We start from the raw sequence: 144,179 nt of genomic DNA on the forward strand, positions 1-144,179 counted from the left end.
GACCACCCCTGTATATAAGCCTGTGTAGTAACTTTTGCATAGTAGTTCCAGTTTGTCTCCACTCAGTAAAGACCTGTTGTAACCAACTCCTGCAGTCCGTGTCTCAATTACACACGGACATAATAGGCCAGGTTTCCTCCGGGTGCTCCGGTTTCCTCCCACAGTCCAAAGATGTGCGGGTTAGGTTGATTGGCCATGATAAAAATTGGCCCTTAGTGTTAGGGGGGATTAAATATGTGGGGTTACGGGGTTACGGGGATAGGGCTTGGGTGGGATGGCTGTCGGTGTAGGGACCGGGTGCTAGGGTTTGGATGATCAGCCATGATCTCGTTGAATGGCGGAGCAGGCTTGAAGGGCCGAATGGCCTGCTCCTGCTCCTAGTTTCTATGTCGGCGCGCCGGGTAAGTGCACATCGGGGGCTTGCACACGCGGCAAGCCCCCGACACCAAGTTCTGGGCCAATGTTTCCACTGGTGGGGAAGAGCAAAACTAGAGGCCATCAATATAAGATCGTCACCAAGAAATCAAATAGGGAATTCAGAAGGAACTTCTTTACCCAGAGAGTGGTGAGAATGTAGAACTCACTACCACAGGGAGATTTGAAGCGGATAGTATAGATGCAGTTAAGGAGCGGTTAGATAAGCATATGAGGGAGAAGGGAATAGAAGGTTATGCTGATAAAGTTAGATGAGGAAAAATGGGAGGAGGCTGGAGTAGAGCATAAATGCCGGCATGGACTGGTTGGTCCGAATGGCCTGTTTCTGTGCTGTATATCCTATGTAAGACATTTTCACTTCTCTCTGATGTTATTCACCAAACAGTGCCCAAATTGTTACGTAGCTGGAATCACTCTGTTTAGTAAAGGTGTACAGTAATTTGGAATGGGGAAAATTCCTTCAATGAATATGAAAACAGGATAATGCCTATTTCACTTTGTAACTAACAACCTGTTAGCGGTTGTATTTTTACATTCTATATAGCCCATGCACCATTCAATACAGAAACATACAAGGATATGGAAATACTAAAAGCTATGGTGGCACCAATGTTCCCTCTAATTTTTTGTTGGCCTGCACGGCCCCTTTAACGGGCTGCACGGGCCATTCAAAATTCAGCGCATGCACGGTTTTTCTATTTAAAAGCCAACTCACCGGCTGCGCGGGACGGTCAAAGTACCGTGCGGCCGTGCAGCTTAAAAGGAACATTGGGTGGCACAGCCCAAGCCCATTAGTTGCTGCTTGCAACAAGAATGGCTTTACCCAGAGAGTGCTTAGAATTTGGAACTCGCTATCACAAGGAGTAGTTGAGGTGAATAGCATGGATGCATTTAAGGGGAAGCTAGATAAACACATGAGGGAGAAAGGAATAGACGGTTCTGCTGATGGGGTTAAGTGAAGAGGGGTGGGAGGAGGCTCATGTGGAGCATAAACACTGGCATGGACCAGTTGGGCTGAATTACCTCTTTCTGTGCTGTACATCCTATGTAGTTCTAGGCAGCTTAAAGATATTTGTTGCTGGAGATATTACCTATTGCCTCTAACCTACTCTCTGCATTACATTGCAATGTTACTATAGTGAAGAGGCAATATCAGTGCCTGTATGTAATGAAAACCATCTATACATTTGGCTCCGGAGTGCACTGATTGATTTGATTGTCCTGCCCTTTAACTCGCTTCTGCTTTGGCAGTTTGGTGCCAGCTGTCCTCTGAAGCCTCACTCTTGCTTGGCACTGCATTCATTAGGCTAATGTTACAGACTAAAAAGTAGTCCACATGAGTGACTTCCTTTTCCCTGTCAGCTATCTTAATTCCACGAAATCACTCGGGCTGGACAACTTTTCTTAGAAAGCTACAGTCGCCCACAAAAGGTGCTTAGTTTGTGGTAAAAAAAAAGCAAACAAGTTGAGTTTCAGGAGCGATTGATCCTGTGAATATGATTCACGGTAAGAAATAAAATACCCGTAAGTGGATGTCACGAATCTTCACTGCATACAACAGAATGTGTGGCTTTCAGGCATCTAGTAATGCACCCTGGCAACAGCATATGTTTGTCCACATTACCCAACATATTTACATGCTGTGTCATCATGAGTACCCATGTTAAAATGTTGTCACAGCTTTAAATAACTTATAGGCACTTTCTGCCATTTTCATGCAATAACTCAAATGTTGCATGTTTGTTTGATACAGAAAAATCAATTTCTGATCCTTTACCTTAGATGTGGGTTTATCACCGCTGTGCTGTTCACAGCATTACGTGAAACTTTAGCACAAGCATCCCAGTAGCACATTCGCAAACATCCTCACAGGATCTCACAAGAGTATCCTTGTGCCCAACAGCTGCCAGCATTCAATACATTAAAAAAAACTAGTTAAAAATAATTTTCTAACCGAAACCCCATACAAGAATAGAATATTTATAGCCAATGTATTCATTTGGAGATTCATCCTAGACTCCTGGGTAAGGGGAAAGATAACCAGACACGCCCCCGTAAAAATTCAGCCTGAAAGCAATATGATATTCAGAGGAGGCCATCTGTTTATCTGTTGCTATGGCTTGAAATACAGGCAAGTGACCCATTTATAGGATGAACATAACATCAGTGTGATTTGGCTTTCCTTCTGCTACTACAGTAGCTGTACGGATGCACAAAATTACATTTCAATTGTTGAGATACCGCGGCAAACGTGGGAGTCGAGACCAGAGCTATTGAAAACACAACTGCTTTATTCCAACCACATGACAAACAGGAACTAGAAAAGCCCGCGCATCCACTTAAATACTTCCCAGACAGGAAGTGCTCCCGGCAGCCTGTCCCTGTGGGAAACAAGTTGCTGGAGGAAAGGGCCCCCGGCTGGGGGCTTCTGCTTAGACTGTCTGTGCCGCCGTGAGCGGATTATGTCCAGTGGTGGCGTGTCGCCACAGAGCTCCCCCCAGAATCCGCTTAGGAGGAGTGGATGAGTCGTGACGGTGGTCTAATGGTTCTGCCGCAGCGGCTCTGAGTGGTCGCCGGTCTGGTTGGTTGGGTCGGGCGGTTCGCCGCCGGCTGTGCTGGCTTGCCGGGGGGACGGCCTCTAGTTGGAGGCTGGGCCACGGGGACCTGTTCCCCTGGTTCTGTGTGTGCTGGTTTGAGCCGGTCGATGGAGACTGTCTCGACCCGGTCGCCGAGTCGCAGCTTGAAGACCTTGTCCCCGGTTTGTAGTACCTCGTACGGACCGTCGTACGGGGGTCGCAGGGGCCCGCGGTGCGCGTCGTGTCGCACGAAGACGAAGCGCGCCTGCTGTAAATTTGGCGGGACGTGAGGTGCGAGTTCGCCGTGTCGGTTGACCGGAAGTGGGGCGAACTGCTGAGTGGAAGAGAAAGAGTCGAGCCGCTGCTGTTCGGCCGACCAAGGCTTGGTAGGCTCCGGAAGGAATTCGCCTGGGACGCGCAGCGGTTGTCCGTAGACTAACTCCGCTGCCGAGGACTGGAGGTCTTCCTTGACCGCGGTGCGTAGGCCGAGTAGCACCCACGGTAGGCGGTCAGTCCAGGTACTGTACTGCAGGCCGGCGCGGAGTGAGGCCTTGAGTGACCTGTGGAAGCGTTCACAAAGTCCGTTGGCCTGCGGGTGGTACGCCGTGGTGCGGTGGAGCGTCACCCCGAGGTTGCGTGCTGTGGCCGTCCAGAGTTCGGAGGTGAACTGGGCGCCTCTGTCGGAGGTTATGTCGGCCGGTACGCCGAACCTCACAACCCAAGTGTTAACGAACGCCCTGGCGATGTCGGCTGTGGTGGTGGAGGTCAGCGGCACTGCCTCAGGCCAGCGTGTGTAGCGGTCGACCATCGTGAGGAGATAAGTTTGGCCTTGCGATGGCGGCAGGGGACCGACGATGTCGACGTGTACGTGGTCGAAGCGGCGGCTGGGTACCTCGAAGTCTCCCAGGGGTGCTTTGGTGTGCAGCTGTACCTTAGCCCGTTGGCAGGCGAGGCAGGAGGTGGCCCAAGTCCGAACATCTCTGCTGAGGCCGCGCCAGACGAAGCGCTTGGAGAGGATTTTGACGGATGCGCGGGAACCCGGGTGAGAGAGCCCGTGGAGCGCGTCGAAAATGCGGCGGCGCCAGGTCTCAGGGACGACCGGCCTGGGTTGGCCGAGTGAGACGTCGCACGTGACTGCCGTGGCTTCGGGCCTGTGCGCGACCTTGGCTAGGCGTAGCCCTGGCAGGCTGGTAGCCGCCGAGAGGAGGTCTGGGTCCGTGAGCTGGGCTGCTGCTAGTTGTGCGTAGTCGACCGTGAGGTGATTCGCACAGACGGCGGGACGGGAAAGGCAGTCGGCGACCACGTTGTCTCTACCGGAGACGTGCTGAATGTCCGTAGTAAACTCGGAGACGGCCGCGAGCTGGCGTTGCTGCCTAGCGGACCAGGGTTCGGTGTGCTTGGCCATCGCGTATGTGAGTGGCTTGTGGTCCACATACGCGGTGAAGGGGCGGCCTTCCAGGAGGAACCTGAAATGGCGGACCGACAGGTGGAGTGCGAGAAGCTCGCGGTCGAAAGTGGAGTATTTGACTTCCGGGGGGCGCAGTTGGCGGCTGTAGAAGGCAAGTGGCTGCCACGCGCCATTGACCCACTGCTCGAACACGGCCCCGACCGCGTGGTCGGAGGCGTCGGTGGTGAGCGCGACCCGGGCATCGGCCCTCGGGTGCGCGAGCAGAGTGGCGTCGGCGAGCGCGTTTTTGGTGGCGTCGAAGGCGGCTGCCGTGTCAGTGGTCCAGGCTACGTCCATCTTGCCGGATTTTCCTCGGAGGGAGTCGTATAGGGGCTTCATGAGGGCTGCGGCTCTGGGGATGAACCTGTTGTAGAAGTTCACCATCCCGAGGAACTCCTGGAGGCCCTTGATGGTTGTGGGGCGGGGGAATTGCTGGACGGCCTGCACCTTGTTGGGCAGGGGGACGGCCCCAGCAGGGGTGATGTGGTCACTGAGAAAATCGATCTCGGTTAGGCCGAATTGGCACTTCGCTGGGCTGAGGATGAGCCCGTGTTGGGCTAGGCGCCCGAACAGGATGCGAAGGTGTTCGAGGTGTTCCTGTTTGGAGGAGCTGGCCACGAGAATGTCGTCTAGATAGACGAATAGGAAGTTCAGGTCCCGGAGGACTGAGTCCATAAGGTGCTGGAAAGCCTGTGCTGCATTCTTGAGGCCGAAGGGCATCCTCAGGAACTCGAACAGGCCGAATGGGGTGATGACGGCCGTTTTGGGGATGTCCGCGGGGTGTACGGGGACTTGGTGGTAACCGCGCACCAGGTCGACTTTGGAAAAGACGGTTTGTCCGGCCAGTCGGGCCGAGAAGTCCTGGATGTGTGGCACCGGGTATCGATCGGGGGTGGTGGCGTCGTTGAGGCAGCGGTAGTCCCCGCAAGGGTGCCAGCCTCCACCGGGCTTGGGGGCGATGTGGAGGGGCGAGGCCCAAGGGCTGCTGGAGCGGCGGATGATGCCGAGTTGTTCCATGGTGGTGAACTCGGCCCACGCGATTTCCAGCTTGGCCGGGTTGAGTCTGCGGGCGTGGGCAGAAACTGGGGGGCCGGTGGTGGGGATATAGTGTTCCACACCGTGCTTGGCGGCTTTGGCCGAAAAGGTCGGGTTAGTGAGGGCGGGAAACTCAGCTAGGAGTGCCGAGTAGTCGTCCGTGGCTCTGGCGCGGCAGTAGGTCGTCAGGCCGGCCGAACGGGCCGGGGTAAAGGCGCCGGGGATGGGGGCCATAGTGTTGATGTCGACGAGGCGGTGCCTCGGAATGTCGACAAGGAGGCCGTGGGCGCGTAGGAAGTCGGCGCTGATGAGTGGGCAGAGGACCTTGGCTGTGAGGAACTCCCAGCGGTAGCGGCGGCCCGCGAGGTCGAGCGTGACCATGCGGGTGCCATATGTGCGGATTTCAGAGCCGTTGGCTGCAGCCAGTGTGATACCCCGTGTGCCGCGTTGGATCTCGAGGGCGGAGGCGGGGGTGATGCTGTGCTGGGCCCCTGTGTCGCACAGAAATCGGCGGTTGGTTCTGTCGTCAGTGACGTACAGTAGGGGCTCCTTCTGCCCCGCGGCCATCGCGGGGGCCGGTGCGGGGGGGGGTTTGAAGGTGCACGGTGGCGTGCAGCGTTGAGCCCTAGCGCCAAAACGGGTGTGGTAGTAGCAGTGACCCGGAGTGGTAGGGCGGTCGGGCCTAGCGGCCCGGGAAGACCGCGTGGTCGTTGCCGTGAGGTCGGGCGCGATGTCGCGAGCGGCCTGTGCAGAGAGCAGCCGGTCGGCCTTTTCGGCTATATCATTCAGGTCCGTGGAGTCAGACTCCACAATGAGCGGGCGGATGCTGGCGGGGAGCTGCCGAATGAAAAGCGTGCGAAAAAGGGCGCCGGGATTTTTGTCGTCTGAGAGGGACAGCATGTGGGAAAGCAGGTCTGATGGTGAAGCGTCACCAAGGCCGAGGAGGTCCAGGAGTTGGCAGTGGCGCTGGTAAGAGGACGTTTGAAATTTTTTAAGTAGCGCAGCCTTCAGATGTTCGTACTTGCCCTCTGTTGGTGGATTCTGCAGCGCTGCCCAAACCTTGGGGACTGTAGCGTAGGTGAGCGAGGCGACGAGGTAGTCGTACTTCGTGGCGTCGACTGTAATGCCTTTCAGCCGGAATCTGGACTCAGCTTGAACGAACCAGGCTTCGGCGAGGTTCTCCCAAAAGTCTGGTAATTTAACCGTGACTGCGTTTGTATCCGCCATGCTAGCTTAGGATTCGTCCTGAGCGTCGGGGTCACCAGTGTTGAGATACCGCGGCAAACGTGGGAGTCGAGACCAAAGCTATTGAAAACACCACTGCTTTATTCCAACTACATGACAAACAGGAACTAGAAAAGCCCGCGCATCCACTTAAATACTTCCCAGACAGGAAGCGCTCCCGGCAGCCTGTCCCTGCGGGAAACAAGTTGCTGGAGGAAAGGGCCCCCGGCTGGGGGCTTCTGCTTAGACTGTCTGTGCCGCCGTGAGCGGATTATGTCCAGTGGTGGCGTGTCGCCACACAATCATAAATCTTCAATTAAAAATCAGCAACAAAGGCACTGTAAGGCTAACATACTTTTGTCACCTGTAGACTCAATTTTTTCAATGCCCACTTGCTGGCCTCCCATCCTGCTGTCATTTTCTTATCCCACACACAAAGACCCACAAACCCATCACCTTCATCCTTTCTGTTTCCCAACAAATTGAATTTAGAATCATTGTCTTCAGCTTTAAATTGGTCCATGCCTTCTGCACATCACCCCTCTCCCTACACCTCACCGTGGGTGACAGTGTCTTCAGCCCCTTCTAATGTTTGGAATTTCTTTCCTAAACCCCCTCTGCCTCCACACCTCTCTCTCCAGCTTTAAATCTGGGGCGGGGAGTGGGACAAAATTGAACCTTGCTTCTCCCGTTTTCAGGTGCAAATTAAGTCCACAACATACCAATTTCAAATGTTGATCGCACACAATTAAACCGCACTGGACGTGCATCAGTCGCTATATTGACAAAGCTGTATAACCTGCCACCTCAGGCTGTGAGCTCCTCTGTGCTGTTCACAGAACTGACCACTTGCTCCATAGTTGACTGCAGAGTTGCAATGGCCCATGCCAGCATCCCTTACCAGTTGGGACTGGATTCTTCCATACTCTGTGCCAGTGTGCGGAGGAAACACAGTGCACCTAGAAGTTCCTGGCATACAGCCATCAGTCTTCTTCTATAGTCTGGGCCATCAAAGTCATCATCTGTGCTCTCTGTAGCAGGGCTCAGATGCATGCTCTCCCTCCGGCGAGCTGCTTCCTGGGTCGTCCGATCCCTCAGATCTTGCTCCACTGCACTAGTGCTGGGTGTGTCTCCCTGGGAAGATCCGTCCAATCTACCCTTTGATGCTTTGTCTTCCATTGTGCTACCCGCCTCTTCCTTTGTTCACCCAAGGCCCTGTACAGCTTCTGGACCTCAAATGGAAGAGAGGGACAGTTAGAGTCAAGGGTAAGCAGAGACAGATGAATGGCTGCTGGAAGCGGCTGCACTTGGTTATGCCGAGTGTGTACGGTGATATTGGGGTGGGAAGGGATAAAGACTGTAAGGTGCATAAAAACCCTGTGGGACATGTCCTCCAGTCTGGCCAGTGGCCGAGGGCCTGACTCGCCTCCGCCCACAATGTCCAGGATCCCCTCCTTGAGTAGGGACAGAATGTGTATCACTCTCCTCCTGCACGCACCTACTCCCTTGTATTTTACGCCAGCTTGTCCTGCAAGAAAGAAGAGATTGCGTCAGTGGTAGCGTAGTGAGATTTTTTGAGGATCTAAATGTCATGGTAAAATAGTGAGGATGTTGTGTGAAAGGTGGCAGAGCTGTGGGGAAGTGAGCAAAGTAATAATGAGGAGATTTGTAGGTGTGGAGTGTGTGAGTAGCAGCAGAAGGAGGTGGAATGAAGTGTGGTGCAGTGATTGTAGGAGGTTGAATGGAACTGGGAGAGGGAAGGCTTGTGAGTATTGGGGCTACAGGTGGCAGCATGATAAGGAGAGAGTAATGTGAGATCTGAATTAGGAGTCTTATCCTAGCAACCCTGGTGAGGTCATTGATCTTCTGTTGGCATTGCAGACATGTCCTGGGTGAAATGTTCCTGACAATGACCTCCTCTGCAACACCATGCTACTGCTGCCTGGCCACTTGTCTGAAGACTCTTCGTTCCTCCCCCCATCAGGAACAGCATCTCACTCCTCCGGTGAAGTGCCTCCAGCAGGACCCCCAGAGCAGCATCCGAGAATCTGGGGGCCTTCACAGCAGCTATTTCAGATATGCCTGAAGTGTCCAAGGCAGATTCCAGTGTTCAGCAGCCAAAGTGCACCTTCCATTTAAGAGGTGCAGGCAGCCTTTAAATAGTTTCATAGACAGGTCATTTTCTGGATCCAAATTATGTTAGCTGCCAATGACTGGCGCGAGTAGAGCTGGCAGCTCGCCTATTCAGTGTTTACAAGGCATAAGATCCAATTTCTCTACTTACCAGCACCCATGTGTTCAAGTGTAGGCTGCGAGCGCAGTGTCGATGCGATGCCTGAAAAATGATGTGGACCAATATCTACCCCCCATCTTTTTGACAACACTTTTGATCACCCCTCCTAACTTCCCCATCATGTCTCATTGTCCATTTTGTTATTGCTTTTATCATCCCAATCTTTGAAATTTAAGCCTATGTTGCATATGATTTTCTGCCTGTGGAAATTATTGGTCGGACCATCGTGGGCAGCACATGCCCAAATGTCTGATATGCACAGTTGGCGGACGAGGTTCCTTGTCATTAATGTGGACTCGGAAAGTTACTTCCTTAGTAACTGGAAGGAAATTCCACATTTAATGTATAAAGACTGGGCTGATTGTAACAATGTTTTTAAATTGTCCCTAATTGGTGAGGTTGTGATTATTGAGGTAATGTACTCTGTCAGGGATTTATATTAATAGCGTATGTTTCTTTTTTGGGGGGTTGCGGCTTACAGAGTTAGTGTTTCCAATTAAAGCTGCTGTCAGATGATGGTGTAGGTTTACGCTCCACAGGGGTCTCTATTAAAAGCCAATTCAATTCACTCCACATGATATCAAGAAACGGCTGAGTGCACTGGACACAGCAACAACCCGGCTGTCGTGTTGAAACTTGTGCTCTAGAACTAAGCTGTTCCAGTACAGCTACAACACTGGCACCCACCTAAGTGTAAAATTGCCTCGGTATATCCTATCCACAAAAACCAGGACATAACCAACCTGGCCAACTACTGTCCTATCAGCCGACTCCCAATCATCAGCAAAGTGATGGAAGGAGAGTCATTAACAATGCAATCAACAGGCATTTACTCACCAATAACATACCCACCAATGCAGTTTGAGTTCTGCCAGAACCACTCAGCTCCAAACCACCTTGCAGCCTTGGTCCAACATGGACACAGGAGGTGAATTCCAGAGGTGAGGTTAGAGTAATTGCCCTTGACATCAAGGCAGCATTTGACTGAGTGAGGCACCAAGGAGCCATAGTAAAACTGAAGTCAATGGGGATCAGCAGAAAAACTCTCCAGTGGCTGGAGTCATACCTGGCACAAAGGAAGATGGTGTGATTGTTGGAGCCCAATCATCTCAATCCCAGGACATTGTGGCAGGAGTTATTTAGGGCAGCGTCCTAAGCCCAACCATCTTCAGCTGTTTCATCAATGACCTTCCATCTGTCATAAGGTCAGGAATGGGGCTGTTTGCTGATGATTGCACAGTGTTAAGCTCCATTCACAATTTCTCAGACAATGAAGCAGTCTGTGCCTGCATGCATCATGACCGGGACAACATCCAAGCTTGGGCAGATAAGCAGCAAGTTAATATTCACGCCACACAAATGCCAGGCAATGATCATCTCTAACAAGAGGGAGCTCCCTTACCACCTCCTCTTGACATTTAATGACATTACCATTCCTGAATCGAACTCCATCAATAACCTGGGGGTCACCATTGACCACAAACTTAACTGGACCAGTCACATGCTATGGCTGCTAGAGCAGGTCAGAGGGTGGGTATTCTGTGGTGTGTCCCTGCCTCCCACACCCCTAATGCCCCAAAGCCTCCCCGCAATCTAAAAGTCAGGTGTGTGATGGAATACTCTCCACTTGCCTGGATGGGTGCAGTTGCAAAAACACCTTTCAACACCATCTGGGACAAAGCAGTCCAGTTGATCAGCAGCACATCCACCACCTTAACCATCCACTTCCTCCACCGTGGCTGCAGAGTTTACTATCTACAGGATGCACGGCAGCAACTCACCAAGATTTCTTCGACAGCATCTCCTTCTTGCAGGAAGAAGTAATGGAGGATTAGTGGGAATGCAGACCGAAAGGCATCAATCAGTTCAGTGAAACTGGGTGAAATGTTTATCTGAAGCCCAGTTCTGAGAGCTTGTAAGCCAGACAACACAACCCTTGCCATTTGGTCACCCAAGGCCATAATTGCAGCTGTTTTGAGCAGCCAGTGAGCAAGATCTGCCTGCTCCTTTGGCCTCTTATGGTGGGGCCATTTTCTGCAGTTCTGTCTAGAGCTACGACACATTGCAGAGTGGCCTACTGTGCTGTGAAGCCATCTTTCACGGTGTGGCACATGCCAGCTGTGGACGCCTCCATTTGGCCTGATGGGAACTGCCCATTCTGGGACGGCCCTGAGCGATTGTACATAGGTGTAATACTCTGGTTCTGCTTTTAAAAGAAGGATACCTGCATTCAGCTTAGGTTCCTCAGCATGCTCAGCTGAAGGGAGGCATCCCCAGACCTCTGCTCAAGGACATCTGCGGTCATAATGGTCAGACAAAATGGAGCAATGCTGGAAAATCTGAGTTAGAGGAGAAAAGTGAGCAAAAAGGTCAGCTTTCTCTTCAAGAGAAGTAGAGGGCAGAGTGTTGCAGAGGAGGATTCACAGACGTCATGAGAGAATTTTGGAAGGAGACCAGAAGAACCAGCTGCTGAAGGAGAGGAGCATCAGCAGTTTCTATTCAATACAAATGTGTTCAACATCTCTAATGGCAACTTTACAGAAGTTACAAACTGAGATCAAGTTGGCCTGGGAGGCTTCAGACTGATCAACTGCTAGGCATGGTGGATAGAATTTTTATGAGAGATAGCAGAATGACGGGCATGATTGAGCCAAATGTAGGACCCGATTTGACAGATGAGGAACAGTGAAGTAAGAAACTTTTCATGTTAGATAGAATAACATCAGTTACTTCACTGGCAGATACAAGGATTAGAAAAGTTAAAGTAATATTTGGCAAGGGAAAGGCAGCAAAATATTCTGCAGGACTGTTCCAGTTGACTGACTTATAAGGGTAGATCCTCTGATTTGTTGTACCAGTAGCACAAGCGTTGAATGGATAAACAGAAAATAAAGCGGGAATTCTGTCAGCCTGTTTCTCACCCGATTTGTAAAATGCATAATTTCCCAGCGGCAGCAATAAATAGACATAGAATACACTCACAAGGTACACAACCGCCTTATTGAAGCCCCTCCAGGAACTTGAGCACAAAATTCTAGGCTGACACTCTAGTGGAGTGCTGCACTGTCGGAGGTGCCGTCTTTTGGATGAGACGTTAAACCGAGGCCCCATCTGCCCCCTCAGGTGGATGTACAAGATGCCATGGCACTATTTCGAAGAAGAGCAGGGGAGTTATCCCTGGTGTCCTGGCCAATATTTATCCCTCAATCAACATAACAAAAAAAAACAGATTATCTGGTCATTATCACATTGCAGTTTGAGGGAGCTTGCTGTGCACAATTTGGCTGCCACGTTTCCTACATTACAACAGTGACTGCACTCCAAAAAGTACTTCATTGGCTGTAAAGTGCTGTGAGACGTCCGGTGGGCGTGAAAGGCGCTATATAAATGCAAGTCTTTCTTTCTTATAGTTTAAATGTAAATTTATGTTCTTCTTCTTAGGCAGTCCCTCGGAACCGAGGATGACTTGCTTCCATCTTAAAAATGAGTTTGCAGGTGACTGATTAGTCCAATGTGGGACCTACAGTCTCTGTCACAGGTGGGGCAGACAGTGGTTGAAGGGGGTGGGGTGCTTGGGTTGACGTGTGCTCCTTGCGCTGCCTGCGCTTGGCTTCCACTTGCTCCCGGCGAAGAGACTCGAGGTGTTCGGCTCCTTCCCGGATGCTTCTCCTCCACTTTGTGCGGACTTGGGCCAGAGATTCCCAGATGTCGGTGCGGATGTTACACTTTTTCAAGGAGGCTTTGAGGGTGTCCTTGAAGCGTTTCCTCTGCCCACCTGGGGCTCTCTTGCCGTGCTGGAGCTCCGAGTAGAGCGCTTGTTTTGGGAATCTCGTATCGGGCATGTGGACAATGTGACCTGTCCATCGGAGCTGATCGAGCGTGGTCAAAGCTTCGATGCTGGGGATGTTGGCCTGAGCAAGAACACTGACGTTGGTGCTCCTAGCTCCTATCCTGCGAATGGATTTGCAGGATCTTGCGGAGGCAGCATTGGTGGTACCTCTTCAGTACTTTGAGGTGCCTGCTGTACATGGTCCATGTCTCTGAGGCATACAGCAGGGTGGGTATCACTGCTGCTCTGTAGACCATGTGCTTAGTGCCGGGTTTGAGGTCCTGGTCTTCAAACACTCTCTTCCTCAGGCGACCGAAGGCTACACTGGCACACTGAAGGTAATGTTGGACTTCGTCGTCGATGTCTGCCCTTGTTGACAGTAGGCTCCCGAGGTATGGAAAGTGGTTCACGTTGTCCAAGGCCTTGTCGTGGATTTTGATAATCGGGGGGCAGTACTGTGTGGTGAGGGCAGGTTGGTAGAGGACCTTTGTCTTACGAATGTTTAGTGTAAGGGCTCTTGTATGCTTCGGTGAAGGTGTTGACGATGGTTTGGAGTTCGACCTCCGAGTGAGCGCAGACGCAAGCATCGTCTGCATACTGTAATTCAATGACAGAGGATGGGATGACCTTGGATCTGGACTGGAGATGACGAGGTTGAACAATTTCCCGTTTGTTCTGTAAATTAGCTCCTCTCCAGTGGGGAGCTTACTGAGGGTGAGATGGAGCATTACAGCAAGGAAGATCGAGAAGAGCGTTGGTGCGATGACACAGCCTTGCTTGACCCCGGTTCGTACGTGAATTGGGTCTGTGGTGGAACCGTTGGTCAGGATCACAGCTTGCATGTCGTCGTGAAGCAGGTGGAGGATAGTGATAAACTTTTGAGGGCAGCCGAATTTGAGGAGGACACTCCATAATCCCTCATGGTTGACAGTGTCGAAGGTCTTTGTGAGGTCAAAGAAGGCCATGTACTGCGGTTGGTGCTGTTCCCTGCATTTCTCTTGTAGTTGACGCGCGGTGAAGATCATGTCCCTTGTGCCCCTTAGTGGGCGGAATCCGCATTGCGACTCTGGGAGGAGCTCTTTGGCCACTGGGAGAAGGCGATTGAGGAGGATCCTTGCAATGACTTTCCCTGTGGCAGACAGCGGGGAAACTCCTCTGTAATTACCGCAATCAGACTTGTCACCTTTCTTGAAGATGGTCATGATTACGGCGTCTCTGAGATGGAATCCCTGCCGAGGCACTAAAGCATGGCGGAGAAGCACTACTGACGCAAATTCATGAACTCATTTCTCTTATTTGGAAGGAGGAGAGCATGCCAGGGGATATTTATGTAAGTAGCTGTCAGCCACAGTTTCCCATGTTTTTCACCAGACATGTTTCCTGGTGGAGTTATTAGTAGGTTTTTTCTCTGGTGTTAGTTTCTTGTTTTTAGTTGCCCTTTTTACACGTTTTAAACTTTTTTCCTCCATAGGTTTTGCCAGCACGGTATTGCTGCCAGCTGCAGTTTTCAGAACAACAACCACATATCTGAGATGGGGGGCTCCTCTCGCACTCAAGAGATTTGAAGGAGGAGGAGGGATTTCGGAGGAGAGATCAATCATACTGCAGGCATCCTCCCCTTACCCCACAAGCCAAGTCAATAGACTTAGAAAGAATGAACTTGCATTTTTATAGCATCTCCTCACATCCTCAGGGCACCCCAAAGCATTTTATGACAAATGGATTGCTTTTGAAGTACAGTCAATGTTATATAGGCAATGTGGCAACCAATTTGCATACAGCAAAGTCCCACAAGCAGCAAATGAATGAAATACCAAATAGCATGGGTTTTCTTTCCATTGGTAGTCCCAATTCATCCGTTGGGATGAATGTTGGCTAGGATATGAGACAAGCTCCCTTCTTTTTATTAAATTGTGTCATGGGATCTTTTCTGTCCATTTAAGCAGGCAGATGGAACAGCATTTTAATGTCTCATCTGAAAGGCAGCTCCTCCTATAGTACAGTAATCCCTAAGTACTGCAGTGAAGTGTCAGCCTAGATTAAATGATATTGGGATTTGAAGTCAGAACATTCTGACATAGAGGCGAGAGAACTACCAACTGAGACAACCTGATCTAGTTAGATCTCCATGAGGATGTGAGAACAGACCTGCCTTTACCCTCTAATATTCAAGCGGGAGCCGGTAACTGAGTAATTGGCTGAGATTCTCCCTTAATATACCACTCAATGGCTGGAATTTTAACCTAAAATAATGGGTGGGTTTGGAGCATGGGGGTAGTTAAATTGTTAAAAATGGGATTCTCAGCCTGATCCCACCCCCAACCCGTCCACTTGCGGTTTTAACGGAGGCGGGACGGCGGCAGAACGTGGCGGGGGGGTGGGGTGAGCAACCAACCCGCTCCCAGGAGATGGTACCTTAATTTAAATATTAGTGAGGCTGGAAGCCTCTTTTTTAACCTCCATTTTTTTATAACTACATGTGGACGGGTCTCACACAATTTTTGTGAAACCCGGCAGTTAAAGCTAGGCGGGGACTGCTGGATCCACGAGGTAAGTAGCTTTATACCTACCTCCTGGATCCAGGGTTCCTACCTACCCCACACCTGGCAATCGGAGAACCCCCTCATAAAGGCCTCCGATTGCCTTCCCAGGCCACCCCCCCCTCCCCGCCCAGGCCTTCCCCCTCCAACAACGATGCTGAGGCTGGCCACGATCCTCCGGTGGTCGACCCCGATCTTCTTTCTTCACCACCCCAATCTCTGCCCGACCTTCACGCCGATCCTTTCCCTGCCCCTGATCCGCTCCCCCACTCCGATGCTTCCCCCCAGCCCAATCTTCGGCCCCCCACCCCCATGCTTCCCCCGGCCCCGATTCCCAGTTGTCTCCCCTGCTCCCCGATGCTTCCCCCAGCCCGACCCCCGGTTCTTCCAACCCCCCACCCAATGCCTCCCCCGGTCCCAATCCCCAGTTGTCTCCACCACCCCCCCACCCCCCGAACCCGATCCATTGCCCGGCCTGGCCCTCATGTGAACCTTCTCCGTCTGTTCCCTGTGGCCACAGGCCTACCCGTCCGTAGCCAGCCAGCTTCCCAATCCGGCTGGCTGTGGGCGTGAAACCGAGGCCTCACATGCAAATCAAGCCCTGCCGTTAAAGTTGGCAGGGCCTGCGGGAAACCCGGCCTTCCACCAGAAAATTCCAGCCAACATGACGGTGGAGAATGAAGGAAAGTGTGGGGAGTGAGGCCTTCCGCTGCTTCTCTACCTAACTTGTATTTTCCTCCCCATGTCCCATTAGGACCGTGCTGGCCTCTCCTTCCCCACTGGATGCATGGGATTCCGTGACCGAGCAATGTCGGGCTTCCTCTTGTTGGTGGGAATCCCGCTGGGACCCCACCGTGCATATTAGATGAACCCTGACCCAGGAAAAATTAATAAAACTATAGCAATGAATGCATAAAATCAAATGATATAGGGAGGATAGAAATAAACAAACATAGAATAGAAATAGTAAGTAAATAAAGGATAAATAAATATAGCATGAATAATATGAAGCAAAAAAGCTACCTAGATACAATTACCACACTGCGATGGGTTGACCTTCAAAATAATATTGTTTCTGGACCAGTAACTAAGCTAAGAGAAGTGCTTGAAAATAAATGTTTCACCTCTCCAGTTATCTTGCTTTTCGACAAAGATCACTGTGAGGTGTTCTTGCACAGTTTGGTGTGATCGTGACTTACAGTACATCACACACCATTTGGAGAGGGTGATAGACAGTGTAGGAGAGAGGTAGCAAGTACCATTAGTGGGTGTGTGGTGTTGTGATGACAGGATAAAGAAACAAATGGGCCAGTACACAAGCTGTAGGGAAAACTGACTGGAAAATATAAATCACAACTCTTTAATCATACATTGGAGGCACTGGGGAAGATGTTCTTGTTCTGATACCTGGGCATATTAGTTTGCCTGGGTGCAGCACATAGAAGAAAATCAGGTGGGAAGAATCACAGACCCACAAGGGAGCCCCCTAAATATTCCATTCATAAACGGATGGAAAAGCTGGTGGACTCCCTTACCAAGCGTGCAACCCTCTCCCATAATCCCCCTCACCCCCTTGCCCCCCACCGTCTAATTTTCCATTATGCCAGGAACCCAAGTAATCCAATATGAACAAGCACAAGAAAATCTACCTTGTCTTCATCAGAAAGTGTTTGACAAACAATCCGTTGGAAAGGGAAATTAGTCATTTTGACCATAATTATCACATAATATAACAAGATAATTATGGATGAGGAAAATCATTTGGCCCATCTTAGTTCATACATTCAGAAGCAACCTAGAAGCACCCCTCTGTAGTATCCAATTGTTTCTCAAATGATTTTAGGCGTTCTAGGAAGTCCATCCCAGATTCAATTCAATTCAATTTTATTTGCCATATGTAACTAGTACAATGGAATGCTTACTCCCCGTAGGGACACGTCAGCTATTCTTACAGTGCTGTGTTCAGAAAGTCAATTCAATGGCATCCAGTGGCAGTGGGAGCACGATGTCCCTCAGCCGCTCCATCCTCCTCGTCACCGCGGCCTCCTCCTCACTGTTGCCGGCTCCACGTGTGGTGGCCACAGATGTTGATCACTGTCTGTGTGGAGGATTTCCTGATATCAGTTCAAAAATTACCTCTTACTAGTCTGGACCGCTTGCCTTGCTCCCACAATTTAATTTAAAATAATATTTCAAATTTACATTTTCCATACCAGTTACTAGCTTGTATACCTCTGTCAGATCACCTCTCAGATACCTTCCTTCCAGCCAGAAAAGCCCAGGTTTCTCCAGTTTTTCATCATAACTCAGATCCCTGACACCAGGGCTCAGCCTCGGGGCTTCCCCCTGTGCTACCTCCAGTGCTTTAATGTATCTCTTGTGCTTCAGCATCCAGAACTGGGTGCAGTACCCAAGGTGCCATCTGACCATTCTGGTTTCAGCTATATAGTTCAACATTCGATTGTCTTTGTTGATTGCGGCTCTGCATTGTTTGAACATGTTTATAATCAAGTCTACTAAGATTCCTAGGTCTCTTTCAGCTTCATCTTTTCGTCATATTGAAGATGCAAAGATGCATGATTTGAGCTTTCACGTCATTTGTTTGTAAACAAAGATTTTTTTTCATAAAGAAGATGCTTCTTTAAGGGGCACAGTCTGGATTCATAGGACTGGATTTTCATTGAGGAGGCGGGTAGGAGGCGGGACTACAACTTTTGGGGTTGTAGTCCTGCCTCCATCGAGTTCTAGCCAACCCACGCGATTTAGACTTGATTGACCTTGTTGAGCCCGCCCAGCGGACTCAGCAGGCCAATTAAGGGCCACCCGGCAACAGGTGACGTCACAGATTGAAATTTCATCTGTCAAGGCCTTTTGACAGATGAAATATCAGCATTTCACAGCTGTTTGAAGCTGTCAAACACTGACAATCTGTACTCTAGGTTAACTCCTTCCTCTCAGGATGATTTAGAAATCTCCCCGGAACAGAAAACAGAGGCTACAGATTTTGACAGATCGTGGCCATTCTGCTTTCTGTGCCGGTGAGATGAGGGACTCCCGAGACCTGAAGGATGGAAGGCTGTAAAGGTAAGTAAAACTTCTTTAAACACTTTACACAGACCAAACACACTTACCTCTGCACTCATGCACCCATCACTCACCTGAACACCGGACATCTCGAACCCTCCAAGCCCTTCATCCTGACGGCCCGCCTCGCTAACTTGGCATGTTTTGGAGCCGTCAGGAATCCTACATTTCAACAATGAAAATAGGGATTAGGCTAAAAACTGCCTGTTAATGACCTGTTAACAGGCAGTTAATTGGCACTAATCCCCTTCCCGCCTCGGGGAGGCGGGTCCCAGTGCGGGGCGGGTACCCGCCTCCTTTGAAACTGGAGGCGGGTTGGGTGCAGGATGGGTCCGGGACCCCCGATTTCGGGATTTTAAACCCCCACACGCCTCCAATCCCGATTCCACGGCCCAATGAAAATCCAGCCCACATCTTCCCTGTGGCAGTGATCCATGATGGATTAAGCATCCTGATTTTGGTTCAAAATCGTGATGACCCAAGTTTTACTCTAAGGTAACGTAGCCACTCTGAAAATAAAGAAAGTACTGAGCAAGGATTTTAGTTTTTTTAAAAAGGCATGAATAGCATTTGATTTCTACCTAAGTTCCTTATTACCCAACCTTAACGATCCTTCCTGCAGCATTTTATTCTCTTTTGCCTATATAATAGAAAAGTAATTCATTGCTTAGAGATATTTCTGAGAGCATTGACAAGGTGCTATAAATATGCAAGTCTTTCTTTTTTTCTTTCAGGTATCCAGTCCGTGCCAGCATGTTTCCTTCAGCTACTAAATATGGTTCTGATGACATTTTCTCTACTAAAGACAGGAAAACGTTAGGGGGGAAAAAATTCAGTGCCTCAGCGCCTCCAGTTAGCGCCAGCAGATGGCGGAAATGGGGGCACTAGAGCATTATTGGCAAGGCAAATCCAACACCGCATGCCAAATCCCGCCCACCCCCCTCCCCCTGCAGTGCCGCCACTAACAGTTATCACCGGGAACCTCAACGTCAGGTGGATCATCAATGCTCGCTGACCTCCCAATCTGCAAAATTGATTGATGCCACCTACCTTAGCACCTGGAGTAAACGGCGACAGGGAGAGCTGGCATGAAGCACCAGGAAGCCAGCTCCAGGGACATTATTTAAAGGGATCATCAGTAATGAGTCATAGCTGTAGGTTAGTGGAGTTTCAGTGATTTCTTGTCAGTTTGACATAGTGCAACAGACTCATTGACTCACCCTGATCACCCGAGTGAGGTTGTTAAATTTCTTGCTGCACTGTGTGTGGATCCTGGGGACCACAGTGCTGCCCAAGACATGCTGTGCTCCCTCCCTCCACATGGTTCAGAAGACTTGCGGTGAGGGCCTCTTGCCACTTGCTGGATAGAGCACCACCCTCCGTCTCTCCACAGCGAACACCAATGCTTGGTCACAGAATCTGCAGGCTCTCTCCCTGGGGCATGGATCTGCCATGAGTACTGCTGCTTCAGTCCTCTGGCTCCTTCTCCTTGACCTGCTGCTGCTTGCTGCGGCAGCAGCACAGCCAGAAATGCTGAGAATGAGATTCTGCAGCATCAATGAACCTCCCCTTTAAGTAGTGAAAAAAGCATGTGGCAATCATGACTTACGATAAGACTGCACCTGATATTGGCCCACCCTTTGAGTGTAACACCAATGAGCTTGGGCTTAAAGACTTGAATTAAGACTCCAATCATTTCTTTGAGCAGTGAGGATGAATTTTGCGTGCAGTCTAAAGCATTAGCACTTGGCGCTAATTCTCCAACTTTTCTAATGGGATATATTGAATTTCTAGCCCTAGGAGCCAGAAAGTGAAGCCAATCTTATATTAGCTTATGGTTGTGGGTAAGTTAACTTCTTCAAGCTAGAAAAGAATCAAAGTGGGATCACACAGTACATAGCACATCAATGCAGAATGTCACATCCCTAATAATCAGTGCACGCATCTACTTCCCAATCACTATATTACTGTTTAATTCTATGAAAATAATTTGTACTGTTTTCTGTCTACTGCAGTGATTTACAATTTCATAACTTTTAAAGCTCTTTTTAACAATAGCATTGACTTTTGAAGTGCATTCTCTTGGTACAGCGCCTTGCCTACCAGCAGTGTGTATTGAGCTATCTGTCCATTAAAGCATGGAAATCCATTGGAAGTACACACGATGGGCGAAGCTCCCCATTGGGAGCACACATTCAGAAAATCAGTCTTAACATGTTGATCTTTACATTTATCAAGATAAGGAATTCCCACATGCTAGAATTTTTTTTTTTAAGTATTGTTACTTTACACCCATCAAGCTTTGTCTAAGTCTGGTGCAATGCAGGTTAATTGCAGGTTGAACCTCCCTGTACTCTACCCCAAGAAAAGCACCAGCAAAAAGCTCTGTAGCACCAGTGCCACCATTTTCTATTGTCCAAAGCAGCTGTGAGAATACTAATTTAATAAAATTATTGAAAAATTCTGGATAGTTTTAAGCTTTCAAAAAAAATTACTTCAGGAAATATTGAAAGCAATTCCCCCTTCATGATCTTCCTCTCGTATTAAATGGGTGTTTGTCTTAACCCAGACTTCTCAATTACATAAGATAAAACATTTTCATTGAATCATTGCAATTTTGGCTGTTTCTGTCCACAGAAATAAGGGCCAGAATTTTACCAGCACTCACAGTGCGGGTGATGCACTATCAATTGCTACAAAAGACTGGAGATTGAGAAAGTAATAAACAGGCTTTTATTACCAAAGAACAGAGCATGCCTCTTGTGGTTGCCTGGTATCCAAAAGGGCTGGAGGCTTCTGAGCAGCGACCTTTATACCCAGCCATGAGGGTGGAGCCAGGGGCGGAGTCAGCTGAGGCATGCACAGACAAGTACAACAATATGCAAGAGTGAACAACAGTACTAACAGTGAACAACAATACTAACAACAGTGGTTTACCACATTCACCCCTTGTTTAGAATTGAGTCCGGCGGGGTGAAGTGCACTAAAAATTCGTGTACTGAAGTCTATCAGGAGGCCTTGTAAGCCGTCCTGAGCGTCGCAGCAGCGGCGGTGATGGTGCAGCATCCAATGGTGAACCCGGTGTCTCGTTCAGAGGAGGTGTAGCAGGTGGCGGACCCTGGGGCTGCTGCATGCCGTCTACAGGGGTCAGAGCATGGGTAATGGGAGGTAGCAATGGTGGTCTCTCAGAGGCACCCGAAGGTGCGAGGTCTCGTGCGGGGACTGTGTCCTGGGGGTAGGCAGGAGTAGCGGTGGGTGGCGAAGAGGGTGTTTCAGGAGCACCTGCAGGTGCGAGGTCTCGAATGGAGACTGTGTCCTCCCGCCCGTCCGGGTACACCACGTAAGCATACTGCGGGTTGGCGTGGAGGAGGCTCACCCTCTCGACCAGGGGGTCCGCCTTATGGGTCCTCACGTGCTTCCGCAGTAGGACGGGACCTGGAGAAGTCAGCCATGTTGGTAGCGAAATCCCCGACGTGGACTTCCTGGGGAAGGAGAACATTCTCTCGTGAGGAGTGGCATTGGTGGGTGTACAGAGCAGCGACCGAATGGAATGGAGCGCCGCAGGGAGGACCTCCTGCCAGCGGGAGGTCGGAAGGCCCTTAGATTTTAAGTTTAAAAGGACTGCCTTCCAGACTGTCGCATTCTCCCTTTCCACCTGGCCGTTACCCCGGGGGTTGTAGCTGGTGGTCCTGCTTGTAGCAATGCCTCTCGCGAGCAGGTACTGCCGAAGTTCGTCGCTCATAAAAGATGAGCCCCTGTCGCTATGGATATAGCTAGGGAAACCGAACAAGGCGAAGAGGTCATTCAGACATTTAATGACCGTGGTACTGGTCATGTCCGAGCAAGGGATGGCAAACGGGAAACGGGAGTACTCATCAATTATATTGAGGAAGTACACATTGCGGTCAGAGGAGGGGAGGGGCCCTTTAAAATCGATGCTCAGCCGCTCGAAGGGGCGCGTGGCTTTGATCAGGCTCGCTCTGTCTGGCCTATAAAAATGCGGCTTGCACTCGGCACAGATCTGGCAGTTCCTGGTCATGGTCCTGACCTCCTCGATGGAGTAGGGCAGGTTACGGGATTTGATAAAATGGAAGAACCTGGTGACCCCCGGGTGGCAGAGGTCATTGTGGAGGGTCTGTAGCCTATCAACCTGCGCGTTGGCGCACGTACCACGTGATAGGGCATCTGGGGGCTCATTGAGTTTCCCGGGCCGGTACAAGATATCGTAATTGTAGGTGGAGAGTTCGATTCTCCACCTTAAGATCTTGTCATTCTTGATTTTGCCCCGCTGCTTATTATGAAACATAAAAGCCACTGAACGCTGGTCAGTGAGCAGGGTAAATCGTTTTCCGGCCAGGTAATGCCGCCAATGTCGCACGGCTTCCACAATGGCCTGGGCCTCCTTTTCGACAGAGGAGTGTCGAATCTCGGGGCCCTGGAGGGTCCTTGAGAAAAAGGCCACGGGTCTCCCCGCCTGGTTAAGGGTTGCAGCTAGGGCAAAGTCGGATGCGTCGCTCTCCACTTGAAAAGGAAGGGACTCATCCACAGCGTGCATTGTGGCCTTCGCAATGTCTCCTTTTATGAGAGTGAAGGCTGCACAGGCCTCTGCTGTCAGGGGGAAGGAGGCGGACTTGATGAGGGGTCGGGCTTTATCCGCATAGTTGGGCACCCACTGAGCATAGTAAGAGAAAAACCCCAGGCATCTCTTCAGTGCTTTCTGGCAGTGGGGGAGGGGGAGCTCCATAAGGGGGCGCATTCTATCGGGGTCTGGGCCGATGACTCCGTTCTCCACTACGCAGCCAAGAATAGCGAGGCGCGTAGTACGAAACATACATTTGTCTTTGTTGTATGTGAGATTCAGCCGCTGGGCCGTCCGGAGGAATTTCTCTAGATTAACGTCGTGGTCCTGCTGGTCGTGGCCGCAGATGGTGACGTTGTCTAGATATGGGAAAGTGGCCTGGAGCGCGTTCTGGTCAACCATCCGGTCCATCTCCCGTTGGAAGACAGAAACTCCGTTGGTGACGCCGAAGGGAACTCTGAGAAAGTGATAGAGCCGACCGTCAGCTTCAAAAGCTGTGTACTGGCGGTCCTCAGCCCTGATGGGGAGCTGGTGGTATGCCGACTTCAGATCAATCGTCGAGAACACCCGGTATTGTGCTATCTGATTGACCATGTCAGATATGCGGGGGAGTGGGTATGCATCTAGTTGGGTGTAGCGATTGATCGTCTGGCTGTAGTCAATAACTAGGCGCTGTTTTTCGCCAGTCTTCACTACCACCACTTGTGCTCGCCATGGGCTGGTGCTACTTTCAATAATCCCTTCCTTCAGGAGTCTCGCTACCTCGGATTTAATGAAGCTCCTATCCCCAACACTGTAACGCCTGCTTTTGGTAGCGATGGGCTTACAGTCGCGGGTGAGGTTAGCGAACAAGGAGGGGGGGGGGACTTTAAGGGTGGAGAGGCTGCAAATGGTGCACGGCGGGCGATTTAAAAGCTGCTGGCTGCAGACTGTGAGTGGGGGGAGGGGTCCGTCATACGCTAATGTGACACTCTTAAGGTGGCACTGAAAATCCAACCCCAGTAGAACGGCAGCGCAGAGATGGGGCAGGACCAGAAGTTTAAAATTTTTGTATTCTGTGCCCCTTACTGAAAGGGTCACTACACAGTAGCCACCGACGTCCGCTGACTGGGCTTTGGAAGCCAAAGAGATCCGATGGCGCGTCGGCAGGACCGGGAGAGAGTAACTGCGCACCGTGTCGGGGTGGATAAAGCTCTCCGTGCTCCCGCTGTCAAAAAGGCAGGTAGTGGCGCGGCCGTTTACCGTAATATCCATCATGGACCTGGACAGTTGATGAGGGAGAGATTGGTCCAGCGTCACGGAGGCCAGCGTATGGTCGAGCGAGTCGATGTGGTCATCAGATGAGGCGGTGGTTGAGTCCGGCTCCCCCGTGGTTGAAGTCGGAGGCGTCCAAGATGGCGGACAAAATGGCGGCGCCCACGGTCCCGATCCCCACGCGGCTGGGGGAGCCCAAGATGGCGGACAAGATGGCTGTGCCCACGGTTCGCACGCAGCGCTGCTGGCGTTAGCGGTCTTCCCTTTGCAGGCGCTAACGTAGTGACCTTTCTTCCCGCAGCCGGAGCAGGTAGCATTCTTCGCGGGGCAGCGTGCTCTAGGGTGTTTAGCTTGGCCACAAAAATAGCATTTTTGTGCCTTGGACATCGCTGCAGCAGTCGGAGGTGGCGGTCCCATGGCCCAAGATTGCGGCGTCCACGGCGCGGGGCGATGAGGGGAGAAAGCGTCCATATTTCTGTGGGCCGCGTCGAGCGAGAGCGCGAGGGACACTGCCTTTGTCAGGTCTATTTCACCCTTCTCCAGCAGCCTCTGCCGGGAGTAGTCGGACCTTAGACCCGCAACGAAAGCGTCTCGTATCAATCCCTCCGCATGTGCCGCGGCCGATACTTCCTTGCAGTCGCAGCCGCGTCCGAGTACCCGCAGTGCCCGTAGGAAGGCTTCCACCGATTCCCCGGGCTGCTGTCTGCGAGATCTTAAAAGGTGCCTGGCATAGACCGTGTTAACCGGGCGTGCATACTGCCCTTTCAGTAGGTCGATAGCCGCCGCGTAGGTCGTCGCATCTTGGATTAAAGTATAGACTTGGTGGCTCACCTTCGAGGCCAGGATTTTCAGTTTATTTTCATCAAGAGTCACGGTCGAGGCTTCCAGATACGCCTCAAAGCAACGCAGCCATTGTGCGAATTTAGTCGACGAACCCGCTTCTTGGGGGTCTAGGTCCAGGCATGTTGGTCTGAGGGCTCGCAGCAGCGCCTGCTGCTCAGCGTTTTGCGCCATCGGTTGATCAGCATCCGCAGCCAACATTTAACTTTGGTAATAAAATTGATGCACTATCAATTGCTACAAAAGACTGGAGATTGAGAAAGTAATAAACAGGCTTTTATTACCAAAGAACAGAGCATGCCTCTTGTGGTTGCCTGGTATCCAAAAGGGCTGGAGGCTTCTGAGCAGCGACCTTTATACCCAGCCATGAGGGTGGAGCCAGGGGCGGAGTCAGCTGAGGCATGCACAGACAAGTACAACAATATGCAAGAGTGAACAACAGTACTAACAGTGAACAACAATACTAACAACAGTGGTTTACCACAGCGGGTTTGGAGGCGGGTCCACTGTCAAAATCACAAAGATTGACAGCGGGTTGGTATGCTGCTGTAAACCCGCCTCCTTGCCAGTTTCCCAAGTGTCATGTCTGTCATCCCTGAACAGATCCGACACCAAGAGTATGGTCAGCCAATTCAGAAAGTTAAAAGCTTATTAAAGGTAGTTAAGAACCATTTTCCCATGTACTTGCCATTTTACCAGGTTTTCAATGAGGTTCCCGGAGAGCGGCTATCACGTCAGGTAAGTATATCGGGTTCTCAATGACTGTGGTTGCTGTGAATAGGTGAAAGCTGTAAAAGTGGTCTAAAATCTACCATTTCACAGCTGTTCACTTCCCAATCTTAGAAGCTGGAGCATTAATGATTTGGAACCCACTTTTGAGCTTTACGCACTTTTGAAGTGTTTGGAGTAATCTCTCTATTCACTGTCACCTCCTTGGAACAACCTATCTCAACATTGACAGATGTCATCTCAACCTCACCTGCCATCTATTCCATCAGCATCGGTGCCCTTGAAAAAATCTCACCTTGGTCCTCAGAATCCCACCATAATCAGCCCCAACACCAGCATCACCGGGCACACCAGCAGCACTAATATCCACACCAACCTTCTCCGCAATCAACTGATGCCGCACTGGACACAAGGCATCATCACCCATGCACATTGCTGCCTGGGATGCCAGCGATGACCTCACCATGTCCAGATTTGCTTCACTTAAAACTGTAAACCCTGGCTGCCACATGATGCACCAGGTTGGCACCACCCCACACCAGCACCATACAGCATCCCTACAATGTCCAAGCCATTCCTTTCACACTCATCACCATTGGGGGGGGGGGGGCGAGGGGTACATTATGTCTCATCATTCACTGGAACTCACTAAGACACTTTCAAAGGTGCCCGCTAATCTGTCCAAAAAGGCAAAGTGGTGACAATAAGGATGTCAATGCTTGACAACACATTAACAGAAAATTTACACGAACATTGGCTAAAACACCCAAGTCCCTACCCTTTTGTGGTGTTAGTTGTTGTGATTGGACTAGGATGAGGGTGAGTGTGAGGGGTGGCTAGTGAAATGGGGAAGTGATAATATAGATAGAGAGGGATGGGTGGAGGTACAATGTAAGTTGGTGTGAGTAAGGACGTGCAGGAGTAGGGTAGGGAAGGTAGAGTGATGGGGATATGACGAGTGGCACAGGAGGATGAGGTTGAGTGTGGCTTTGCAGTAACGTTTCGTGATCTACTGAGATCATTGAAAGGTTTGCGCCACTGCAGCCTGGTTCTCCTGACAACATCCCTGCTTGTGTCCTCCTGTGCAATGTGCAACCAGACTGCGTTGGTGTACTGGGGAGGTCCCTACCGCCCATCGGAATGGAAGTGTACCTCCCTGTGTGCTGTGACTCCTTCCATAAGCATATAGAGGGAGTCATGGGAGAGCCTGGGTGCAGCCGTGTACCTTTGTGCAGTGCTTGTCAGTTTGCAGCACCTCAATGCTGTAGAACACTGACAGCACAACTGTCAAAATGAATGTGGACACGGCCCCTTTAAGGAATCAGATGATGTCATCAGACCCGCTTCCTTTCAATTGGCCGGGAACCTCGCAGGGCAGATTTAACAAGCCCAATGAGGGCAAAATCACTTGGAGGAGGCGGGATGAAGACAGGAGTGGGGTTTGAGGCTGCTGTCTGCTCTGGCCGCACCGGACTTGCCACGGCGAAATCGCGGCCAAGATTTCAAATTGGAACCAAGTCATTTTATATATATATATATATATACTTAGATATGTGTATGTGTGTGTGTGTAAACTATAAAGCTGTTGGCACAGTTAAAACGTCACAGAATAGTGGGGTTTATAATTTTGCTGAAATGCTGTTGCTGATTTTTCACATAACTGGTTGTACAGCCAGAGTTGTATATAATTGCTATATGTTCTTAAATACTATTTAGGTAACAAGTATTCCATAACTTCACCTAAGTTTCGCAGAGTTCCCTGTGTTAAACTATAGCCCTGAGAGGATATATATCCCTGCTCATTAGATAAACAGACAGGATTTGTCTCAAACTGGATTAAGCAACCAGGTGCTCAATTTTCAACCACGTTGGTCACGAGATGTTCAACCACAACTTTAATTTAAAAATCTTGCCTGCACAATAATTTACTTAATTAATCTGTATAAATGTCTAAGACAGACACGCTTCGTTCTTCAAAAGTCCACTAATCTGACATAAAATACAGTAGTATTAAGACAAAAGATAAGACAAAAGCAGGCATGTGTCACTAGAGGAGGGTAAAGAACTTGTGTGGTAGAACTTTTGATCTGTCAAGCCTTTTCTAAGAATGCAGCCTTTTCTTATGCATTAATGACTATTCTGTTGGACAGTCAGATTGACTGATTACAATGAACTATCTGCTAATGTATAGCAATTTAATTAGCATGAAAATGCACTTCACTCTGTGAAATATGCACTTTAGGATCAGGACACTTTACAAGTAGTTTATCCACTATCAAGACATGTCTGTCAATGTTAATTAGTTTGCACAAAGCACTGGTCCACCCCACCCCCCACCCCCACCTTGAGTATTGTACAGTTCCATACTACATGGACATATACTGAGCTTGTAGAGAGGTTTCCGCTCCTGCCACACCACTAAAATGGCCCTAATCAAAGTCACAAATGACATAAAAAGCATAATACTGCAGATGCTGGAAAACTGAAATAAAAACAGAAAATACTGGAAACACTCAGCGGTTCAGGCAGCATGTGTGGTGAGAAGAAGGTAGGGTTAGTGTTTCAGGTCATTGACCTAATACATTAACCCGACCTTCCTTTCTCCACGTATGCCATCACCTCTCTCAACATCTCCACTGCCTTTGCCAGCCTATTTGTCCGATATGGAGTCATAGATAAACCACAATTTTCTTCACTTAAACATTGGGAGGACAGAAGCCATCATCGTCAACACCCATCTCAAACTTCATATCCTGGCCACCAATTCCATCCCTCTCCCCAGCCACTGTCTCAGGTTGAACCTGACTGTTTGCAACCTCAGCGTCCTAGTTGACAATGAACCGAGTTACCAAATCCACATCACCATCATAAAGACCGCCCACCTCTATACCATCACCCGTCTCTGCCCTCACCTCAGCCCACCTGCTGTTGAAACCCTAATCTGTGCCTTTGTCACCTCCAGATCTGATTATTGCAATGCTCATGGCCGGCCTTCCATCATCCTCCATAAATTTCAGCTCATCTAAAACTCTACTGCCTGTATCCTAACCCGCACCAAGTCCTGCTCACCCATCACTTGTGCACGCTGACCTAAATATCTGCCAGTCTTCCAGTGCCTCCAATTTAAAATTCTCATCCTTGTGTTAAAATCCCTTCATGGCATTGCCCTTCCCACTCTCTGTAACCTTCTTCAGCCCTCCCAGAAATCTGCATTCCTCCAACTCTGGCCACCTGTGGATCCCACAATTCCTTTGTCCCACTAGTAGCAACTGTGCCTTCAGCCATCTAGGCCCTAAACTCTGGAATTCCCTCCCTATACCTCTCTGCGTCTCTAGCCGGAATTTTCCAGGGTGGCAGCAAGCGCGATCGGAGGCGGGTCGGGTGGGAATGTCGTCATTTTTGGGAGTGGGTCGGGAACCCACTGTCATCCCACTCCCATGCGCCTTTCCCCCAGGCTTGTCTGTCAGCGCAGACCCGACCCGACCGGCAGAGGCGGGCGACCCAATTTAAATTATTAGTAGCTAGTTGTCAGACTCTTAAGAGTGGTTTTCACCTTACCGTTTAAATTTAGCAGCATGGCCACGGGAAACACGCTGCTCGGGAACCACATCTGTCAGCCTGAGGCGGGAGTTCAGTGGCCATTGCTCCAGCTGATCAGATGACAGCTTGAAATGTACTCTAAAAGCTCCCACTTTGACAGATGATCACTTTCCTCAGGCAGAAGCTTTTTCTCACTGCATTCCCAGCACGGATTCTGCAGGCTGCAGTCTTTCCAGCAAAGTTTCCATCCAGTGTCACCTCATTGGAAGAACCTCTCTCACCATTGACAGATTGCTTCTGTCATCTCTACTTCGCCTGCCATCTATTCCATCAGCATGGATGTTGCTTATACTGTCACACCTTGGTTCTCAGAATCTGACCATGATGAGCCCCAACATCAGCAGCACCAGGCACACCAGCAGCACCAGCAACAACACCACCGACCTTCTCCGCAACCACCTGATGCTGCACAGGACAGAGGGCGTCAGCACCCGACCACATTTCTGCCCGGAAGGCCAGGGATGGCCTCATCATGGCCAGATTTCCTTCACTTGACGCTGTACACCCTTGCTGCCACATGATGAGCCAGATGACACCACCCCACACCAACAACATAAAGCATCCCTGCAATGACCAAGCCATTCCTTTCACACTCACCACCATTGCTGGAGGTACCATTAAGTCTCACCATTCACTGCAACTTACTAAGCAACTTACAAAGGTGCACACAAATTTGTCCAAGACCAGAAAGTGTTGAAAATAAAGGGCTAAAAATTGAGTAGCGTCCAATTTGGGGCGCTAACTTCACCGGGGCGCTACTTTTAGCTCCCTGGAAAAATTAGCAGCCCCGCGCCAGAAATTGAGTGGTTGCGCCCCAAGAGGGAAGCGGGGCACTACTGTTGGGGTGCTGCGAGTCAATAAGAGAAGTGCCGGGCTTGTGAAGCGCAGCTGACACTCCGCGGGGGGGGGCAGTTCAGGAGGCCGGGAGTGCAGGCAGGTGCTGGCAGGTGGCCAGCAACAAAAATGCCCGCCCCACACCTTGCCTTTAAATAGCACCTCCTCGGCTTCAGGTAGGCACCCCGACCCTGTCGGACATAACGTCCGACGGTAAGTCAGGGGACACTCCCGAAGATTACGGCTGGGGCACAAGTGGGGCGCTGTACACGGCGATGATGTCATCACCGGTGGCGCAGCACCACGGGCTGCTACCGGTTAGCGCCGACGCTAACCTCCCGCTGAATTTCGCAGGTGGCGTGGGCGGTGCCGCGGCCGGGCGCTAGTTGCTTTGTGTCCCATTAGCACCCTCTTAGGGCACTAACGGGAGGCGCAAAGCAACCCAGTTTTTCCCCCAAAGATTTTTATGTTTGACAGTGCCTTAACAGAAACCTTACATAAACATTGGATAAAACACCCAAGTGGCCTCCTTGTGTGTTTTAGTTAGTATGATTGCACTAGGATCAGGGTGAGTGTGAGGGGTGGCTAGTGAGATGGGGTTGTGATAATGTAGACAGAGATAGAGAGGGATGGGTGGTGGTGCAAGGTGTAAGGATGTGCAGTGGTAGGGTAGGGAAGGCAGAGTGTTGGGGATGTGATGAGAGGCACAGTAGGATGAAGGTGAGTGTGGCTTTGTCCTCACGTTTCCTGATCTAATGAGATCATTGAAATGTTTGCTGCACTGCACCCAGGTCCTCCTGACCACATTCCTGCTGGTGACCTCTATCTATTTCAGACAATGTAAGTTGATAGGAACTTTATAAAATCAATAAAAATAACCGAAAAAGAAAGGATTGTTGTTTCAAACTGCAGTCACTCACTCTTTCTGTGGTGAAGCTCACGGTTTATCGTGCATCCTCCTAGTGCAGCGAAATTTTTGGTAAGTTGCAGAAGCTGTGAGCCAATTTGCAGAACGTGATCTTACTGAAACCCTATATTAAAAACAGCAAGCCATGCCAACTGCAGCACACTTTCCAACTTGAAGAAAATTTTACAAGAGTGAAGTCTCAACCAACTGTTGAAGGCATGAAGTCCTTCATTTATTCTGTCTGGGACTAAATGTACCATTAAACTAAATAAGTAGATATATTTGCCTATGTTTAAAAATGCAGATCATTGTTCAGGAAATAACTTGGAGTTAGAAAGTCTGACCCTTTTGCCTTGCATCAGCATCCCTTTTGTCATTTAATCACTCCTGCCTTCCCCACTATCACAGACCTTCCCTTTTGTTTTTTCCTCCTCTCCCCGCTTTCCCTGCCTCTGTACTTGCTTAAAACCGATTACATCTCTAACTTTATGGTGCAGGCAAAAAGGTCAGGCTTTCCAACTCCATTTCACTTCCTGAACAATGACCCACATTGAACATAGGCAAATTTATCTAATTACTTAATTTACTGGTGCACTGGGGGAGAAATTCAGCATAGCCCAGGAACGGGCGCTAACTTTAGAAAAGTTTGAGAATTAGCACCAGGCGCTAAAGATTCAGACTGCATGCAAAATTCAGTCTCATTGCACAGAGAAAGGATTGGAGTGCTAAATCAAACGCTAATGGCCTAGCTCAGTGGTGTTAAACTTGAAGCGCTGACCAATATCCGCTTGGCTTTGCCACTCTGGCTGGCTTCCCACGTGTGCAGGGCATCATTGACACATGTGGCCATCAGGGCACCCCATCATAACCCAGGAGTGTTTGTCAACCGCAAGGGCTTCCACTCCCTCAATGTGCAGCTGGTGTGCAGCCATAGGAAGATCATCATGTATGTGTGTGCCAAATTCCCTGGTAGCTGTCATGACTCTTTCATCCTGCGCCAGTCCACCCTCCCTCAGCTGTTCGCTCCTCCAAACAGACTTTCCAGCTGGCTGCTTGAAGAGAAGGACTATCCATTGAAGACGTGGCTCATAACACCCTTGAGGAGGCCAAGTACTGAGGCCAAGGAGAGATCAAATGAAAGCCACATCTCCACCAGATGTGTCATAGAGCAGACAACAGGCATGCTCAAAATGTGATTTAAATGCCTTGACAAATCTGGAGGAGCCCTTCATTATGCAGCAGTCAGGGTCTCCAGAATCTTTGTGGTCTGCGGCGCCCTGCACAACATAGCGCAGCAGCGGGGATTAGTGCTGCATGAGGAACAAGGTGCAGAGCGCACAGCCTCTTCAGAGGAGGAGGAGGAGGAGCGGGAGGAGCATCAGGTGGAAGATGAGGCGGAGGAAGAGCAGAGGAGGAAACTGCGGTGCAGATGGCACCAGCACGCGAGCACATTGCTGCCCATGAGGCCAGGGATGGCCTCATCATGGCCAGATTTACTTAACTTTACACAGTACACCCATATGGGTGCCACATGCCTCTCCAGGTTGGGAACACACCACAGCCAGACCATAAAGCATCCATACAATGACAAATCCATTCCTTTCACAGTTACCACCATTACTGGAGGTAAAGTTAGGTCTGACCCTTCACTTCAACTAACTAAGCCACTTCACATTGTGCACACAAATTTGTCCAAGTTTTGAAAATAAATAAATTTATGCTAAAGATTAAATTAACATAAACTTCGCAATAACATTGAACATAGAAACATAGAAGATAGGAGCAGGAGTAGGCCATTCGGCCCCTCAAGCCTGCTCCACCATTTAATGAGATCATGACTGATCATCCAAATTCAGTACCCTGTCCCTGCTTACTCCCCATACCCCTTGATCCCTTTAGCCTCAAGAAATATATCCAACTCCTTCTTGAATATATTTAATGAATTGGCCTCAACTGCCCTGTGTGGCAGAGAATTCCATAGGTTCACCACTCTCTGGGAGAAGAAATTCCTCCTCATCTCTGTCCTAAATGGCTTACCCCTTATCCTTAGACTATGACCCCTGGTTCTAGACTCCCCGGCAATCGGGAACATCCTTCCTGCATCTAGTCTGTCTAGTCCTGTTAGAATTTTATTCTCCATAGATACTCATCTATTCTCCACAGATACTCATCTATTCTCCATAGATAGCCAGCTATCCTCCATAGACACCATGTGCTCCTGCGCCTGGTGCATTAGCTGCTCCATGCAGGTGGCCATCCTATCCATGGAGGAGCTTACAGTCGCCATCGCCTGTGACACGGTGATGCTCATGTTGGAGAAGGACTGCTTCATTCTCTGAACAGTGGCAGTCATCACGCTCGCAAAACCTGCCAGATCCTCCTGCACTTGTTCCTGCAGCTACAGGGGCACCCTCTTTCTGGCTGGCCCCTGAGGCTCAGTATCTGCATGCAGCTGAGCAGAGCTGGGAGAGTCCTGCGCCCTCTGATGAGGAGTCTCCACTGCTGTCCCTGTCTCCACCATCTGCTCTTGATCACTTGTGATTTGTGAAACACCAGGTGACAACTCTACTCTTTGTCATGTGGGACCCACTGAGGAGTGCATATCTGCGCTGGTGTTGGGTGGGCTTATGTCAGGTGACGCTGCGTCCTCAGAGGCTGGAGACTCCTCTGAGGAGTCGGCTTCGGCTTCCTCCTGGATAGTGGCGGGGGGCGGGGGGCTCCTGATGGATCTGTGGGAGAGTAAAGAGATGAGTTAGACATGTCATGTTTACATTGGGCACAAATAACATTATTCACATCATTATCATTCAGTGGCTGCTGACTTCAGTGCCCATATGAGTGACTGATGTATGAAAAGTGATTCCGTCACCAGGTTACTGAGATCTCGCCCTCTCTCCGTCTCCCACTTCCGGGTGCTCGGACACTCCCGACAGCTCCAACGCAGCCTCCTCTGCAGTCATCAGGGTTGCGAGTGATGGATGTCCTCCACCAGTTCTCTCCCTCTCCCTCTTATTGTGGGCTTTCTTTTCCTGCAAGGAGGGAAAGAAGAGAAGGTTGAGTTAGGGTGGTGGAATGAGTGTAAGGAATGGATGGGTTACATGTGTAGTGGGTGACTATGATGGAGTGGGATGGCAATTCCAAGTGGCCTCCTTATGTGTTGTTAATTGATATGATTTCATTAGGATGAGGGTGAGTGTGAGAGGTGGCTAGTAAGATGGGGATGTGATAATGTAGATAGAGGGGGAGGGCTGGGTGGACGTGCAAGGTACAGGAAACTTTGTGTTATCCGGAGGCTAAATGTCCGGCAAGCTCGAGCCACCGGCAAAAATCAGGAGCCGTTTTGTTTGGTTTTTTTTCTTCTCGTGGCTTTTTCTTCAACAGTCAGGCTCTGCAAAGTCTCTGTAGCTTAGCAACAGCTTCAGAGAGACGCTTCCAAGGTACGGGCCGACTGTTTAGAAGCTGTTGCTAAGCAACAGTGTTTGTTGTTAGATACGGAGATGAAAAGCTCCGTATGCTTCAACATTAACGCTGGAGTGTCCGGCGGTTTTGAGGGAACGGCAACAGCTCGGTCCCGTCGGTGCCGGATAGCACAAAGTTTCCTGTATGTTGCTGTGAGTCAGGATGTGCAAGAGTAGGGTTGGGAAGGCAGAGTGATGGGGATGTGATGAGAGGCACAGCAGGATGAAGGTGAGTGTGGCTTTGTACTCATCATTCCTGATCTCACAAGATCGTTGAACCGTTTGCGGCACTGCACCCAGGTCCTCCTCACGACGTCCCTGCTGTTCACCTCCTCGGCTATCTGGAGCCAGGCTCCTTTGCTTTGCTGGGGAGGTTTCTTCCGCCCATCAGGAGGGAAGAGGACCTCCCTGCATGCTCTGACTCCCTTCACAAGCATGTGAGGGGAGTCATCGGAGAACCTGGGTGCAGCCCTCAGCCCTCTGCCTCGGTGCAGCCATTTGTACCCCCGTGTGCAGCAGTGGAAATCAATTGCACTGAATGCACACTCCTAGATGAACCTTCAAATGCAATGTGGCCATGGTTCCTTTAAATGGACTGGCTAAAATCCACTCCATTTAATTGTGCCGGGCAATGCGCAGAGCGGGCTTAACAGGCCCCATTATTGCAAAATCATTCTGTGGAGCCAGATGGAGGTAGCTGTGGGGTCGGGACCCAACATAGTGGCTGCTCGCACCGGACCCGCCAAGGTAAAGAAAATTCTGGCCTATTTCTCACTCCGCAGATGCTGCCTGGCCTGTTGAGTATTTCCAGCATTTTTTGTTTTAATTTGGAAAGTCTGAACTGCTGTTATGTTCCGTGATTCCTCCAAGCCCATTCTCCTGTTAATCTCATTTGCACTCACTGAGTGAAGAAAGACTTTCTGAGAAAACAATAAAAGAAACAGACAGAGAAATGGATCTTAATCAGAATTCTTCATAACTGATTCTTAAAAGAGGAGCTGCTGGTGAGATTTCCTCTTTAACTATCAGGTAGGACTGGGACTCAAACACAAAGGCCATGATGGATGCAATTGGGAGCCTGATTTAAAGTTCGCTGCTGCTGTGCAGATTTCCCAGGGGTCAGGAAACCCAGCAGTGAAAGGGAGGCAGGAGCTGCCGGCTCCAGAAGGTAAGTGCCTTTTACAACATTCCTTGTGGGCCAGGAGGAGCAGGAGCCCTTCTCCCCAGCCCCTCAAAGGAAGCCTTCGCCCCCCCGCCCCCCCCCCGCTGATCGTGGCTTCTCTCTCCTCCCTGCATCCTCCCCCCCGCTGTAATCGCTGACTTCCCCCCCTCCCACAAGTCCCGATGGCCTCTCTCTCAATGCCACGATCGTGGCTGACCTCCCAATCCCCCAATTGCTGGGGACTATCCCCAAGTGTCCCGGCCTGCTGCCGCATGTTTTTCCCACCCAGCAGCCGGGCAGGCTGTCGATTTGGCTGGCGACCGAGCAGGAAACGTAAGAAAAAAGTGCATCATGAGATCCTGCCATTAAGATCGACAGGACCCACGAGTCTCCAGACTTGGCAGGTTCCTCAGCTATTTCCGGCCCCCCTCACACCCTCCCCGCCTCACCGTAAATATGATTCATGCGGCTTGTTATTTTTGTTAGGCTTTATTTTAATAAGTTTGATTTCTCCCTCAACCTCCACCCCGCCCTCCCCCCCCCCCCCCCCCATCCCTTGTTTATGCAGTTAATATAGGGCTGGAATTACCTCTTTATCCAGCTAAAACTTATGAACTAAAGATTTTTTGAAATTCAGATTTAACCCAAATTTAAAATGCACTCCATGGGCAGTCTTGGTAAATGAGACACTTCCCAGTACAGATGGACCCCAACTGTCTTGAAGTTATAGGCATAGCTGCCACTTCAACCCATCACCATTCTTTAGGTGGAATTTGCACTGCTACATTCCATAAGGGGAGAAATCCCTTGCTCTGCTTAACTTCGACTGCAATACTGCCTGCTAACAGATCACTGTACTGCTGGTTACCAAAGTGGAATGGCCTGGATAAGTATCACCCCTCCACCCCACCACCCCCCGCCATCCCCAAGGGGGAAAGGGGCAGGGAGGAATTACAACAGATGGGTGTTAACAAGAAATAAAAACAGGAAATGCTGGAAATACCCAGCAGCTCAGGCAGCATCTGTGGAGAGAGAAACAGAGTTAACGTTTCAGGTCGATGTCCTTTCGTCAGAACTGGAAAAGGTTCGAGGTGCAACAGGTTTTAAGCAAGTACAGAGGCAGGGAAAGGAGGTGTGAAGAAGAATATTTATTTAAATGAAACATTTACTCAGGCGGTACTGATGCACCGATTAAAAGATTTATTTCATTACCTTCACGTGCACTACAATTTATCAACAGCAAAGGTTTCTTTTTGAATTCTTGCTTATATGTTTAAATTGTCAAAAACACTGGCCTGACAGCACAAACAGTAGAGTAACTGAGGTCACAACCTGAGGGCCCAAGTTCAAACAACACCTTTGGCTGACATTCCAACATCTTTCCCTTGCAGCTACATAGGAATTTAATGGGAAATAGGGAGAAGTAGTATGATAAATTCAGACTGCCAATTTACATAGAATTTACAGCACAGGCCGTTCGGCCCGACTGGTCTATGCCAGTGTTTATGCTCCACACAAGACTCCTCCCACCCTACTTCATCTCACCCTATCAGCATTTCCTTCTATTCCTTTCTTCCTCATGTACTTATCCAGCTTCCCCTTAAATGCATTTATGCTAATCGCCTCAACTACTCCACGAGGTAGCAAATTCATTCAGATTTACATTCAGATCTGGTCGTTGAAGGAAGGCGAGGCCCCATTAGAACACCAGAGACTTGGATGCATAAAATACTAAGTACCAGGGAATCAGACCCACATCTACTGTTGGACTGAAAGATTCTCTAATCTTGAGGAAGTGCTGCTGACATGGTTCTTCCTCCATTCGCAGATCTAAATGCCATGTTAGGCACTTCTTATGCTGGCTCACTAAACCACGCAAAGCAGTCCCGCACATACTTGCGTTGTGATGCAAACACACACACAGACTCAGTGATCCAGACCGGTGTCAATTCAAGGGCTGTGCTGCTTCTATAAATTTAAATTGGTGAGTGAATTTTGCATGAAGTTAAATCAGGAGAAACATCAAAGGTTAAATTAAGAGTTCAATCTGCAAAAAATGTGTTGCTGTCACGGCATCCGCTTCCTTCTCCCCTCATCTCCATTTTCAAAACACACAGAAATGCCCAAAGCACAACTACATGTTAAAAAAACAGGTTTATCTAGTACAAACATTACCTTCCACTAAATTAGCATGGATCGGACTCATGCATTCCCCTCATGAGCATCACCAGGATTGACATGCACTTCTCTATCCCAAAGATAGCAAAGATTGGCACGTCCATTGGGTTGTTCTTACAGTAAATCACATCTAATACTGAACCTGATGTCAGAACACATAGAAGGAAAATTATTTAGCATTGTTTATTTAATATTATACCACATTAATATGTATATTTTTCCTAATAATTACTATAGGCCTTGCAGCACTAGCTCAGTTAACAAGGGAGAGAGGCACATGGAAGTTGCATGACTGTGTTTGCACACCACTCCCCCCAGGTTTTACCTTAAGTGTAAAAGTACCTTAAGGACTAACCTTCATTCGACCATTAGGGAATTAAATCCATGTACTGACTACCTCTATTCAAGAAAACAGCCAGTCAGAATTTCAAATAAGTAAAACTAGCATTAGTCCAGCAAGGATTGTATACCTAATTCTTTCTCTCTTAGGTCAGCAGTGATGGATATATAGAGCCCCCTCCTATAGGTCGACAGGGACAGGACATTTGTTAACTCTTCTGGTAATTAATTTTGAATTTGTAGTCCTTTGAAAGTAAAGATGCACAATATATTTTGATGAAATTAATTTCTTTATTAAAATATACTTGCTATATGGTAGAATTCTTCATTAAGATGGAGAGTGAAATAGTTAACACAGAGACTAGGGTCCTGAATTTAAATAAAGGAGACTGCGATGGTATGAGGTGCGAGTTGGGTAGGATTGATTGGGGAATGTCACTCAAAGGGTTGACAGTGGATGGGCAATGGCAAACATTCAAAGATCGCATGGATGAACTACAGAATTTGTTCATCCCAGTTTGGCATAAAAATAAAACAAAAAGGGTGACTCAACCGTGGCTGACAAGGGAAATTAGGGATAGCATAAGGTCCAAGGAGAGGACATATAAATTGGCCAGAAAAAGCAGTAAACCTGAGGATTGGGAGCAGTTTAGGATCCAACAGAGGACAAAGGGATTAATTAAGAGGGGGGAAATAGAGTATGAGAGTAAGCTTGCAGGGAACATAAAAACTGACTGTAAAAGCTATTACAGATATGTGAACAGAAAAAGATTGGTGAAGTCAAGCGTAGGTCCCTTGCAGTCAGAATCAAGGGAATTTATAATGGGGAACAAAGAAATAGCAGACCAATTAAATACATATTTTGGTTCTGTCTTCACAAAGGAGGACACAAATAACCTCCCAAAGATGTCGGGGAACATAGGGTCTAATGAAAGGGAGGAACTGATAGAAATCAGTATTTGTAGGGAAATGGTGTTAGGGAAATTGATGGGATTGAGGGCCGATAAATCCCCAGGGCCTGATAATCTACATCCTAGGGTACTTAAGAAAGTGTCCTGGTGCACGAAACTCAAAAAGTTAGTATGCAGGTGCAGCAAGTGATTAAGAAGGCCAATGGAATGTTGGCTTTTATTGCTAGGGGGATGGAATATAAAAACAGGGAGGTATTGCTGCAGTTGTACAAGGTATTGGTGAGACCGCACCTGGAATACTGCATACAGTTTTGGTGTCCATACTTAAGGAAAGACATACTTGCTCTCGAGTCAGTACAAAGAAGGTTCACTCGGTTAATCCCGGGGATGAGGGGGTGGTCATATGAGGAGAGGTTGAGTAGATTGGAACTCTACTCATTGGGATTCAGAAGAATGAGAGGCGATCTTATTGAAACATATAAGATTGTGAAGGGGCTTGATCGGGTGGATGCGGTGAGGATGTTCCCAATGATGGGTGAAACTAGAACTAGGGGGCATAATCTTAAAATAAGGGGCTGCTCATTCAAAACTGAGATGAGGAGAAACTTCTTCACTCAGAGGGTGGTAGGTTTGTGGAATTTGCTGCCCCAGAAAGCTGTGGAAGCTACATCATTAAATAAATTTAAAACAGAAATAGATAGTTTCCTAGAAGTAAAGGGAATTAAGGGTTACGGGGAGCGGGCAGGAAATTGGACATGAGTCTAGGTTCGGAATGGTCATGGCCCTGTGGGTAGCGGAGTGGGCCCAGGGGCTGTGTAGTCTTGTTCTGCTCCTACTGTGTTCTAATTCTGTGTTAGATTTCAGGAGATGGTTTTATTCCTGTTCCTGGCTGGGGTGGAGATCACCTTTACAGAAGGTAAGTACTGTAGAAAATATAGGGACAGAGTGATCTCCTGGAAGAATTTCGATCGCCTAGATGGGTCGGAGAGGAATTTCCCAGATTTTTTTCTCCCAAATTGGCCATTGGGTCTTTATCTGGTTTTTCGCCTCTCCCGGGAGATCACATGGGTTCGGGTGGATGCAGAGTGATAGAAGATTTGAGGTTAGGATCAGATCAGCCATGATCTTATTGAATGGTGGAGCAGGCTCGAGGGGCCGATTGGCCTACTCCTGCTCCTATTTCTTATGTTCTTATGTATGTCCCTGGAGATAGTAGATGCATTGCTGGTCATCTTCCAAAATTCGATAGACTCTGGAACAGTACCCATGGATTGGTGGGTAGCTAATGTTACCCCACTGTTCAAGAAGGGTGGTAGAGAGAAAACGGGGAATTATAGACTGGTAAGCCTGACATCGGTAGTGGGGAAAATGCTAGAGTCCATTATAAAGGATATAATAGCAGAGCAATTGGAAAAAAGTGACTGGATCGGACAAAGTCAACATGGCTTTACAAAAGGTAAATCATGCTTGACTAATCTACTGGAATTTTTTGAGGATGTAACTGATAAAATAGATAAGGGAGAACCAGTGGATGTGGTGTATTTGGATTTTCAAAAGGCTTTCGATAAGGTTCCGCATAAGAGATTAGCGTGTAAAATTAAGGCACATGGGATTGCGGGCAAGGTATTGACTTGGATAGAGAACTGGTTGGCAGACAGAAAGCAAAGAGTTGGAATAAACGGCTCTTTTTCCGAGTGGCAGGCAGTCACTAGTGGGGTACCGCAGGGATCGGTCCTTGGACCCCAGCTATTCACAATATATATTAATGATCTGGACGAGGGAACTAGATGTATTATCTCCAAGTTTGCAGACGACACAAAGCTGGGTGGGCATGTGTGCTGTGAGGAGGATGCCGAGAAACTCCAGTATGATTTGGACAGGTTGGGTGATTGGGCAGAAACATGGCAAATGCAATATAATGTGGATAAATGTGAGGTTATCCACTTTGGTGTCAAAAACAGGAAGGCAGATTATTATCTAAATGGCAATAGATTGGGAGAAGGGGAAGTGCAATGAGACCTGGGCGTCCTTGTGCACCAGTCGCTGAAAGTAAGCATGCAGGTGCAGCACACGGTTAAGAAGGCAAATGGTATGTTGGCCTTCATAGCGAGAGGGTTTGAGTACAGGAACAAGGATGTCTTGCGGCAGTTGTACAGGGCCTTGGTGAGGCCACATCTTGAGTATTGTGTGCAGATTTGATCGCCTTATCTGAGGAAGGATGTTCTTGCCATGGAAGGAGTTCAGCGAAGATTCACCAGGCTGATACCTGGGATGGCAGGAATGACGTATGAGGAGAGATTGGGTCAATTGGGCATGTACTCGCTGGAGTTTAGAAGAATGAGAGGGGATCTCATTGAAACTTATAAAATTCTAACAGGACTAGACAGACTAGATGCAGGAAGGATGTGCCCGATGGCGGGGGAGTCCAGAACCAGGGGCCACAGTCTAAGGATAAGGGGTAAGCCATTTAGGACAGAGATGAGGAGGAATTTCTTCACCCAGAGAGTGGTGAACCTGTGGAATTCTCTGCAAAAGAAGGCAGTAGAGGCCAATTCATTAAATATATTCAAGAAGGAGTTGGATATATTTCTTAAGGCTAAAGGGATCAAGGGATATGGAGAGAAGGCAGGAACAGGGTACTGAATTTGGATGATCAGTCATGATCTCATTGAATGGCGGAGCAGGCTCGAGGGGCCGAATGGCCTACTCCTGCTCCTATCTTCTATGTTTCTATCTATGTTTCTATTCAATGTTATGAATCTAGTAAAAAGACAGCAAGACCTTTTCTTCTGATTCGGAGTTTGATAGGCTTGTTTTAGGGATTAAAACTTAGACCGGTTGACTCATCCACTGATACAGACTCACTAGACCTTTATTATTCATGTTGCCTTGTGTAAAAGGCATTTTTGGTAAGTCAAGCGCCTCTTATTGTTGTCTAATTTAAAGTTTGAGTCCTCAATGTAGTCAGAGCTATTCTAGCCTTATAACACTGGCTTCAAATTTCAAAACTACATGTGTCATGAATCTAAGTAGTTGTCATGACTACCAAAAATGGTATCTATGCATGGAGCCCAGCTGGTACAAGTTTTCTAGTTTAAAAAAAAAATCCTTTACTGTTTGTGCCAAGTTGACATATGCTGTGAAGGCTTCCGCAGATAGATTTGCACTTGTTCTGGGGCAGCCCCGTCAGCTAAAAATTGCCCATGTAAACAGAAACTCTATCAGGGTAAAAGCTGAGTCAGCAGCTGTGGAGCAGCAAGGCTTACATAGGGCTGGAGTTAAAACTGACAAGCAAACCCCCAAATCCCAGGCAGGGTGATCCCATGACAAGCGTGAAGACATTTCACTGCCAAACTGAACTTGCAAGAAAAGTAGTCTCTCCTAGTAAAGGGTAATCTGCTCTCAGTTTGACTCATCTTGTGAGTTTGTTCTATTAAAAAGGGAAAAAAGGAGCATTTATTTCTCAATTCAATTATTTTTCTTCATATTATTAAAAGCTGTAAGTGGGCAGAATAATGGCAAAAAAAATTCAATACTAGTAAGTGTAAGTTACAGTACAGAGGAAGAAAAATGGACAATGTGTACTGTATAAACTAGCTAAAGGTTAAGTTTAAAGAGATTGAGGAGTGTTAATAGACCCAGCTGTGGAGCAGCAAGCAACAAAGCCGATCGAATGCTGAACTATATTGTTGTCAGTAAAGTATTGGTCATTGGATGCCAGGCTGAAACTGTACAGTTCTCTGATCAGACAATAACCTGTCCAGTGGTAATCACTGGGACTCAAGGTCAATCCAAGCCCTGGTGCAGAGAAGAGCTATGTGGCTTACCTCTCGTGTCAGGGGAATGAGGTATGATGGCCGACAGGAAAAACTTAAGCTCTTTAACTTTGAGAAGAGACAAGAGGGGATTTTATAAGATAGAAACATAGAAACATAGAAGATAGGAGCAGGAGTAGGCCATTCGGCCCCTCGAGCCTGCTCCGCCATTCAATGAGATTATGGCTGATCATCCAAATTCAGTACCCTGTCCCTGCCTTCTCCCCATATCCCTTGATCCCTTTAGCCTTAAGAAATATATCCAACTCCTTCTTGAATATATTTAATGAACTGGCCTCTACTGCCTTCTTTTGCAGAGAATTCCACAGGTTCACCATTCTCTGGGTGAAGAAATTCATCCTCATCTCTGTCCTAAATGGCTTACCCCTTATCCTTAGACTATGACCCCTGGTTCTGGACTCCCCGGCCATCGGAAACATCCTTCCTGCATCTAGGCTGTCCAGGCCTGACAGAATTTTATAGGTTTCGATGAGATCCCCTCTTAATCTTCTAAACTCCAGTGAGTATAAGCCCAATCGACACAATCTCTCCTCATACGTCATTCCTGCCATCCCAGGTATCAGCCTGGTGAATCTTCGCTGCACTCCTTGCATGGCAAGAATGTCGTTCCTCAGATAAGGCGATCAAAACTGCACACAATACTCAAGGTGCGGTCTCACCAAGGCCCTGTACAATTGCAGCAAGACATCCTTGTTCCTGTACTCGAACCCTCTTGCTACGAAGGCCAACATACCATTTGCCTTCTTAACCGCCTGCTGCACCTGCATGCTTACCTTCAGCGACTGGTGCACACGAACACCCAGGTCTCTTTGCACTTCCCCTTCTCCCAATCTATTACCATTCAAATAATAATCTGCCTTCCTGTTTTTGCCACCAAAGTGGATAACCTCACATTTATCCACATTATAGTGCATTTGCCATGTTTCTGCCCAATCACCCAACCTGTCCAAATTGTACTGGAGTTTCACGACATCCTCCTCACAGCATACCCTCCCACCCAGCTTTGTGTCGTCTGCAAATTTGGAGATATTACATCCAATTCCCTCTTCCAGATCATTAATATATATTGTGAACAGCTGGGGTCCTAGGACCGATCCTTGCGGTACCCCACTAGTCACTGCCTGCCACTCGGAAAACGACCCATTTATTCCAACTCTTTGCTTTCTATCCGCCAACCAGTTCTCTATCCAAGTCAATACCTTGCCCCCAATCCCATGTGCCTTAATTTTGCACGCTAATCTCTTATGCAGGACCTTATCGAAAGCCTTCTGAAAGTCCAAATACACCACATCCACTGGTTCTCCCTTATCTATTTTACCAGTTACATCCTCAAAAAATTCCAGTAGATTAGTCAAGCACGATTTACCTTTTGTAAATCCATGTTGACTTTGTCCGATCCTGTCACTGCTTTCCAAGTGCTCTGCTATTACATCTTTTATAATGGACTCTAGCATTTTCCCCACTACCGATGTCAGGTTTACCGGTCTATAATTCCCCGCTTTTTCTCTACCACCTTTTTTGAATAGTGGGGTAACATTAGCTATCCTCCAATCCATGGGTACTGTTCCAGAGTCTATCGAGTTCTGGAAGATGACCAGCAATGCATCTACTATTTCTAGGGCCACTTCCTTAAGTACTCTAGGATGTAGATTATCAGGCCCTGGGGATTTATCGGCCTTCATCCCATCAATTTTCCCAACACCATTCCCCTACAAATACTGATTTCTTTCAGTTCCACCCTTTCATCAGACCCTATGTTCCCCGGCATCTCTGGGAGGTTATTTGTGTCCTCCTTTCTGAAGACAGAACCAAAATATGTATTTAGTTGGTCTGCCATTTCTTTGTTCCCCATTATAAATTCCCCTGATTCTGACTGCAAGGGACCTATGCTTGACTTCACCAATCTTTTTCTCTTCACATATCTATAAAAGCTTTTACAGTCAGTTTTTAAGTTCCCTGAAAGCTTACTCTCATATTCTATTTTCCCCTTCTTAATTAATCCCTTTGTCCTCCTTTGTTGAATCCTAAATTGCTCCCAATCCTCAGGATTATTGCTTTTTCTGGCCAATTTATATGTCCTCTCCTTGGATCTTATGCTATCCCTAATTTCCCTTGTTAGCTACGGCTGAGTCACCTTTTTTGTTATATTTTTATGCCAAACTGGGATGAACAAATTCTGTTGTTCATCCATGCGGTCTTTGAATGTTTGCCATTGCCTATCCACCGTCAACTCTTTGAGTGACCTTCCCCAATCAATCCTACCCAACTCGCGCCTCAGACCATCGTAGTTTCCTTTATTTTAATTTAGGACCCTAGTCTCTGAGTCAACTACTTCATTCTCCTTCTTAATGAAGAATTCGATCATATTATGATCGCTCCGACCCAAGGGGCCTCGTACAACAAGATTGCTAATTAATCCTTTCTCGTTACATAATACCCAGTCTAAGATGGCCTGATCTCTGGTTGGTTCCTCGACATATTGGCCCAGGAAACCATCCTGTAAACACTTGAGGAATTCCTCCTCCAGAGTATTGTTACTAATTTGGTTAGCCCAATCTATATGTAGATTAAAGTCACCCATGATGACTGCTGTGCCCTTATTGCACGCTTCTATAATTTCCATTTTAATGCCATCCCCAACCTCTGCATTACTGTTTGGAGGTCTATATACCACTCCCACTAATGTTTTCTGCCCCTTAGTATTTCTCAATTCTACCCATACAGATTCCACATCATCAGAGCTAATATCCTTCCTTACAATTGTGTTAATCCCTTCTTTACCCCACCTCCCTTTCCTTTTTGCCTATCTTTCCTGAATATCGAATACCCCTGGATGTTGAGTTCCCAGCCTTGGCCATCCTTGAGCCACGTTTCCGTAATCCCAACCAAATCATATTTGTTTACCTCTATTTGCGCAGCCAATTCATCCACCTTATTACGAATGCTCCTCGCATTAAGACACAAAGGCTTGTCTTTTTAACGCTCTTAGACCTATTAGAATTATTATTTACTGTGGCCACGTTTAATTTAAACCATTGATTTCTTTGACTGCCACTTCTGTTTTTCTCCTTCCTATCTTTTGCTTATATCCTTGTTTCCCTTTCCTCTGTCTCCCTGCTCAGGTTCACAACCCCCTGCCATTTTATTTTAAACCCTCCCCAACAGCACTAGTAAACACTCCCACTAGGACATCGGTCCCGGCCCTGCCCAGGTGCAAACCGTCCGGTTTGAACTGGTTCCATCTCCCCCAGAACCGGTTCCAATGTCCCAGGAACTTGAATCCCTCCCCGTTGCACCATTCCTCTAGTCACGTATTCATCTGAAATATCCTTCTATTTCTACTCTGACTAGCACGTGGCAGTGGTAGCAATCCTGAGATTACTACCTTTGAGGTCCTATTTTTTAATTTACCTCCTAACTCCCTATATTCCACTTTTAGGACCTCATCCCGCTTTTTACCTATATTGTTGGTGCCTATATGCACCACGACAACTGGCTGTTCACCCTCCCCTTCCAAGCTGTTCTGCAGCCGCTCTGAGACATCCTTGACCCTTGCACCAGGGAGGCAACACACCATCCTGGAGTCTTGTTTGCGGCCGCAGAAACGCCTATCTATTCCCCTTACAATAGAATCCCCTATTACTATAGCTCTACCCCTCTTTTTCCTCCCATCCTGTGCAGCAGAACCACCCCTGGAGCCAGGAAATTGGCTGCTGCTGCTTTCCTCTGATAAGCCATCCCCCCCAACAGCACTCAAAGTGGTGTATCTGTTTGAGAGGGGGATGTCCACAGGGGACCCGTGCACTACCTGCCTGTGCCTAGTACTCTGCCTGTTGGTCACCCATTCCCTTTCTGCCTGTCCAAACTCTACCTGCGGTGTGTCCAACTCCGTAAACATGCTATTCACAACGTCCCGAGCATCGCAAACACTCCAGTATGCATCCAATCACAACTCCAGTGCCGCAATGCGGTCTGTCAGTAGCTGCAGCTGGATGCACTCCCTGCACACATAGTTGTCAGGGACACAGGAAGTGTCCCTGAGTTCCCACATATCGCAGGAGGAGCATACCACGTGGCCAGGCTGTCCTGCCATGACTTACCCTTTAATTAATTGAATTTAAATTAAATCAATCAATCCCACTAATTACACTACAGTTAAATGGTTTACCAACAGTCCCCGCTACACCAGAGAGACCTTAGTAACTATAAACCACAGAGTTAAAGTTTAAAAAGAGAGAAATACTCACCAACCAATCACTTACCTGCTTTCTGGTGATGTCACACTTTAATTACTTTTTACTTCTCTCCCTCCCTCTGAGCTCGGAGACTGGAGACTGGTACGCCTCACCTGGTCTCGGAGCAGCTTTTAAATACTGCCACCGCTCAGCCTCGTTCCCTCGCAGGTCCACCCGCCTGCCGCCGCTGCTCTGAGGCCTCACCTGGTCTCGGAGCCGCTTTTAAATACTGCCACCGCTCAGCCTCGTTCCCTCGCAGGTCTGCCCGCCTGCCGTCACTAGATATAGAAAAGGTAAATCCAGAGCACTATTTCAAGGTAAATCTTCACAGTGGGCATATGTTCAAACTCGTGAAAGGCAGAAATAACACCGATATCAGGTGCTTCAAGCAAAGAATATTGAACACATTGGAGTTCTCAGTGGGACATTGGAGGTGAAAGTCATGGAGTCATTTATGAGATGGTTAGGTCGGAGACTGTGGGCTTTACTACATAGATGAGGCAAGATGGACTGAATGGCTTTCCTGGTCTGTTTGTTTTGTGATCTTTTGACAGGAGGAAGTTGAGATACTTTAAACATTACCTTCAAATGTTCAAATCACAATCAGCAATGAAACCCACTATTATAGAATTGGTGTGATGGTGCATTTATGTCTGGGTGACATTTTTCAGCTATTGATTTTTTATATAAACTATACAGGAAACTTTGTGATGCAGAGTACCAGAGCACTCTACTTCAAGAAAATTACCTGCATGCAGATGCATTGAGAGTCATGTTTGGGGGGAAGGTTATATCATTACTGACAGCTTCTGAGCTATTTGTGAGTTCTTATGTATCTGTACATGAATAGGCAACGGAAGTCTGTATACATTCTTTTTCCAGGAATGATGGCTACTGTTTTGAAAATCCCTAAATGAGAGAATAAAAATTCCCATCAAATTCACCCATCTTTTAGTCTCAAAAAGTAAATATCTTGTTTTTTACCACAAAACATTCTATAAAAACAATTCAACTGTTCAACATTTTGGTTGTACTTAATGATCAAATGTACATGCTACAAATTTAATCACAAAAAATAGCCCTGGAGAAATAAATATAAGCTAAGAAATTTCTCATGGCCTTGCTCATGGCATGTCAGAGGATTTGCTGTTTTGTAGCAATCGCAGAAAGTGTTTTATGTAGGGAATAACATTGGGGCCACTGATTTACAGTGACTGGGTAAATCAAATTCTGTTTTTAATAAATGGTATTCTGCGGCTTTTACTGGTGTTTTGGGGGATTTAGTTCCACAACTTTGTCCACTATTTTGTGGAAACCGTACATACATACAAGTGCAAGTGGAAAGGACATTATCAGGAAACAGCTCAAACCCAAGGATCAGCTCACGTCCTCGCTCTGAGGCCCCTCATGGTTGTTCAGTGGTTCGCGGCATAACATGTGCCATTGATGCTCATGCTATCACAGGACATCACAGTGATTTTTATGTCACACCTGAAAACATCAACTCCATGAAATATATTGAGAATTAAACGGAAAACAGATGACAGCGTGAAAATGTGTTTCCCAGTGACATTGCTCGAACCAGAAGTTAACACGCAGGTACAGCAAGCAATTAGGAAGGCAAATAGTATGTTCGCCTTTATTGCAACGGGGTTGAGTATAAGAGTAAGGATGTCTTGCTGCAATTATATGGGGTTTTGGTGAGGCCACATCTGGAGTACCGTGTACAGTTTTGGTCTTCTTCCCTAAGGAAGGATATATTTGCCCTAGAGAGTGTGCAATGAAGTTTCACTAGATTTATTCCTTGGATGAGAGGGCTGCCTATGAGGAGAGATGGAGTAGAATGGGCTTATATTCTCTGGAGTTTAGAAGAATGACAGGCGATCTTATTGAAACACATAAAATTCTTAGCGGGTTTGACAGGGTAGATGCTGAGAGGCTGTTTCTACTGGCTGGAGAGTCTAGAACTAGGGGTCATAGTCTCAGGATAAGGGGTCAGCCATTTAGGACTGAGATGAGGAGAAATTTCTTCACTCAGAGGGTTGGGAATCTTTGGAATTCTCTACCCCAGAGGGCTGTGGATGCTCAGTCGCTGAGTATATTCAAGACAGAGAGCGATAAATTTTTGGAACTAATGGAATCAAGGGATGTGGGGATAGAAAAGTAGAGTTGTTGTAGAACAGTGGTTCTCAAACTTTTTCGGTTGAAGGACCTCTTTTCAAATGGATTAGCAATTACGGACCCCTCATCTAAATTATAATACTAATATAATACTCATACAGGAAACTTTGTTATATCCGGCACCGATGGGACCGAGCTGTTGCCGATCTATCAAAACTGCCGGACATACCAGCGTTAATGTTGAAGCATACGGAGGTTTTCATCTCCGTATCTGACAACAAACACTGTTGCTTAGCAACAGCTTCTAAACAGTCGGCTCGTACCTTGGAAGCGTCTCTGTAACTTAGCAACAGCTTCAGAGAGACTTTCCAGAGCCTGACTGTTGCAAAAAAAAGCCACGAGAAGAAAAAAAACCTAACAAAACGGCTCCTGATTTCTGCCGGTAGATCGAGGTTTCCGGACATATAACCTTCGGATAAACCAAAGTTTCCTGTAATATGAAAGCACTGCATGTAAAAAGTGTTTTAATAATGCTTTTAAGAAACCAGGGCCTAGAAATTCAGTTGCGTTCGCCAGCCGTTAGCGCCTTAGGAGGGGTAGATCTCGAGCGCTAGGCACTTAGCGGCCGGGCGCAGGACGATCTGCGCCTACGCCCAACTTCAGTAGACATTTAGCGCCGGCGCAAAGTGTTTGCGCGCGCTCAGCTGCGCGCGCAACTTATGGCGTCATTTCGTCATGCAACGCCCTTTGTGCGCCCCAAACCGGAACTTCAGTCGCGCCCGCCCAATGTGGGCGTGGCGGTGTTAAGAACTGTGAAGTGGAACGCAGCAGAGGCCCTGCGGGCCTCGGGGAGCGCTAATTAAAGGGCACTTACACTGAACTATAAAGGCCAGCCATTTTGCTGCAATGACTTTTCTGCAACGGATTTCTGGACAGAGACCAAGGAAGAGACCTTACTGATTTGGCCCAACATAGGAGAGGTATTTTTGGCTTCTGGCCAGAGCTTGGAAATTTGCCTCATTGTGATTTCATTGTTTGCAAGTATATTATGGGGGCTGCATGGGGTTCCAACCCTCAGTTCCAGCATTATGTGCGAAGGGCTCGCAGACGCTGTGTGAGAGGGGCAGCCATGCCTAGACGCAGAGGGGGCATCAGGCGTCGGCAACGTAGGCCTTACCCACTCAGGGAATACCGCCAGCAGGTGTCCTATCTCACCATGACTGCCGCGCAGTGTGTTAAGAGGCTGCGCTTCAGAAGGGAGGTGGTTGCAGAGATCTGCCAGCTGCTTCACAGAGATCTGCGTCCACAGCTGATGTGCAGGACGTCTCTGTCGGTGGAAGTGAAGGTCACGGTGGCTCTGAACTTTTATGCAAGCGGCTCCTTCCAAGCCGCTGCTGGGGACATAGCTAACATCTCCCAGTTCGCCGTGCATCGCTGCATCCGGCAGGTCACCAATGCCCTTTTCACAAGGAGACACCAATTCATCTCCTTCCCCATGACCCTAGAGAGGCAGGAGCAGCGTGCAGTCGGATTTGCGAGGATCGCCGACTTCCCCATGGTGCAGGGCGCCATTGACTGCACGCATGTGGCTTTGCGGGCACCTATCGACAATGCCGAGGATTACCGCAACCGGAAGGGCTACCATTCCCTCAATGTACAGCTGGTGTGTGACCACAGGCAGCGCATCCTAGCTGTCAATGCCCGCTTTCCAGGCAGCAGCCACGATGCATTTATCCTGCGCCAGACTACTGTGGCTGACATGTTCCAGGCACAGCCTCCCCCAAGAGGATGGCTTATCGGGGACAAAGGCTATCCTTTGTGTACATGGCTCATGACCCCGCTCCGCGCGCCCAGGACCCCTGCTGAGGAGGCATACAACGAAAGCCATCAAGCCACAAGGAACATCATAGAGCAAACGATTGCGTCCTCAAGCAACGGTTCCGCTGCCTGGATCGCTCCGGCGGATCTCTGCAGTATTCGCCGGATAGAGTCTCCCAGTTCGTCGTCGTTTGCTGCATGCTGCACAACCTGACTATCCGCAGGACTCAGGCACTGCCACCTCACGTTGGACCACCACCTCAGGAGGACGAGCAGGAGGACCATGAGGAGGAGGAGGAGGAGGAGGAGGAGTACCAGCCCAGGAGGGAGCCACAAGGTCCAAGGGCCGTCCGTCGGCGGCTTATTGAACGACACTTCTAGGCCCCCTGTCAGGGAATGGCTTGTGGCAATGAAGGCACATGAATGCAGCCGCTCCGCAAGCCCTCAGCCGGTTAACGCAACAACCACTTGAAACATCACACATGGACAAGCTGAATAAAGAAAAAGCTTTATTGAACAAACTCAGGGCCCTTCCCACATGAAACCCAAAAACAGACAACACCCCCAAAAAACAGTCAAAAACATATCTCACTCCCACAACCTGGGGAGGAATAACAAAACTTGTCCATCCAAATGGCCTTCATCCTCGGCCTTACCAAAAGAACCCCCCCCATAGACAACACAACCACCCCCATATAAAAAAACATTTGCCAACACACTCTACTTTGTGTGCCGAGAGGGCGAGTCCTTGTCCAGGCTTTTCCGGCCCCTGGCCGACCTGCTGCTCCGCCTCAACCTGGGCCCTGTGGGTGCTGCAAGGCTGCGGGAAGGCTCCTGAGGGGCACATTGCGTGACGGCAGATGCCCTTGGGGGTCAGCCTAGACGAGCTCTGGCCCTCGAGGGGCCGGCTGCTGACTGCTGCGGCTGTGGCTGGGCAGCATCAGTCCCTCCAGCAGCTCGTCGCAGCTTCGCTGGGGGAGTGGCAGTGGCGGCTGCAGCAATGGGGGCAAGCTGGCTGATGCCAGGCGCTCGCTGCTCGCCTGAGACACTGGCACTCGGCCGGGCTGGCACTGCAGCAAGCGCAGCAATCTGGTGAAGGCCAGACCGCTGTGCTGCTGCAGCGCGGTGGGTGCCCTGGCGATGCCTGCCTGACACAGCGAGTGTGGCAGCAGTGAGTGCCCGTACTGCCCTGGTCTGTGCCCGCATCAGACCAGCCAGTGACTGCACGGCACCACTGATCAACTGTCCACTCGCTGCCTGTGCTGCCCTGAATTCGTCCCGACTCGCGTCCTGTGCTGCCCTCAATTCGGCCCGACTCGCGTCCTGTGATGCCCCGAATTCAGCCCGACTCACGTCCTGTGATGCCCCGAATTGTTCAAGACCCCTGGCCTGTGCTGCCGCGAGTTGTTCGAAACCCCTGGCCTGTGAGGCCCCGAAATCGGACACACTATGAGCCAGGGACTCAATGGCCTCAGGCAACCGTGCCACAACCCCCATGAACTCGGTGTGCCGACGATCCGAGTCCGCGGACATTTGATCAAGGAGGCGCACCTCCTGGGCGAGGACCGTCTCCGGACTGGAGGCCGGACTCTCCCTCTGGGGAGAAGGCCGCCGAGCTGCCCGACCCTTCCCGCGTGGCTGCACGCCACTGGGCCCAGCAACTACACTCCCCTGCAACACTTCCCCCCTCTGGGGAGAAGGCAGCCGAGCTGCCCGACCCTTCCCGCGTGGCTGGACGCCACTGGGCACAGGAGCTACACTCCCCTGCAACACTTCCCCCCTCTGGGGAGAAGGCAGCCGTGCTGCCCGACCCTTCCCGCGTGGCTGGACGCCACTGGGCACAGGAGCTACACCCCCCTGCAACACTTCCCCCTGGCTCTCCTCCAGGGAAGACGTGTCCCCTCCATTGCCATCCCCTGGCGCGGATGAGGGTTCCCCCAATGGGCCGCCTTCCTCTTGCTCCTCCTCATCCTCCTCTTCCGAGGGACTGACACTCGCAGCTTCAGGGACCTCCTCCTCACCAGCTGAAAGCAGGAAGGCACAAGAGTAGCTTTAGAGTGAGGACAGGGCGTCAGCGAGGGAGGCATGAGTGGTGGCATTCTGCGCATTGGTCGGACAGTGGCAAAGGATGTAGATCTGAAGCGCAAGGGGAACGAGAGAGGTCCAAAAGGTCATGTCCTTACCATTGGGGCCCAGCACAGGGTCAGCATCTCCAATTGCAACGGGGCCAATCACCCGGGCACCCATGAGTCGACCCACGCGCTCCTCCAGGTCACTGAGCTGCTGGAACTGGGGACGGCCTCCCCCGGTGACAGTCCGGCTCTTCAGATTCTGGGCCAGCTTGGCCTGCAAGAGAAAGGACGGCCTCTAAGTACAGTGTGGTGCCCTGTTGTTGTGTGCACTGCCTCCCATGGTCGAATAGCTTGGCCAGTGTGGTGCCCTGTTGTTGTGTGCACTGCCTCCCATGGTCGAATAGCTTGGCCAGTGTGTAAAGTGCAGAAAGTGCAATTGATGTTCATGCCAGTGCCATAGCTGCTGGATGAGGGCTGGCCATTAGGCCTTTGAGGTCCCTTTGCCCATAATGTGAGGTACACATGCAAGGATGAGGAGGACACTGGAAAGGGTACTCACCCTGACAATCCGAGTGAGGTCGTTAAACTTTTTCCGGCATTGGACAACAGTCCGGGGGACATCGCAGGTGGCTGTGACCCTCTGGGCGATATCCCTCCAGGCTCTCCTGTACACCCTGTTGGGAGGCTCCTTGCCACTGTCCGGGAACAAGATATGGCTTCTCTTCTCCAAAGCCCTAACCAGCACCTTTAAATCATGGCCAGAGAAGCGCTGCGCTCGCTCACGGGCCCTCTGCATCCTTCCTGGCGCTATTTCTCTCCAGCAGCAGTGTTTAGGCCTAGCTGGAGGGCTGCAGTATCCAGGGCGTGGCAGCAGACCAAGTCGACCCTTCCCCCTTTAAGAGCTGGCCGGCGCCAGGGTGTCTGCTGTCAATCAAAACATGACCGCACCTGCGCTGCGCCCGGCCTCGGCGGTATCAGTCTGCACCGCCGGCTTAGCGCCTAAGGATAGCCGTGCATCGCCAGTTTTAGCGCTCGAGCAAACTCCTTGGCCAAAGCTACTGAATTTCGGCGAACTGCCCTCCACTTTCCGGCGGGTGCAAACTTTAGCGGCCGCCCGACTTTACCGCCCCAAAAGTGGCTGTACTGAATTTCTAGGCCCAAGTATTTTCTTACAGATATCAGTGCGATGGGTGAGCCTGCTTCTCACACCAATTCTGGGACCTCCTCAGCAACAGATGGCCACTATTAGCCACTTAGTGCTGGACAAGTTTTAAAGCCACCAGCAGGCTGGTCAAGGTGAGTGAGGGCACGAGCACCCATGCACAGGCTGGGATGCTGCAGAAAGCATGACTCACCATCGTACTGTCCCACTGGCATGTTCAGTAACAGCTGCACTGTGGGGGTGGACCTTGAGGAGCTGGTAGCTGGGAGTGTCAAATCAATCTTCTTCTTCTTCTTCACTCTCCTCTCCCTATTCTTGATCAACCACTGGCTGGGCAGGCTGCATTTCTTTGATGCATGAAATGAGGAAAGCACAAGGGTGGAGTTGTGGTGACGGGAGGGAGGGAAAGCAAGAGGTGCATGCCTGAAGGAGGATAACGTATGAGGATATCAGCATCTTTTGTCCTTTCAGCCCTGCCACTGACCAAGGGCTCAGCATGCCCCTGCCAAGAATGGGCTGTATCGGCTCCTCCAAGGGGAATGGGAGATGTGCCTCATGATTGGTGCAGATTGTTGGTAGGTGAGTGATTGGGAGTGGGGGATGTGGATTGAGCAGTGTGTGAGGCTAATGGTGCAGTTGTTAGGAGACGGCTTTTGAAGATGCAGTCACTGACCTTGCCCAGTGGTCTGAGGCCATGCAGCTTCTTTGGGCACTGCAGCCAGGTGGTGGGGGCGACACTACTGGCAGTGACGGCCTTAGTGATGTAGTCCCACATCGTTCCTTCTGGAGGGCCTCCTGGCCCCTGTGGGTAGAGGGCCACTCTTACAGTGTTGACACCCTGCACAAAGTTGGAGTGCTGTGTGCGAGACCCTGGGTGCCCCTTCCCTGGCTTGCTGAGCCATTTGTGTTAGTGCTGAAGCACTATTCCCATTTATTGAGGTTCAGCAAGGAATTCAGCTTTAGGAGCTGAATATTCACATTTGGGACCTTTTAATGTAAAACTTTTTTTGAAAGGCAGTAAGGGCTGAAAACTTCATTTTTTAACTGCATTTTAATTTTATTACTTCTGAGTGCATTGCCCCTTTAATTCATAACCCTTTTAATTACCCACAATTCCTTGCAAGCTCCACAGCCTCGCTCCCAGAGGCTGTGCGAAGATTGAATGGCTCTTCAAGACGGGGACTTCGCCTCGGAGGTCTCCACTAACGCCGCCAGGACGTTACATGCAAGGTTAGCGCTGCGCCACCATTCTACAGCCCCCGCTCCGAGATTAATTGACTCAGTTTAGCGTTGTGGCCATTTTCAGCAGCTGTTAACTCCAGTTGCTGGTGACACTAATTTTTAGCACTGTGAGTTTCATTGTATAATCTTGAAATAACACAAGGTAACTTTTAAGGTGTGATCTTTACTTTGCACACAGGCAAGACAGCACCAGTGATTTGTACAATGTATTAGCAAATCAACTTCTACAGTATATTCCTCCATCCATCAATTAACTCACCAAATATAAGGACTTAAACCAGTTAATTAAAATGGTCCATTCAAATAGAGCCACAGCAACATTATACAGTAGTAGTACTTTGTTATCATATCATATCAATTTACAAATAAATTCACCACTTATGGTTATAATAATTTATACTTTTAACAACTTACACTTCTAAGAACATAAGAAATAGGAGCAGGAGTCGGCCATTTGGCCCTTTGAACCTGCTTCGCCATTCAGTAAGATCATGGCTGATCTTCTGCCTCATCTCCACTTTCCTGCACTATCCCCATATCCCTTGATTCCTTTAATATTCAAAAATCTATCGATCTCTGTCTTGAATATACTCAACGACTGAGCCTCCACAGCTCTCTGGGGTAGAGAATTCCAAAGATTCACCAGCCTCTGAGTGAAGAAATTTCTCTTCATCTCAGTCCTAAATGGCCAACCCCTTATTCTGAGACTGTGACCCCTGGTTCTAGACTCCCCAACCAAGGAAACATCCTCCCTGCATCTACCCTGTCAAGTCCTGTAAGAATTTTGTATGTTTCAATGAGATCACCTCTTATTCTTCTAAGCTCTAGAGAATATAGGCCTAGTCTACTCCATCTCTCCTCATAGGACAATCCCCCCATCCCAGGAATCAGTCCGGTGAACCTTCGTTGCACTCCCTCTATGGCAAGTATATCCTTCCTTAGGTAAGGAGACCAAAACTGTGCACAATACTCCAGGTGTGGTCTCACCAGGGCCCGATATAATTGCAGTAAGACGTCTTTACTCTTAAACTCAAATCCTCTTGTAATAAAGGCCAACATATCATTTGCTTTCCTAATTGCTTGCTGTACCGGCATGTTAACCTTCAGTGATTCTATAGTTTTTCTCACACTAAGAACAGCATCTCAGAGTACTAAGATTTTAAAACAATGATATGAGTGTAAGTTGGATACATTTATTCTAATAGGACAACCTTTCACTGTTGGAGCTGCATTTTTCTCCAGGGCAGGTTGTTCATAACCGCAGCATGTTTGCACGGCTGCATTTACTGTCCATCCCTCGCAGCCCTGAGAATGTGTTGGGTCTTCTCAACTACAACAATAACAACAACTTTCATTTATATGGCACCATTAATATAGGGAAATGTCACAAGGTGCTTCGCAGTAACATAATCAGACAAAAATTGACATTGAGCCAAAGAAGGAGATATTAGGAGGGGTTACTAAAAGCTTGGCCAAAGTTGTAGGTTTTAAGGAGAATCTTAACAGATTAGATAGCTGTGGAGAGGGGAGTTTAGGGAGGGAATTCCAGATATTAGGGACTAGTCAGCTGAAAGCACGGCTGCCAATGGTGGGGTGAAGGGAGCAGGGGATGCGCAAGAGGCTGGTTGTAGGACTGGAAGCGGTTGAGAAGATAGAGAGGGGCAAGGTCCTGAAGGGATTTGAACACGAGGATAAGAATTTTAAATTTAACCAAGTGAGCACGGGGTGCTGGAGGAACGGGACTTGATGTAGGTTAGGATACAGGCAGCAACGTTCTGGATGAGATGAAGTTATGGAGGGTTGACGATGGTTAGCCGGCCAAGAAAGCATTGGAATAGTCGAGTCTGGAGGAAATAATAGCATGGATGAGGGTTTCAGCAACAGATGGCCTGAGGCAGGGACAGAAGCAGTCAATGTTATGGAGATGGAAGTTGGCAGTCTTTGTGATGGGGAGGATATGGTGTCAGAAGCTCAGCTCAGGGTCAAATACAATGTCGAGGCTGTGAACAGTCTGGTTCAGCATGAGACAGTGGCCAGGGAGGGAGATGGAATTGGTGGCCAGGGAACAGAGTTTGTGGCGGGTGTCAAAAATAATGGCTTTAGTCTTCCAAATGTTTAATTGGAGGAAATTGTGGCCCATCCAGGAATAGAGGTCAGTCAAGCAGGCTGACAACACAGAGGCAATAGAGGGGTCGAGAGAGGCAGTGGTGAGGTATGGCGTACATGTGGAACCTGGCTTCATGTCTTCTGATAATGTCGCCGAGGGGCAGCACGTTGATGAGAAATAGCAGGGGGCTAAGATTAGATGCATGAGGGATGCCAGAGGTAATGGTGCGGGGGCAGGAAGAGAAGCAGGAAATTCTCTGGATAGCTAAGAGTGGAATGAAACGAGGGCAGTCCCACTCAGCTGGACAGCGGAGAGGCATTGGAGGTCGATCTTGTCAAAGGTTGCAGAGAGGTCAAGAAGGATATCACAGAGGATGTAATTTGTGACTTTGATTAGGGCTGTTTCACACAGAATGATCCCGCCACTGCTGACCAGGGATATCAGGAAGTGCTGCAGTAGACCACCCACTCCAGCAACAGAAGGAGAGGAGCCACTATTAAAGGGGCAGTAATGCCCTAACAATCTGCTGAGGCTTATAACAAGCTAGTGTGGCGCAGAAGAGAGGGAGAGGTGCCCATTATTAGACCCTCTTCCTCCAAAAGGCAAGCTTTCTGCCACTGCCACAGGGTCTACTGCCATCCTGTCTTCTGACTGTCTCTGGGGGCAGCAGTAGTTGAGGCAGGAAATTGTCTGGGTTCTCAGCCGTGGCCAGATGATTTCAGGCAGCAGAGCAGAGGAAAATAGCATTAATGCATCATAAGCACAGTGGGAAAATTTCCAGGGCCTGAAATTTCACATGGGTTCCGCTGGTCTCCCACCATAACGCCGGCAGAACCCCCAAGGAAAGGGCCGAGACCCAGTCTCTCCCACTGGATTGAAGTTCCGAACCTTACAAGTCAAATAACGGGCTGGGGATGGGGACTCCCTAAGCTGGGTCTCCATCTGCTCCACAGTCGCAATAGCAGCCAGTAAGCTGAGTGAGGTGAGGTGAAGAAGGCAAGAAGCCTGGACCCCTGAAGAATGAATAACATTTTTTTAAATTTCAGGCAGACCAGTGCTCAGGGACTGATATGATGATCGTTGGATTTGGGCAGAAGGATGCCCGGGGCTACCCCTTCACCAAGGATGAAGCTGCCGGCGACCTATGGCAAGCGGGCATCAGAGATGCTCCTGAAGTAGTTTGTGGTGGTACCACCGGTTGTACCTTACATAAAGACACATAATTCCCTTTAACTTACCTTACTGTATGTTTAACTTACCTTTTGGGGCCGTTGCCCTTTTAACTTACCTGTTGGGGCCATTGCCCCTTTAAGACGCGCCCTAGCGTGCTGACATCACGTCACGTACGACGTGACGTGCGTGCGCCGGCACAGCCCGGCCTAGCGTCTTCAGCTGCATCGGCCAGCCAATAGGAGCGACGCGATCTTCCGCTCCCGCGGCAAGCATCGGCACAGCCCGGCCTCGCGACCTCGGCCTCAACGGCCAGCGACGCAACGACGCGCATCACGTGACGCCCGAAGCACGGGAAACGCGAACAACGTGATGACATCACAACACAAACGCGATGACGTCATCACGCTCCCCACAGGACTGCGAACTCAGTCCTCGTGGAGTCCCCGCTGGGACAAGACCTATACCACGGTGCTCCTACAGTCAGCCATCTTACCTGCCATCTTACCTGATGTAATTAGTCTGTTCCTGTAAATAAACAACTTGTTAATAGTTCGTTGAAGTCAAACTCTCTTATTTAGTGGCGATCTACACGAACCGCTACATTGGTGACCCAACGACGTGAGTACGGGAGCTCATCAACTCCAACGCTACAATTGGTGAACCCGTATCCGTGAACGATTTTCACAGTAGCAACACGCGCCTGAACCTTGTCTTCCCACAAGACGACCAACGCGCAACCAACGAACAACCACGGAACAACAACCGCCTAACACCAATTCCACCAAAAGCGACCCCGTCTTTGCGAATGTCTTCGCAAAGGAAGCGCAGCTTGGAGGTGAGCCCGTTTTTCACGAACGATCTCACAGAGGTAGAGCATGACCAACGGCAACCGTCGTCCACCAGATCTACAATTGGTGGGTTTGTGAACGTCTTTCACAAACGAAGCACGCTATGGAAGCATCAGCCTTTCCGCTGTCGCTACCGCAATCCAGGGAGCCACGGTCTCCCTCGTGCTTTATGAAGGTAGAAGCCCTGTTCGCCGAGAACATCAATGCGGCACAGACCACGCACGTGGTCACGGTCTCCGTATTCAACTCTTCTACCGCCACACGGATCGTCCGCCTCTACGTCCAAAGCAACAGCAAGTATACATCTCTCCAAGCGTGGGGTACAGCATGTTCGGGCCCGCAAGATCGGAGCATGCCCCGCGGGGATACCACGAGGACTCACCTCCGCGAAACACGAGGACCCACTCCTCGCGCACGAGGACCCATCCCTCGCGAACCACGAGAACCCATCCCTCGTGAACACCCACGACTCCTTCCCCGCCGATGACGCACCAGCCCTTCAGCCTGCTGGTTGTGTTACCTACTACACGATTCGGCGTGAACAAAAGGCGTGCCGCCCTCCCGGCTGTTTTCTCCTAAATCTACAACTGTTACAAGTGTTGACGCCCTCCAGGCAGAGTTAACCCCTCCTGAAAGCAACTACAACCTGGACCGTTGCCGCCCTTTCTCCAGTTTTCCCTTTAACAAACGCAAACGTCTACTGACGCTGCACACATCGAGGACGGGTCCAACGGGCATCCTGCGGCCGCGATCAGCCACGTGAAAGTTGCTGGCCTCACCGATCACTGATCAACGCAGCAACTCTTCACCCTCCGTTGTGTTATCGTCGTAGCACTATGGCACGCACCGTTCCGTGCGTTCCAGCCTCCCGAAGGTTTCGCTCACCTGTCGGCGAGTTCACCGACCTCGCCTGTCAAGTCCTTCTGGATCGCTCATTTGGCGTTCCTGCAGAGTTTGTCGGAACAAGGACTTGTTTCAACATCAACGGAGACATCGCCCGCGTCCGCCCAACCTGCCCGTCACTCTGACAAGGCCTGCTGTTTCGCACGTCTCCACGGTCCTTCGCCTGACGGATACGTTTTATTCGCCACGACGCGCGTAAGGATCCGCTCACGAGCAGCATCTTCATACCTCGCCTACCAAGTCGAGACAGCATGACCGCCGTGACCACCAGCTCATCAGACCATCTCATCCTTGGACTTTCGTTAAAGCGAATTCTGGGGGGGCCCATGTGGCGGTACCACCGGTTGTACCTTACATAAAGACACATAATTCCCTTTAACTTACCTTACTGTATGTTTAACTTACCTTTTGGGGCCGTTGCCCTTTTAACTTACCTGTTGGGGCCATTGCCCCTTTAAGACGCGCCCTAGCGTGCTGACATCACGTCACGTACGACGTGACGTGCGTGCGCCGGCACAGCCCGGCCTAGCGTCTTCAGCCGCATCGGCCAGCCGACAGGAGCGACGCGATCTTCCGCTCCCGCGGCAAGCACCGGCACAGCCCGGCCTCGTGACCTCGGCCTCAACGGCCAGCGACGCAACGACGCGCATCACGTGACGCCCTAAGCGCGGGAAACGCGAACAACGTGATGACGTCACAACACAAACGCGATGACGTCATCACGCTCCCCACAGGACTGCAAACTCAGTCCTCGTGGAGTCCCCGCTGGGACAAGACCTATACCACGGTGCTCCTACAGTCAGCCATCTTACCTGCCATCTTACCTGATGTAATTAGTCTGTTCCTGTAAATAAACAACTTGTTAATATAATAGTTCGTCGAAGTCAAACTCTCTTATTTAGTGGCGATCTGCACGAACCGCTACAAGTTCTTGTGCCTGCTTGCCCCATGCTCCTATGGATCCTGTAAACTCTGGCCGGGTCAGAGCTGGAGGACACCATTGGGTGCAATCCTTGTGTAACCTTTGAGATTGTGACCCAAGCAATTTCAGGGCCAAATGTTCCAAATTTCTAGCAAAATTCTGGTTCTAAAAGAAGGCATTTATAATTTCACTAGAAATAGTAATCAGAGGAAATGTTCCGACTATGTTTACAATGTTGCGAACATACAGAGACCAGAGGAAATCTTCCGAGTCTGTGTCATAACGCATGATTGGCATAGTTGGTCATATACTATTTGGTAGACTTGGCCTGTTGCCGGGGAATGACTGACTTAGATCTTCTGCTTAAGTCCTCCCTATCTTTTGTTAATTGTCAGTAATGCACACATTTTTTTTAAACCAGCTCCTTGCAAATCTTTCTGCTATAGAAATGCATGCATGGTTTGGCGACATTTAATTTCTTTATAAATCAATTCCTAATTGATTATCAATTTCCATAAAAATAGTAATTACCGTGCAATTAAAACTCGAGTTACTCTTGCAGGATTCTGCCGGTTGATATATTGTTCCAATTTAGCACAGGCTGAATTCTAAAGAAAGTCATGCAGAAGGTAAAGGAATCAATTCATATTGGAGCTGATCAGATTTTAGTCTGTTTCTGAAAGCGAGATGTCAACAATTTGACCAGCGTTAGCAAAAGAATTTCTTATGAAAGGTAATGAAGTTAGTGATGCTAGGTACAGTTTTGTTTGTGCAAGCATCTTCTACTTTGTGTGTGTGTGTCTGTAGTATTCTGTGCACATTCCAGAAGGGAATTGCTGACTTCAACCAGCTGTAGATATACTCTGCGTTGGGGGATGTCCCAGAGCTGGCCTTAACCTGATGTAAATAAATTATTTGCAAATCAGGGGAAGCCTAAGTCATGATGCTGTATTCTGGAGCGCTACTAAAGAACTGAAAGAAGCATTATTATTGAAAGGAACTCGAAACAAAACCTCTCTCTGTTCTCAAAATGCAGAAGTTAATTCAGATTTGAGCTATCAGTATTACATCAGCAGGCAGCTTTGCCATCTGTCATTGTATAATGAATCGAATATATTTTTTAAAACAGTTAATCACAGAAAATAGATTGAGAGGTACAATTTCCTAGGAGGTCCCCCGACTTTCAGGCCATGACTTCGGTGGAAACCCTGGATAAATTACCGGAACTTCCGATTGTGTCATTTCTCTGGGGTTTCCAACCGTTATGGCAGGTGATCGGGAGAACCCTCGTTCAGAGAGATATGTTAAGTCTGGTAAATCTAGTCATACCAGTATAATGGCATAATTTATACTATCTACTTAACTAATATAATAGAAAGAATGAAGGGCTGCTTTTTCCTCATCCACAGATTTACCACCAGATTTACCATCTGAAGTGCACTAGAATTGTTGTTAAATGCTAAAAGGGTTAAACTGCTGAGAATCTGACTTCAATAAAAAGGGAGAGATGTATAACAGGTGGCTGATCTGATATCGCCTGTTTTACACTATCGGCAAAAGTTAAAATGACCCCCAAGGTGTCTAATCGTGGGGAAAACTAAGAGATGCATCTGCCCCAACTTACCTTGTGTCAGTTGTATCTTGGTGTAGCACAACTATATACAACTTGTCAAACTCTATTGTATATAATATATAATATACAACAGCAATGTAATGTGCATGCAAGGTGTATTGTACTGTGACACATGTGACAGTTCAACATTTGCAAAACAATAATAAAGATTTAGAACAAGCTGAACTGAAACACTTGAAAATATATTTTTTTAAATATACACTAACATTGCTGATCTGCAGTGAGATTTCTTCACTGATCATTTTTGAACAAACCCAGCATGCAAATTTAAAAATAAAGCTTTGTGGATAGTACAGAAAGTATCACAGCCCCTTGCGAGCCCCTCAGGGAATCATTGTGCCGTTTACTGTTGAACTTGCGCAAGTATTAGGAATATCGATGGACGTCAATTCCAGCACACACAAGATGTGCCTGTTTTTTCCAGCCTTGTGGTAATTCAAACTTCCTTTGTGATGAAAAAGCTGTGCTGCTGGAACACGCATGGCGTCAGACAAATGCTGCAATGAAAGGTGAGGAAACATTTCACAAATAACTTCGGGGAAGAGGCGAGGGAAGCTGTAAGTCACCTGACTCTTGCATAAGAGAGGCCTTTTTTTCAATGGACATGAATAAAAACAAGAAGTTTTCCATTGAGAAAGCTGAATACAGTTTCAGCCACAAGTTGTACCACAAGTTGTTCCCCTTTACCTCCTGTAAATGAGGTCACATTAACGAGATCGTTATCTGTCACAGTAAATGATTGGCAAAACGTTGTTTGAAACTAGGGTCAGATTTTTGAAAAAAAGATGAGGCGATTACACAGCACATTGGAGCTCAGACATGCTGCACCATGGAGTGATTCCCCATGTTTATTTCTCAATCTAAATTGTGTTGCTGTGGGGAGGCATTGAATGCAACCCAGATGCTTCTTCATAGAATCGTAGAATGGTTACAGCATGGAAGAAGGCCATTCGGCCCATCGAGCCCGTGCCAGCTCTCTGCAAGAGCACCTCAGCTAGTCCCACTCCCCCGCCCTTTCCCTGTAGCCCTGCAATTTTTTTTCTTTCAGGTACTTATCCAATTCCCTTTTGAAAGCCATGATTGAGTCTGCCTCCACCACCCTTTCAGGCAGTGCATTCCAGATCCTAACCACTCGCTGAGTAAAAAAGTTTTTTCTCATGCCGCCTTTGGTTCTTCTGCCAATCACCTTAAATCTGTGTCCTCTGGTTCTCAACCCTTCCGCCAATGGGAACAGTTTATCTCTATCTACTCTGTCTAGAACCCTCATGATTTTGAACACTTCTGTCAAATCTCCTCTCAACCTTTTCTGCTCTAAGGAGAAAAACCCCAGCTTCTCCAGTCTATCCACGTAACTGAAGTCCCTCAGCCCTGGAATCATTCTCATAAATCAAGAAGAGAAGGAGAATCGGAGAGCGAGTTACTCTGGGACATTCTTTTGTGCTCTCAGCCAACCACATATATAACTGACAGAGGTTGGGAGCGAGTAAGGGAAGATACAACGTGCAGGGGAATCCACAAAGTGGAAGGGAGAGAAAACCAAATAAATGACAAGAAAGGGAAAAAATAGCAAACACAACAAAGGCAGAGGAAAGGAACGGTGGTGCAGCATTATAGTAATGCCCACAGCAATGTTGTGGTGGAATACAGGTTGCCATCCCCATGCTGAATTCCTAATGTCAGCTGCATTGCTGTGGAGACGTATCGCTAGGAGGGTAGGTAACCCTCAAAGGTCAGTGAAGGAATACCAGAGGGAGGATTGTTCCTGGGCCTCTCTCACACATATTCTACTGGCTATCTCAGAGTGGCACTGGTGCAGGCATGCCTGCTGTCTTGTACAGGATGGTGTTTGGCCCAGGAAGACCACAATATAAAAATAAAGGACATTTACAAAGAAAGACATTTCTAAAAGACAGAAATGAATAAAATTACAGCCAGGAAATTACTGTTGATGATATTATCGGGCAAATGCTTAATGCTGTTTGTATGAAATCCTTTATCTGATCATTTAGCGATGGTATTCAAAAGAGAATTGGAAATACACTTGAAAACGGATACATTTGCAGGGCTATGAGGAAAGAGCAGGGGAGTGGAACTAATTGGATAGCTCTTTCAAAGAGCCAGCACAAACACAGTGGGCTGAATGGCCTCCTTCTGTGCTGCAAGATTCTATGATTCTATGGTATTATCCTACTTAAAAAAAGAGGTTTAATGTCTGTATTAAAATAACGGAAAGAGGAACATATAAAGTGCTTGTCTGCTAACATCACCAACAGTAGTTGCGGGGCTCATGAGCCCAGTCATTTTGCATTTTACCAAACCAAGTTTATGAAGTTCCATAAATATATAACTGTATAAGTAGTGATTTGCATTTATGCTGAGTTAAGTTATAGCAGTTCATATGATCAGAAGTGCTATGAATATACTGCAGGAATCCTCTAATATTTACTTTTATATGCCATAAAAATGATGTTACAGTGAGTAAAATATTCTAGGCAGGCAGTTTTATACAGCTTCCATATTACTGAGTGTGCCATAAACATTCGTGTCATGTCATGGTAATTCAGAGACTGTTAAGAGTAAGGGACAACTCAATTTTACTAAGTAAATTTTGTAGATAAAAATGTCAGAAAAGAAGCTCCTGGAAACTGAAGCAATTTACAGGTCAGTGAACTGAAATGCTCTTATCAAGTTAATATATAAAACATAATTTAATTATGGCTTTTAAATAATTGATCTGCGACATACCTAATTAATTCTCAGTTTCCATTTGACAGTGATTTATAAGAATAGTTGCTTATCTTCTTCCCAGCATCCTTCATGGATTTTTAGGGCAGGATCTATCTTTAATCTGCCACAACTGTATAGGTGTACTCACACATTCTCAGGCATATGTTGTGCTGTATTTTAACCGTAATTCTTTGGTGTATTTAACTATTGCTCTAATTATGCAAGATATTGAGTGTCATGGTATCATGCTATCTTACCACTCTTCCTGTCAGATTGCAGAAAATAACACTACCTCACTTTCTCTTCCTGTCATACAATACCATCCAACTATGAGCAAATTTAAATTAAATAGAGTAGCTGTGTCCATATTGAGGTTCAAATATTTTCAAAACCTGACTTGAGAATAAAAAAATATTGACAGCCATGTTGCGGGAGGGAAACTAAACATGAGCATGTCAAGCAATCATATGAATGCCTAGTCAACGGTGCGTTCTACTCTTTAATATTCCAGTGAGGAAGTCACTATCAATATCATCAGCCATACCAGAAGAAAATGGCTCCCACATGGAAACAACAATTGCTTAATTAGCTAGCTATAAGAAAGTTAAACCCACTGCATATTTCCTGTTCATCACACTTCTCTGTCACACTGCAATGTCATAATCAACTTTCTGTGTCACAAATAAAGGAAAAGTACTCTCTAGGAGCAGAAAATACTGAAACCAAGGTGTCTAACATTTCTTAATTGACCTCTGTATGAACCCAGTCTTTAATTAACTGCAATTAGACTTTGTAGCCTTAAAGAGGCACACACCTACATTTTACATGATATAATAGTGATAATTTTGGGATCTCATGCTCCCATCAAGGAGCTGCATTAGCAAGAGCATGGTTTAGAGGGGGATACAACATTGCAGCCACAATTCTTCAACCCATCCTCCCTGCAAGTGCAGCTCCCTGCCTGGAGTGGCAAAATTACCCCGAATGTTCTTGATGTTATAAAGCATCTAACTTATAAGCCATGTCATTGGAGATCTACTAGCAATATAATAAAAAAAAACACTGAGCCTGAAATTCCCAACTCTCAGAACTGAAGTGGAGTGGGACAGAAGTGCCTTGAAGCCATGGCATTCACTCTGCCATAAGTTGTTGGGTCAGCCAGTTTCAATACTAAGTGGTCTGCAAGCTGCGTAATCCATTCTGCATCACCATGATACACCCTAAGGGGGTCATTTTAACTGTTGCCAATAGTTTTAATGGGGCGATATTGGATCGGCCGCCCGTTACACATCTCTCCTGGCTTTTGTTTTCATTGAAGTCGGTTCTAACTGATTCAATGAGGTCTGCGCTTCAGTCTCCTACAGTAGGGCTTCCAGTTCAGTCTCACTGAAATTGTGAATTCTTCCTCTGTTCCTCCTTGCATTGCTCTTGTCCCTTTATGATATGCATCATCCAGTGCAGCTATCTGAGAGTGAACCTGTTGATACAAGCATTTTCCTACTTACTTGTCCGCTCCTGCAAACTTCAGCCAGAATTGGTATGTTAAAGGCTGGCACACTAGTTTCCAAGCATCCCCAGCACATTACTTCTGTTTTACACAGGATTTAGGTTAAAGATTCTCCAGTGGAAATGCAAATGAGCTGATCCAGGAAATGATGGCAGATTCACCTCCGTAGAGCATCAGTTGGTGCAACATTAGACTCATTGGTGCAAATCCAGTGTAATTCACTGTGTGGTATGTGGCGCTTAAAAAATGGAATAAAGCCAGGGTTCTTACCTATTATAAATAGCAATTAAACTATTAATGTACTCACCTGGGGTTTACTTAACAGCTTCACTTTAGCAGCAGAATAATGAAATATGCAATATATGGCATGACATTCTGATCTTTATAAGTCACCCATATGATCCAACTTACCATGAATAATGCCAAGGGAGATCTGTTACTAATATAATGAAAAGATACATATTCACATATTTCCATATCACATTTCCTGTGACAAGCTTCTCTATCACAACTAATTATTAAAACATTTAGGGGGAAAAATTCAGTTGATTTGCGCCTCCTTAGGACGCTAACGGGGTGCAAAGCAACTAGCGCCTGGGCGCGGCACCGCTAACGCCGCCCACGAAATTCAGCGGGAGGTTAGCAACGGCGGTAACTGTTAGCGCCCCGTGGCACTGCGCCTCCGCCGATTATGTCATCTCCGTGTGCAGCGCCCCGCTCGCGCCCCGGCCACGATCTTCGGTAGCGCCCCCTGACTTACCACCAAACGCTTCCAATAACACCCCGCCTCCTTCTTGGGGCGCTAAAAGTAGCGCCCTGGCGAAGTTAGTGCCCCAAAGGAGGTGCGACCTAATTTTGCCCCCTTAGGGGGTTATTTTGGTGAAAGGGTGAAAACAGGCGCTAAGTAGGGCCCGTGCTAATAAGACAGGCCTGTTTGAAAGTCTGGCTTTAGCCTGCAATTTTGGTCCTAATTGCTGATTTCCATAATTTAAATTTGCCTGGAGGTGCTAAAACTGAAACCTGCAGGTTAGAAGCAATTTACATGGAGCGGTATACATGGGCTCCATGCACCAACTTCCACTGAAGGTGTGGAGTGCGCTGGCTGACACACAATGGCACGTTTCAGCTTTAAGCAGCTCGAAATCCTCAGCAATGACTTGTTTACTCCTGTTCAGCTGGTCGCTGTTTGGAGAAGGAATTAGTTCAAGTGTTAGCCACCAAAATTCCGTGTAGCCTCCTTAATGAGCGCTAGCAGGCAATTTAATTGAAAATCAGCCCCTTAATGACCCTACGGGCAGCCTTTCCTAGCGCACGCTTCAGCTCCTTTACCAAGATGGCATCTTGTGCTAAATGTGGGCTAAACTGACATTGCAGCTCAAGACAACATCTTGGCCAGCTCCAAGGCTCTTTAGCACCTAAAGTATCTGGGGAAAATTGCCCCCTTAGTCTAAGTAAACATCTTCAAACAATTTTTTAAAAAAGAGAATGAAAGCCAATCATTTGGAATGTACAGAATAACTCCCCACTGGCAGAAAAAAATGCCGTACTAGCACAAGAGTCAGAGGGGGAGAAATTCAGTGTCACCCCGTTTGGGGCGCAATTATCGGCCGGGCGCAAAGATTAGCGCCTGGCGCTAATTATCGCCTCCAACTGCAAACTTGGCTTTTATCGCCCCTGGAGATGATTGGAGCGCCAAATCAGGCGCTGCACACCTGTCTTAAGGTGCAAAGGCCGAGGAGCGAGGCGCTACCTCAGAGCGCTGGTGAAGCTCATGTGATGTCAGTCAGCAATGGAACAGAGACACACTGGCGCCGGCCAGTTCTTAAAGGGGAGGGTCAATCTTGCTCTCCATCCACACCCTCCTCATTGCAGCCTTGAATCTCAGCCTGGAGAGACCTGTACATCAATTCTGCTGGAAAGAACAAAGGAGAGGCCCAGGGAAAGAGCTCAGAGAGCAGCCCCCATATTCTCTTTTAAATCGATGCAAGGAAGATCAAATCAGAAAGAACCTGCAAAGTGTTGCTCAGCACCCAAAACTCCTCAACACAGCTTTGAATATTTCCTGCAGTCTCTCTCTCTCTCTCTCAGAATGCGTGGTGCAAAAATTTCGCCAACAAAAAAAGGCAGGAAGCGGTCGCCTTTAAATAGCGCTCCCCTAGTCCCTTCCCATCTGCAAAATGTTCCTCTCTACCTGTTGTTGCTAGCGGCAGGCGGTAAGACAGGGGGCGCCACTCAATATCCAGTCCGGGGCATTACCGGGGCGTTGCACACTCAACTGACATCATGATCTGCCGGCGCAGGAGATCATGGCGGTAGTGTTTAGCGCCACCGCAAAATGTCTGGTCAATTTCGTGAGCGGCGCAAACATCACCGCACCCGGGCGCTAGTTGCATTGCGCCCCATTAACGCCCTCTTAAGGCGCTAACAGGAGGCGCAAACCAACTGAATTTTCCCCCAGAATGTCTACATAACCTTTGCAATCCCACTTTAGAGAAAAAATGAAAATGCCAGACATTTCACTCTGGGTTCTGACTTGCAGCCGAAAGAGGGACGAAACTCTGCACAATTGACCTTGGGAGCAGCTGCCAATATACAAAGAAAGACTTGGGGCTGGATTTTCCTTTGCTATCCTGTCCAAAATCACATGGAACAGTTGGCAGAACATGAATCAAAATTAGATGGTGAGGCCTACTGCTGGGTTCCCACCTGTAGTGTATGTACCTATAAGAGAGAACTACTTTTACAGCTCCTGTATACTGTAGTACCGGCAGTGACCACACCTGTATATAAGCCTTGAGCATGCCTCTGTACTGTCAGTCTTTAGACTACCCTCCTCCAGTAAACACCTGTTGATTGTTAAGTTACAGCCTCCATCTAGTTATGGGAAAACATCATACTTTAAGAATCACGGATTCAACAGTGGCGACGAGGTCGATTCGAATCTACCTGCAACTCTGCATTTCCTTTCAACGATTCGCTCCGGGAGGGCGGTGGAAGAAAGTCGAGGCCAGAAGCACGGGCGTCGACCACGAGCAACCGCTCAGTCATCCGGCAGAGAGTGAACATCGCAGGGGAGGCTGTTGAGAGCCAGGCTTGGTTCCCCAGCCACGAAGATCCAGCAACAGACTGGCAACAGGTACAGCGCAGACCCTTCCCGGACAGTGGCGGCTGGAGCCGACCGACGGCACAGAAAAAGCCGAGCAGCGCCGACGGGGTAAGAGAGAGGATGAAGCGCACAGGGCACAGCCGGGGGTTGAAAACCGAGCGGCGTCAAGGAAAAACAAAAAAGAGAGAGAGAGGGTAACGCAGCAGCCGGGTTCAGGACCGAGCGGCGGCAACGGGAGAGGCGCACAGGAGAACGCGCAGAGCACAGCCAGCGCTCAAGGGCTGAACAGCGTCCGCGGGGGAAAGAAAGGAAGCACGGGAGACGCCACTGAGCCACGGAGAAGAAGGGAGAGCGCGGGAGATGCCATTTTAGGAGCCGCAGCGGAGAAGAAGGGCAAGCGCGGGAAGAAAGGAAAGCACGGGAGACGCCATTTTGTGCCAGCGGAGAAGAAGGGAGAGCGCGGGAGAAGCCATTTTAGACAGTTTAATCACACCCAGGGATACCGAAGAGTGGCAGTATCACTGCGTTCGACAATGAAGTTGAAGATTGGGCGACATATGTGGAACGCATTGAGGTGTACTGCAGGGCGAATGAAGTGCCAGATGCTAGGGAAGCACTGGTTTTGTTAAATTCCATGGGTGCAAAACCTTATGGCTTACTGCGAAACCTAATAACCCCAGAGAAGCCAGTGGATAAGAATTTCGAAAGCATAGTGGAAATCCTACAGGACCACTTAAACCCCACACCGCTGTTGACAGCAGAAAGATTTAAGTTCCACAAAAGGAACCAGCATAAAGATGAAAGTAATGCTGAGTACTTAACGGAACTGCGCAAGCTATCGAAAAACTGCCAGTTTGGATTGGGACTAGCAGATACATTAAGGGACAAGTTTGTGTGTGGGCTTCAAAGTGAAGGAACCCAGAAATGGCTTCTATCAGAAAAGGATCTTACGCTGGACAAGGCTTTCAGCATGGCAGTATCACACGAAGCAGCCGCACGGGGCGCTGCAGAGATACAACGGAGACCGCAAGAATATGGCACCAATGAAATGTCATATGGAGCAGGGAAGTGTTATCGCTGCGGCAGAACAACACACGACCAGAAGGATTGTTGGTTGAAGGACCAAGTGTGCAGACAGTGTGGAAAAGCAGGACACATAGCAAGAGTCTGCAGGTCAGGGAAGAAAACCAGCAGCAAGAAATCTCCACAGGAGAAGTACAAAAAGGTACATAAGGTGATGGACAGTAGTTCAGACGAACAGAAAAGTGATACAGACTCCGGAAGCAAGGAGCTGGGTTGTCTGAAACTACATAAGGTAACCAAAATGGAGGATCACCAGACTATCTGGGTCACACTCAAGATAGACGGAGTCCAAGTGAAAATGGAATTGGACACAGGGTCAGCTCTAACAGTCATAAACCAAAGGGACTACAAGCGGCTATTTTCACACATACCCTTGAAAGCTACAGAGATTGTCTTGAAGACGTACACGGGGCAAAAAGTCTACCCCAAAGGAAAAATAAGGGTGAACGTGATATACAAAGGCCAGGAAATACCTAAAATGGACCTATATGTATTGCCAGATGGAGGACCACCACTACTAGGACGTGAATGGATCCGGGAGATACAATTAGATTGGAATTCCATACAGGCACTGAAGGTTGAGGCCAAAAAGGATGACGACGTCACACCTGGACGACTGTCAAAAATGCTAACTGATGCACAAGAAGTGTTCCAGGAGGGACTCGGAACACTAAAAGGCATAACAGCAACGATTAAAATAGAGGAAAATGCAAGCCCAAAGTTTTTTAAGGCCAGACTGGTGCCTTATGCGATCCGACCAGCCGTCGAAGCAGAGCTGGAAGGGTTGGAACGTTCAGGAGTACTGTCCAAAGTAGACTGGAGCGAGTGGGCTACACCCATCGTTCCTGTAATGAAGAGGTCGTTGAGTAATACGCCTGGGGAACCAAAGAAGGTCCGCATCTGTGGGGATTTTAAGGTGACAGTGGTTGGTGGTCAGTCAGTAAGGTGAACTTCTGCCCATGCAGATAGTGGTTGAATTTTTTTACTCCCCATACTAGGCTGAGGGCCTCCCTGTCGATCTGGGCGTAGTTGCGCTCGGCTGAGGTTAGTGACCGAGACGCAAAGGCTACTGGCCTCTCCAACCCGTCTGGGAATTTGTGCGACAGCACCGCTCCAAGTTCTTACCAAATTCTTACCAGTCCTTCACACGGTACAATATCCACTTCCACGAATTGAGGATATTTTCACCTTGCTATCTGGAGGTAAACGCTTTACCAAAATTGATCTGGCCCAGGCGTACTTGCAAATGGAGGTAGAAGAAGCCTCGAAACAATACCTCACGATCAACACTCATAAAGGTCTCTACCAATACAACTGGCTGGTGTTCGGGGTAGCGTCAGCTCCGGCTATTTGGCAAAGGGCAATGGATCAAGTCCTGCAAGGGATACCAGGTACCCAGTGTTATTTGGACGACATCCTGGTCACGGGCGAAAATGACAGTGATCACCTCGCCGACCTGGAGAAGGTGCTCACTAGATTAAAGGAATATGGGCTATGAGCTAATCGCCACAAGTGCGAGTTTATCCAGAAGCAGATCTCGTATTGTGGCCACGTTATTGATGAAGAGGGGTTACATAAGTCCCCTGAAAAGATTGAGGCAGTGGTCAAGGCTCCAGCAGCGGAGAATGTGTCACAACTGAGGTCGTTCCTCGGGCTGGTGAACTACTACCACAAGTTCTTACCAAATTTGTCTACAGTATTACACCCACTGAACACCCTACTGCAAACGGGGGTACCATGGAAGTGGAATGACGAATGTAAACGAGCTTTCCAGAAGTGCAAAGAATTGATCACATCAAAAGAGGTGTTGGCCCATTTCAACCCAGCACTACCAATTCGGTTGGTATGTGATGCATCACCCTATGGTATTGGAGCGGTGCTGTCGCACAAATTCCCAGACGGGTTGGAGAGGCCAGTAGCCTTTGCGTCTCGGTCACTAACCTCAGCCGAAAGCAACTACGCCCAGATTGACAGGGAGGCCCTCAGCCTAGTATGGGGAGTAAAAAAATTCAACCACTATCTGCATGGGCAGAAGTTCACCTTACTGACTGACCACCAACCACTTGTCTCCATCTTTAATCCAAAGAAGGGCGTTCCGGTGATGACTGCACAACGGCTACAAAGATGGTCTCTTTTTCTAGGGGCGAACCAATATGAAATAGAGTATAAAGGCACGAGGCAGCATGGAAACACTGATGGGCTATCATGCCTGCCACTGCCTACTGTGGAGGAAGCACCAGCAGTGGACCCTATCGAAATATTTTATTCGTCGATAGTTGAACGATTGCCAGTAACCAATGCGGATATAGAGAAGGAGACCCGCAATGATCCGACACTGTCTCGGGTATATGATTTGACGGTGAGAGGATGGCCAACACATGGCGACTCATTGTTGCCAGCATTCTCATCCAGAAGAGAACAGCTGTCAGTATGCCAGGGGACAGTGATGTGTGGATTCCGAGTGGTAATTCCACCCAAGCTAAGGGAGAGAGTGCTCAATGAGCTTCACGAAGTTCATCTGGGAGGGGTGAAAATGAAAAGCCTTGCTAGGGCTTATGTGTGGTGGCCGGGGATCGATCAACAAATCGAGGACCTAACAAAGAGCTGCTCAGGATGCCAGAAGGTCCAAAATGCACCACCACATGCCCCTCTACACCCATGGGAGTGGCCCTCCTCTCCATGGCAACGGGTGCATATTAATTTTGCTGGTCCATTCATGGACTCAATGTTCTTAATAGCAGTGGATGCGCACTCGAAATGGCCTGAGGTGATCAAAATGTCCTCAACCACTACAGAGAAAACGATTGCAGTCCTACGGACCATATTTGCCAGGAATAGCTTGCCAGAGCAGAGTTGCTCTGATAATGGACCACAGTTTGTGTCCGAAGAGTTTCGGAAATTTATGAGAAGGAATGGGGTAAGGCATTACACATCCGCCCCGTATCATCCAGCCACAAATGGATTGGCTGAGAGGTTCGTACAAACCTTTAAAAAGACGATAAAGGCCATGTGCGATGATGAAATTCCACTACAGCATAAGGTGGACAATTTCCTGTTAGCCTACAGAAATGCGACACATGCAGTTACCAACCAGACCCAGGCCATGATGTTCTTTAACCGAAGGTTGAGACCTCGTCTGGATTTGCTCAGACCAAATGTGCGAAGAAATGTTGAGGATAAGCAATTCCAGCACATCAATGAGAAGCCGACAAGGAGCTTCAATGTAGGACAACCAGTCTTGGCCCGCGACTACCGAACAGAGAAATGGCAACCCGGAATGATATGCACACGGCAGGGGCCATTAATGTACACAGTGGATGTCGGGGAGAACATTGTGAGACGCCACGTCGACCAGATCCTAGCGTCACAGGAACGAGTCAACCCCATGTCTCACGTACCTGGGAATGAACCCGACATACCGGTAGCATCTACCTCAGAAACAGTAGCAGCGGAAACTGATGAACTAACCGACGAAAAGGGGCCAGAATCGCCTCCGCACCAAGAACAAGAACCTCAGGAAAGGCGCTATCCAGAAAGGATCAGGAAGCCGCCCCAAAGACTGAATCTATAAATGGACTATTTCAGTTTAATGTGCATGTTAAAGTGTTAACCGTTATTTGAATGTTATGGGTACTGTTAATCTAAAAGGGGAGGAATTGTAGTGTATGTACCTTTAAGAGAGAACTACTTTTACAGCTCCTGTATACTGTAATACCGGTAGTGACCACACCTGTATATAAGCCTTGAGCATGCCTCTGTACTGTCAGCCTTAAGACTACCCTCCTCCAGTAAACACCTGTTGATTGTTAAGTTACAGCCTCCGCCTAGTTATTGGAAAACATCATACTTTAAGAATCACGGATTCAACACCACCCTGAGCTGAATTTCCCTTCCCCTGCCAGAACTGCTGCTGGCTATGCTTTTCCCACCTGCTGCATATACATGCCATGGGTAGGGCAGGGTCAAGGGCCCCAGGCCCCGGGCCCCAGCTTATGTTCCTCCACCAGCGCCTCTTATCGCTGCTACTCAGGAATACTTGGTCAAATGTGGCAGTAGGCCTGGGTAGCAGTGGCTTGTATTTCTGTAAGTGGAAGGAGAAGGCCTTGTAAAGGCTGCCTCTCTCTCTAAATTGACCCCCAGCACTTACCTTTGTAGGCCTCGATTTCTGCCGCGGCACACAAAGCCAAGTGACTTCTTCATCTTCAGGGCTTTCCTGCCCCTTTAAGGTTCCTCGCTGTGTCTTCTGGTACTGCAGTGGCAGGTTCTTTCTTCTTGCAGGGATTGTGACCAAAGCTCACCCTGCACAATAAATGACCCTTAAACCAGGAAAATAGGTCAAGGGTCAGCAGTCTTGGGGTGGCAAGCAGAAGTCCCGCCCTACCGTGATACCGCTGCAAAGAAAATAATCCAAACCTTAGTCTCAGGATGTCCCCACTTAACAGCAATTAAACATTGGTATAAAATAGTGCATTTCTGAAATTATTTGACTTCCCACTGATTGAACGCAGTGTGCTATTTTCTGTACCCGATTGACTGCCAGCATTAATCACTCTTGCACCGAATGTGTGCAAGGTTAACTTAAATGCTCAATTTTATGCAAATAGGATTATAATGAATCCCCTCCAGAAATACTACTTTCCATGAAGAATTTGCACAGTGCACTCAGTGTTCTCACTAAGGTGCGCGCGTGGCCGTGTAGTAATCTGAAAGTTCCTGCGCAGGCCGCTCGCCAGCTTTTACATTGTAAATACCGCACATGCGCAGAAATTTAAAGGAACCGCGCATTAAAAGAAGCAGGCTGCACAGAACAAAGCGCAGCTTACAGGGAACATTGAGTGCACTCACCCCACCCATGTGTAATGGGTATGAAAAACCAGTCACATGCTGTCCTGTCAGGAAGTGCTCCCTTAAAGATGAACCATTTTATCTTGGTTGGAGTAACCAAAATTGAAAATAATGGGCCGAGCTTTGAGTACTGCTCTCTCCCTGATTATTATGGAAGCAGAAGAAAAAGGATGAATGAAAAGATGCAGGGGAGATTCACTTGCAGAAGAGACAGACTGTCTGTGCCATTGTGTACCCATGGAGTTGCATTTACAGACCCAGGCACACTTGGCTGGCATGTTCAAAGGCAATTGCCTTCACAGGCTCAAGCTCACCATGAAGGCAATGAGGAAGCTGTGCCATCTTCTGCAGTCTTTCCTGCAGACAACCTCAATCATAGGGACAGTACTGCCAGTGGCTAGCAAGGTCACCACTGACCTGAACTTTTATGCAATCAATTCCTTCCAAGCTACCACAGGAGATATCAGCAATTTAAGTTAATATGCAATAATGCATCAAGCAAGTCAGTAATTTTTTTCCCCTGGGCCCAACAACTTTATTAGTTTCTTAATGGAAAACCAACAGCAGAATGTTGCACTCCTTTATGGATGTAAGTTGTAGCTGTGAAGAGTGATGTGGTATGGCCTTCCATGTTAAACAACCAAAGAGCTGTAAGTTATCTGAGTGCTTTGCATGGGGCAGTAGTCAATATGCAACAGACTGTGAGAAAACACTTTGTGACATGCATATTTTGCCTCTGTACTTGATATAAGGTATTGATGGGCAGATTGTTGTCATATCAGCAAACTGTTCCCTCATCTGCTCGCATGTTCTCTGGGTGTTGGAGACAGCGTTCATTCTTTCCGTCACCTCCTTTCACACATTCTGCATCTCCTGTAGGAAGCATGCACTGGAATATCTCTTCTGACCCCTTGCTGCAGCAATACCTTCACCGCTGCATCCGTGAAGTGGGAAGTTCTTTGCGAGTGCTGTTGCATAAATTTCCCAGAAATTATTTTCAGAATGCCCACTGTTTTGTGCTGCCAAAGGAACACTCGCCTTTAAATCACTGCAGTAGCACATGAAATTCTGCTTCCATGGTAAGCAGCTTGAATGCTGGGAATGATGGCCGACCCTGGAGATTTTGACAGGGACTGCCGTGTGGAGCTAATTCTGCTGTCAGAGCACCAACAATGTAAAACCCATCCTCTTGCGGCCTTAACTCGACTGACCAATTGCAAAAACTCCACTTTAGCAGAAGAAAAATGCATTGTACATTACGTGCTATAATGGTCTGGTCCTTATGAAACAGCATATTCTATGACTTACCATAAACAACACCATAGGAGCTCTGCTAGTACATTAAAAAGCAATTATGTATAAAGATTGATGACAAGAAAATAATCCTGTCTCAAGCTTAAGATGTTTGAACTTTCCTTTCACATATGGCATCATCTTTAGCCCCACAAGGATACTATTTTGTTGTAATCACTCTCATCCACTTAATATTCTCCATTCAATGTTTGGTAGAGTACTGTCAGTCTACAGCCAGATTTCACCAATGTCCAGCTGCACATTTTAACAGTTCATTCACTTTTTTCCAATATATATGGAATGGATCCTATATTAATGAATGGTAGGTGTTCTTTCCCCTTCTAGTATTAGTAGATTATTCTACTGTTGACTGATTTTATAAAGTGCTTCCAATAAAAATTATACACGTGGAATGAGAAAAGACCATTAAGCCCATCAATCCTAATCCCTTTTTCAAGAGGTACAATTTGTCCAATGATGGACTCCGTCCAACCCATTCAATCTCCTGATGCAGGCAACTAACTGTGGATAAATATCTGAATGTAAATATATAAATGCCCTTCTGGTGGATTTAAACAATTGTCACTTTTATAATTACCTCTGGTGGAATGAAAAGCGGTAGAAATTGAGGGCCAATTTTAAACAGTTTCTTTACTGGTTCCGTTAATCACCATCAAAACGCATGACTGAAGTCCTGCCCTCTAAGCTGTGCTGGGTGTAGACAAATAAAGAGCTTCAAACCCTCAAAGTAGATGATAGTTGGTTTTGCCACGTTGCCTGTATCATCACCATCACCTTAGAAGTTAAGCAGTGCTGTCAGCTCCCCACTTTCTGATTGGCCAGCCCCCTTCTCCTGTCATACCCCAACCCCCACCCCACTGCCAGCACTTGGGGTGAATAAATATGAACTCTGGCAGTAGCTCTGTTTAGTTTCACTAACAGGTTAAAATTCAGTAAAAAAGAGAACTCACATGAGCTCTCCTCCCAGTTACCACCGAAAAAGGATGTATTCTTGTTCAGCATTTTCTCTTTTTGGTTAGATTAAATTGTTGGATCAATGAAAGTAAATGTTTAATATGAAGGTTTATAAATTGGCTGTTTTTTAATCTGTGGTTTATGGAATTCCTGATTCCAAGCATATATCTGACACAAACATATCTAGCCACAGTAGTCACGCATTCATCATAATTAGACTGTATTAAACACGACACTGGAAACATCTAACTAGCTTCCTCCTTGCTGTTGCCTGGATACACTCTTTTGCATCACGATGTACACACCAGCAGTGACATTTGCCTCATCGGAGCTCATCCAGCGTGACTAGTGTAAATAGCACAGCTCAGATCCTTACGTCTAGACTATGAGTATAAATATAACAATAAACTTTCCCTAATCTCATTCCCATGATAATTTGGCAGAGGTTTGGGACCGGAATGGGGGGTAATTTCTTCACTCGGAGGGTTGTGGATGCTGAGTCTTTGAGTATATTCAAGGCTGAGATAGATAGATTTTTGGACTCTAGGGGAATCAAGGGATATGGAGATTGGGCGGGAAAGTAGAGTTGATGTCGATGATCAGCCATGATCTTATTGAATGGCGGAGCAGGCTCGAGGGGCCATATGGCCGACTCCTGCTCCTATTTCTTATGTTCTTATGTAAGTGTATAAAGAACCACATAAGTAGCAGATAACAAGGTCTTCACCTTCTTCCAGTTAAATCTTCTAACGTAGAACATGGTGTGGTCTTGAATGAAGTGACCTGAAGGAAGCAGAAGTAGTCATGTTGGCTGATATGACTTTTGTCAGCCAGTTATTGGAAGCATGTGATCCAGCTCGGGTGGAGCAGTTTACCCAATCTAGTAATGCCTTTTTTCAGGCCATACCTTGAAGCCACTGACATATTGTAATCAGGCAGATCACTGTTGTACCACAGTAGCGAGAGTGCCTATGAGCCCACTGGCATCATTAACGTGGCATAGGATCCCTTTCAGGTTGCTAGTGCCGAGGATGCTAGTGGGTGTTTCTCTGCACTTGTTGGTCTTTTAAGGGGGTTTGTGAGAGGAGAATGTGTAGCGGAGCTGGTAGGGTGGTATTTGCCTCCATGCTGAACCAGAGGCTTTTAGGCAAAGCCCTAGAGTTGGGCTGTTCTGTCGTTGTGCTTAAAGCTTGAGAGACTCAAACCACCTTTATTTTTTGGGGGGTTGGAACCATATCAACATATCCTTAACCAGTTTCCTGCCCAGAGAAACTTGGTAATGTGCTGGTCAAGATCCCAGACCTGTTGATTTAGGATGCAGAGCGGCAGAATCTGAAATGTCTGGAGAAAGTGGGGAGCACATTCATGTTTATGGTGCTAGCTCCCTCCAGCAGCTAGATGGAGAAGCTTTTCCAGGCAACATATATATGCTGGAAAGAAGGGATGACATTTTTTCCTGTAAAGGGCTCAGAGTTGAGGAGTAACTAGGTGCTTAAACCAGTCTTCATCCAGGTAAAGGGATATAGCCCTCTTGTATTTCATAAGATCACAAGGTATTTACAGATGAGGATGGTCACTTGGCCCATCTTAATTCCTCAGCCCAGCAAAATCCTAAAGACCCCCCATTTCAGCATCCAATTGTTTCTGAAAAGATTGCAGGGTTTTCACTTCCACTAGACTTCCAGGCAGTCTCTTCCATACATTGCTCAGCCTTTATGCTGCAGGTATCCTATCCCATACCAAGTCCCGCTCACCCATCACCACTCTTCCTGCTGATCTTTTTTGGTTTAAATCTTTCCATGGCCTCACCCCTCTTTGTCTCTGTATCCTCCTCCTGTGCTACCAACTGCTCCTTCCCCCAAACTCTCCATTCTTCTGACCCTGGCCTCTTGCCTATTCCTCCCCCTCCCTTCACCCTACCATTGGCAGCCATGCCTTCAGCCACCTAGGCACCACAGTCTGGAATTCCCTCCCTAAACATCTCCCTCTCTTTCTTAATACCCTCCTTAAAACCCTCTTCAATCAAGCTTTTGGTCACCGCTCCTAATATCTCCTCCATTAGCTCAGCATCCATTTTGTTTCCTCACACTTCTGTGAAGCACCTTGGAATGTTTTTTTCTACATTAAAAGGTACCATGTAAATCAGATGTTATTGTTGTTAACTTCATAAATTAAAATACTTACCATATCTTGCAACTGGCCACAAGGTATTACATATATAATAAATCTACATTTTCTATGACCTGACAAGTGTGGAGATGTGAAAAGTATTTCCCTAGTTCCAAGTTCATGCATATGGTTTGAATTAGAATGGAGTAAATAGCTTTTATATGATGAAGCATTTTGTTGAGCTTACGACATTCCTACAGAAGGTAATGGATGACATATATCTGCACTTGGTGTACATGGATTTAACAGTTACACTCTTTCAAAGACATAATGCAACATTCTCATCCATGACTGACTTTCCAGCAGCAACTCTGCTTGCTTGCTCAAAAATCATCTGACTAAACATGTCGGCTATAGTTTTATCTCGTGAGATAAAATTTCCATTTCAGCATTCTGACCATTATTTTCCATTGTAAAATGGACAAAATGACATTGCATTTGTTTTAGGGCGTTTATGTGTTTTTGCATCACATTTCACAATGCAACGCCATTTTGTTGGGAAGCAAACTATTTTAATTACTCTGCACTACAATAACTCCAAGTAACAATGGACTAAAGACAGAGGAAGCCCTAGAGGAGTATAAAAAGTGCAGGGGGATACTTAAAAAAGAAATTAGGAGAGCGAGGAGGGGCCATGAAATAACACTGGCGAGCAAAATAAAGGAAAATCCTAAGGTGTTTTATAAGTATATTAAAGGCAAGAGGATAACTAGGGAAAGAGTAGGGCCCATTAGGGACCAAAGTGGCAATCTGTGTGTGGAGCCAGAAGATGTAGGTGGGGTTTTAAATGAATTTTTTGCATCTGTGTTCACTATGGAGAAGGACGATGTAGACATAGAAATCGGGCAGGGGGACTGTGATATACTTGAACATATTAGCATCGAGAGGGAGGAGGTACTAGCGGTTTTAGCAGGCTTAAAAGTGGATAAATCCCCAGGCCCGGACGAGATGTATCCCAGGCTGCTGTGTGAGGCAAAGGAGGAGATTGCAGGGGCTCTGACACAAATTTTCAGAACCTCTCTGGCCACAGGGGATGTGCCAGAGGATTGGAGAACAGCTAACGTAGTACCATTATTCAAGAAGGGTAGTAAGGATAAACCAGGGAATTACAGGCCAGTGAGCCTAACATCAGTGGTAGGGAAATTATTGGAAAAAATTCTGAGGGACAGAATTAGTCTCCACTTGGAGAGGCAAGGATTAATCAGGGATAGTCAACATGGCTTTGTCAAGGGAAGATCATGTCTGACTAATTTGATTGAATTTTTCGAGGGGGTGACTAGGTGTGTGGATGAGGGTAGTGCAGTGGATGTGGTATACATGGATTTCAGTAAGGCTTTCGATAAAGTCCCGCATAGGAGACTGGTCAAGAAGGTAAGAGCCCATGGGATCCAGGATGACTTGGCACATTGGATCCAAAACTGGCTTAGTGGCAGAAGGCAGAGGGTGATGGTCGAAGGTTGTTTTTGTGACTGGAAGCCTGTGTCCAGTGGGGTACCGCAGGGATCAGTGCTGGGTCCCTTGCTGTTTGTGGTCTGCATTAATGATTTGGATGTGAATGTAAAAGGTATGATCAGTAAGTTCGCAGATGACACGAAAATTGGTGGGGTGGTAAATAGCGAGGAGGGTAGCCTCAGTCTGCAAGACGATATAGATGGGTTGGTCAGATGGGCAGAACAGTGGCAAATGGAATTTAACCCTGAAAAGTGTGAGGTGATGCATTTTGGAGGGACTAACAAGGCAAGGGAATACACAATGAATGGTAAGACCCTAGGAAAGACAGAGGATCAGAGGGACCTTGGTGTGCATGTACATAGATAGCTGAAGGCAGCAGAACAGGTGGATAAGGTGGTTAAAAAGGCATATGGGATAATTGCCTTCATTAGCCGAGGCATAGAATATAAGAGCAGGGAGGTTATGATGGAGCTGTACAAAACACTGGTTAGGCCACAGCTGGAATACTGTGTGCAGTTCTGGTCGCCACACTATAGGAAGGATGTGATTGCTTTGGAGAGGGTGCAGAGGAGATTCACCAGGATGTTACCTGGGCTGGAGCGCTTCAGCTATGAAGAAAGACTGGACAGGCTGGGGTTGGTTTCCTTGGAGCAGAGAAGGCTGAGGGGGGACCTGATTGAGGTGTACAAAATTATGAGGGGCATAGATAGGGTAGATGGAAAGGAACTTTTTCCCTTAGTAGAGGGGTCAATAACAAGGGGGCATAGATTCAAGGTAAGGGGCAGGAGGTTTAGAGGGGATTTGAGGAAGAACTTTTTCACCCAGAGGGTGGTTGGAATCTGGAACTCACTGCCTGAAAGGGTGGTAGAGGCAGGAACCCTCACAACATTCAAGAAGCATTTGGATGAGCACTTGAAATGCCATAGCATACAAGGCTACGGACCAAATGCTGGAAAGTGGGATTAGATTAGACAGGGCCTGATGGCCGGCGCAGACGCGATGGGCCGAAGGGCCTCCTTCTGCACTGTATAACTCTATGGCCTAGAAATTGGGTTGGTAGCGCCAGCGATTAGCGCCTAAAAAGCCCGAGAATTGGGGCGTTACCCAATGTTCGGGTGGGCACAGTGAATATAGCGCCACCTCCCATATTGAGTATTCTTTTAGCGCCGGCGCTAACTCTTTGCGACGCCCGCGGGCACAGGCAGATCATGATGTCATTTCAGTGTGCAACGCCTTTTTGGCGCCCCGGACCGGATATTCGGTGGCGCCCGGAACCTTTGCGCCTAGCGCTGTTAGTGACAGTTCGATGGAACGTTACCAGGCCCTTCTCGTAGTCGGGGGGCGCTATTTAAAGGGGACAGCTCTAGTATAAAAGCTGCAGCCACTTGGCCTGTTCATTGTGATCGTTGCTGGAGAGAGTTGGTGAGCTACTGCGGAGCAGATTTTTTGGAATTTAGCCTTAGAATACTTGGGACCTTCAAACCTGTCTGGAGCAGTTGGAGCACTACACCTAACAGCGTTTTGACCGACTGGCATCGGAATGGGAGCTGCTTTGGATGGCAACGTCCTCGTGGCCAGACACTGTGAAGGGGCAGAGAGACGGCGGGAGAGAGGGCCGGGATTGGCCAGAAGGAGGAGGGGCAATGGAGGTCGGCCAATCCGAGGGTACGCTGCGAGGGTATTCAGGCAGCAGGTCTCATACCTTGCAATGTCGGAGGAGCAGTGTGTGCGAAGGCTCCGATTCGGGAAGGAGGTTGTAACTGAGCTGTGCCACCTGCTTGCTCAGGATCTGCAGCCGCGTCTACGGTGCAGGACCTCTCTGTCGGTGTCCGTTAAAGTGACTGTTGCCCTCAATTTCTATGCCACCGGATCCTTTCAGTCAGCCACTGTGGACATTGCGAATATCTCTCAGTTTGCAGTCCATTGTTGCATCCGGCAAGTTACAGCTGCCCTTTATAGACGAAGGCGTCAATTCATCACCTTCCCTCTGAGCCTGGAGAAGGAGGCGGAGCGCGCGCAGGGCTTCGCTGCTATTGCGGACTTCCCCATGGTGCAGGGGTCAATTGATTGCACACACGTGGCTTTGCGGGCACCATTGCTCAATCCTGAGGACTTCCGCAACCGCAAGGGGTTCCACTCCCTCAATGTGCAGCTGGTCTGTGACCACCGCCAAATGAGCATGGCAGTCAACGCCCAATTCCCAGTGAGCAGCCACGATGCCTTCATCCTGCGGCAGACCTGTTTGTGACCTTTTTGAGGGGTCGGCTCGCCCACGAGGCTGGCTTCTTGGGGGCAAGGGCTATCCTCTCTGCCCATGGCTCATGACACCACTCCGCTTGGCCGCCACCCCAGCAAAAGAGCTGTACCACAGCAGCCATCAGGCGACCAGGAACATTGTAGAGCACACTATTGTTGTGCTCAAACAGCGTTTCCGCTGTCTGGACCATTCGGGGGGAGCCCTGCAGTACTCGCCGCAGCAAGTGGGTCACATCGTCGTCGTCTGCTGCATGCTCCACAACTTGGCGATTCGACGCACCCAGACAATGCCAGCTGTCCCTCAAGGTCCAGCAGAGCAGGCGGACGAGGAGGAGGAGGAGGATGAGCAGGCGGACGAGGAGGAGGAGGAGGAGCATGCAGACGAGGAGGAGGAGGAGGAGGAGGAGGAAGATGGGAGGGCTCCTGAAAGTGGAAGGGCCATCCGTCAGAGGCTCATCAGGACTCGGTTCCAGGCCCCTCTGGCGGAATGATGGGTGTCATTCGTCCTGCGCACTTCGGATCTTTGAAAGGCTCTGAAGGCCAGCATGACTGTAAATAGTTACGTGTACCATTGCAAATTAAAACTTTTCTTTATTGTCACAAAAGTCCTTCCTTCCAGCATAACAACGTCATGTCAACAGAAAACATAACTAACAAAATAACAGTTAACTCTTCGGCAAAGCCGCAAAACTAAACAAACCATTTCCAACAATCACAACAGGTGAGGGAGTCCTTGAATTTGGCCAAAGAAACGTCTGCACCTCCCTCTACTGCTGGCCCCTTGATGGAGAACGACTTCTCTTTCGCGGTCGGCCCCTTCCCTCCGTGCTGCTCCTACGTAATTGAACCCCAGTGGCGGGGTGAAGGCTGGGGGACGCCTGCTGACTGTGTGGAAGCGCAGAAGCCCCTGAGGGACGGCCTGGCCAACCTCTGGTCTTGGAGGGTGCGGACGCAGGCTGCTTGATCTGAGCATGGCTGGAAGCAGTGTGCCCTGCAGGTGGTGGCAGCTGCACTGCAGACGTACCAGCGGTGGCATGTGGAATGGTCACCTGCCGAGAGAGGACACCTGCACCATGGTCGGATGACACACTGGCTCCCTGAGGGGACCGGTTCGGCTCAACCACCACAATCGCCTGCTCCACTGATTCCTGGCCTTGTATGGTACTTGAAGGGCCCGGGGTGATCCTAGCTGATGCAGATAGGGTGGCTGCAGTGAGAGTTCGCATTGCCTCAATCTGGGTGTGGATGAGGCCAGCAAGTGACTGCGTGGCAGCAGTTGAGGACCTGTGTGGCAGGTGCCAGTGCTTCGGAGAAGCCCTGGACAGTTCTTTCCATTGCTTCGGACAAGGCTGGAGCAGTCCGTTCCACTGCCTCGGACAAGCCCTGGACAGACCTTTCCAGGGATTGTCCGAGGCTTTGAACAGTCCTTTCCATAGCAGCCTCGAAGCCCTGGACAGTCCTCTCCATAGCAGCCTCGAAGCCCTGGACAGTCCTCTCCATTGCTGCCCCGAAGCCCTGGACAGTCCTCTCCATTGCTGCTCCAAAGTCCAACACACTCTTTGCCAGTGTTTCTATCGACTGAGGCATCCTCCCCACTGTAGCCATCAGCTCAGTGTGCCTGAGCCGGGCCTGGGTGCTCATTTCAGCAAGGCTACGCACCTCCTCTGCACTCTGTGCAGCAGTCATCACTCCCTGCCTTGCCCTCTGGGGGGCCGGTGGCCAAACTTGCCTACCCCCCCTGCGCTGCTGCATGCCGCTTGTTCCGGCAACTGGCTCATCAGCAGAGCACCCCCCTCCCCTCCAGGGAACTACTATCCCCAGTCTGCAGATGTGTACGCTCCCCTGAAGTTGGAACGGATGCTCCGGCTTCCTCCTGATCCTCGCCTCCGGAGGCACTGGCACTGGCAGCTTCAGGGCGCAGATCCCGAGTTGGTGATGCAGCACCTGAAAGCAGGGAGGTGGAAGAGTGGCTTTAGCAAAAGGTCAGGTTTGCGGCAAGGCATGCCAGATTGCGGCAAGGCTCTGACATGGCTACACACTGAGAAAGCATGCTGGCGGGGGGACCAAGTGGAAGTAGACAGCTGAAAAAGGTGAGAGCCTTACCCTCGCTGCCGAGAAGGTGGTCGGCAGCTGCAGTGGTAACAGGACCACTCAGACGTCCTCCAAGAATCTGGTGCACTCTCTCCTCGAGATCCGTGAGAGTGACCACTTGTGGAGGTCCGCCACCGGTTCAACGCTGGTCCTTTCGGATCGTCGCCAGCTTGGACTGCAGGGGAAAGAAGGGGAAGCTCTGTTACATGATGCCTTGAGAGGTCATCTCATGCCCCCCATGGCGCAAGAGCCCTCACATGATGCCTTGAGAGATCATCTCATGCCCCCCATGGTGCAAGAGCCCTTACATGATGCCTTGAGAGATCATCTCATGCCCCCCATGGTGCAAGAGCCCTGACATGATGCCTTGAGTCAAATGTGCATGTGTGTGCCCAGAAAGGGCCATGGGTGCTTGCTGACAAATGGCCATTGGGGCATCATGGCAACAGGGTGCGCGAAGTCAGGTGCAGATGGAGGGAATCAGAAGTTTGCATAAACAACACTCACCCTAACGACCCGAGTGAGGTCGTTGAATTTCTTCCTGCACTGAACAGGGCTCCTGGTCGCCATGCTGCTAGAGTTGACCCTCTGAGAAACATCCCTCCAAGCTCGGCGGTAATCCTTTTGATTCAGCCTCCTGCCATTGTCAGAATACAGAACATCTCGATGTCGCTCCACTGCGGACACCAACTCCTCCAGAGCCTCAGTGCTGAAGCGCTCTGCTCTCTGTCTCACCTTCTCCATCCTGACCAAGTTTTTTGCGCCAGAGAAGGAAGAGCGCCGATTCTGAGGCCTACAGGGCGTTGAGTGTGGAAGCTGAGGCTGACTGACCCACCCCTTTAAGAGCCGGCCGGCGCCTGGAAGTCTCGTGGTTATCGGTAATTGAGATCACCTGTGCTGCGCCCGTCCGCGCCGATATTGGGTAGCGCCGGAAGTTTTGCGCCTTAGGAGGCCCATGCAACGTCTGAATTCGTGCCTCAATCCCCTTTGGGGGCGATGCAACCCAATATCGCGCCAGGCGGCGATAAGTTTCGTCTGGCTATAAACTTTGCGCAGCGCCAGTTCTAACGCCTCAAGCGGGGCGATACCCAATTTCTAGGCCTATGACTCTATGACTCTATAATTCTTGAGGCACTGAAAGGGATCTCTGCATCCATGGTTGTGTTTTATCGTTAAATGTGTTGTTCCATTGTTGCTGCGATGCATTTATTTTGCTGTGTAGTGTGAAAGAAGGGACAATAACTGATTTAATTTGGTGCTGTAAAAGTTGGTTCAAAAATATGCCTTTTTTCTGACCATGAATATATATAACAATATTTATTACATTATCACTGTTGTGTATGTACCTTTAAGAGAAGAACTGATTCTATACTGCAGTACCGGCAGTGACCACACCTGTATATAAAGCCATAGCAGGCTTCTGTATTTCAGTTTTAACTTACCTGTTATTATTGTTCTCCTGCAGTCCGTGTATTATTGCTACTCGGACACTACACTGGCGACGGGCAGGTTCGAACTCACCTGCAGTACTGCATCACCTCACGGGGATCTTTCCCTGAAGAGAAGCTTCTGCGAGGTCGAAGTCAGAGCAACGGGCGTCGACCGCGGGCAACCGCCCAGGAATCCATCGGAGTTCGGAGAATTGCAGGGGAGGCTGTGGAGAGCTAGGCTTGGCTCCCCAGTCGAGGTGTTCCAGCAAATCGTGCTGGTAGCAGGTAGCGCGCTGACCCTTCCGGACTGCGGCGGGCTCGGGCTCGATCGAGCGGCTCTGAAAAAGGAGCCGTGCAGCGTCGTTGGGAGGAAAAGAGAGAGAGGGTGGAGCGCACAGGGCGTGGTCGGTGCTCAAGAACTGGGCAGCGTAGAGAAAATAAAACGAGGGGAAGGAAAAGTGAGACGCGCCGAAGCCGTGGGTCGCTGCCATTACCCTGTAGAACGCTAGGAGCAGCGTGGCAGCAAGGGGAAGAAGGAAAAGCGCGGGAGGCGCCATTTTAATCCATTGGGGAAGAAGAAAAAGCACGGGAGGCGCCATTTTAAACCACCCAAGATGCCGAAGAGTGGCAGTATCACTGCTTTCGACAACGAGGTAGAAGACTGGACCACGTATGTGGAAAGAATTGAAGTGTACTGCGAGGCAAATGAGGTGGCCGATGGAAAGAAGGCGTCGGTATTATTAAATTTGATGGGCGCGAGAACGTACGGCCTATTGCGGAATTTAATTACCCCAGCTAAACCAATGGAGAAAAGTTTTGAAGAGATTGTTAATACCTTACAGGAACACCTAAACCCTACACCGCTGCTGATAGCAGAAAGATTCAAGTTCCATAAAAGAAACCAGCACAAAGATGAGAGCAATGCTGACTATCTTACGGAACTACGCAAGTTATCGAAGCACTGCCAGTTCGGAGCCGGACTGGCAGACACCTTACGGGATAAGTTTGTCTGCGGGCTCCAGAGTGAAGGAACCCAGAAACGACTACTTTCGGAAAAGGACCTGACGCTAGAACAGGCTTTCAGCGTGGCAGTATCCTACGAAGCAGCAGCACGGGGAGCTGTGGAAATACAACAGAAACCACAAGAATACAGCGCTAACGAAATGGCGTATGGAGCAGAAAAGTGCTATCGCTGCGGCAGAACAACCCATGATCAGAAGGACTGCTGGTTTAAGGACAAAGTATGCAGGCAATGTGGGAAAATGGGACACATAGCAAGAGTCTGCAGGTCGGGAAAGAAAACCAACACTACAAGAACTACTAAGGAAAAGTACAAGAAAGTAAAGAAATTGACAGACAGTAGTTCGGAAGATCAGGAGAGTGATAAGGACTCCGGGAGCAGGAGACTAAGTTGTCTAAAGTTACACAACGTGATCGCAAAGGAGGATCACCGAACCATTTGGGTCACCCTCATGATAGCAGGGTCCCCAGTAAAGATGGAATTGGACACAGGATCAGCCCTAACTGTCATGAATCGACGAGACTATGAGCGGCTATTCCCACACATACCCTTGAAGGACACGTCCATTGTATTGAAGACATACACGGGGCAAAAAGTCTACCCCAGAGGAAAAATAAGGGTGCCAGTTGAATACAACGGCAAGAAAACACAGAAACTGTATCTATATATACTACCAGATGGAGGACCACCATTATTGGGACGTGAATGGATCCGAAAAATACAATTGGATTGGCATTCCATTCAGGCGCTAACTGTGACTGATAAAAAGGATGATGACGTCACACCTGGACGACTGTCAAAGATTCTAACTGACGCGAAAGAGGTGTTCCAACAAGGACTTGGGGCTCTAAAAGGAGTAACGGCAACGATAAAAATCGAAGATAACGCAAACCCAAAATTTTTTAAGGCCAGACCGGTACCTTACACGATCCGCCCAGCTGTTGAAGCAGAGCTGGAGAGTCTGGAGCGTTCGGGTGTGCTGTCCAAGGTGGACTGGAGCGAGTGGGCCACACCCATCGTTCCTGTAATGAAGAAATCATTGAGCAGCACGCCTGGGGAACCGAAGAAGGTTTGCATCTGTGGGACTTCAAGGTAACTGTGAACCCAGTCCTGCACACAGTACAATATCCACTTCCACGGATAGAAGATATTTTCGTCTCACTATCTGGAGGGAAACGCTTTACAAAGATTGATCTGGCCCAAGCATATCTACAAATGGAGGTGGAAGAAGCATCTAGGAAATACCTCACGATAAACACTCACAAAGGCCTTTACCAGTACAATCGACTGGTATTCGGGGTAGCATCAGCCCCGGCTATTTGGCAGAGGGCGATGGAACAAGTCCTGCAAGGGATCCCGGGGACCCAGTGTTATTTGGACGACATCCTGGTTACGGGCGAAAATGACAGTGAACACCTTGCCAACCTGGAGCAGGTGCTCACGAGATTACAGGAATATGGGCTACGAGCCAACCGCCCCAAATGCGAGTTCTTCAGGAGACAAATCTCGTATTGTAGCCACATGATTGATGAGGAAGGGTTGCATAAGTCGCCGGGCAAGATTGAGGCTGTAGTCAAGGCTCCAGCAGCGGAAAATGTGTCGCAACTGAGGTCGTTCCTCGGGTTGGTGAACTACTACCATAAGTTCTTGCCGAATTTATCTACAATTCTGCACCCACTGAACGCCCTGCTGCAAACTGGAGTAACATGGAAATGGAGTGATGAGTGTAAGCGTGCCTTTCAGAAATGTAAATGCCTAATCACTTCAAAAGAAGTATTGGCCCACTACAATCCAACACTACCGATTCGGTTAGCATGTGATGCGTCTCATTCATAACGATATGACATTTTAGCTTTTCTTCACAAGTGGAATGAATTCCACATTCTTCAGTTTCCCCATTTTTGCATTTCTCACACATTGCACAGCTGAACCTTTATCCTGCTGAGTAAACAGAAAATCTAAAGGGTCAACACAACAAATGCTGCGGCTAGCAGTGTATCCAATTAGAATACATCCTGCAGCACTTTTATTAAGTTTAGTTGATTTGTTTGACATTAAAAGTAAAAGCTAACTAGAAAAGATTTGATGAGAAAAGGAAACGCAGACCATGCCTGAGTGATTGCATCTTGTGTATCTTATATTCAGTCAAATATAAACTTTCTTAGTTAAATTATAACGTCCTGTAGCCTGGTCGGTTTATACTGCAAAATCAAAGAAATTCAAAGTGGCATCAGGCCAGTTTTTAAAAAGTGAGATTTGCCTGCTGGGAATTCACATATGAAAGCTGACATTTATTGACTAAATAATTTGCACAGAATCAAACATTACACGCACGTGTACATAGCATAGTCAGGACAATTACTATATACACTGTGCTGGAAACATAGCTGAAGAGGTAATAATAACACTGAAAACTATCATATTAAAACTCAGGTTTCGATAATTGCTCTCTAATTACAACTTTCTTTCAGTGCTGATGTAACTTATACAATCTAACTAAAGAGGTGAAATGTCCCTGTGACATAGAAACTTTTGGTTAAAAAAGGCATCTAATTGCGTGTCAGAATTGCCAGCTGTCTGACTGCTTTTAATTCTTACTTGTGTGCATGCTTCTGCACATCTCTGTGGCTCCAGACAGTGAACATTACAGGTGATTAATGCTCCAGTTCAAACACTTCAATTTCAAAACATGTTTACTCTCGCTTGAGTTGCCCTTAAAAGACGTCTGGAGGGGCATCTCTTGGTTCTGCTGGAAGCAGTTCTCTGTATTAAACTAGAGCACAGCCAGACTTTGTGTTTATGCTGGTTCTGCTCCCCATATAGCACGTCATGCACTTCCTGACAATGACATATCTCTGGAACACAGTGTTACAGAGTACTGTACACTCAGAGAAGCATTACTAAGTACCTAAATAGAGACAGCGGCCCTGAAATTCGATGGTTTGGCAAGGATCTATCGGGGGCGGGGTTGGACAGGGGGTGGCTGTCAGATTTTGGGGAGGAGAGATGATCCACTGGTTTTACTCCCCATTTAGGTTCTGTTCTAAATTCGGCCAGAAGTAAGGGCCGGAAGATGTGCCCACCCTAGCAAGTGTGTAGCTATGCAAATAATGGAGTTGAATTTTCCGCAAGGATTCTCCCAATCGTCCACCATAACTCCGTGGAAGATCTGCATAAACCCTGAACAAACGGCGTAAACCTCCTTTCAACCCCAATGAGGATATGAGGAGCACACAGCAGGATCACAGACAGCTGCTGGCAGAGAGCTGAAAGCCAAAACTCCAGAGACATTTTTAGTAATGTCTGTAATAAGCAGGGTGCACCACATAATTTAAATTTACAACCCTTCAGAACATTCCATTCATTATCATTAAAAGCTAAAGTTCTATGAGGGTCCTATGTTCAACAAACATCTTTTTCAGTTGCGGTGCAACTTTATCTATTCATCCAAAAAAATCATGAACATCATATCAATATTTGACAACAACATTGTACAAGACTTCTGGAACTTTATTCGACTCACGACTGTGCACTCGCCTTGTAATTTCTCTTCAGTCCTATGCTAACACTTCTTCTAAGAGCTGCCTGAGGGCCTGGGGTTTGAGATAGGGACAGCTGCTCTATAGGACTGTGAGCCTCTTGGGATAGAGGTGACCCTTGTCTTCTGAAGGAAGTCAGAATCCTCGGAGCCATCTCTTGCTCTCCCACTAGACATGGGATCAGGATATTGGTTGCCACTCGTCTGTGGGGAAACAGACCTCATGGAATTGCTACTAACCTTTAATCCCCGGGAGAGAGTCTTCCAAAATCCCTGCAAACACTCTGAAATAGAACCCTGGAGTAGCCAGCAAATATTGTTTTCACCACACGCTACATTCCATTAGCCGAGGTTTAAATGCCAACAGTCAAAAACCTCCACCTTGGAGGCGATGACTTGCCCCCAGAACTGTGTTCGATGGATCACAGTCTTAGTCCCACCAAGCCGTGATTTCTGGCAGGCTCAGCATCAGGCCATTGGGTCGGTTGCAGTTCCACCCCGTTAACTTCCAGCTGCAAACCCTGGCACTCGGAAGTTCAGGGCCAGTGTCTATTATATACTGCCAGTTGACGAATGTTCATTTGAATGGTGATTATGTTTTTAAAGGTGCCAAGTATTATGACACTTTTACTGAAGAAATGTTTGAATTTATTGCTGTATAATTTACATTAAATTGTTCAAGTGACAGAACATTTAAAGCTGAAAAATGTCTACTCTTAATCTTGGACCGGAACACAATGACAGCATTCTGGCCTTCTGCTAGCACTTTAACCTGGTGTTCATATAAAAAGATAGTTCTTATGAGTAGACTGCATGCTCCGTGAGCTGAAGCTTACATTCTTATGCACACGTAAGGGGAAAAGGGTGGGGGGGGGGGGTGGGGGGGAGAATGTGGGCATTAGGACCACGCAGCCCATGCAATTGCATGAGGCCCCGAGCCAATCAGGGACCCCGAGTGCATCCAGTGTGCTTATACAGTAAGTATAAAATAGGCACAAATCTCAATCTTTTCATTAACATTTTTAAAATACATGTCAAAATATGAATTATTTTATTTTCATTGAGTAAGGATGGCATAGTGGTTAGCACTGTTGCCTCACAGCGCCAGGGACCCGGGTTCGAATCCGGCCTCGGGCGACTGTCTGTGTGGAGTTTGCACATTCTCCCCGTGTTTGCGTGGGTTTCCTCCGGGTGCTCCGGTTTCCTCCCACAGTCCAAAGATGTGCGGGTTAGGTTGATTGGCTATGATAAATTGACCCTTAGTGTTAGGGGGATTAAATACGTGGGGTTACGGGGATAGGGTGGGATATGTGTTGGTGTAGGGGTTACGGGGATCGGGTGGGATATGTGTCGGTGCAGGCTCGATGGGCCGAAATGGCTTCTATCTGCACTGTGGGGTTTCTGTGATTCTGTGATTCTGTGATATACAATTTGAGATAAGTTTGAAATCAGCAGAATGCATGCAAACTGTTTCTCTTTCTCTAACTCTACTCGATTTCAAACCAGAGTTCTCAATGTTATTAATTGTTACCACTGTTTATTGCACAAATATATTATGGACCCCTTTTACTGTGATGTCTTGTGCAGTCATTTCCGTACCCTTGTCACCGATTCCAAGCCCCTCCCCATCCACTGTCTCAGGATAAACCAGACTGTTTGCAGTCTCGACATCTTATTTAACCTCAAGCTGAGCTTCTAAACCCTTATGCTCGCCATCACAAAGACTGCCTACTCCCACCTCCATAACATCGACCACCTCCACCACCATCTCATCCCATCTGCCGCTGAAACCCTCACCTCTAGACCCGACTATTCCAATGCATTCCTCCCCGGCCTCCCATCCTACACCCTTCATAATTTTCAGCTCATCCAAAACTCTGCTGCCCATATCCTATTCTGCACCAAATCCAAGTCACCTATCGCCCCTGCTTTCGTTCAATTACATTGGCTTTTTGTCCCCAAAACCTCAAATGTATCATTCCTATCCTTATGTTTGAATGCCTCCAGGGCCTTTCTCCTGCCTATTCCTGTAACCTTCTCCAGCTCTACAACCACCCCTCCCCAGAGCTCTCAATTTCTCTGACTCTGGTCTCTAGTACTATTATCCCTTTGCATCACCATTGCCGGTTGTGCTTTCAGCCCTCTATACCCGCCATGCTGGAACTCCCTCCCTGCACCTCTTCACCTCAACTACTTTCCTCTCCTCCTTTAAGACCCCCATTAAATCCAACCCTTTGACCAAGATTTTTGGTTACCTCTCCGAATATCTGCTTTCTTGCCTCAGTGACCAGTTTTTGATTACACCTCTGTGAAGCACCTTAGAATGTTTTTCTACATTAAAGAAGCTATATAAATGCAAGATGTTATTGAAAAAGTATGTTTTCAGCGATATGTTATAGAAATGACTATTGTATGTCATTTTTGTATTAATGAAAGAATCACATCTGTTTTAGAAAGCTGTAGTATAGAGGTACCAACATGCCCTCTAGAAACACAGAGACATAGAAAAATAGGAGCAGGAGTAGGCCATTCGGCCCTTCAAGCCTGCTCTGCCATTCAATATGGTCATGGCTGATCCTCTATCGCAATACCATATTCCCGCTCTCTCCCCATACCCCTTGATGCCTTTTATGTCTAGAAATCTATCTATCTCCTTCTTAAATATATTCAGTGACTTGGCTTCCACAGCCTTCTGTGGTAGAGAATTCCACCACCCGCCGAGTGAAGAAATTTCTCCTCATCTCAGTCCTAAATGTCCTACCCCATATCCTGAGACTGTGACCCCTTGTTCTAGACCCCCTAGCCAGGGGAAACATCCTCCCTGCATCCAGTCTATCTAGCCTTGTCAGAATTTTATACATTTCATTGAGATCCCTCTCATTCTTCTAAACTCTAGTGAATACAGGCCTAGTCAACCCAATCTCTCCTCACACGACAGTCCTGCCATCCCAGGAATCAGTCTGGTGAACCTTCGCTACACTCCCTTTATGGCAAGTATATCCTTTCTTAGGTAAGGAGACCAAAACTGCACACAGTACTCCAGGTGTGGTCTCACCAAGGCCCTGTATAACTGTAGTAAGACATCCTTGCTCCTGTACTCAAATCCTCTTGCAATGAAGGCCAACATACTATTTGCCTTCCTAACTGTTTGCTGCACCTGCATGTTTGCTTTCAGTGACTGGTGTACAAGGACACCCAGGTCCCTTTGTACATCAACATTTCCCAATCTATCACCATTTAAATAATACTCTGCCTTTCTGTTTTTCCGACCGAAGTGGATAACTTCACATTTATCCACGTTATTCTGCATCTGCCATGTATTTGCCCACTCACTCAACTTGTCTAAATCGCCTTGAAGCCTCTTTGCATCCTCCTCACAACTCACAATCCCACCTAGTTTCGTGTTGTCAGCAAATTTGGAAATATTACATTTGGTTCCCTCATCCAAATCATTGATATATATTGTGAATAGCTGGGGCCCCAAGCACTGATCCCTGCGGTGCCCCACTAGTCACCGCCTGCCACCCCGAAAAAGACCCATTTATTCCTACGCTCTGTTTCCTGTCTGTTAACCAATTTTCAATCCATGCCAGTATATTACCCCCAATCCCATGTGCTTTAATTTTACACACTGACCTCTTATGTGGGACTTTATCGAAGGCCTTCTGAAAATCCAAATATACCACATTCACTGGTTCACCCTTATCTACTCTACCAGTTACATCCTCAAAAAACTCCAATAGGTTTGTCTAAACTACGTGGCTGCTCTCTGCCAGTCCTGCGGTGCCCGGGACCGGCTTTTCCAATGTAAAATTTCTGTGAATGGGCCGCGTGGCCCCTTTAAAGGGGTCGTGCACCCAAAAATGATTAGGGGGAGCATTGAGAGGTACTGCATGTTTTTAATGGGTCATGCTGATTAGTGATCACCTTGATAATTTGTAATGCAGGCTTTTTGTGATGAAATACAATTTACCTGCCAAAAAAAGCAGCATTGGGATAACTATGCTTTTTGAATTTATTTTAGTTTCTCCCCTCTTTTTAGTTCTCCGCAGAATTTTATTTTTTAATTCATTTTATGGGATGTGGGCATTGCTGGCAAGGCCAGCATTTATTTATTGCCCATCCCTTGTGCACCATTCTTCGCCTGAGAGGGTAGGCTCTTCTTGAGCACCTCACTAGGAGTTGAATTAGAAAAAGCCAGCAGCATTTCGCCCTTCCTATTTCCCTGGCATAAAGCACCTAGCTTCCACGTTGCGCCACATTTTATAGCATGGGTGAGTTGAGGAGCTTGCTATGTGTGGAATCGCGGGCATGCACCTGCATCATACTTCTCTGTGTCACAGGGAGCTGGAATAGCACTGTGCTCCCAATATATTGGCCTGGAAGTTAGACCTGGAAATGCACCCATTGCTGCGCCCATTCTGGCAGTGTCAAGTTATGCTCAAATGTCCTGAAAATCTCATTAGAATACGCTTGAACGTAAAATAGGTGAAATTCAAGGTAAGCAATCAGAGCCCAAGGAAAGTGTCGAACTCGCACTTTATATCTCATCTAGGAGTATGAACATTAAAATTTCAACTAATTTAACCATCAATCATGCACATTAGGCACAACAGGGGGAATTTTAACCCCAAGGACGGGTGGGTTGGGGGCAGGTGGGAGGTATAAAAAAACTTAAATCGCAAACCCGACCCCAACCCTCCTCCAACCTGCCCACTTCCACTTTTAATGAAGGTGGGTCGGGGGATGGTGATCAACCCACTCTCAGGAGATGGGCTGGTCACTGAAATTTTTTAAGGAGGCTGCATGCCTCCATTTTTACACAATTTTTTATTTTTAACTAATTTCAGCCGGGTTTCCCAGGGCTCATCGAAACCTGGCATATAAGAGGAGGCAAGAAGGGCTGGATCCATGAGGTAAGTACATTTACAGCACTGCTTGTGGGTCAGGAGGAGCAGGAGTGTTTCCTCCACGCCCAACAAGCAAACCTCGTCACAGACCCCTCGATCAGCAGACCTCCCGCCTCCCACCATCCCCGTGATCTCTGACCCCTCACCCCCCCCGAACTCAGTACTTCTAGGTTTCCCATCCAGAAATCCTCCCCCCCCCACCCCACCACCCGCCCCCCCCCCCACCGCCTCACTCTCTTCGCAGCCCCAAGTAAATATCAGGACCAACATGTTTAAGAACCTGCAATCGGCTAAGCTTTTCAGGTTTTAATATGACTTATATGTATAAAAAAAAGGAAAAGAAAGACTTCCATTTGTATAGCACTTTTCACAACCTCAGGACGTCCCAAAGCACTTTACAGCCAATGAAGTACTTTGGAAGTAAAAACAGAAAATGCTGGAAATACTCAGTAGGTCAGGCAGCATCTGTAGAGAGAGAAACAGAGTTAACGGCCTAGAAATTCAGTTCGGACGCTATTGCGGCGCTAAAGTCGGGCGCTCGTCAAATTTAGCGGCCGCCGGAAAGTGCAGGCGAGCTCGCCGAAATTCAGTAGATTTGGCCAACTTTTTGGCCGAGCGCTGCAAAAGGCGTTGGAACCCTGTGTTCAGGCGCTAATCCGGCGATGCAGCCTGATAACGCCGATTCCGGGCGCAGCGCAGGTGCGATCATGTGGTGAGTGTCAGCAGACACCCTGACGCCGGCCAGCTCTTAAAGGGGGAAGGGTCAACTTTGACTGCAGCCACGCCCTGCATGCTGTAGCCCTGCAACTAGGCCTCAGGACTGGTTGTGTGCCATATCAACGCCTGGAGGTCATGGAGAGGGCCCGTGAAAGAGCCCAGCGGTTCTCTGAGCATGCGCTCGGTGTGCTCCTTCATGGGGTGCGCAAGAGAAGACGGGTCGTGTGCCCGGCTAGTGGCAGGAAGGCTCCCAGGAGCCAGTTCAGGGAGGCGTGGACCAAAATTGCCCGGAGGGTCTCCTCCAACTCCGATGTTCCCAGGAGTGCGGACCAGTGCCGCAAGAAATACAATGACCTATGTCGGCTGGTCAAGGTGAGTACCCTTTCCAATGTCCCCCTCATCCTTGCATGTGCACCTCCCATTAGGGCCAAAGGGACATCCAAGGTCTAATGCCCAGCCCTGCTGCCGCTGCAATGGCACTTGCATGTTAATCAATAGCTCTTTCTGCACTTATCACACTGTGCAAGCTATTCCACCATGGGAGGCCTCACACACAGCTACAGGGCACCACACTGTGCAAGCTATTCCACCATGGGAGGCCTCACACACAGCTACGGGGCACCACACTGTGCAAGCTATTCCACCATGGGAGGCCTCACACACAGCTACAGGGCACCACACTGTGCAAGCTATTCCACCATGGGAGGCCTCACACACAGCTACAGGGCACCACACTGTGCAAGCTATTCCACCATGGGAGGCCTCACACACAGCAACGGGGCACCACACTGTACTTAGACGCCCTCCTTTCTCTTGCAGGCCAAGCTGGCGAGGAACGCCAGGAGCCTGCGTGTCACTGGTGGAGGCCCTCGCGATTACCAGGAGCTAACGGCTCTGGAAGAGAGGGTGGCCCGACTGCTGCGTCACCTGGTGATTGGGCCTGTGGCGCTCGGCGACGCCGACCCTATACTGGAACCCACTGGTAAGGACAGGACCGGGTGCACCTCTCTCCTTGCCCTCGCGCATCAGATCTACATCCTTCCCCACTGGCCGAAAAATGCGCATAATGCACCAGTGCAGCCTCCCTCGCTGTCGGCCTGTCCTCACTCTAAAGCTACACTTGTGCCTTCCTGCTTTCAGCTGGTGAGGAGGAGGTGCTCCCTGAAGCCCACACAGCCAGGCCCTCGGAGGAGGAGGACGTTGAGGAGCAGCAGGAAGGCACCACCTCGGGGGAACCCTCCTCCGCTCCAGGAGATGGCAATGAAGGGGAGACGTCTGGCGTGCCGGAGAGCCAGGGGGAGGCGGGGGAGGGGAGCCCCGAACCTGGTCCCAGTGGCATGGACGCACGCGGCAAGGCTCCGGCGGCACACCAGCCTTCTGCCCAGAGGGGGGAGGCGGTGGAGGGGAGGGCAGAACCTGGTCCCAGTGGCGTGGCCGCACGCGCCAACGCTCCGGCGGCACGCCAGCCTTCTGGCCAGAGGGTGGAGGCGCCCTCCAGTCCGGACTCGGACGTCGCCCAGGAGGTGCGCCTCCTGGACGAGATGTCGGCGGCGTCGGAGCGCCGGCACGTCGAAATCATGGAGGTGGTGGCACAGATGCCTCACGCCATCGAAAGCCTCGCACAAAGTGTGGTGGCTTTCGGCCAATCCCAGGCCAGGGGCCTAGAGCTATTCGCAGCAGCGCACGCCAGGGGGGTGGAGCTCCTTGTGGCAGCGCATGAGAGGGGGGTCGAACAACTCGAGGCAGCGCAGCACGCCAGTCGCCAGCTGAGAGGTGCTGTGCAGACAATGGCACTGCAGATGCGGGGACATGCCGGCGCAGTTGGGGCACTGACTTCTGCCACCCTCGCACTGGCGCGGAGGCGTCGCCAGGCCAGCCGCCGCCCTGCTGCCGCACACCGGTCTGGCGACCAACAGTTTGGCGCGCTTGCTCCCCGGCCAGGCCGGCCGAGTGCACGTGTGTCTGGCGACCAGCGCGCGCCTGGCATCACCCACCTTGTCCCCATTGGTGCAGGCGAGCCTGCCACTCCCCCAGCCAGGGTGCAAGGAGCTACTGCAGCCAGTGAAGAGGGCCACCCACAGCTGCAGCAGCCACCAGCCGGCCCCTCCCGGGCCCGCCCTCGTGTAGGCCGACCCCCAAGGGCATCTGGCGAGACGCCTTGTCGCCCTGAAGATCCTTCCCCCAGCCTCGCCACAGCCTCACGGCCCAGCTTGAGGCGCAGCAGCAGGACAGGCCGGGGCAAAAGACGGCTGTCGACAGACTCGCCCTCTCGCCACACCGAATAGAGTGTGTTGAGCGAGGGTTTGGGTGATGCGGGGGCTTCTGTTCTGGGGGGCATTATGTGGTTTGGTTTTATGGGGGTCTTTGTGTTGTGGGGGGGGCTTGTTTTTGTTAGGCCAGTGACGAAGGCCATTTGGATGGTGATGTTTTGTTAGTCCTCCCCAGGTTTTGGGAGTGACAGAAATTTGTGTCTGTTTTTTGGGGGTCTTCTCTGTTTTGCTCTTCCATGTGGGAAGGGCCCTGAGTTTTTGAAATAAAGATGTTTATTTATTCACCATGTGCAGGTGTCATGTTTCAAGTGGTTGTTGGGTTAACCGGCTGAGGGCTTGCGAAGCGGCTGCGTTCAGTGGCCCAGGCCATTCCCTGACAGGGGGCCTAGAAGTGTCGAGCAATAAGCCCCCGGCGGACGGCCCTTGGACCTTGTCGCTCCCTCCTGGCCTGGTGCTCCTCCTCCTCAGGGTCCTCCTGCTCGTCCTCCTGAGGTGGTGGGGCAATGTCAGGTGGCAGTGCCTGAGTCCTGCGGATAGCCAGGTTGTGGAGCATGCAGCACACCACGACGAACTGGGAGACTCTATCCGGCGAATACTGAAGAGACCCGCCCGAACGATCCAGGCAACGGAACCGTTGCTTGAGGACGCCTATCGTTTGCTCTATTAGGTTCCTTGTGGCTTGATGGCTTTCGTTGTATGCCAGCTCCGCTGGGGTCCTGGGCGCGCGGAGCGGGGTCATGAGCCATCTGCACAAAGGGTAGCCCTTGTCCCCGATAAGCCATCCCCTTGGTGGAGGCTGTGCCTGGAACATGTCAGCCACAGTAGTCTGGCGCAGGATAAAGGCATCGTGGCTGCTTCCTGGGAAGCGGGCATTGACAGCTAGGATGCGCTGCCTGTGGTCACACACCAGCTGCACATTTAGGGAATGGTAGCCCTTCCGGTTGCGGTATTGCTCGGCATTGTGGATAGGTGCCCGCATAGCCACATGCGTGCAGTCAATGGCGCCCTGCACCATGGGGAAGGCCGCGATCCTGGCAAATCCGAATGCACGCTGCTCCTGCTTGTGTTGGGTCATGGGGAAGGAGATGAATTGGTGCCTCCTCGCGAAAAGTGCTTCGGTGACCTGTCGGATGCAGCGATGCGCGGCGAACTGGGAGATGTTCGCGATGTCCCCAGCAGCGGCTTGGAAGGAGCCGCTTGCATAAAAGCTGAGAGCCACCGTGACCTTCACTTCCACCGAGAGAGACGCCCTGGACATGAGCTGTGGCTACAAATCTGCATGAAGCAGCTGGCAGATCTCTTCAACCACCTCCCTTCTGAAGCGCAGCCTCTTAACACAATGCGCCGCAGTCATGGTGAGATATGAGACCTGCTCCCGGTATTGCCTGACTGGGTAAGGCCTACGTTGGCGACGCCTAATGGCCCCTCTGCGTCTAGGCATGCCTGGCCCTCTCTCAAAGCGTCTGCGAGCCCTTCGCACAAAATGTAGGAACTGAGGGTTGGCCCCCCATGCAGCCCCCATTACAAAGTTCCAAACAGCAAAATCACAAGGATGCAAATGTCAAAGCACTGGCTAGAAGCCAAAAATACCTCTCCTATGGTGTCTGAAATCAGTAATCTCTGTGCCTTGCTCTCTGTGCAGAAATCCAAACCAGTCAAGTCATTGCAGCGAAATGGCTGGCTTTTATGGGTGAGTGGATGTGCCCTTTAATTAGCGCTCCTCGAATCCCACAGGGCCTCTGTTGAGTTCCATTTCACAGTTCTTAGCAGCGCCACGCCCACATCGGCCGGGCGCCACAGAATTTCCGGTTTGGGGCACACAAACGGCGTTGCACGACGGAATGACGTCATAAGATGCGCGCGCAGCTGAGCGGGCGCTAACACTTTGCGCTGGCGCTAAAGCCCAGCTGAATTTCGGCGTAGGCGCAGATCCGGCGGTGCCCGGTCGCTAAGTGGATAGCGCCGGAAATCTGGCGCTAACGGCTGGCGCAAACAGCTGAATTTCTAGGCCAACGTTTCAGGTCGATGACCCTTCGTCAGAACTGGAAAAAGTTGGAGATGTAACAGGTTTTTAAGCAAGTGTAGGGGCAGGGAGAGGGAGGAGGGGAGGAAAGAATAAAAGGGAAGGTCTGTGATAGGATGGAAGGCAGGAGAGATTAAGAGACAAAAGGGATGGTGGTGCAAGGCAAAAGGAGATGGTAATGGGACAAGTTAAGAAACAAAAGATGGCTCTAGATGAAGTGTAAATGGCAGAATGATCGACAGCTGCCATGTGAGAGAGAGAGAAAAAAATGATTGGGGCCGAGGTTATGGTCTGAAATTGTTGAACTCGATGTCGAGTCCAGAAGGCTGTAAAGTGCCTAATCGAAAGATGAGGTGCTGTTCCTCGAGCTTACGTTGAGCTTCGTTGGAACAATGCAAGAGACCAAGGACAGTGAGGTCAGAGTGCGTGTGGAGCGGAGAATTAAAGTGACAAGCGACCGGAAGCTCGGGGTCACCCTTACGGACTGAATGGAGGTGTTCCACAAAGCGGTCACCCAATCTGCATTTGGTCTCCCCAATGTAGAGAAGACTGCATCGTGAGCAGCGAATACAGTATACAGGTAGACTACCCTTTATCCGGACTTCCGAAAACCGAAACCCTCTAAAAACCGAAGGTTTTTTCGTTCAGCGTAAGTCGTGCGTACGACTTACGCTGAACGAAAAAACTTTCGGTTTTTAGAGGGTTCCGGTTGCGGAAGTTCGGATAAAGGGTAAGTCGTGCACACGACCCCCCGCCGGCCCCGACAACCGCCGACCCCGCCAGCCCCGACAACCGCCAACCCCGCCAGCCCCGACAACCGCCGACCCCCCCGTGGACCCCGCCGGCCCCGACAACCGCCGACCCCGCCAGCCCCGACAACCGCCGACCCCCCCGCGGACCCCGCCGGCCCCGACAACCGCCGACCCCGCTAGCCCCGACAACCGCCGACCCCGCCGGCCCCGACCCCCGCCGACCCCGACTGACTTACGCTGAGCGTCAGCGTAAGTCGTGCGCACGACCCCCCCGCCGACCCCCCCGCGGACCCCCGCCAACCCACCTTCCGAAATCCGAAATTCTCCTTTATCCGAAACTCGGCTGGTCCCGAGGTTTTCGGATAAAGGATAGTCTACCTGTACTAAATTGCAAGAAGTATAAGTAAATCGCTGTTTCACCTGGAAGGAGTGTTTGGGGCCCTGGATAGTGGGAAGGGAGGAGGTAAAAGGGTAGGTGTTGCATCTTTTGCGGAAGGTGCCGGGCGAAGGGGAAATGTAGTCACTGTTGTAATATAGGAAACACAGCAGCCAATTTGTGCACAGCAAGCTTCCACAAACAGCAATGTGATAATGACCAGATAATCTGTTTTAGTGATGTTGATTGAGGGATAAATATTGGCCAGGACACCTGGGATAACAAGTAAATCTCTTTATGTCTACCTGAGAGCAGATGGGGCCTCGGTTTAACATCTCATCCAAAAGACGGAACCTCTGACAGTGCAGCAGTCCCTCAGCGCTGCACTGGAGTGTCAGCCTGGATTTTTGTGCTCAGGTCTTTTTGGAGTGGGGTTTGAACTCACAACCGTCTGAGTCAGAGGTGAGAGTGCTACCAACTGAGCCACAGCTGACACCGTATGCCATAAAAATCTATTCAAAGAAACAAAAAATATAGTGCTAGTCTCAGTAAGGCTAAATTAATTTGAAAAATCACTCAAAAAATTGCAATAAAACACCAGAAAAATGATTTTGTTTCCTGCTACACCCGAAAAACTGGTCATAGTGTAAAGAGAGCCTTTGAGCAAGCGCTGTTGTAGGGTAAACGTGTATAAGGGTCTGTAACTTGGGAGCATAAATATTATTCTGGGTGGAGATGCATTCAGGTGGAGGGATCGACTGAAAAGATCGAAGAGATTTGGACTCACGCCCACACTTCTGCGATCATTTAGGCCGCATATTTGATCTGAGCTCAGATTGCACATGTGTCTGGTATGCAAAGGGATTTGGGTGTCCTTGTACACGAATCACAGAAAGTTAGCATGCAGGTACCGCAAACAATTAGGAAGGCAAATGGTATGCTAGCCTTTATTGCAAGGGGGTTGGAGTATAAGAGTACAGAAGTCTTGCTGCAATTTTATAGGACTTTGGTGAGACCACACCTGGAGTACTCTGTACAGTTTTGGTCTCCTTACCTAAGGAAGGATGTACTTGCTTTAGAGGTAGTGCAACAAAGGTTCACTAGAATGATTCGTGGGATGAGAGGGCTATCCTGTGAGGAGAGAGTGAGTAGAATGGGCCTATATTCCCTGGAGTTTAGAAGAATGATAGGTGACCTCGTTGAAGCGTATAAAATTCTTAGAGGGATTGACAGGGTAGATACTGAAAGGTTGTTTCCCTTGGCTGGGGAGTCCAGAAGTAGGGGTCATAGTCTCAGGATAAGGGATCAGCCATTTAGGACTAAGATGAGGAGAAACTTCTTCACTCAGAGGGTTGTGAATCTTTGGAATTCTCTACCCCAAAGGGTTGTGGATGCTCAGTCGTTGAGTATATTCAAGGCTGAGATCAATAGATTTTTGGACTCTAAGGGAATCAAGGTAGAGTAAACTCTTATCCGGCACCCATGGGACCAGGATGGAGCCAGTTGATGAAAAATTCTGGATAACAGAGATGTCTACCTACCAAGGCAATTTTTAACACAAACAAAAATAAAAACAACTGACTAACTCGGCCACCGCGGGAGACTCGGACTCGGCAAAACAAGTGCTGGATGGATTCGGCAAGATTACCGGTTATCTATTTTGCCGGTTATTAAAGTATTCCGGATGATTAAGTGCTGTTTAAACAAGAGTTTACTGTATATGGGGATAGGGCAGGAAAGTGGAGTTGAGGTAGATGATTAGCTGTGATCTTGTTGAAGTATGGCCTGCTTCTGCTCTTATTTCTTACATTCTAAATATGCAGGAAATTCCAGGTCCCTGTGTTTAATGAGTGAACTTCAGATCTGACTAATCTATTGTCTAATTCAGTTATTTTCTGAATAGAAATGAAACAGAATCTGCTTCTGTCCCCAGTGTGTTAACTAATTAAGTGGCAGGGTGAAATTAAAACAACAATGAAATGTATCATTATACGGCAGTACAACGTGTCCTATTTATTGTCTGTTTAATACCGCTGTTTATACATGAGCTTTTTCTTTTCTCTGCAGCAGACAGGTGGGGACACTGAGTTCATGTGTCGTAGTGAAGTAAATAACATCAGGTATCCAGGGGGCTATAAATCTGGTCTCCCTTAATTTTAGTGAAAAGGTATGCGTGAGCAGAAATCACTGAAATTATTTTTTTTTTAAATACACGTTTACATTTTTTTCCACCTTAAATGAATGAAAAAGGGAATTGCAGCCCCAGGCAGCTACAATTCAAACGGAAATAAGTGTCAGCTTTGCTTGGTTGGCAGCACTCCTGCCTCGAAGAAAGAAAGTTGTAGATCTGAGCCCCGCTGTAGAACTTGAGCACATAATGTAGGTGCATAACATACCGAGGGAATGCTGCATAGTCAGAGGTTCCGTCTTTTAGATAAGGTGCTAAAGCGAGGCTCTGTCTGCAGGTTCTGGCAGTTCAGGTGGATGTTAAAGATCTCATGTTAAAGGAACATAGGAACAGGAGGAGGCCATTTAGCCCCTCGAGCCTGTTCCGCCATTCAATGAGATCATGGCTGATCAGTGACCTAACTCCAAGGGTCACACATAGAATTAAGCTTGTGTCCTGACTAACATTCTTCCTTCAACTATCACCTTTAATTACAGATTAACTGGCCGTTCATCTCCTGCTGTGTGTAAAATGGCTGCTTCATTTGCACCAGGCACCACAGTTCAAAATGATTTCAAATAACTCGCTTCTTCAAAAACAAACTGTGGGGCTAATTGCAGAATTAGACCAGTTTGATCTTTTCTTTACATGCGGACACTGACCTGATATAATTTGTTTTTAATACCACAATGAGTAATGTGAGCTCAGTTGCTAAATAATAGATATAATTTCCCACAACACAATGCACAAGAATATAATAGTGGCTTATTTGCTCATTATTCAAATGCGTCATATTTGCTTTCATGTAACTTACCAGAAAATTCTGAGTATAAATCAAGCCGGAATGTCAGCGATGCATTCAGTAAATTTTACTGAATAATTGATACTTGTGTACAAGTCACTTACTTACATTTAGAAGCCTTAGAAATAGGTATGAAATATTAATAGGCCACTTGACAGTATTGGGAGTGAAGGCAGGTTGCTAGTTCAAGACCGAGCACAGGAAGGCCTCTCTGTGATCTGCCCAAAGTTCCAAAATACTAATAGTATTAATATTTTCACAACACACTCTTTGACCTTCTCAGTATACTCCCTGGGAAAAACTAAGAACTATTTTATCTGTAATGTAATTTTACTGAAGAGTTGATATGCAACTGTCAGCTGTGGTTCAGTGGTAGCACTCTTGCCTCTAGGTCAGAATATTGTGGGTTCCAGGGACTTCAGCACATAATCTAGGCTGACACACCAGCTGTCAGAGGTGCTGGGGGTTACTTTGGTGAAAGGGTGAAAACAGGCACTAAATGGATGCCGTGCTAATAAGACACGCCTGTTTGAAAGTCTGGTTTTAGCACACAGTTTTGGGGCTAATTGCTGATTACCATAATTTGAACTTGCCTGGAGGCACTAAATCAGACCTGCCGGTTTAGCACTCCAGCGCTGATTAGACACAATTTTCGTGGAGCATTATATGTGGGCTCCACGCACCCACTACCACCAAAGGTGTGGAATGTGCTGGCTGACACACAATGGAACATTTCAGGATGGCTCAGGGACCGAGTGGGAGAGCGGACAGGTTCTCGGACATGGCACTGGAGGTCCTGGTGGAGGAGGTGCAGAGGAGGAGAAGGGATGTCCTGTACCCGCAGGGGGGGAAGCAATCCAACTCACCCTCCTCTCTCTGATGTCCCTCTCTCCTGCAGCAACTGGTACTGCTTTGCCTGGCCTCATGTCCTCCTCCCATTCCTCCTGCTGACCAACGGGGACCCCTGGCAAGATGCACTCCCTTTCTCATGGTGACTCCTACAAGGTGTCTAATAAGGTGGATTAGCACAGCACTCACTCTATTTAGGTGAAGTCCTCAGAGAATTTCCAGAATAAATGTTGATGGAGTGTTGGTGAAGTCTTGTTAAAGTGTCCCAGAAAGTCCCGGTGTGTTTCAAAACTCCTTTTCAAACCTTCAACAGCAAGTGAACAATAAAAGCTGATGTACCTTTCAGCAGTGCTCAAAATTCACAGGAATGACTTGTTTATTCCCAATCAGCTGGTCGCTGTTAGGAGAGGTCGTTGAATGAAACGTTATCTACCAAAATAGCATGCAGCCTCTTTAATGAGTGCTAGCAGGCAATTTAATTGTCAATCAGCCCCTTAATGATCCTCCAGGCGGCCGGTACTAGCACTGGCTTCAACTCCTTTACCAAGATGGCGCCGTGCGCTAAATGCAGGCTAAACTGGCATTGCAGCTTAAGACCCCATCTTGCCCACCTCTTTACCTCTTTAGCGCCTAAAGTATTTGGCCAAAATTGCCCCCCGCCGTCTTTCGGATGAGACGTTAAATCAAAGCCTCATCTGCCCTCTCAGGTGGACGTAAACGATCACATGGTCTTATTTCGAAGAAGAGCAGGGGAGGTCTCCCCAGTGTCCTGGCCAATATTTATCCTTCAACCAACACTTCAAAACAGAACATCTGGTCATTGTCACATTGATGTCTGTGGGAGCTTGCTGTGCATAAATTAGCTGCTGCATTTCCTACATTATAACAGTGACTATACTTCAAAAAAAATATTTATTGACTGTAAACTGCTTTTGAACATCCTGAGGTTGTGAAAGATGCTATATAAATGCAAGCTTTTCTTTTTATTCTTTTTAAGGGGTACTTGTATTAGTACTGGCTTCTCTCACTGAAAACAATGGGATCACAAGTGCACATGGAAAGGTCAACCTGCCTGGGGCTGGGTGCACATTTCCTGTGCTCTCATCCTCTCACTATCAGTTAGAGGGCACACAGAAAGATATTCATAAAGACAGATGCCGTACATTGTGTATCTTTACCAAGATTAGGATGAACTTATACTGCAGTCTGGTATCTGCAGAGTAGAGTGTCCATCTGGCAGAGCTGGGTTGTACTCCCAGCTTATAAGACAGTTTGAATCTGACACCAAATATGGTTGCAACAAAATTAATCTGTTTATTATGTTCGACCAAGTCCAGACACATGCAATGTCTTTGAGCAGTAGACATACAGAGAAATAAACAATATAACCCCATGTTCCCTGGGTAGATAGGTAACCTTCAGTGATCCTTTCGATTCTGACTCTCTTTATAAATTGTTAAGGAAAGCTCAAGCTCTTTATAGGCCATCGCTCATCAACACTGTTCTTGCTGATTCATTATGGCATGATAAGTTAATTGTGAACAAGACACCCAAAATGAGATATTTCCTTCAAAACACCAGATGCCAACTTGTTAATCATCCTGAGCTCCATTGTCCCACTTCCTATCTCAAGACTGCATTGGCTATCTCGTTTCACAATAGGCCACAAACTCCATTCCTTAGCCATTGACTCCATCCCTCTCTCTAACATCTGTCTGAGGCTGAACCACACTGTTCGCAACCTTGGTGTCATATTTGACCCTAAAATGAGCTTCCAACCACATATCCACAGCATAACAAAGACCGCCTATTTCCACCTCCGTAACATTGCCCATCTCCGCCCTGCCTCAGCTCATCTGCTGCTGAAACCTTCATCCATGCCTTTGTTACCTCTAGGCTTGACTATTCCAACACACTCCTGGCTGGCCTCCCACATTCTACCCTACGTAAACTTGAGGTCATCCAAAGCTCGGCTGCCCGTGTCCTAACTCACACCAAGTCCTGTTCGCCCATCACCCCTGTGCTCGCTGACCTACATTGGCTCCTCGATTTCAAAATTCTCATCCTTGTTTTCAAATCCCTCCATTGCCTCGTCCCTCCCTATCTCTGTAATCTCCTTCAGCCCCACAACTCCCCCCGCCCCCCCCGAGATATCTGTGCTCCTCTAATTCTGCCCTCTTGAGCATCCCTGATCAACCATTGGTGGCTGTGCCTTCTGTTGCCTAGGCCCGAAGCTCTGAAATTCCCTGCCTAAACCTCTCTGCCTTTCTATCTCTCTTTCCTCCTTTAAGACGCCCCTTAAAACCTACCTCTTTAACCAAGCTTTTGGTCACCTGCGTTAATTTCTCCTTATGTGGTGCGGTGTCAAAATTTTTGTCTTATAATACTCCTGTGAAGCGCCTTGGGACGTTTTACTATGTTAAAGGTGCTATATAAATACAAGTTGTTGTAGTTGTTCACAATATGGCCACACAAATAAGTCAACAGGCATGATTCACACATTTCAGCAGAAGCTAAAAGATCAGCTAAATTGTACCGTGACAAACCTTAAAGCATCCTGGGAATGGACAACTTTAACCATTTCATTATTTCTAGCTACTGTAATAAGTAAAAAGATAGCAAAAACCTTAATCATATAAGATTAACCAAATCCTAACCCTGTGGATATATGTATACATAACGAGGGTATTTCACAAGCTGTTTGTCCAATTAAACTCAGTGAAAGGAGCTGTGCACATGCGTGTTTGGACTCATGCCCACAACTCCACCAACTGGGGAGCTCATTTGGGTGCTTTTAAAATGTAGCTTGGCACTGGGGTGAAGCCAGTGGAAATGCAAAGCACTGAGTGACAAATCTAGACGGAACGTGACTCTCAACTTATACTGTTATTCTTGCATCTGTGCATATCAATGCAAAGGTCGCAGTATATCTGCACCTTAATTCTTTGAGTGTTGTCTACATTGTTGTAACAATTTGAAATAATGCTGATTTCGATGGCCATGCACTAGGAAATGTTAGGCGAACCGGGAAGCCTGCCAGTGGGCTTGGCACAAAGACTAAGAGCATGGAGGAGCTCAGCTCCGACTTGTGTCAGAGCTTCAACCGAGCACGGAGACAATTCTGACAAGCATAGAGAGAATGGTCTGCTCCATGAAGACGACAGTGAGGCCCCTCCATGATGCAGCCTCTGGTGACTGCTCTGGCAGAGTCCATGGATGCTCAGCCTGCTGCCATCTTTGCTTTGGAGGCCAACAATGACAGGGGCTTACAAAGCATCACATCACTGCGGCACTCTGTCCTCGTGTAGTATCATAGGAGTGCTGAGACACAGCCCCAGGAGGGTGGCATTGTCTCCATGGGAGAGGCACCTGCTGTCATCTCTCAGAATGACATATATGCTTGCACCTACTCTGCTAGTGCCCTTGTAAGTGCCACACAGAAAGCTGAGCAAGACTGCCCAGCCCACATTGAGATGCTGCAGTCTGTAGCCAAGCCCTCAAGGCCCAGAGCTGCTTGAGGTCACGCACCACAACAGGCTTCCACCTCCCAAGCTGAAGCCATTGGGGATAAACCTTGCAGGAGCACCAGGAGAGGTAACACAGCAGACAAAACAGGCACTAGGGGGTTGCAAAAAAGAGATTCTTAATTACTCCAGTTAAATGTTATTCAAATTTGGTGAGTTTACAGTGAAGTTTCAGTTTTCTGGATTTGGTGTTGGTGTTCATATCAGTTGGGCCAAGACCCATGAGTTTGGACTGAAGGAAGGCAATCAGACGGTGGTTGTGAGGATGATGGTGATAAGGATTGTGGGGCAGTTGGTGTATTGGGGTTGGGAGAGATGCTTCACATGAAGCGCTCTTGGATGAGTAACTCTAAGAGAGATGACTGCAAATGCCTCTCCCATGGAGCCAAAGCCACTCTTCTGGGGCTGTGTTTCAGCACTTCTGTGGCTCTACACGAGGACAGAGTGCCGCAGTGATGTGACGCTTTGTAAGTCTCTGGTAACTAAAGTCACTGGTGGTCGATACTGCTCATGCTCTTCCTCCCCTTCGTGCTGATCTTCCTCCTCATCTTCCTCCTGCATTTTTTGGTGGTAATGGCTGATCCCTGCGTATAGTGAAATTATGTGGCATGCTGCACAGGACCGCCAATCTGGAAACACGGTCACGGGTGTACAACAGAGCTTCTCCCGAATGGTCTAGGCAGCGGAAGCGCTGATGGTCTGCTCCATGACCTTTCTGGTGGTCGCATGGCTCTCATTGTAGGCATGCTCTGCATCTGTGCTTGGGTTCCTGGCCAGAGTCATGAGCCATGTCCAGAGGGGATATCCCTTGTTGCCAAGTGGCCAACCTGTGACCTGATTGAAATAAAAGCAGCACAGAAGACTAGCGCAGGGCGAATGAATCATGACTGTGGGCAGGAAGACAGGCACAGACCTGCATGATGCACAGCCTGAGGTCACAAACAAGCTGCACATTCAGGGAGTAGTATCCCTTTCCATGGACAAAGCTATCACAGTGGTGATGGGGAGCACGCAGGGCAATGTGGGTGCAGTCTATGACAGTCTTGGAGCCTGGGGAAGCCTGCAATGTGCGTGAAGCCTAGCACTCTCTCATCCTGCTTAGCTCTGTTCATGGGGAATGTGATGTATGGCTGGAATTTTCCTTACCTTAGCAGGTCTCAACCCTGCTGCTGGCTCCATCCCGCTGTACAAAATGAACTTACCTTAATGGGGCCTATTAAGACCACCCAGCACGTTACCCAGCCCAATTAGGTGGAGCCGGTCTGATGACGTCATTCATGATGCATTTTAAGCTGCGATCCTTAAAGGGACCATGGCCACATTAAATTTTAAGTTTAATCTAACATAGTGGGTGTTGAATCTTTACTGTACAATAATATAATAAAAGTTATATATGGGTAACAAAGAAATATTTAAATAAAATTATCATTAAGTAATATGACTCCATCTACAAATACGATCAAGAACATAATTAAAAAGTACATTAATTGGGAAGTTATTGGTGCTTTAGTCACAAATCTATAGGCTTTTGTATCAGTAACTGGTACAAATAAAAGATGTGTATGTATAGGTAATACATAAAATTAAGCAAATTTTAAATCTAATTGTAAAGGGGTGGATTTACAATCTTATGCAGGTTTAGTGGAAGAGCTGCGGAAACCCTGACAAACAGTGTAAGTGGTGCTTACAATGTGTTTCTGGGATTTCTGCAGCTCTTCCGTTGAAGTTAATAATGGACAAGTGAGAGAACCTCTGCAGAAATTCATCCTAAAGTCTCAGACTGAAAAATTTAATTAGTCATATTCAGGGACTGAAAGCAAATTGAACCAGTGGAATAAGTGATGAGAATGAAATTGTTACGTTTGATGACTTGATTTAAAGTGTAACCGGGCAATCACAGTATACTGTGAGAAAAACCTGACCAGAACCAACACAAAAATGTATTTAAATGGTATATGTGCTCATCAATTCACTGCAATTACTTTTGAGTTGGAAGGCAACAACGAGAATGGCCAGTGAAAAATGTATTTCCCTCACCATCCAGGGTAGTATGGGAGCCTTCAGCACTCCCAACCCTTCAGGAATTTCTAATTAGCATTTACCAGTAGCTTTTCAAGTAGAACAGAATCTCCATCAATCTGTTAGCTGATGTAATCAACATGTACTAGCTCTTTTACTTCTTTTGTTTCTTTCACTTCTTTTGTCCGATCGCAGCCCTGCCTTCGATCTATTTTCTTTTCCTTCCAGTTTTGAAGAAGGGTTCGACCCGAAACGTCAACTCAAATTTCTCTCCATGGATGTTGCCTGACCTGCTGAGTTTTTCCAGCATTTTCTGATGTTTTTATTTTGGTTTGTTTTCCACGGGGTCAAGTAATCAGCTGGAGCAATGGCCACGGAACTCACGCCTCAGGTTAACAGACGCGGTTCCTGAGCTGTGTGAATCCCATGGCCATGCAGGTAAATTTAAAAAGTAGGAGGAAAAAGGCTCTTAAGTGCCTGTAAAATGCCTCATAATGATTTCAATTGGGTCCCCTGCTGCTGCAGGTCGGGTCAGCTCCATGCTGAGAGACGCGCCTGTGGAAAAGGCGTATGGGAGTGAGTTGACAGCAAGTTCCCAACCCACTGTCAAAAAAAACAACTTTCCCACCCGACCCACCATTGGTCACACCTGCTACCACCATGGAAAATTCATCTCTATGTGTTTCTCCTGGTGTGGAGAGCCTCTGTGACCTTCCTGATACATCAGTGCACAGCAAACTGCAAGATGTTGTGCCAGAACCAGTAGCCCCTTAGCCAAGTTATTCTAGTGCAACTATGAGACTGACATCTACCCACGATGTGGAAAATTGCCCAGGTATGTCCTATCTACAAAATGTAGGACAAATCTAGCCCAGCCAATTACTATCCTATCAATTTCCCCCCAATCATCAGCAATGTGATAGAAGGAGCCATCAATAGTGCCATCACAATTTCAACACAATTTCATAAAAGAAAAACCTACTGATGATGGTCAAGGCTTGTTAAAACCTTTTTAATGGACTCCCAGTAGAAACCTACACTGTTTTCTGCTGAATGATATGAATATAGCATGCATTGTACCCACTGTGCTGGCATTATTTTAATGACAGTCTGCCAAGATACTGAAGTAGTTTAAGCACTGACAGAACGATGGGGCAGAAGTTCAGCCACGCATAAAGAATTGGAGTGGGGAATATACTGGCAGATAATAAAGAAGTCCAGTCTGGTATTTACCTAGTAAATAAATAGAACTCATCTCAGTTAATCACCAATAGAACTAGTCAAAAATAATCGGTCGGCATTACAACTCTTCACCACAATGCCTCCATGGCTTGAACATCTCTCATGTATCTTCCTGACCAGAACGCTCTACAGTTTCAGGTTGACATCCTGCTAATTCAACTATATAACTTATCCTTCTATTTGTCTTATTTATTGCTGTGTTACAGTGACTGGGTATGCTAGACTCCAAGTACACTGGAACCCCTAGATTTCGTTCAATCTTTTTCAACATCTAGCTATCTCAACACCACTCATGGATTCTGTATATTGCCCATTTTTTTCAGTGTGCATTGCATCATACTTTCCATGTTGAATTTCATCTGTCACTGCTCTGTCCCTTTACAAATCTTATTTAATTCATTTTGCAAATCGTTGGCTGCATCTTCAGATTCAACTGCCCTTCCCCTGGCTGGTGGCAGGTTCCAAATTATAACACCCAGTTGGGGTTGCTATGATACTCAAAAGACCCATTTGGTGCTCTCACAGCTTATAATGTTGTCCAGAACATTTAAGTGTGCTGCAGCCTTGTGACACGTTACCATCATATGTTACTCAGAAAATAAAAGTCTATGGCCACTAAATTCGACTCAGTAGCACCCGCTTTTTGGGTGCTACAGGTGCCGATTCGGGTCCAAAGTGGCGTCCGAGGAGCACATGCACACACTTCTGATGTGGGCCGTGCCGGACGCCATTTTGGGTAGGTCGTTAGCATGGGTACTGGGAGCATGCACCAGAAGTATGCAGAGTACACAGATCGTGACGTTAATCAGTGTGCAATGCTGATTTGATGCCAGCGCTACCATTTTTTACCTCAGCGCTGGAGCTATTGCCCTCTCTTAACCTCGCACAGTTGAACATACGTTCAGCAGCAGGAAGTACCATCCACCAGTGCTATTTAAAGGGATTATCATCTGCTTTCAGGTTAGTTGCTGATTGATTTCTACTGGCTCTTGGTGAGTTTGTACAGTGTTTGGTGGTTTGTTACCTGATTTGAAGGTGCTGAAGTCTCCAGGGAGTGGTCTGGCAGGTTACTTCAAGGCTTCTGCGCAGACCAGTTGCTCCCAGACATGGGTGCTGTAGTTTGTATCCACCTTGTCGTGCAAGAGATAGGGAAGTGTGTCAGTGAGTGTGGTGCAATGTGTTTGGGTGATGTACCTGTCATGGGTGAATAGCTGGCAGTGTGTGCAAGTTGTGAGATGTGGGTGAGAGACTTGCAGCATGTGAGAGTGAGGTGAAGCTATAAATGTGAGGTATGAGTCATGATTGATAGAGATTGTTGGTAGGTGAGTGAAGCGGGCTGGTGAATGAGCAGTATCTGAGCCTAGTGGTTCAGTTGTAAGGACATAGCATTTGAAGATGAATTCACTGACCATGTCCGCTCATGTGAGGTCATTAAACTTCTTGCAGCAATACATCCAGGTCCTCGAGGCTACACTGTTGGCACTGACCGGAATGGCTATCTGCTCCTATTGCCTTCTCATAGTTTGTCTCAAGGGCCTCCTGGCCCCCTGTGGATACAGGGCATCTCTCCTCCTGGCCACCTCCTGCAGCAGGGCCTTGAGTGCTGCATCAGAAAATCTGGGAACCCTCTCTCTGTCATGTTGCACCATCTTCACTCTTCCTGTAGGTCATATACTCCTCTACAATGACTTCCAGTACCTGCTGCAGCCAGAATGCACCTCCCCTTTAAGAGGTGCAGGCTAGCTTTAAAAAGTGCAGGCTAGCTTTAAAAAGTGCAGGCTAGCTTTAATTGGTGCTAGCCTCGCACGAACTTGGGTCCCCTGCTGAGGCATGCAGCCACTCAGCAGTACATTCACTGCTGGGCTGCACGCCACAATCATTATAATTAGCAGGCAGCACAAAGTCTGCGTGCTGCCTGCATTACTTTGAATGGGCACGGGTTGATTGCGCACCGCGATCCCCGCACCCGTTTTCAGCGGCAATCGAATTTTTAGCCCTATTACAGGAAATGTTAAAGGAATTTAATAAATACAGAGACACCCCTGTACATCCTCCTTCATAGCAATAACATTGCTTAATATACAGTGATTGACACTAAAATTTGCTATAATGCCAGCTGCAGTTTCTCTTCCAGAAGCGATGGTCATTAGTCGGTAGAAATGACTATAATGAATTGGAAACAACACAAATAGTCAGCCACACTGATGATTACAAGAGTCGTCACTATTTTCTATGCTGCACAAACTGGCAGCGAAGGACCCGGAAAGGCTACCCAGAAGTGGAGGAAAGAGCATTCCCAGAATAAAGATATAGATTAGTTCCTTGAAGAAGTGCTGAGGTATAAAAAGATCTTTAGTGCCAAAGCCAGTATTGACAGAACTGTGCAGGCATGTCTGGCTCGAATTGATATGTCACCGCTCTTGCTGATGTGTTGACTTACAGCCAGGATATTTGGAATGCTAATTTTGCAAAGTTCCATCGGTATTCTTGCCAAATATCTCCTGAGGACAATCCTAGGATTTCAATTGAGAAGAGACTTTCCACTGGGTCTAAATCTGCCAGCATTTCGAGCCAAAGTGAGAGAACATGCTGTGCTCTCAGGCCACCCGCCAATTCAAAGAGGCAGAAGTCTGCTTCTGCCTACTACAGCAGCCAAACACAACCTCCACAATCTCCTCCAAAAAGATGCAAGGTTGGCAATAGAAATAGAAAGACAGCTTAATCTATTAGTTCTTCACATATCTTTCTCTAGTGTTTAAATTCAGAAATTAATATAGAAAAACAAGTAATTTTATCAAATTCAGAGGCATTAGGCATTTTTAAAAGAAAGAAAAGAAAGGTTTACATTTGTATTGAAGGGATAATTACTAGTCCTAGCCCCTTTAGGGCTACCCTGGATCAGGCATATTCCCCAGACGTTCGCTTTCAACTAAAGTTTGAGGTAGCCGAATCCTAAAGACGCTTAATTGGGTCTAAAGGTCCAGACTATCTCTCCCTAAAGGAAAGGAACAACCTGAAGATGTTACCATCCTCCAGATAGCACTTTTAATAAGTTTAGCTAGACTGTAACCTTCCAGATATTATGAGGGTCCGGAAAACTCCCCCAGAATTCTGCAACTCCTCACCAAAGAACGTACAGAGATTGAGTTTGCGTGTTTGATACAGAAGTATTATGTGAGACAATTCTAAAAATATATAGATTTATTAAAGAACTGACATGTAATTACAGTAGGTGTTTCAATCGCAACATTAACAGTTCCAAAAAGAGAAAGCTTTTACAATCTTATTATCAGAGATCCTTATTCTCAAATCTTAACTTCACTACATTTTTACAGTTCTTAGTCTTATTCAGAATATCCACCAAAATCAAATACAGTACCATTGATCCCTGAGACACAGAGAGTTGTCGACTTACAGAGCCTGCCTCTGAAGCCTGAGAATCGCTTTGCCCCTTTACATCGAATCTATCATCCCATTTGAAAGTTCAATATTTATATCCTTTCTCAGTGGTATTTCCTTTGAAGTTTTCTGCTGATGTAAGCTAATTATCTCTAGTCATTTTTCTGCTGACCCCTGCTATTCTTACAGTCACCTCAGCTAGTAGCAATGCAGATTCATGTCTCTCCTTTAGGTGTTTGAAGCTTATCATAAAAAAAAGTGTAACAGCAGGTGCATCTATTTGATGTCATTTTTACCAAGGTCTTCTGTTTGTGTCTTTTTATGACATGTAAATGAAAACACCTCAACCAGGGTGATCTATGCAATTCTTAGTTACCTCAGCTGGTTGCAACACAGAATCATGTCTCCTGTATTTTATTTGATGTCATTTTTACGAAGGCATATGTTTCTTAATTGTATGTGTTTCTTCCTGAATTATAATTTAAAACACCTTAACAGGGTGTACCATTGTGTTCTTTCCAAAGCTTCAGACTTCAGGAGCCTCCAACCTCCTGTTTCAATAAGGTTATTGATTCAGTGTCAACAACTTATCTTATCTCAATAGCCTCTATGCTGTTTAGATTGTTGAGGCTTCCAGATTTCCAAACCCAGTTTGCCATGTTTTAATAAGGCTAGAATTCTTTCATAGAATGGTGTATTTTTCTGAATAGTTTATATGGCTTATTCCTTCACAGTATAGCGTCTTTCACGACCTCAGGGTGTCCCAAAGAGCTTTACTGCCAATGAAGCACCTTTGGAGTGTAGTCTCTGTTGTAATGTAGGAAAGACGGCAGCCTATTGGTGCACAGCAAGCTCCCACAAACAGCAATGTGATAATCAAAAGGACTTTCAGAAGGCTTTCGATAAGGTCCCACATAAGAGATTAGCATGTACTCTTTTGATTTGGGTACGTTAACAAATTTGACTGTAAATTAAACAAACTTCAAATGAAACTTAAACAAATCAAATTAAAATTTGGTTGTCCGGGTTGATGATGCACTCCAGTCCCGCGGCGCCCACCGGTCGCGGAAATACTCAAGCGTGCCGGGAAATTATCGTGTAAAGTTAAGGCACATGGGATTGGGGGCAAGGTACTGACTTGGATAAAGAACTGGTTGGCAGACAGAAAGCAAAGAGTTGGAATAAACGGCTCTTTTTCCGAGTGGCAGGCAGTGACTAGTAGGGTACTGAAGGGATCGGTCCTAGGACCCCAGCTATTCACAATATGATCTAGACGAGGGAACTAGATGTAATATCTCCAAGTTTGCAGACGACACAAAGCTGGGTGGGCGTGTGTGCTGTGAGGAGGATGCCGAGAAATTCCAGTATGATTGGGACAGGTTGGGTGATTGGGCAGAAGCATGGCAGATGCAGTATACTGTGGATAAATGCGAGGTTATCCACTTTGGTGGCAAAAACAGGAAGGCAGATTATTATCTGAACGGCAATAGATTGGGAGAAGGGGAAGGGCAACGAGACCTGGGAGTCCTTGTGCACCAGTCGCTGAAGGTAAGCATGCAGGTGCAGCAGGCGGTTACGAAGGCAAATGGTATGTTGGCCTTCGTAGCGAGAGGGTTCGAGTACAAGAACAAGGATGTCTTGCTGCAGTTGTACAGGGCCTTGGTGAGACCACATCTTGAGTATTGTGTGCAGTTTTGGTCGCCTTATCTGAGGAAGTATGTTCTTGCCATGGAGGGAGTGCAGCGAAGATTCATCAGACTGATACCTGGGATGGCAGGAATGATGTATGAGGAGAGATTGGGTCGATTGAGCTTGTACTCGCTGGAGTTTAGAAGAATGAGAGGGGATCTCATTGAAAATTATAAAATTCGAACAGGACTGGACAGACTGGATGCAGGAAGGATGTTCCTGATGGCTGGGGAGTCCAGAACCAGGGGTCACAGTCTAAGGATAAGGGGTAAGCCATTTAGGACAGAGATGAGGAGGAATTTCTTCACCCAAAGAGTGGTGTAGGGGGTGGTGTGGTTGGCACATGCGCCCAGTCAGTTATGCCTCTGACTGTTTGTGAGCGGTTCGAATCGCTCCCACGCCCCTGGGTTCTAGACATCGGACTTAGGTACAGGCGGCGGTACAGAAAAGACTCGAGTAGACAGGTGGTTTGGATGTGAGAAAACCAAGATTTTATTAAAATAGAAATTAACACAGTCTTATGAGAAGTTACTAGTGTAAAATTACAGGCAAATACAAAATAACTATACTTATACAGGGAATGGGGAACACACGGCACATTGAGGGAAAACAGCTATCTTATCAATCCCCTTATCCTTATCCCACCCCTTATACCTAACTAGATGAGGGGCCAGAATTCATGCTCACCAATCCGAAGATAAAAACCAACTGTTAACGAGTGCGAGTTTTGAAGTCTGGTTTCTGGTCCTTCTAGGTACCCCGTTGCTACGTGGTCTTCAGGGGCGCGGTGCTGTGTCTGCTACTGCGACACACCTTCTCCCCTCCGCTGCCATCGTCACACGATGGGTTCTCCTCTTCTTCTCCCTCGGGTGGTCGTCGGCGGCACCGTTGTGCCTGCAGGGCAGTTGGCAGTCTTAACTGTCTAGATTTTCCTACCCAAGCTTAAGAACGCCAGTTTATTCGTCGTGGCGTGGCCACCTGTGTTTTCGCAGTGCTTAATGAGATACTTGTCTTCCCAAGCGCCAGCTTATAACTAGGCACTTGGTTTACTTACCATTACGTTTTCTTTGCTGCCCTGCTCTGCCCTTATCGAGTTATTATCGTCTTCTTCGTCTCCACTCGTCTCGTCTCGTCGGACTACTATACAAGTCCTGGGCTACCTGCTCAACTTCGTCTCGCCCCTTTCTGCGGCCTGGGCCTCCTGGATGGCTATGGACTTGGGTCTCGTTTCCCTTCCTAGCAGTTGGTATGGTGTCCTTAGCTACTGAAAATCTGCTCCGGGGAGAGAACCCGCCACGAGGCCAGGGCACGAGTACGAGCGGCAGCTCCAGAGGCCGGAGCCACGAGAGCAGAGAGCAGAGTCAAGGGCAAGAGCAAGAGACAAGAGTCAAGAGAGGGTGATTGCTACCCGGGGCCTCCAGTTATACTCCTCACGATAACCCTTATCTGCGCACCAAATCAGGTTAGTTCATTGTTCCAATCTTGGCAGGCTAGTTTAAATAATGGTAGCAATCTAAACTAACTGTTTTTAGATGGCCGGTAATCGCATCTACTGGCCTGATTATCGAGTTGTTTTGTTATTAATACATCTTAATGGGCCTGTCCAGCCTTGATGGCTTCCCTAAGCTGTTTCCGATTATTTATGCAAACTGCTTAATGGCCTTAAGTATAGGCCTAACTGGTTTTGATCTGTCTCCGATTTGGCCTAATACATATTCAAAGTCCTGCTGTCTGCTTTTCAAAATACAAAAAGTCTCTCTTCACAGAAACTGCAGCTTTGGTTTCGATTTCCCCAAAAGCTACTTGTGCCACAGAGTCCAAGCTTAAAATCTTACAGGCTTTCGGCCACGAGGCGCGGACGCCATCTTGGGTACCCTTGTTTTTAAAATGTCCACGCAGGGTCCCTTTTATTAATAATAACCTTTGGGGGAAATGTAGAAATTTTGCGAATCTTACAGTGGTGAACCTGTGGAATTCTCTACCACAGAAGGCAGTGGAGGCCAATTCATTAAATATATTCAAGAAGGAGTTGGAAATATTTCTTAAGGCTAAAGGGATCAAGGGATATGGGGAGAAGGCTGGGACAGGGTACTGAATTTGGATGATCAGCCATGATCTCATTGAATGGCGGAGCAGGCTCGAGGGGCCGAATGGCCTACTCCTGCTCCTATCTTCTATGTTTCTAATGACCAGATAATCTGTTTTTTAGTGATGTTGATTGAGGAATAAATATTGGCCAGGACACCAGGGATAACTCCCCTGCTCTTCTTCAAAATAGTGCCATGGGATCTTTTACGTCCACTTGAGAGAGCAGACGGGGCCTTGGTTTAACATCTCATCCGAAAGACAGCACCTCCGACAGTGCAGTGCTCCTTCAGCACTGCACTGGAGTGTCAGCCTAAATTTTGTGCTCAAGTCTCCGGAGTGGGACTTGAACCGACAACCTTCTGAGTCAGAGGCGAGAGTGGTACCCACTGAGCCACGGCTGACAAAAGAGCAAAAAGGGATCAAAGGGAAACTCAGGAGACAACCTCCAAGATTTAAATTATAAATAAAGTAAAATTTATACTTCAGCCATCAATTCTAAGGTAAAAATCAAATTAAATTCCTACAGTCTTCTAATTACAATTGTGCATAAAAGAACTTCAAATAGTTTAAGAAAAAAGAGTCATTGTAATTATCCTAGCTCTTATAATCTTGACTAAATCATTCAAGTCTCTGACGTCTTACCAATCACCATGGTTGATGTTGTGGGACATCAATCTTTCAGTTGTTTCAAGCTACAATCTGTTGTTATACTACCTGGTATGGAACATAAAAGAAAATTACTTTCTAGTAACTTAGACTCCAGGGTCTTTTTACAGTAGTGGCAGTTACAATAGACTATTTGATTTGGATGGTGTGCACAGAACTAGAAGCTATAGGGTTGAAGCTAACAAATCTCAAGCAATACTAGAAATTAGAATAGTGATTCTTTTTCCACAGTATAGTGGATATATAGAGAGCAGAATCCCAGCAAAATCAGTTGATGCTGTGTTGATCAACTTCTTCAGAAAGATGCAGGATATATATTTAATTGGGAATGGAATTGGAGCTTATTGGGATAAATATTGACTGAGATCATCAAATATTCTTTGAGCCCAGTGGTTGCGCTGTTTCTGGGTTGGGAGTGGAAGGCTTCTATGGCACAACTAAATCAAAGGATCGAGCAGGTCGGGGATCAAGTAGGTCGGGGACTGCTGGGTTCGGATCCGTGGATCGGGAGGTCTGGGGATCAGGGGCCAGAGGCAGGCGCAAGCCTCGAGCTTGTGTTGAGCTTCGCTGGAACACTGTAAGAGCCCGAGGAGAGATAGATCAGAGTGTCCTCGGCATCCTAAAATATTGCAATGAAGCTCAACGCAAGCTCAAGGAACTGCACCTCATCTTTCTACTAGGCACTGTACAACCTTAACACTGAGCTTAACAACTTAAATATTAACCACCTCTCCCAGTTTCTCTCGAACATTCTGTAGCTATTCGCACATCTTCTGGACCCATCTTTTGTTTCTATACTTGTCCCATTCTCTTCTTCTTAGGCAGTTCCTCGGAACCGAGGATGGCTTGCTTCCACATTAAAAATGAGTTCTCAGGTGACTGATGAGTCCAATGCGGGACCTACAGTCTCTGTCACAGGTGGGGCAGACGGTGGTTGAAGGGGTGGGTGGGCGGGGTGCTTTGGTTAACGTGTGCTCCTTGCGCTGATTGCGCTTGGCTTCCGCTTGCTCCCGGTGAAGAGACTCGAGGTGTTCGGCGCCTTCCCGGATGCTTCTCCTCCACTTTGTGCGGTCTTGGGCCAGGGATTCCCAGGTGTTGGTGGGGATATTGCACTTTTTCAGGGAGGCTTTTAGGGTGTCCTTGAAGTGTTTCCTCTGCCCACCTGGGGCTCTCTTGCCGTGCTGGAGCTCCGAGTAGAGCGCTTGTTTTGGGAGTCTCGTATCGGGCATGCAGACAATGTGACTCATCCATTGGAGCTGATCGAGCGTGGTCAAAGCTTCAATGCTGAGGATGTTGGCCTGAACGAGAACACTGACGTTGGTGCGCCTATCCTGCCAATGGATTTGCAGGATCTTGCGGAGACAGCATTATCACCTCCTTACACATTGACCATCATCTCTTCTGTCATTTAATCACTCCTGCCCTCCAAACTATCACAGACCTTTCCCTTTTGTTCGTTCCATGACCCCCTGCTCCCCTTTTCCCTAACTCTGTACTTGCTTAAAGGCTGTTTATCTCTAACATCTTCTAGTTCTGATGCAAGCTCATCGACTTGAAACGTTAATGCTGTTTCTCTCTCCACAGATGCTGCCTGACCTGCTGCGTATTTCCAACATTTTCTGTTTATATAGTAAAATGAGGCCCAGGTGTTAAAATTGCCAGCGCCTTATGCTGTCGACGTCATGGGGACGTTCCACCTGCACCATCCCTGCCCGCTTCCCAACCCAAGTTAAAAGTCAGGGCTTTGAGTTTGATTTTGCTGTTCCATGGTTACAGGGAAACAGCTGCAATGATTTCTGATCATGAATACAGCAGTAATCTGACATAAATCTCCATACAGTAGATTATCTGTGATACCAGTGACTGTAGAACTAAGCAATATAAGAATTAAGGATAGAGGTCCACTTCGTACAAGGTTGAGACTAAATGTGATTCTAAATCCTCTTCGAATTCTGCCCCTGATTTGACGAAAAGTTGTTTACTTAGATTAACTCTGGCGCAGCTGAGTTGTCTTTCACTAGCAACAGAAAAGTACTTTCAGGCATTTTTGTTCTTAATTAATATTTGTTGGTTTGACAAAATATAATTGGAATGGGCGCCGGTCCATGTCAGAGCGAGGTCTGGCCAAATTCTGCACCGGGCCTCATCTGCATTTCACCGGCAAGCTTGCAGATGCCAATTGGGCATCCCAGTGGAGCTCGTCGGTTTGAGGACACCTGCAATGCCGGCAGCAGCCCTCAGGCAGGACGGAGGAGTGGAAGGGAGTTCTAACGAGAGGCAGAGCGAGCATGAACCAGCAGAAGCCCGCAGTAGCGCTGTGGAGCTAGGAGGAGCAGGAGTCCTCCTTCTGTCTCCAGATTCAGGTAAGTAAAAGCGCAACCCTTACCTCTTTTTTGTCGGCTTCCAGCAGTCCCTTTAAGGACCACAGGTTAGGCTGTCGTAGACCTGGAAATACTGAGCGGAGCATCCGTGGCGCATGTTCTGTTCAGTTTTTGCCCCAATTTGGGTCCTGAAACAGTGTGAGGCCCATAATTATCAGCCAGCACACTTCCAGGGGCAGGCTTAGGCATGGGATACCTAACCCTGATCTCCCAACCCTGATTTTGCACCCAGAAATTGGCTGTGATGATGGGCAATTTCTGCACTGATAAGTTTTGTCTTGTTTCCCAGCTTATGTACTTCAGCATTTCAAGGACATGAGATAGTTTCTGATGTAATTGACTTATGAATATTGGCAATGGTATCACTGAGAAAACTCAGCAAGGTGAGATGCCATTCCCCCTCTCCCCCCTTTCCCCCATAGTGATGTGGGTGCCTCAAGACCGTTTAGTATATTGTTTATTCCAGATATCAAAAGATCAATTAAAGAACGCATCAGTCTGTTTTTATAACCCCAACGTGAACATCAGCAAAAAAAAAAGCAATAGAGAAATTGTACTGTTTGAAGCATTCTAGAAGTCTGCTTCCATCGCACTGAGTAAGGAACTGAGTTTTCTCTGTTAAACATGACTACAATACTTCCTTTATAGGTTTAGTAGCACAAAGTTGCCTGCCATGAAAAACAGGAGTTGAGTATTCTTAACAATTCTACTTTCTCTATAAGCTTTTCCAGCTATCTTTGCTGCCAATTCTTACATGTACAGTGTAGATTTGATTAGCAAGAGGAGGAGTGAGATACTTATGACTGAAGAGAATGTGGCATACTTATGAAGGAGTGGTGAGTGGGAAATATCATGGTCAAGCCTTCTTAACAGAGTTCTTAACAATTTCTACACTGAAAATTACTTACCATTTGTCAGCTGACTGTCCACTTCTGCTTAGATCTGTTGTGATTTGTTCAGTTGTCAAATGCAAAGGTAACCATACTGAGGAAGATTTCCTCTATGTGGTAAGTGTAATGAAATCTTAAACATCTTTAAAAAGAACAGGTTTATAATTATATTGTAGGAATTCGGGTTGACCTCAGCAGGTATGGGACGAATGCCTACTAAATAATCGAGTTCGACTTCAGGAGAACAATAAATAAGTTCTTTAATGCAGGAAACAGACGAAATACAGCAGGTTGCAGGAGAGCCATAGAGTAGGTCTTTCTCCAGCGGGGACGCCACAAGGACTGAGTCCGCAGTCCTGTGGAGAGCGTGATGACGTCATCACGCTCGGCTGTGTTTTCCTGCGCTTCGGGTGTCACGTGACCGCGTCGTGACGTTAGCGCGTTCGCCCGCGCTTGGGGCGGTCACGTGACCCGCACCAATACGTCGCCGCATTTACCCAGCACTGAGGCTGGCCGTTGAGGCCGAAGTCATGAGCGCGGGAGCGGGAGCTGGAGGCCGAGCTGGGCCGGCGCTTGCCGCGGGAGATCGCGTCGCTCACGTCGGCTGGCCAATGCGGCCGAAGTCACGGTAGGCCGGGCTGTGCCAGCGGCCGCCATGGAAGGCCGAGCCGGGCCCGTGGCCGGCGCGCGTGCATCACGTGACGTCAGCGCGTTACGTCGCCTCTTAAAAGGGCAACGGCCCAACAGGTAAGTTAATAGGGGCAACGGCCCAAACAGGTAAGTTACATACAAACTAGTTAGGTTAAAGTGAATTATGTACATAGTTAGTAAGGGACAACCGGTGGTACTGCCACAATATTACGTATAAGCTCATAGAAATGTTCCCTCTGTACAGAGAATTTAATAATTAATTAGATAATTATGTTTATATATATATATATATATCTTAACCATTATGGAGATCCAAGATTTTCATATTACAGTACTTGCAATGATGCAGTGTTGGGGCAGGCAATAGGAAAGATAATTCTTAAGGATAATCGTCATGTGATCTCTACAGCTAGTTTTCCACCAGGGTCATTCAGTAGTACTTGGCACCAGCAAATAAACTCGATATAGATCTCCACCACCAACGTTCTTTCATCGTTCCCTACTTGCACAAAAAAAGATTAGATAAATATTCAGGAAAGGATGTGGCTTCCTCCTGTCTCTTTAACATGCAATGGGATGTAATATTTTCTACTTGCTGGTTCTGCATGTTAATTTTGATTCCACAGTTACATTTGCAGTAGGTTGGCCTTTTTATGGGAAGGTGAAATTTGTTTTAATTAGTACCAACAATTAACATAAAAAACCTTGTTTAGTGCTAATTACAACAACATGTCTATTGATAAATGAGATCATTGATATTAATTATGACTAGCACAAATTACCAGAAGGAAAATTGCAGGTATCAGAAATACACAAACAGGAGATAGAGGTATTTGATCCTACTCTGTATTTGTCAAGAGAAAATTGTACAAAACATTTGAAAACGCCACCTTTGTCAAAGTTGAATGTCCACACACAGATTATGATACAAATATCAGAAAAATGATTTGCTACATTCAACTTATGACTTACAGTACTCAAGGAAGGAAAACAGTCTTAAAAATTCAATTGGTGGTTGTGAAAAACAATAAGAAAAAGTTCTACAAGCTTTATTACATTCAGTAATAAGATCTGAAGGAAGTCTTTGAAAATAGGACAAAACTAAACAAAGAACGGCTATTCAGGATGAGAGCTTATTCATTTCATATGTCCTTTTTCATCTCAACTCAACCTGTCCTCCTTGAAACATGATACGCAGGTGCATAGACACCACTGACATCAGAGCCTGCCTCATGGAGAAATAGGCAAACTTGTAAACAGAATGTCAGGGAAAGTAATCCCAATATTGTCGTGAACAGAACGGGTTTCAGCATAGGTGTAATTATAGTACTACCTCAAACTGTGATGTGCAGAACATCTCACAAAAACAAAGTACCACAGGAGAGAGGGAGCAATTACACGCAGCATTGCTTTGGTGCATGCAGCATATCAGCTTCATTTTGAAGTCAGCATTTCTTTTGGGATGATTTCCTTTGGTTGCTACATGTCATAACATTGTAAACAAATGTGAAAAGGTATCTGCTTGTCGTGTATTTCTAGCAAAATCATTATTTTTGAACAAATTTACAATCGAACTAGAAATATCAACCAAGGGATATCTTCTTGCATTTTTTTATGATGTTACTAAACATAGTGACCAGAGGAAACCATCGCCATTTAAATGCATCAGTGCTGTTTACAAGAGTCTCCATTAGATCACTGCCATTGGCCTATGTCAAGAATGTCTGTTTTTCAAAGCACTCTCATTTGTAAACAAAGAACTCGCTTGATGTCAACAAAGAGAATGGCAGAAATGCAAACTGATCACCAGTTTTGTAATGAAAAGTTGTAAAAGTTTGATCTTAAAATAGATTTTCAAAAATCATACTTTTGCAAAGCTTCGTTTTTGCATGAGCCCCAAATACTGGACGGAATTTGTAAATCTGAATAATTAGCAATGATAAATGTGTACCTGTTTCTCCCAAGGGTGGCCCTTACTATATTACTTATCTTATTTCTCCCTGCTAATTTTTCAAATTGAATACTTAATTTCTGCTGCAATACAACAAGACAAGCATTAGAAATCCTGGCACTCAAACTGATGAAGTGTGGCGGAGACCACAAAGGGACAATAAACACAATTCACTTTGTATAGCAATGCTGTGGTATGTACATGCTGGGTTGGGTTATTGGTGCAGGGTCCCTTTAAGAGCATCGGGAACGTGATGACATCATGACGTCGGTTGCGTGATGACGTCATAGCCCCTGCATAGCCCCTGCACGGGGCTGGGCTTTCAGACCTTGTGGAGATGTGATTAAAGTAAGACACGTTTTGTTTTTGCCTAAAGAAAAGTCTCAGCCTGTTGATTTCTGTCGATCCCAACAGAAGCATAATTTACTGGTATAGTCAACCTTAAATGATTAAACACTTAGGGGGAAAAATTTGGTGGCGTCCCCTTTGGGGCGCTAACTTCACCAGGACGCTATTAGTGCCCCGAAAAAGTTAGCACCCCTGCGCCATAAATTCAGTGGTAGCACCCCAAGCAAGAGGCGGGGCACTACTGGGCTGCTACCATTGAATATCGCAACGCTACATGCAACAGCGCCACACGCGTCGGCACGTAGCACCACGGTATTGCAGGCCTCCCTCCCCTGATTAAAATGGGAGGGGCCAAGCGCTGTGCGCACTGGAGCCCTGCTGGACCACGGGGGAGCGGGGTGCCGGGAAAACAGCCCGGCACTCAAGAAGAGTGCATGACCGATCGTGGCCGGCACCCCGCATAAAAAAGCGGAAGGAGCAGGTGCTGGTAGGCGGCCCAAAAAAAAATGGCGGCCCGGCACCTGCCCTTTAATTTGCGCTGTCGCGGCTGCAAAAACGGCACCCTGACCCTGTCGGACATATCGTCCGGCAGTAGGTCAGGTGGCGCGACCGAAGTTTGCGGCTGGTGCGCAAGCAGGGCGACGACGTCATCGATGGAGGCACAACGCCATGGGGCGCTACTGGCTACCACCGCCACTAACCTCCCGCTAAATTTTGCGGGAGGCATTAGCGGCGTCGCGCCCAAGTGCTAGGGGCTTTGCGCCCCATTGCTAACGGGAGGCGCAAAGCAACCCAATTTTTCCCCCTTAGACTAGATACACCCAAGTTTCCGAACCAACTCACTAGGTGATCAGTCTTAAATGTCTTAGTTAGAATTCAAATAGCTCCAGAAATAACTTTTCATGATCTTCTTGATATTCACTCAAAGATTGATTGGACACAGCTATACCAAATTACATTGATATATTGTTGGGGGAAAGGGGGTGAAGAGAGAAAGAAAAGTGATTTATGACTGTGAGAAAACTTTCTTGTCAATGTGCCATAAAAATATTCCCATCTGCATTCCATATTTATTTTCTGGATGTGTGGATATAATATCATTATGTTATTATAAGTCATTATTCACCAAACTATTTCAGAATACAGCACATGTAAAATACCATTACTATGAGACTGCTATCCAATAGGTATGTTGTAACCTACGTTCACTATTTTCCCATTTTTTTAAACTGACAATTAAGTCTGACTGAGAATTATTGACTGAACCTTTTCAGGTTTTGATAAAGAGCACTATTTGCAGATCTCTCAATCTGAACATGAGATTTCTTCACAAAATGCTGATACTGAAATTGTGGCAAGTTTTTCCAAACCATTCACTCATTCATTCAGCTTGTTATTTGGAAGGATGATGGCATCCATGATACTTCAAAACTGCATGTTGCTGTCCTTCTGCTGGGTTCAGCACTGGTTATCAGTACTAGGTGTGAGCTCAATTTGTAGCTGACAAGTTAACTGGCCCTTCCAGTGATTGGAAACGACTATGTGGCCCACTTTAGCTGGATCTACACCCACTTAATAGGCTTAATTGATGGTTTTACAATAGCCTTTCCAACAGATGAAATCTATGTTGGAAACTCATGACCTCCACCCACAATGGACAATTAATCATTATATTAGTCAACGTGAAGCAAATGTTGGTACAAAGGTAGAATGTCACAGTGATAGAATAAGTTGATCTAGGGTTTTCCCATGTAACTATGTACCCGATAAGAACCAGGATATATGGATTGATGCTTTGAATGTCATAAAATCTAAAATCAAGTAATATTTGATTTGTGGATAATTCACATTTATTGGCTGACTCTAAATTACTTTACTATATAACCAATACTGTATATTAATTTAAATTGCCCATTGCGTGTTTTTATTCATTCAGCCTGGACTAATTCAAACCTTAGACAAGCCTTTGGAGATTAACTGTTAAAAGATCTTTATAAGTAAAGGCAATCTAGGACAAGTTTTCAAATATATACTACCATGTTTTTGAAATAAAATGCTTTCTTTTTGATCTTCAACTTTGTGGAGTGATTTTATACCTGTCATCACAAATTAACTACAATTCATTACAGTTTACTTTTATCTGAAAGATGCTCCCTTGTGTTGATGATATGAGACCCATATGTCCTTCTTCACCAAAGTAGGAAACCAGATACCACGAACTGCCCCCCTGACAAGATATTCCATCACCTGAGACATCTGACATGACATTGTTGTCTTTATAATGACAACTAAGCACTTCACAGGCAATGGAAATTAATCTGAGCTAAAGCAGGATATACTGCTGTGACTCTCAGACAAACAGGCAAAGCAAGTTTTAACCTCTTTCCCAGCCTCAGGAAAGGAATCCGGCAGTGTATTTATGTGGAACGAGCAATGATTTGGGTATCCATCTGGTCTTGGAAAATTAACCTAAGCTGGAAGACAATCTCCAGCTAGGTGGTTGATGCTTCCAATGTTATTGTCTTGGAGACATTGAGTAAAGAAGTGCAATGTTGTAACATAAGAACATAAATTAATATAGGACCTTTCACATCCTTAGAATGTCCCAAAGCACTTCCCAGCAATTTTTTTTCTAAAAAGCAGTCACTGCTGTTATGTAGACAAACATAGTAGCCAATTTCCACACAGCATGATCCCACAAACAGCTCTGAGATAAATGACCAACCTGATTTAGTGTTGGTTGAATGATGATTGTTAGCCATGACACCAGAATCCCCCCTGCTGTTCTTCAAATAGTGCCATGAGGTATTTTATGTCTACCTCAAAGGCAGATAATACCTGGGTTCAAAGTCTTATCCAAAAGACAGCTGCATCTCTGACATTGCAGCACTCCCTCTGAAGTGTCAGCCTAGATTATATGCTCAAGTCTTGGAGTGGGGCTTGAACACACAGCCTACTGACAGTGCTAGTATTGAACCTAGCTGACACATGAAATCAATAGTGATACAGTGTGGTAGTTAAAATATTTGCAAGTTTATAACCTACAATTTCGATGTAGACATGTACAATGCTTACAGATAAATAACATCAGCTTAAATGACACAGCTTGTGTCAGCCTTGGCTCAGTGGTAGCACTCTCACCTCTGAGTCAGAAGGTTCTGTGTCCAAGTCAAGACACTTCAGTGCTGCACCAACAGAGGTACCGTCTTTCAAATGAGATGTTAAACCGAGGCCCAATCTGCCCTCTCAAATGGATGTAAATGATCCCCAGGCACTATTTCGAAGAAGAGCAGGGGAGTTCTCCCCAGAGTCCTGGCCAATAATTATCCCTTAACCAACATCACTAAAACAGATTATCTAGTCATTATCACGTTTCTGCTTGTGGGACCTTGCTGTGCACAAATTGGCTGCCGCATTTCCTACTTTACAAGATTGACTACTTCAAAAGTACTTCATTGGCTGTAAAGCGCTTTGGGATGTCCTCAGACCATTCAAGGGTCAATATAAATGTAAGTCTTTCTTTTTTAAATCTCCTGCAGTTCAATTTTCTGCAAAATTACATTTTGCAAATGAACTGAATTGCACATGAATATGAATATGCAAGTCCATGCCTTCATTTGAGTGTGTAATTCTGCAAAAAATCAGAACAAGCTATTATTTCTACAGTTTCACAGTTTATGAGTAACTTGAATCTGTAAAGGAAAGAAATCCAGAAATATTTCTAATGAGGAACTATTTTAATGACCCAACTGAGGCATGAAAATGCTGGACTATTAACATTGCAATTTACAGGTTCCACTTACCAATTAATAAATATATAACCAAACCAAGCATTATTCTTATTCAAGCACAAAATTCCAATGTAGTAACCCCATTCCTATTCACTCCTGTTGTAGAATTCCTGGTCCAAAAATAATATTTAAATATTAAGTACCAATCAAAGCATAAAATATTCTGCAATTATCTGAGTACATTAACTACAGTCCATCCAATGTCAGACTTAACCTACAGACAACAGCACATTTTATATGTACTACATTTGTGAAAAATATATTTTTGTTAAATGTTTTGTAATTTTATATAGACTATCATACAAAAAATGTCAAACTATTGTAACCGAAGTTTATAAAGCCTGGCCCAAGCACATTTCTTGGAAAGTAGCCGCACTTTTATTTCAATTTATCTATACTGTCTTTGCACACTTTTTTCCTTGTTCACAATACTCAAAGATATTCTGTGCAAATGTGGTCAAAGATGATGCCAGAAACAACACAGATATCTGCCAGTATCTTTATGTACAGGCTAGTCAATATGTTTTCAATTTTAAAATATTGGACTCCAAACTGGATTCTTGCAAAAATAGTAATGAATATTTTAGAAGGTGCTGAAAAGTGAATGAAGTAATTTAATTTTGATAAGATCATTGGCTATGTTTTCTTTTGACAGGACTTGATGCAACACAAGGTCACGCAGTGATTGCAATGAAGCAGTGTCTAAGTCTAGAGGGAGGTAGTTGTTTTCCAGTTCATCCAGCTTGGAGAGTGTTAAAATACTGCGCTTTAAGCTGATACTTTGGTTTGAATGAAACAATCACATTAAAGAAATATGACTGGAAAGACTGGGAGGAAAGAGTTCCTGGAAGAGCACTACTGATGTAAACTCAATACAATAAGATGATCAAGATAACTGCCTGGTGTTTCCGCTCGATTGCGTTGATTTTTACGGCGCAAGTCAGCCAAAATTGGCGTAACCGGCGCAAAAGATTGTGGAATTTTGTGTTCAGCGCAACTCGAGTTTCCACGGTCTTTTGCGCTAGTTTTAAAAACATCACGCTGGAAGAAGGCCCCGTCCACAAAACTGGTCACGCCCCCAGGGTGAATTAATCGCCATTGGGGGTTTCTGCTCGTTTGCACGCCTTCGTAGAGGCTCCAAAAATTAAGCTGGAACTTTTGGACATAAGGACAGTAAAAGGTACGCTTTAAAAGCTTTTGTTTTAATTTACTAAGAAACTAACTAATGTACCCCAATATAACTAGGAAATAGTTTTATATATTTTTTAAAAGTGAATTTCAGTCATTTAAAATCGGGTTCCTCACAGGTGGTGGATTGACACTGTGATTTAAAAAGCTTATTTTTTGTGATAAACTCATTTTCAGCTGTATTAATCAAACTTCACCAAGTTACCACTCTTAAATATATGAAGGAAAATTTTTTTAAAGCAAAAGATTACATTTTAAATCATTGTCCGATTGCGCTGGTTCGTGGCAGATTTTGCATTCGGCGATATGCAATTGAGTTTGAGCAGAAACCCGGAGGAAAAAAAACACTTTTCAAAATGGGCACAATTTGCGCCGGAATCACCGATTGCGCCCAAAGTGGAAAGTCTACACCAACATCTTTTCTGTATTCCTTTCTTGGGGTTTACCTTTTTCTGTTGTTCTTTTGGCCCCAGTATATTTCCTGTACCAATTTACAGATTTTTTCCAGATTCAGTACATTTCCCATACAAAGTTAAACCACACTTTACTCACATTAGCTGTTATAAATCAAGCACTGTTCACTTTCAAATTGCTTTCATGCTAGCTAAGGCAACCATTTCTCTAGGGGTCTTTTTCAGAAGGCTAGTTAGTGTAAAAGAGATTCTTGAAACCAACAGAGAGAATTCTCGGCTGGACCCACCAGCATCTGATCACTTCAAACAGCTCTCGTGGTAGTGGCTGTGACTCAGGGGAATGATCATCAGTAATAATGAAGATCAACTCCACTCATGCTGTCTTCAATCTCTAGTGCTGCTGGAGTTGCAAGAACCTTTCCACCATTCTAATTTTCTTCATATCAAGCATTTTGTACTGCTTTGGAAGTCCTTCATCTGACCATTGTGAGCCAGACATAGGACCATCCTTTTTCCTGTCCTAGGAAAGAAGCACAATTTTAATTGAAACATGGAAGATAGGAGCAGGAGTAGGCCATTCGGCCCCTCGGGCCTGCTCCGCCATTCAATGAGATCATGGCTGATCATCCAAATTCAATACCCTGTCCCTGCCTTCTCTCCATATCCCTTGATCCCTTTAGCCTTAAGAAATATATCCAACTCCTTCTTGAATATATTTAATGAATTGGCCTCTACTGCCTTCTTTGGCAGAGAATTCCACAGGTTCACCACTCTCTGGGTGAAGAAATTCCTCCTCATCTCTGTCCTAAATGGCTTACCCCTTATCCTTAGACTGTGACCCCTGGTTCTGGACTCCCCCGCCATCGGGAACATCCTTCCAGCATCTAATCTGTCTAGTCCTGTTAGAATTTTATAAGTTTCGATGAGATCCCCTCTCATTCTTCTAAACTCCAGCGAGTACAAGCCCAATCAACCCAATCTCTCCTCCTACGTCATTCCTGCCATCCCAGGTATCAGCCTGATGAATCTTCGCTGCACTCCTTCCATGGCAAGAACATCCTTCCTCAGATAAGGCGACCAAAACTGCACACAATACTCAAGATGTGGTCCACACAATTACATTATAGCTCTTCTTGGATTGCTTAGGGTAATATCACAGTACATCTTATAGGAACTAGCACATCTTACAAGATATTTTGATGTGCTGGGTGGTTGTGAGACCCTGGCCTAGAAATTCAGTATCGCCACGTTTGGGGCGCTACAGCTGGGCGTTCGCTAAATTTAGCGCCCGGCGCAACTTAGCGCCACCTTCACCAAAATTGAGTTGCATCGCCCCAAGAGGTTGCTGCTGCGCTAAAGCAGGTGATGCACGACTATCATAAGGCGCTAAGCCGGCGAGCTGAGGTGCTAACACCGAGGGCGAGCGCAGCGCAGGTGCAGCGAGTTGCTGATTGAAGGCAGACACGCTGGCGCCGGTCAGCTCTTAAAGGGGGAGGGTGGACTTGTTTGGCTGCCACGCCCTGCACACTGCAGCCCTGAAGCAAGGCCTGACCATTGCTGGATCATCATTTCTAAGCCCAGGACCATGCAGAAGGCTAGGGAGCGAGGCTACTGGTTGGCGCAGTAGAGCGCAGGCGACCTGTCCTCTTCCCTGACAGTGGGAGGAGGCCGCTTCCCAGCGAATACCGAAAAGCCTGGAGGGAGGTGGCAAACAGGGTGACCACCAACAGCATGGTTGCCAAGACTCCACTTCAATGCAGGAAAAAGTTCAACGACCTCACTCGGGTTGTCAGAGTGAGTACCCTTTCCATTATCCTGTTCATCCCTGCATGTGCACCTCAATTTCTGGCCAAAGGGACCTGAAAGCCCCAATGCCCAGCCCTCATCCAAGAGCTATGGGACTCTCATGAGAACCACTTGCACATTCAGCACTTTACACACTGTCAGGGCTATTCCACCATGGGAGGCAGTGCAGGCAAGATCAGGGCTTGACACTGTCAGGGCTATTCCACCATGGGAGGCAGTGCAGGCAAGATGAGGGCTTGACACTGTCAGGGCTATTCCACCATGGCAGGCAGTGCAAGCAAGATGAGGGCTTGACACTGTCAGAGCTAGTCCACCATGGGAGGCAGTGCAGGCAAGATGAGGGCTTGACACTGTCAGGGCTATTCCACCATGGGAGGCAGTGCAGGCAAGATGAGAGCTTTACACTGTCAGGGCTATTCCACCATGGGAGGCAGTGCAGGCAAGATGAGGGCTTGACACTGTCAGGGCTATTCCACCATGGGAGGCAGTGCAGGCAAGATCAGGGCTTGACACTGTACTTAGAGGCCGTCCTTTCTCTTGCAGGGCAAGCTGGCCCACAATCGCAGGCAGCAGCGACGGACCGGGGGAGGCCGTCCTGACCTCAAAGAGCTCAGCGACCTGGAGCAGCATGTGGAGCGCATTATGGCAGGCCGGCTGATTGGCCCCGTCGCCAGTGGAGATGCTGGCCCTGTTCTGGACAGCAATGGTAAGGTCATCACCTTTTTGACCTCTCTCTTTCTACTTGTGCCTCACACCAGCATCCTTTGCCACTATCGAACCAATGCAGTGCATAGCAGCACTCATGCCTCCCTCGCCGCCGCCCTGTCCTCAATCTAAAGCAACTCTTGTGCCTCCCTGCTTTCAGATGCTGATTCGCCAGGTGAGGAGGTGGGCCCTCAAGCTGCCACTGTCAGTGTTGTGTATGTACCTTTAAGGGAATGGCTGGTCTCAGACTGCAGTACCGGCAGTCACCAACCCTGTATAAAAGGCGCTGACAGCCTTCTGTAGTTTCAGTTTCCCGATTGACTCCATTCAATAAAGACTTGTTATAATCAACTCCTGCTGTCCGTGTCTCAATCATACACGGACATAATACTGGCGACGAGCAGATACGAACTTACCTACAGTCTGCACCACCTCATGGGATCCATTCCTGAAGCGAAGTGAGCAGAGGTCAAGGCCAGAAGGAAGAAAGAAGCAGTAGAAACAGGCGTCGACCGTGGGCATCCGCCCCTGAGTCAGCGGAGTTGAAGATTTGCAGGAGAGGCTGTCGAGAGCGGGGCTTGGTTCCTGTCGATGGTGCTTCAGCTAATCGGGCTGGTGGCAGGTAGTACACTGATCCTTCCTGGGCTGCGGCGGTCTAGAACTCGAGCGGGTGGCTTGCAACGGGGCCGAGCAGCGTTGTCGGGAAGAGGAGAGAGAGGGTGGAGCACACAGGGCGTGGCCGGTGCTACGAAGCCGGGCAGCGTACAGACCCGAGAAGAGGGAGGCAAGAGTCCCACAGGGTTGTTCCACGACGGGAAAATAATAAAATAAAAAAAATATTAAACGCGCAGAAAGCCGCGAGGAGCTGCAGGTTGCTATGGGAACCGCGGAAAGCAGTGCTAGCAACAGCGGGGAAGAAGGCAAAGCGCGGGAGGCGACATTTTGTTAACTCGGAGGAGAAGGCAAAGCACGGGAGGCGCCATTTTAGATTTCCAAGATGCCGAAGACTGGCTATATCACTGCCTTTGATAATGCAATAGAAGACTGGACCACGTATGTGGAAAGAGTCGAGGTATATTGCGAGGCAAACGAAATAGCCGATGAGAAAAAGGCATCGGTACTACTAAACTTAATGGGCGCAAGAACGTACGGCCTATTGCGGGACCTGATTACTCCAGCCAAACCGAAGGCGAAGAGTTTTAACGAAATTGTTGCTATCCTACAGGAACACCTAAGCCCTGCACCGCTGCTGATAGCAGAAAGATTTAAATTCCACAGGAGAACTCAGCATAAAGATGAGAGCAATGCTGATTACCTTACGGAACTACGCAAGCTATCAAAGCACTGCCAGTTCGGAGCAGGACTGCAAGATACCCTACGGGACAAATTTGTCTGTGGACTCCTGAGTGAAGGAACCCAGAAGAAGTTACTCTCAGAGAAAGAGCTGACACTAGATAAGGCTTTCAGCGTGGCAGTATCGTACGAAGCAGCAGCCAGGGGAGCTGCGGAAATACAACAAAAGCCACAGGAATATGGCACCCATGAAATAACACGGGGATTTGCAAAATGTTATCGCTGCGGCAGAACAAACCATGACCAGAAGGACTGCTGGTCCAAGGACAAAATATGCAGGCAATGCGGAAAGATGGGCCACATTGCACGAGTTTGCAGGTCTGGGAAGAAGACCAACGACAACAAAAAGGCTACTAAGGAACCGTACAAGAAAGTACAAAAGTTGACGGACAGTAGTTCCGAAGACCAGATGAGCGATAGTGAATCCGGGAACAAGAGACTAAGCTGCCTCAAACTTCACAATGTAATCGCAAAAGAGGATCACCGAACCATTTGGGTCACCCTCACGATAGCAGGGTCCAAAGTTAAAATGGAATTGGATACAGGATCAGCGCCAACCGTCATGAATCGACGAGACTACGAGCGGCTATTCTCACACATACCCTTGAGAGAGACATCCATCGTCTTGAGGACGTATACGGGGCAAAAAGTATACCCCAGAGGAAAAATAAGGGTGCCTGTCGAATACAACGGCAAGAAAATACGGAAATTGTACCTCTACATACTGTAAGATGGTGGACCACCATTATTGGGACGTGAATGGATCAGAAAGATAAGCTTAGACTGGCACTCCATTCAAGCAATGACGGTGGCTGGTAAAAAAGATGACGACGTCACTCCTGGACGATTGTCAACAATCTTAGCTAACGCCAAAGTGGTATTTCAACAAGAACTGGGCACTCTTAAAGGCGTAACCGCCTCGATAAAAATAGAGGAGCATGCAATTCCCAAGTTTTTCAAAGAAAGACCGGTACCATATGCAATTCGCCCAGCCGCCGAGGCAGAGCTGGAGAATCTGGAGAAAGCAGGCGTGTTGTCTAAGGTAGACTGGAGCGAGTGGGCAACACCCATCGTTCCTGTCATGAAGAAAATGTTAAACAATAAGTCTGAGGAGCCAAGGAAGGTTCGCATCTGTGGGGACTTCAAGGTGACAGTGAACCCAGTCCTTCACACAGTACAATATCCTCTTCCAAGGATAGAAGACATCTTCGCCTCACTATCTGGAGGGAAGCGGTTTACAAAAATTGACCTAGCACAAGCGTATTTGCAGATGGAGGTTGAAGAATCCTCTAGGAAGTATCTCACGATAAACACCCACAAAGGTCTTTACCAGTATCATTGATTGGTATTCGGAGTAGCATCAGCTCCGGCGATATGGCAAAGAGCGATGGAACAAGTCCTGCAAGGGATTCCGGGGACTCAGTGTTACTTGGACGACATCCTAGTGACAGATGAAGATGACAGTGAACACCTTAACAACCTAGAACAGGTGCTCACTAGACTACGTGAACATGGGCTACGAGCCAACTGCCCAAAGTGCGAGTTTTTTAAGAAACAGATATCGTATTGTGGCCACGTGATTGATGAAGAGGGGTTACATAAGTCCCCTGACAAAATTGAAGCGGTTGTTAAGGCCCCAGCGCCTGAAAATGTGTCGCAACTGAGGTCATTCCTCGGATTGGTGAATTACTACCATAAGTTTTTACCGAATTTGTCCACAATTCTGCACCCACTGAACGCCCTACTACGAACGGGAGTAGCATGGAAATGGAGCAATGACTGTAAGCGGGCCTTTCAGAAGAGTAAGGACTTAATCACGTCAAGAGAAGTATTGGCTCACTACAACCCATCACTACCGATAAGACTGGCGTGTGATGCGTCTCCCTACGGCATTGGGGCGGTACTGTCACATAAATTCCTTGATGGTTCAGAGAGGCCGATAGCTTTTGCGTCACGCTCGTTAACTTCAGCCGAGCATAACTACGCCCAGATTGACAGAGAGGCCCTCAGCCTAGTGTGGGGGGTGAAGAAGTTCAATCACTACCTGCACGGTCAAAAATTTACTCTACTAACCGATCATCAACCTCTTGTCTCCATTTTCAACCCTCAGAAGGGCGTACCGATAATGACAGCACAACGGCTACAGAGGTGGTCCCTTTTCCTAGGGGCACACCAATATGACATCGAGTACAAAGGAACTAAACAGCATGGGAATGCTGATGGATTGTCGCGCCTACCGTTGCCGACAGTGGAAGAAGAACTTTCAGTGGATCCAATGGAGATATTCCACTCGACCATAGGCGAGTGTCTCCCTGTGACGAATGCAAACATAGAAAAGGAAACACGAAATGACCCGACACTATCCCGGGTTTATGATTTAATGGTGAAGGGATGGCCAGCACATGGCGAACCACTGCTGCCAGCATTCTCGCCGAGAAGAGAACAGCTGTCAGTGTGCAGAGGAACCTTGATGTGTGGATCCAGACTAGTAATTCCACCCAAATTGACGGATAGAGTGCTCAATGAGCTTCATGAGGGTCATCTGGGAGGGGTAAAAATGAAGAACTTAGCCAGAGCGTTTGTGTAGTGGCCGGGAATCGATAGAGAAATCAAAGAGATGACCAAGAGCTGTACAGGATGCCAGAAGGTCCAAAACGCCCCACCACAAGCCCCTCTACATCCATGGGAGTGGCCCTCATCTCCATGGCAAAGGGTGCACATTGATTTTGCTGGTCCCTTCATGGACTCGATGTTTTTAATTGCGGTGGATGCACATTCAAAGTGGCCAGAGGTAATAAAAATGTCCTCAACCACCACAGAAAAAACTATCACAGTCTTACAACCATATTCGCCAGGAATGGGCTGCCTGAACAGATTTGCTCTGACAATGGACCACAGTTTGTGTCTGAAGAGTTCCGGAGGTTCTTAAAGAACAATGGTGTTAAGCATTACACATCTGCCCCATATCATCCAGCCACTAATGGATTGGCCGAGAGGTTTGTTCAAACATTCAAGAAGGCTATCAAGGCAATGGGTAATGAAGATATACCTCTACAACACAAGGTGGACAACTTCTTGTTTGTCTACTGGAATGTGACACATGCGGTTACCAACCAAACTCCTGCCATGATGTTCTTCAATCGAAGTCTACGATGCCGCTTGGATTTGGTTAAGCCGAACATCAGAAGAGATGTGGAGAACAGGCAGTTTCAGAATATGAATGAAAGACCGACCAGGAGCTTTAAGATAGGTCAACCAGTTTTGGCCCGGGACTACCGCACAGAGAAATGGCAGCCAGGAACAATTTGTACACGGCAAGGACCTCTCATGTATACCGTGGACGTTGGAGAGAGCATTGTAAGACGCCATGCTGACCAGATTCTATAGTCACTGGAAAACGTCAACTCCACACCACGATCTGATACACCTGGCGATGAAACCGACGTACCAATTGCATCTACCGCAGAATCGGTGATATTGGAAGCAGGTGAACCAAACAACGACATTGATCCCGACTCAACCTTGCCAGAAGAACCTGATACCCCAAAGAGGCGTTATCCAGACAGAATCAGGAAGCCTCCTCAAAGACTGAACTTATAATTGCTTGCTTAACCTCAACCAATGTATCTAGCAACCGTAATTGTGATTGTAATTAGTTATCATTTAGTTGTTAAATGAATGTTATGTACTGTTTATCTAAAAGGGGAGGAATTGTTGTAGATGTACCTTTAAGGGAATGGCTGGTCTCAGACTGCAGTAGCGGCAGTCACCACCCCTGTATAAAAGGCGCTGACAGCCTTCTGTAGTTTCAGTTTCCCGATTGGCTCCATTCAGTAAAGACTTGTTATAATCAATTCCTGCTGTCCGTGTCTCAATTATACATGGACATAATAGTCAGTGATTCTGAATTTGAGGAGGAGGAAGAGGAAGCCGGCCCATCAGTGCCACCCTCAGCCGAGGCAGCCCATGGCCATGATGGGGACATGTCTTCCCTGGAGGGGAGCAGGGGGGAAGGGTCTGAGGAGAGTGAAGCTCCAGGGCCCAGCGGGCTGCAGCAACGCGGGAGGGGTGAGGAAGCTCGGTAGCCTTCTCCCCGGAGGGTGAGTGCGGCCTCCAGTCCTGCTACGGTGAGCGCAGAGGAGGTGTGGCTCCTTGGTGAAATGGGCGCCCAGGCTGAGCGCAGGCACACTGAGCTCATTGCTGCAGTGGCAAGGATGCCTGACTCCATAGAGTCACTGGCAAGAAGTGCTCAGTAATTCGGGGCAGCACAGGCCAGGAGTCTGCAAGAATTCAGTGCAGCACAGGCAAGGAGTCTGCAGGACTTCGCGGCAGCACAGGCGGCTTCCAGCCAAGTGCTCAGTCGTGCCGTGCATTCACTGGCTGGTCTGATGCAGACACAGATCAGGGCCACACGGGCACTAACTGCTGCCACCCTCGCTGGATCGGCCAGGCATCGCCGGGGCCCTCGCCGCGCCGCAGCAGCCCAGCAGTCTGTGCTTCAGCAGATTGCTGCGCATGCTGCAGTGCTGGCCCATGCGAGTGCCAGTGTATCAGCCGACCAGGGAGTGCCTGTGCTCTGTCAGGTTGGCAGCATTCCTGCAGCCAACACTGTCACTCCCCCAGTGCAGCTGCCACCACCCGTAGGACAGATTGCTGCTGCCCAAGCAGAGTTGGAGCAGTCAGCAGCTGGGCCCTCCAGGCCCAGAGCTGGTCCAGGCCGTCCCCCAAGGGCATCTGGCGTCTCACCATCTGACCCTCAGCAGCCTTCCACCAGCCTTGCTGCAGCCACTGGGGTCCCATTGAGGAGGAGCTGCAGGGCGGGAAGGGGCCATTCACGGAAGCGAGGCGGATCACCCTCACAGGGGAAAAAGTAGAAGGTGTGGCCAAATGTTGTGTTTATATATGAAGGCCGAGAATGTTTTTTTATATATGAAGGCCGAGACTGTTGTGTTTGTTTTTTATATGAAGGCCGAGGATCATGGTCATTTTTGTTCAACTGATTTTTTCATTTTCTCAAGGCTGTGAGAGCCAGTTATGTCTCTGTCTGTTTTTTGGGGGGTTTATCTGAATTAATTTGTCATGCGGGAAGGGCACAGAGTTTGCACAGTAAAAAATTTTCTTTAATCACATTGTCCATGTTTGCACTTTGAACTGTTTGTTGCCTTGACCGGCTGAGGGCTTGCGGAGCGGCTCCATTCATGTTCCTTCATTGGCACAAGCCATTCCCTGAGAGGGGGCCTAGAACCGAGTTGCAATAAGCCGCCGACGGACGGCCCTTGCACTTTGTGCCTCCCTCCCGTCTTGGTGCTCCTCCTCCTCCTCCTCCTCTGGTGGTCCTCCAATGTCTGCTGGCAGTGGCTGAGTCCTGAGGATAGCCAGGTTGTGCAGCATGCAGCACACTACAACAAAATGGGAGACTCGTTCAGGCGAGTACTGTAGGGCTCCTCCGGAACGGTCCAGACAGCGGAACCGTTGCTTGAGCACGCCGATTGTGTGCTCAATGATGTTCCTTGTAGCTTGATGGCTCTCATTGTATTGTTCTTCAGCAGGGGTGCTGGGCGCATGGAGCGGGTTCATTAGCCAGGTGCACAAAGGATAGCCTTTGTCCCCGAGAAGCCATCCTCGTGGGTGAGCCTGGGCTTCGAAAATGTCTGCCACAGAAGTCTGGCGTAGGATGAAGGCATTGTGGCAGCTGCCTGGAAAGCGGGCATTGACAGCTAGCATGAGCTGCCTGTGGTCACACACCAACTGGACGTTGAGCGAATGGTAGCCCTTCCGGTTGCGGTAATCCTCGGCATTCTCTAGAGGTGCCCACAAAGCCACATGCGTGCAGTCAATGGCACCCTGGACCATGGGGAAGCCCGCTATTCCTCCAAATCCCATTGCACGCTCTTGCTGCTTGTCCAGGGTCATGGGGAAGGAGATGTACTGACGTCTCCTTCTGAAAAGGGCATTGGTCACCTAGAAACATAGAAAGATAGAAACATAGGGCAGCACGGTGGCATAGTGGTTAGCACTGTTGCCTCACAGCGCCAGGGACCCGGGTTCAAATCCGGCCTCGGGTGACTGTCTGTGTGGAGTTTGCACATTCTCCCCGTGTTTGCATGGGTTTCCTCCGGGTGCTCCGGTTTCCTCCCACAGTCCAAAGATGTGCGGGTTAGGTTGATTGGCCATGATAAAAATTGACCCTTAGTGTTAGGGGGGATTAAATACGTGGGGTTACGGGGATAGGGCTTGGGTGGAATGGCAGTCGGTGTAGGGACCGGGTGCTAGGGTTTGGATGATCAGCCATGATCTCGTTGAATGGCGGAGCAGGCTCGAAGGGCCGAATGGCCTACTCCTGCTCCTATCTTCTATGTTTCTATGAAAAGGGCATTGGTCACCTGGCGG

This window comes from Somniosus microcephalus, chromosome 17 (assembly GCF_052327205.1).
Source record: "Somniosus microcephalus isolate GS21.2 chromosome 17, FLI_Smic_1.0, whole genome shotgun sequence".
Lineage (NCBI taxonomy): Eukaryota > Metazoa > Chordata > Chondrichthyes > Squaliformes > Somniosidae > Somniosus > Somniosus microcephalus.